At 35.7% G+C, this 144179-nt stretch overlaps 2 protein-coding genes, 2 non-coding genes and 1 pseudogene across 5 annotated transcripts in view; 1 reads left to right on the top strand and 4 right to left on the bottom strand.

Annotated features, from left to right (window-relative positions):
- The window catches only part of CUNH1orf146 (chromosome unknown C1orf146 homolog), a 27270-nt gene extending 21684 nt beyond the window's left edge, over positions 1–5586 (bottom strand). Inside the window, exon 1 of the mRNA XM_046462504.1 lies at positions 5518–5586. Within this exon, the coding sequence (XP_046318460.1) occupies positions 5518–5586 (69 nt within the window). The remainder of the gene's footprint in view (positions 1–5517) is intronic.
- Positions 5587–7752: 2166 nt separating this feature from the next.
- On the bottom strand, positions 7753–7917 carry LOC124105475 (U1 spliceosomal RNA). Its single transcript, XR_006855737.2, has one exon. It is a non-coding gene; the product is annotated as a U1 spliceosomal RNA (small nuclear RNA).
- Positions 7918–37184: 29267 nt separating this feature from the next.
- Positions 37185–38523, bottom strand: LOC124105357 (actin-related protein 2/3 complex subunit 1A-like; annotated as a pseudogene).
- Positions 38524–49567: 11044 nt separating this feature from the next.
- On the bottom strand, positions 49568–141939 carry Btbd8 (BTB domain containing 8). Of its 2 annotated transcripts, XM_046461689.2 has the most exons (18): positions 141700–141939; positions 134962–135159; positions 125555–125751; positions 120759–120876; positions 110684–110773; positions 103913–103993; positions 102486–102582; positions 96221–96309; positions 80543–80645; positions 65982–66164; positions 65200–65337; positions 64066–64195; positions 61632–61693; positions 56415–57120; positions 55982–56069; positions 55440–55579; positions 51758–54064; positions 49568–50449 (listed from the first exon to the last, which is right to left on the bottom strand). In XM_046461689.2, the coding sequence occupies exons 1-18, from the start codon at positions 141846–141848 to the stop codon at positions 49980–49982; spliced, it is 5346 nt and encodes a 1781-aa protein (XP_046317645.1). In that variant the 5' UTR covers positions 141849–141939; the 3' UTR covers positions 49568–49979. The 2 variants fall into 2 exon arrangements, with proteins under 2 accessions (XP_046317645.1, XP_058441159.1); XM_058585176.1 differs by lacking the exon at positions 134962–135159 and having other exon boundaries at positions 141700–141938.
- Positions 99944–100043, top strand: LOC124105511 (small nucleolar RNA U13). Its single transcript, XR_006855757.1, has one exon. It is a non-coding gene; the product is annotated as a small nucleolar RNA U13 (small nucleolar RNA).
- Positions 141940–144179: the final 2240 nt, after the last annotated feature.

The raw sequence follows: 144179 nt of genomic DNA, 5'->3' as shown, positions 1-144179 counted from the left end.
ATATATCTAATGAACCTAGATGCAAAAATCCTCAATAAAATTCTGGTGAATCGGATACAAAAACATATCAAAAAAATTGTGCACCATGATCAAGTAGGATTCATCCCTGGGATGCAAGGCTGGTTCAATATACGGAAATCAATAAATGTTATTCACCACATCAATAGACTTAAAAATAAGAACCATATGATCATCTCGATAGATGCGGAAAAAGCATTCGACAAAGTACAGCATCCCTTTATGTTCAAAACTCTAGAAAAACTAGGGATAACAGGAACATACCTCAATATTGTAAAAGCAATCTATGCTAAGCCTCAGGCTAGCATCATTCTGAATGGAGAAAAATTGAAGGCATTCCCTCTAAAATCTGGAACAAGACAGAGATGCCCTCTCTCACCACTTCTGTTCAACATAGTTCTCGAAACACTGGCCAGAGCAATTAGACAGATGAAAGAAATTAAAGGCATCAAAATAGGAAAAGAAGAACTTAAATTATCACTATTTGCAGATGACATGATTCTATACCTAGCAGACCCAAAAGGGTCTACAAAGAAACTATTAGAGCTAATAAATGAATTCAGCAAAGTGGCAGGATATAAAATCAACACGCATAAATCAAAGGCATTCCTGCATATCAGCGACAAATCCTCTGAAATGGAAATGAGGACAACCACTGCATACTTGGGAATCAACCTAACAAAAGAGGTGAAAGACTTATACAATGAAAACTACAGAATCCTAAAGAGAGAAATAGAAGAAGATCTTAGAAGATGGAAAAATATACCCTGTTCATGGATAGGCAGAACTAACATCATCAAAATGGCGATATTACCAAAAGTTCTCTACAGGTTCAACGCAATGCCAATCAAAATCCCAATGGCATTTCTTGTAGAAATAGAGAAAGCAATCATGAAATTCATATGGAAAAATAAACGACCCAGAATAGCAAAAACAATGCTAAGCAGGAAGTGTGAATCAGGCAGTATAGCGATACCAGACTTCAAACTATACTACAGAGCAATAGTAACAAAAACAGCATGGTACTGGTACCAAAACAGGCGGGTGGACCAATGGTACAGAATAGAGGACACAGAAACCAATCCACAAAACTACAACTATCTTATATTTGATAAAGGGGCTAAAAGCATGCAATGGAGGAAGGATAGCATCTTCAACAAATGGTGCTGGGAAAACTGGAAATCCATATGCAACAAAATGAAACTGAATCCCTTTCTCTCGCCATGCACAAAAGTGAATTCAAAATGGATCAAGGCGCTTGATATCAAATCAGAGACATGCCGTCTGATAGAAGAAAAAGTTGGCTACGATCTACATACTGTGGGGTCGGGCTCCAAATTCCTCAATAGGACACCCATAGCACAAAAGTTAATAACTAGAATCAACAAATGGGACTTACTCAAACTAAAAAGTTTTTTCTCAGCAAAAGAAACAATAAGAGAGGTAAATAGAGAGCCTACATCCTGGGAACAAATCTTTACTCCTCACACTTCAGATAGAGCCCTAATATCCAGAGTATACAAAGAACTCAAAAAATTAGACAATAAGAGAACAAACAACCCAATCAACAAATGGGCCAAGGACCTGAACAGACACTTCTCAGAGGAGGACATACAATCAATCAACAAGTACATGAAAAAATGCTCACCATCTCTAGCAGTCAGAGAAATGCAAATCAAAACCACCCTAAGATACCATCTCACTCCTGTTAGATTGGCAGCCATTATGAAGTCAAACAACAACAAGTGCTGGCGAGGATGTGGGGAAAAGGGTACACTTGTACATTGCTGGTGGGACTGCAAATTGGTGCAGCCAATTTGGAAAGCAGTATGGAGATTTCTTGGAAAGCTGGGAATGGAGCCACCATTTGACCCAGCTATTCCCCTTCTCGGTCTACTCCCTAAATACCTAAAAAGAGCATGCTACAGGGACACTGCTACATGGATGTTCATAGCAGCACAATTCACAATAGCAAGACTGTGGAACCAACCTAGATGCCCTTCAATAGATGAATGGATAAAAAAAATGTGGCATTTATACACAATGGAGTATTACTCTGCATTAAAAAATGACAAAATCATAGAATTTACAGGGAAATGGATGGCATTAGAGCAGATTATGCTAAGTGAAGCTAGCCAATCCCTAAAAAACAAATGCCAAATGTCTTCTTTGATATAAGGAGAGTAACTAAGAACAGAGTAGGGTTGAAGAGTATGAGAAGAAGATTAACATTAAACAGGGATGAGAGGTGAGAGGGAAAGGGAAAGAGAAGGGAAATTGCATGGAAATGGAAGGAGACCCTCAGAGTTATACAAAAATACATACAAGAGGAAGTGAGGGGAAAGGGAAAAATAATACAAGGGGGATAAATGAATGTCAGTAGAGGGGGCAGAGAGAGAAGAGGGGAGGGGAGGGGAGGGGGGATAGTAGAGGATAGGAAAGGCAGCAGAACACAACAGACACTAGTATGGCAATATGTAAATCAATGGATGTGTAACTGATGTGATTCTGCAATCTGTATATGGAGTAAAAATGGGAGCTCATAACCCACTTGAATCAAAGTGTGAATATGATATATCAAGAACTATGTAATGTTTTGAACAGCCAACAATAAAAAATTTAAAAAAAAATTAAGAGCATGAAGAAAGCCTACAGAATGGGAGAAAATCTTTGCAAGTTAGTCCTCTGGCAGGGGATTAATATACAGAATGTATAAGAACACACACACACACACACAAAAAAAATAATCTTGACACCAAAACAAGTAACCCAATAAATAAATAGGCAAAATAACTAAATAGATACTTCAAAAGAAGAAATAAAAATGGTCAATAAATATATGAAAAAATGCTCAACATCCCTGACAATAAGGGAAATGTAAATCAAAACTACATTGAGATCCATCTCTCTCCAGTTAGAAGGGCAATCATGAAGAACACAAATAATAATAAATGTTGGCTAGGTGTGAGGGGAAAGGTACACTCATACATTGCTGGTGGGACTGCAAATTATTACAACCACTTTGGAAAGCAGTATCCATATTCCTCAAAAGACTTAGAATAGAACCACCATATGACCCAGTTATCCTACTCCTCAGTATTTATCCAAAAGAACTAAAATCAGAATACTCTAGTGATGCAGCCACATAAATATTCATAGCAGCACAATTCACAGTAGCCATGCTATGGGACCAGCCCAGGTGCCTGTCAGCAGATGAATGGTTAAAGAAAATGTGATATATATGCAAATTGGAGTTTTACCCAGCCATAAACATGAATGAAATTATGGCATTTGCCAGTAAATGAATGAAACTGGAAAACATCATGCTAAGTGAAATAAGCCACATGCAGAAAGTCAAGGGTTGAATATCTTCTCTCATATGCAGAAGCTAGGGAGAAAAAGGGGACAGTAGATCTCACAAAGATAAAGGGAATATCAGTGGAGTAGAAGGAAATTGAGGCAGAGGGATGAGCAACTGAACAAGGGAAGAAATGTGGGATGAATTTGACAAAATTATGCTGAGTACAGATATGGATATGCCACAGTGAATTCCACCCTTATATAGATCTATAAAGAAGGACCAGTTAAAAAAAATGATAAATAAATAGAAGGAAGACCACTAGAGTAGTGGAAGGGGAACAGTAGAAAGGAGAATAGAAGGGAAAGAGGAAGCACAAAAGATTGAAATGAAGTAAATTAAATTCCATGTATGTATGATTATGTCAAAATGAACCCCACTATTATATATTACTATAATGCACTAACAAAAGCATTTAAAAAAGGACAGGGCTGGGGTTGTGACTCAGCTGTAGAGCACTCACCTAGCACATGCGAGGCCCTGGGTTTGATCCTCAGCACCACATAAAAATAAATAAATAAAATAAAGGTATTGTGTCCAACTACAACTAAAAAATAAATATTTAAAAAACAAACAAACAAAAACACAGACTTCCACTGCTTTTGAGGACACTTTTAAAAGTTGTGCTTGATAACTTTTGACTCCTCCAGGAAAGAATGTTTTTTCTGGGCATGATGCTTGTATAATGAATCATCGTTAATAAAGTTAGGTGTTAGATCTGTCTCTTGCATGAAGCCTAGATATTAGTATTGAATCCATTTAACTGTGTGACTAAAATTTAAATAAATATGGAAATTATGGTTATAGAAAAATTATGTCATAAACATTTTATGTAATTAAAAGTTATAAATATTTAATATAATTAGTATTTGATCATTGATATAATTAATTAAAGTCCTAACAGGAAAGGGAAATTGGTAATGTTCTATTTCATGGCCTGATTAGCTTACATGGGTATTCTATTTATAATAAATGTGTTTAATGATTCTGTATATTCTATGAATTTTCTCTATGTATATTTTACAATTCGAAAAAAGAAAAACAAAATAAACAACAACAAAATCCCTGAATGGAGGTTTGAGTTTAAGAGGAGTAAAAAGAGAATTATTGCGATGGAAGATAGAACTGATGATAATATCCCCAAAACAGAAAATATGAGAGGTCAAAATACATGGAGGATATTATGAGAAGATCTAACACAGATCTAATAGAAGTTCAGAGTGGAAGGAGGGAAAGCATAGGACAGAGGCATTATTAAAGATGATGAATGAAAACCTAATAAGTGACATAATTTCACAGATTCATGAAGCCTCAAAAGATTTTTTAATCTTCACATTAAATCTATAGAATTCTAAAATGTAAAAAGCAGCCAGAGAGGAAAGACAGGAATTTTCAAAGGAGTGACCATTAAACTGACTGTTCTCTTATTAACAACAGAAGCTAGAATCAATAAAATGAGATCTTCAATATGCTGAAAGAAAACAGCTATAAAACCAGTGAAAAATATTTTTCAGTTTGGAGCAACTGGAATTCTCATACATTATTGATGGGAATATAAAAGACTGTGAACTGACTGACTCCCCTCAGGTATTCAACTTCCCATTCCCTTCCTCTAAAAAACTACAGAGACAGCATCCTTCCAATGCTGCTAAGACTATAAAGATCAATTTCTGGTTATTTCTCTCTCAAAAATCCATATATATATATATATATATATATATATATATATACACACACACACACACACACACACACAAATATAAACATACACATATACACACACAAACATGTATATGTATATATACATACACACATATATCGATGTAAGTATCTAGGTGTATATATATATATATACATATGTACATGCCTTACTGTTTCTAGATATATTAACATGTCTATTAGAGCAAGCTTAGAGAGAAAAAAACATGAGAAAATTTCCAGCCTTAAAAGACTTAGGATGTTGAACATGAATGCAAGAAGTTTATACTTTAGATTTAAAATACATATAGTTTATTATGTACTTTGTACTCTCCACAACTAATTGTGGACACTTAAATGAAGGATCTTTTAAAATATTGTTTTATGTGAAAATTAGTTTCAATTGTGTAATTTAAGATTAATGGCTCAGTGAGCCCCTTTACCTTAAGAGACGAGCTAATAATAACTGTAGTCGTCCATTTTATTTCTTCTTTCCCACCACTTTCAGCCATCGTACGTCTTTAGATCAGCCCAGCTTCCAATGGTACCACAATCTAAGAAAATTAAGAACAACAACAACAAAAAGCCATATATAAATGTATGTTTTATGAGCAAACCAATGAAAGAAAGAAACAAACTTAAGAGTAATGTGAACATTTTGGGGGGCTGGGGATGTGGCTCAAGCGGTAGTGCGCTCGCCTGGCATGCGCGGAGCACTGGGTTCAATCCTCAGCACCACATAAAAATAAAGATGTGTGTCCACCGAAAACTGAAAAATGAATATTAAAAAATTCTCTCTCTCTCTCTCTCTCAAAAAGAGTAATGTGAACATTTTAAAGCATAAATGTATCTGTCTTTTATATACCTTTAGTTTGTTCAATACTATGCTTTAACAATTAGAAGCAATGGCTCTCAATTCAGAGCATTACCTTAAAGAAAGAGGACTTATACCAAGAACTGTGAAAAGTCTTAAGGTTTTATTCTACTTGCAAGCTAAAAAGTTAACCTGCCAGATTTGCTGGTAAATGGATGGAAATGGAAACTATCATGCCAAGTAAAATAAGCCAATCCCAAAAAAAACAAAGGCCAAATATTCTCTCTGATATGTGGATGCTAAAACACAATGAGGGTGGGGAGTGGAAGTTCACCAGATTGGAAGGGGACAGGGTTGGGGGGAGTGAGGGGAAGGGAATGGGAAAGACAGTACAATGAATCATACATAAGTATCTTATGTCCATATATAAATACACAACCAGTGTAATTCCACTGTGGGGAGCCACTCTGAATGATTCACATCTTCCATCTTGGAGCGGAGAGGCTTTGACCGTCACTATATCTCATAGTGACTTGGACATTGCCCGGGTCCAGAAAGTTTGAGGACATGATTTCAGATGTCGCCCTATAGCCCTTGGGTCAAACTATACTCAAATGCCCCTTGTAACTCCGCCCCTTAACTTTTTAGATGGAACTTTCTAAGAATGAGGGTCCTCCCAATAAAAGCCCATTTCTAAACATGCTTGCTCTCTCTCGCCAGCCTCTTGTGACTATCCCTCGCTCTTCCATTTGGGGAGCTTGAGGCTGAGAGCGGAGGAACCATCCTGAAGCTTGTTTAAAGGTAAAGTGTGTGTGTGTGTTTTATTTGGTGTCCCTAGAAATTCACACGAGCAACCTTAAGTTCAGCTGCCCTCGCGGGTGGAGAGCTGCACTCCACATAATGTACAGCCACAAAAATGGGAAGTTATACTCCATGTATGTATGATATGTCAAAATATATTCTACTGTCAGGTATAACTAAAAAGAATAAAAAATATTTAAAAACATATTTTTAAGAAAGCTAACCTTCCACTGTTTCATGGATAACTAGATCCAAAACTCAGAGACAAAGGCAATTTTTTTAAGATTGATGTGTTTTTTTAATACCTTTATTTTATTTATTTATATGTGGTGCTGAAGATTGAACCCAGCACCTTGCACATGCTAGGTGAGCGCTCTACCCCTGAGCCCCAGGCCCAGCCCCCAAAGGCAATTTTTTTTTACTCACAACAATAGCAGTTACATCTAGAGTATCATTGTTTTCTTGTGCCAGGTCCCATAGGGTAATGAATTATAGTATTGGAAAGGAACTAGAGTATAGGAAACCAGTCTTTTATAAGCAATTCTGCTTTCTACTCTGGAGGGAAATACTATATCTTACAAAGCTACTTGTCATACAAATATCCTTGAAAAGATAGTCCAGGAATAGGACCTGAATATATGCAATTCCAACAAGGGCACAGGTGATGCTGATGATGCTGGTCTAAGAATATCACTGCACTAAGGGAAGGAAGACCATTCTGGAAAACAAATACAATATAAAAACACTATACAACGGAAACCAGCCTTAAGGAGAACTTCAGTAAATTCAGTGTGCTAAAATTTATGATATATGTTTTTGAGATGATTGGGAAGAAAAAAAAAATTCTTGCAAATCTAGTAGCATAAAATTGAATTTCAATGTACTCTAAATTTGTCTTTTCTGATTACATTAAGGCTTAACACATTTAAGCCATGTTTCTACCTCTGTGAAATGCTTGTGTCTTTCCTCATTTTTCAATTAGAGATTCCTTTTCTTTTTCTCGCTTGTTGGTAGGATTTCTTTCTTTCTTCTTTTCCTTTCCTTTCCTTTTTCTTTTTGTAACCAGGGGAAAGTGCAAGTGCAGTCCTTCACTATCACAAATTATGCAGCCAAGTTTCCCACATTTGGGGAAATCCCAGGGCTCAGCACATCTGGTAGTGCAGTGAAAAAGTCTTACCCTGTGAGGACCATCTTCATAATCATGATGTCTTCTCTGCTAGGTGAACATGAATTTCTTTTCTAGATCAATTCTTTATCAGTAAGATATGTTTTTTCCCACCTTGTGAATTGGCTTTTCCCCTTCTTCAGGTAATATTTGATACATGCAAATTATTATTTCAATATAGTCATATTTATCAAACTTTTCATTTAGTTAGTAGTTTTTGTTTCTTATTCAAGAAATCCTTGGGGCTGGGGTTGTAGCTCAGTGGTAGCTTAGCACATGTGAGCCATTGGGTTCGATCCTCAACTCCACATAAAAATAAATAAAGGTATTATATGGGGCTGTGGCTTTGGCTCAGCAGTAGCACATTTGCCTGGCATGTGTGAGGCATTGGGTTCAATACTCAGCATGGCATATAAATAAATGAAATAAAGGTCTATCAACAACTAAAAGAGTATTTAAAAAATAAAAATAAAGGCATTGTGCCCATCTACAACTAAAAAAAAAAAGAAAGAAAAGAAAAAGAAATCCTTCCTAAGCCAGGCATGGTGGCACACACCTGTGATCCCAGTGGCTCAGGATCATAGATTCGAAGCCAGCCTCAGCAACTTTGTGAGGCCCTAAGCAACTTAGCAAGACCCTGTATCTAAATTAAAATATAAAAAATGGCTGGAGATGTGGCTCAGTGGTTAAGCACCCCTGGTACCAAAAAAAAAAAAAAAAAAAACAAAAGCAAAAATCCTTTCTGCCTTATAATTGTAAATATTATTTTTAATGTTTTCTAGATTTTTAGCTTGCCCTCCCATATGTGTCTTCAATCTATCATCTTTTTTAGTTTTAACATAGTCTGAAGGACAGATATAATTTTACTTTTTAAAAATATGGCTGCCTAAGCTGGGGGTATGGTTCAGTGGTAGAGCCCTTGCCTACTAGCCTATGGAAGGCCTCAATCCTAGCACTCCCCCCCCACCCAAAAAAGTAGGAAAATAAAATATGGCTATCTACTTGTCTCAAAATTATGTATTCAGCAGTCCCTCCATCCCCATATTATTTGCAATGCCACCTGAGCCTCATATTGTTTCCATGTATGCATAAGTCTATCTTAGGGTTCTCAACTTACATAGTTTTATGAAAAGTCTATTTACATGGGAAGTCCCCTACTTTATTTTTCAATTTCAACAGTGCTGTAGCCATTTCTAGATCCTTTTTCTTTACTAGAAATTCTAAAAACATCATGTTAGTTGTTGTTTTTGGAAAAAGCCACCAGAGAACTTCTTAAAATTAAAATTGCATTTAATTTATAAGACAATTTGAAAAAAAGTAAACTCCATGTAATTAAGATTTTCCATCTATGAATATGGTAGCTCTCTTCATATATGTAGGACTTACATGTGGAGAGCGGTGACAGTGATTGGAAACCAGTGTCTGAGATTGGGGTCCCTGATGACTTCATGACTGCGGCAGACTTAGTACCTGGGAAAGTTTCTGTGCAAAGGTGCAGGATGCCCAGTTGCTATGGTAATACCTTCCATGGGGAGGCTCTGTGCTGAGTCTTACCAGCCTCAACCTTGCTCTCAGGCATAGCTCTTAGGAATGTAGGAATTGTCTTGCTAAGACAACTACAATGTTTCACCAGCTCTGTGCAGGTCCTGAACCTGCCCCCATAATAGTAACTTTAAACAAGGGACTTTCTTGAGAGCTATACAATGTGCCTAACATTGCAACTGTAGAATGTAACTGAGGAATAAGCTGCATAATGTTACTAACTCTGTAACTTTCATGAATATAAAGAATAATGCTGGGCTGGGGTTGTGGCTCAGTAGTAGAGCGCTCGCCTTGCACGTGTGAGACCCTGGGTTCGAACCTCAACACCACATAAAAATAAATAAATAAACAAAATAAAAATACTAAAAAAAAGAATAATGCTTACATAGACTTTAATCTGATTAATGAGACATATCTAATAAAGATTGCTGGTGTCATTCTTCAGACCTGCTTCTCCATCAGAGAGCAGCGCTCCACCCAATCCCAGCTGTTTATTTCACAATCTACATGTGAGCCTTATTTCTTCCAATCTCCCATGGCCCTCGCGGGAACCTGCTGATTTGGCTGTGCTGGACACGACCCTTACAGGTAATGTTTTCCTTTAACAAGTGTGTCATAAGAATACTCCTTATATATTTTTCAAAAATATATAATGGTTACTTAACTTTCTGTTGTGTGGGTATACACATTAAATATATAATGGTTACTTAACTTTCTGTTGTGTGGGTATATACATTATTTAACCACTATCATTAGTATAGTAATTTACACTGGACATTTGATCTAGTCTCCAAATTTTCCAATTATTAATGATTTTGAAATAGTAAGGAATTATTCATTGAAATCACAAATATCGTATTGTCCCCTTATAAAAATGAGGAAAAATTCCTCAACATATTAAAAGGCACCTATGAAAAACCTACAGCCAACATCACAGTTGATGGTAAGAACTTGAACTCTTTCTCACTAGGATATAAATAAGGCAAGCCAGGCACAGTGGCACACACCTGCAATTCCAGCGGCTCCAGGGGCTGAGGCAGGGGGATTGCAAGTTCAAAGCCAGCCTTAGCAACAGCAATGTGCTAAACAACTCAGTGAGACCCTGTCTCTAAATAAAATACAAAATAGGGCTGGGGATGTGGCTCAGTGGTTGAATGCCCCTGAGTTCAATCCTTGTTACCCTGCTACCCCCACCCCCCCAAAAAAATAAATAAGGCAAAGATGTCTGCTTAGGCCATTTCATTTATATCTAGAACAAAGTTTGGAAGCAAAGAAACTATCTTTATAGATAGGATTTCTGCAACAAGATCATACTAACACAGACACACACAAACTACTAGAATGAAAAAGCAAGCTTAACAAGGTTACAAGATAATAAGATCAATATCAATATGCAAAACAACCGTGTAATACTAGCAATGAGCAATATAAAACTAAAATTAAGGTAACAACTGCATTGACAATTGTATCAAAAATAAGAAAACAATTCAAAATAAATTTAGCAAAAGAAGTGTATAAACATACAGTGTTCCCCCTCCTTTTCCCTCTCTCCTCCCTTCCTCTCCTCTTCTCTCCCCACTCTGTTATTATTTTTTATTTTGAGACAGGGTCTTGCTAAGTTGCTTACAAGTTTGTTAAATTGTTGAGGTTAGCTTTAAATTTATGATCCTCGTGCATTGCTAGGGTTATAGGCATGTACCACCATGACTGACTCCAAAATCAATACAAAATCTCTATCAAAATCCTAGCAAATTTCGTTTTGTTTTCCTGAGAATTTAGCAAGCTCATCCTAAAATTTATATGGAAATTCAAAGGATCTAGAGTAGTCCAAACAATTCTGGAAAAGCAAAACCAAGTTAAAAGACTTAAGATTACCCAGTTTAAAAACTTGCTATAGGTTTGGGGTTGTAGCTCAGTGGTAGTTTGCTTGCCTAGCACCAGTGAGGCCCTAGGTCTGATACTCAGCACCACATAAAGATAAATTAAACAAAACAAGGTATTGTGTCCATTTACAACTAAAAAAAATTGCTATAAAGTCACAGTAAACAAAGCCACATAGTATCAGCACAAGGATAAATACAGCAGTGGAACAGAATAGAGAACAGAAATAAGCTCTTATATTTGTGATTAACTAAGATGTCAAAGCAACTGAATGGAGAAAGAATAGTCTTTTCAACAAAAGGTGTTGGAACAATTAGTTATCTATGTATTTTCAAATGAACTTAGAGGTCACACCCTACACCATATACAAAATTTAACTCAGAGTAAATCATGGACCTACATGTAAACATAAAACTATAAGTATCATTGTGACCTTGAGGAAAAAAATCTTTAGATATCAAATCAAAAGCATATTTCTTCAAAGTTAAAATCTTCTCCCCTTTAACAGATACTGTTAGAAGAATAAAACTATAAGATGCAGAGTGGAAGAAAATATTTATAAAACATATATCTGGTAAATCACTGTATCTAGAATATATTTTTAAAGACTCAATAATAAAACAACAAACCTATTTTTAAAATAGTCAAAAAAAAAACTGGATACTTCACCAAAGACAAATAAATGGCAAATAAAAATATGAAAGATACTCAATTAATCTTTAGGGAAATACAAATTAAAACTACATGAGACACTTCTAGTAACTTATTACAATGGCTCAAATTAAAAAGATTAATCACATTAAGTGTTGGTGAGGATTCAGGGAATTAGAACTCTTATATACTACTAGTTGAAAGTATGTGGTACAAACACTTTGGAAAGAAGTTTTTCAACTTCTTAAAAAGTTAATAATATATCCATATGATCCAGCCATTTAACTCCTAAGTATTTTACCAAAGGAGGGGGAAGCATACATCTATACAAAGTCTTATACATAAGTGATTTATTTGTAATAGCCAAAAATTAGAAATATTGCACATGATTCTCCACAGGTGTTTGGATATATCTATCCATTCAATGGACAAAACTGCATACAATTCATACAATGGCACACAAACCAGCAATAAAAAAGAATTAACTTTTTAATTTTATTTTTTGTTTTGCAATGCTGAGGATCAAATTTGTGACCTTATACATGCTAACTATAAGCTCTGCCTCTGAGTTACATTCCCAGCCTAGGGTGTGAATTACAGATACACATAACAACCTGGACCAATCTCAAAAGTTATTATGCTGAATGAAAGAAGCCAGATCTCCTCTTTTCCTTCAAAAACACATAGGGTACAATTCCTTTTATATAAAACTCTAAAAATGAAAACTAATCCACAGTGACAAAAAATAAAAACAAAACTAAACAAAAAAGGGGGGTAATAGAATATATATAGAATTATGTATTCTTTATATATATATTCTATATTATATATAGAATTATGGGATATACAAAGACAGGAGGAGACTTTTGAGGATGTTGGGTATTTTCTTAATATTTATTTTTTAGTTATAGGTGGACACAACATCTTTATTTTATATTTATGTGGTGCTGAGGATCGAACCCAGTGCCTCATGCATGCTAGGTGAGCACTCTATCTCTGAACCACAACCCCAGCCCCAGAGTTGGGTATGTTAATCATTGATTGTGATATTGGTTTTACAGGTGTATAAATGTGTCAAAACATCACTTTATGCACTACAATTTATCATATATCAATAATACAATTATACCTCACTATACACACACACACACACACACACACACACACATACACATGCACATGTGTTAATCTCTCTCAGTTTTCAAAACAGCTATAAAACTGTTTAGTAATAATGAGTATATAATTTTCTTTTTTTTTTCTTATGGGGTGCTAAGAATGTCCAAGATCTCACACATCCCAAGCATGTACTCTACCACTGAGCCCCAGCCCAAGTGTGCCTTTTTCATATTAGCAAATTCTACTGCATTAGAAAGTAAGTTCGGAAATCTACAGCAATTTGGGCTACTCCATTACCAGTTACTTACTCTTGCTGCTATGGAAACCAAAATTTATGCCAGGTAGTTGAAGTCAAGCAAAGAAAGCAAAACTAATTCTCTGTTATACAAAGTAAAAAGAATCTTTTTGAATCACTTTGATATTCACTGGGAAAAAAAAGTTAAAGTTAGAAATTCCTGTGTCCCAATTATTTTCCAAAAAGAAAAACACCTTCAGTTTTTACATATAATAACCTACTCTGCTAATAAGACAAAAAAATACCATTTTGCTCTTACAGCATTTTCTTTCAGTGGTAAGACCTTTTAAAACAGTGTGAAACAGAGGACTTCTGACTAGTAAAACAGAGATTTCCTATATTTTTGTAAGAAATTGCTATTTTTTATTATCTCAAAGCACAGAAATCACCTAGATGGTTATATTAATAAACTTCTGGAGAGCAGAAGAGGACAGCACTGCCTAAGCTGTTTTCTTGTTTCTTTTTCTTGAGACAGTGTCTCACTATAGACAGCCCAGGCTATCTTCAAATTTAGGCTAATGAGATCCTCCTACCTCAGCTTACAGAGTAGCTTAGACTACTGGTATGCTACAACACTTGCAACATGACCTGAGTTTTAAAGGAGGAAGAGAAGTTCCTTTTAAGTAAGACTTTTTGGACTGGGATACCCAGTATGACTTTGGCAACTACAGATATTGGGAATTCTCAAATATTAGATTAAAACCTAAAGTAAATGTGATCAAGAGTTATTCAGATTTTTAAAAGACTAAAATATACAGTATTTAAAGTTATGTTATAAAACTCTCTAGTCAGCATCAGAGAAGTTTACATAATGGTTAAGAGCATAAATTTGGGGTGGTACTGCCTAGATTAAAATTTCAGTTGTCACTCACTAGTTATGTACATTTGGCAATCACCACATCATGCTCTCTAAAACGTCGGTATCCCACTTGTTAATTGCAGACAACAGTGCCTCTTTTATAGCACTCTGTGAGGATTAAATCAGATAATAAAAATAATATTCATTAAGGGTATAGCTCAGTAGTGGAGTGCTTACCCAGCATTACCAAAGTTCTGAAAGTTCTGGGTTTTATCCCTCGCAACATCCAAAAAAAAAAAAGCTAAGAGCATGAGCTCTAGAGACAAACTGCCTGATTTGAATCCTTGGCTCTATTACCTACTAGCTGTAAATGATCTGACCTTGGGCAAATCACATAGTTTCATTATCCCTCAGTTTCTTCATCAGTAAAAGGGATAATAGTACTCCTACCTCATAGAGGTATTAAGAAGGTTCATGCTGTGTGTGGTAGCACATGCCTGTAATCCCAGCTACTCAGGAGGCTGAGGCAGGACGATTGCAATATTGAGGTTAGCATGAGCAACTTAATGAGACCCTGTTTCAAAATAAAATTTTAAAAAGGATTGGGGATACTTTTACACTGCTAATCAGATTGTAAATTACTACAACCACTATGGAAATCAGTATGAAAGTTCTTCAAAAGGCCAGACATGGAACACTCATGTGACCCAACTATACCTCTCCTTCGTATTTATCCTACTAAAGAATTAAAGTCAACATACTAGTGATACATGCAGACCCATGTATATAGGAGCACAACTCACAGTAGCCAAACTGTGGAACCAGCCTAGGTGTCCATCAACAGACAAATGGATTAAGAAAATGTGGTTTATGTACACAATGGAGTTTTATTCAGCCATAAAAAAGTGAAATTATGTCACTTGCAGGAAAATGGATGGCACTTGAGGCTATTAAGTAAATAAGCCAAACTGAGAACGTCAAGGGTCATATGTTTTCTCTCATATGTGGAAGCTAGGGAGAAAAAAGGAAAAGAAAGGTGGTGAGAGTGATCACATGAAAATCAAAGGGAGGTCACTAGAATAGAGGACCAGGGGATGCAGCGGGGAGTGCTGGGGAGGAATATGGGCAAAATTATATTGTTATATTATGGGCATATATTAATATGCAACAACAAATCTCACCATTGTGTACAACTATAATGCACCAATAAAAAATATGGAGGAAGGGGCTGGGGTGGTGGCTCAGTGGTAGAGCACTTGCCTAGTATGTGTAAGGCACTGGGTTCAATTCTCAGCACCACATCTAAATAAATAAAGGCCCATTGACAACTCAAAAGTATATTTTAAAGAAAAAATATGGAGGAGGGGCTGGGGTTGTGGCTCAGTGGTACAGCACTCACCTAGCACATGCAAGACCCTGGATTCGATTCTCAGCACCACATAAAAATAAATAAATAAAATAAAGGTATTGTATCCAACAACTAAAAAAATAAATATTAAAAAAATATGGAGGATAAAAACAAGGGCTGGGGATGTAGCTCAGCACTAGAGCACTTGCTTAGCATCCGTAAGGCCCTGTGTTCAATGTCAGTATAGCTAAAAAGAGAGAGAAGAAAAAACAAGATTCATGTATCTATATACAAAAAGCACTTGAAACAGTGGGGCACATAGTAAACGAAGTAGCAGTCATTATTAAAATCTACTTTTGCAAGCTGGACATAGTAAGGCTTGCTCGTGGTCCCAACTACTCAGGAAGTAGGGGCAGGAGGATCACTTGAACCCAGAAATTAAAAAATAGCCTGGGTTGTTTTGAGACGCCATCTCAAAAGCAAAATATATGCTTTGTAAATACTACTATTAAGAAATACACACAATGGGGATGGGATTGTGGCTTAGCAGTAGAGCACTTGCCTAGCACATGCAAGGTGTTGGGTTCGATGCTCAGTACCACATAAAATAAATGAAATAAAAGTATTGTGTCTAACTACAACTAAAAAATATTTTTTTTAAAAAATACACACAATGTCCACAAGGTGTTTGTTCTTTTGGTGGTAGGGATCAAACTCAGGGTTTCACAAATACTATAAAAAAATTATTCCTATAATATTTTTTTCTGCTTAAGAGAATGCTTTTTTCCCCTTGGGTGTTCAAAGTACTAAAAGGAAAGGTGGCCTTTGTTTCATAACAGAATTACATGTCTGTTACTACTCTCTTCTTAGAATGTTCAAATCTCATGATTATTTTGTAGTTTAGATTTGTAATCTAGATTATGTCTTAACATTTCCATGGAGCCTTCCCTGAGGATATTTCAATTTTGGGTCTCATTCCATACAAAACCTCAATATTCAATAAGCATTAAGAAAAACCAGGCTATGAGCTGCTCTGTGCTCTATGTTCAAAAAAAAAAAAAATCTAACTCATTAAGTCCACACCATCTTACATACCTTTCATGCTCACCATTTACAAATTTTTCTTTCAAAGAAGCCTGACAATTATCAAGAATACAAGTAACAATAAATGTGGGTAAGGATGTGGGGAAAAGGTACACTCATACATTGCTATTGGGACTTCAAATTGGTGCAACCACTCTGGAAAGCAGTGGAATAGAACTAGCATTTGACTCAGTTATCCCACTCCTTGGCATATACCCAAATGACTTAAAATCAGCATACTATAGTGACACAACCACATCAATGTTTATAGCAAGTCAATTTACAATAGCTAAGCTATGGAATCAACCTTCAACAGATGAATGGATCAAGAAAATGTGGTACATATACCCAATGGAATATAACTAGGCCATAAAGAAGAATGAAATTATGGCATTTGCCAGTAAATGGATAGAACTGGAGACTATCATGCTAAGTGAAAAAACCAAAGTCCAAATGTTGTCTCTGATATGCACATGTTAAAACACAATAACTCGGGTAGGGAGGGAAGAATAGAAGTTCACAGGACTAGACAAAGGGGAATGAAGGGAAGGGTAGGGGGATGGGGAAAAGAAAAGACTGTAGAATGAACTGGACATAACTTTTCTGTGTTCATATATGAATACAAAATCAGTGTAACATGCACAACCACAAAAAATGGGAAGTTATACTCCATTGTTAGAGTCTGTAAACAAGTCAAAATAACACCTGGCATTTTGCCAGGGGAACAAGTCTGGATGGTGCCTGGCAAAATGCCAGAGGGAGTGGTTTGAGAAGTAACAAAAGTGAGCCATTAAGTGTGGAGATTCCTTATTGGTTGACTGCTGTATCTAGTTTATGCTAATTAGATAAGCTGTGTGGAATGTATAAATACTGCTCCTGTCCTACAATAAACGGCTCCCACTCCTGCTGTATCAATGTATACAAGTTATTCGTCACCCCCCGGTTATTCTGCTCCAGCCAGACTGCGGCAGATAGTGGCCCATTACAGGGAGCCCCGGGACACTCGGGGGTAAGTGACGAAAAAAAGCTGCCCATCCATAGATAGGACGGGAGCAATCTGCTAGTCCCTAGGCAGATAGGGCGAGAGGAAAAGTGGCCATTTCGAGAAAATGGAGAAGATTGATACAGTATGTTTGTGTCTTGTTTTGTCTCAGTGTATTGTATTGTCTTTGTGATGAAAATATGGAAGGGGTGTTAGGTAAATTGATAAGGGAAAGAGGCACCCCAATGGAACCAAGAATAGTTAGGGCATGTGTTGATAAGAGCCCAGGAACTCTAGTCAGAAAGAAAAAAAAAGTTCAGAAGAAGAAGGATTATCAGAAAAACAGTTGCAGCAAAAGATTATTACTAAATACTTTTCGTTACCGGAGGGTGCGTGAAGCAGAGAGGTGGCTGCCGAGTGTGCAAGCTGGTCACAGTGCAGCAAGGATTTTCCAAGAGGCGGCGGCGACTGGCCCTTCCCCGCCTCCTGGCCGGGGAGCTGGCTCTTCCACTGCCGCAAGCCCAAATCTAGACCTGACCTGGAGGCACAGTCTTGCAGGCTCTTGCTCCCTGTGCCCGGAAGCAGTTTGAGACCGGGACTCTCCCCAGGGCCATCTGGGGCTGCCCGGGATGCTACAGCCAGCAGAAGACATAAAAGATGCTACCAGCGTCCCTGATGTTTGGTCATTTTCAATGCCAATAACTAAGCTACAATGGTTCTCCCACACCTGGAAGCTAATGAGTAATGAGCACTATTAAGGCTTATTTCAAATGTAAAAAACCTTGAGATAATGTACTAAATTGTTCAGAAGGTTGTTTTCTTAGTAGAATGCTACAGGATTTTCTTTAGCCATCCAGAGTTCCTGCCTTCGTCCCAGTGCCGGTGAAGAGGAAGGTGGAAGAATTTCCAGTGTTGCTGAGAACCAGAGGAGACTTCGGATCAAGCTAGTTGCCTGCAGAACTTACCTGGACTGTGATTTAAGCTAGCTGCCTGCAGAACTTACCTGGACTGTGATTTACCGGGACTGTGAGTTAATCTATTGAGACACTACTTTACCTGGACTGAGACAACAAATTGTAATCTACAACAAATTGTAACTCGGTATCTTTGCTAACAGTGTCATTGCTGGTATAATTTTTCCAAGGGCTTCTTGCATGGAGCCATCAACTGGCTTGGTATTGTGGCATTTTGTATCCTCCCTTTCTGTTTGTAGCAGGTTATTTATGGTGTTTCTGTAAAAACCACTATGGTCGTTATTTAAATTAAACAAAAGGGGGAAATGTTAGAGTCTGTAAACAAGTCAAAATAACACCTGGCATTTTGCCAGGGGAATGTTAGAGTTCGTAAACAAGTCTGGATGGTGCCTGGCAAAATGCCAGAGGGAGTGGTTTGAGAAGTAATAAAAGCGAGCCATTAAGTGTGGAGATTCCTTATTGGTTGACTGCTGTATCTAGTTTATGCTAATTAGATAAGCTGTGTGGAATGTATAAATACTGCTCCTGTCCTACAATAAACGGCTCCCACTCCTGCTGTATCAACGTACACAAGTTATTCGTCACCGCCCCCCCAGGTTATTTTGCCCAGCCAGCCGTACTGCGGCACTCCATGTATGCATAATATGTCAAAATACATTCTACTGGGCTGGGGTCATGCTAAGAGTCAGCCAAGTATATGATGCATGGCATTTTTGGTTGAAAGGTGATGCCAGCTAGCCATTGAGATGATATGATTATGTTAAGATTTGCATTCATATGGATATTGGACTCCTGCTGTTCACCTCGGCCTGCTATGGGACTCCTGGAGAGTTCCCATTGGTTGGGGAAGTACAGTAGGAGGGAGTTCCGGGGGAGGAACTTCCTCTGGGGTTCCGGAGAACGCCGCGTGTGTGGATCGGCGATCTTCCCGGGGGCGTACAGAACATTGGCGGCAGTTTCAAAAAATAAAGTTTGTTCCTGTTTGAGTGGCTCGTGATTTTGTGCCTAGCCAGACTACGGCATTTGGTGGCCTGTACGGGGAACGCCTGAAGCTTGGAGGTGAGTAAAATTGCTCGCCCCTGAGGGAAGGCGACAAAATGGGTGACCATTTCAAAAAACAATGTGTTCTTGTTTTGATTTATTTTGTTTTTGTTTCAAGCTGCCTATCCCTAGAATTTTCTCAGGCAAACTGGGAAAAATGGTTGGCTCAAGGTTTGAAGTTGTTCGGCCCTGAGAAAGAGAAAATTGATACAACTATTCTTTGTTCTGTTTTTGTTTCATTCTGTTTCGGTTTTGTTTTATGCTATCTTATTGGGTTGCGTTACCTTTATAGTAGATTAGAAACTAGTAAAAAAACAAACCGAAAAACTGTTAAGTAAATTGTTAGAGGTCCAGACTATGGTAGAAAACATGTTAGGTCAAGCAAAAGAGAAGGTCTCTCGAGCTAGTCAGACAGAGGAAAATTTGAAGAAAGAAAGCTTAGAGGAAAAACAACCATCAGGCAGGGAATTACAACAGGAGGCTGCTACTAACTCCATTCTATCACCAGAGGGCGTAATTCAACCAACAGCTCCATCTACAGCCGAGCAGCCCTCAACTCCCGTAGTTGATGGACGGAATCCTGAGGCAGGACCCCAAAGATTAGCATGCCCTGTACTTGAGCAGGCAGGAGGGCAATGAATTCACCGTTTAGATTTCAAAACAGTGAAGCAATTAAAGGAGGCTGTAACAACCTATGGGCCGCAAGCACCCTTCACTGTGAGCATGGTCGAATCCATTACCAACTTAGACATGACGCCAGCAGATTGGGCTAACATGTGGCGATCTGTGCTAAATGGAGGACAATATTTGTTATGGAAGGTTGCCAATGAGGAATTTTGCATGGAGACAGCTAGGCGAAATGCAGCAGCCGGTTACACTCATATGTTATTAGGAAAAGGACCTTATGAGGGTCAACAGCAACAAATTGAATATGATCCTGGCGTATACGCACAAATTGCTGTAGATGCGGTTAGGGCATGGAAAACTTTACAGGGGCATGGAGATTTACAAGGACAATTATCTAAGGTAATACAAGGAACTAATGAACCTTACGCTGAATTTGTAGATAGGCTTATTCAAACAGCTTCTAGAATATTTGGAGATACAGAACAGGCGATGCCATTTATAAAACAACTGGCTTATGACCAAGCAAATCGTTGCTGCAGAGAGGTCATTAGACCATGGAGACATGAAGATTTAAACACATATATAAAATTATGTAGAGACATTAATGAACAAGGGCAAGTCTTAGCAGCAGTACAACAGGCTTTAGATGCCAGGCCAAAAACATGCTATAATTGTGATTGCCGCAGTCCGGCTGCAGCAAAATAACCGGGGGGTGATGAACAACTTGTGTACGTTGATACAGCAGGAGTAGGAGCCGTTTATTGCAGGACAGGAGCAGTATTTATACATTCCACACAGCTTATCTAATTAGCATAAACTAGATACAGCAGTCAACCAATAAGGAATCTCCACACTTAATGGCTCGCTTTTGTTACTTCTCAAACCACTCCCTCTGGCATTTTGCCAGGTACCATCCAGACTTGTTTACGAACTCTAACATTCCCCTGGCAAAATGCCAGGTGTTATTTTGACTTGTTTACAGACTCTAATATGTGATCAAACAGGACATTTTAAAAGGAGTTGCCCCATAGGAGGAGGGTTTAACAAAGCTAGGTATCAAAGGAATAGAATACCGGGTATTTGCCCACGATGCCGTAGAGGGAAACATTGGGCTAATGAATGCCATTCTCAAACCACCATAGAGGGTATTCCGTTATCAAAAAACAGACAAGGACCAAGTGTTTACCCACGATATCGTGGAGAAAGGCATCAGGCTCCATTGCCAAAAAACGGACTAGAGGGCCGAATGCTCCGGGGCCCAAAACCACAAATATACGGGGCAATGGAGGAACCCAGCAGCACCATCAAGGTAGTGCCCAGGATGCATTATCCATTAAATCCCTCATCAGACAAACTAGAGGGAGCGCAGGGTTGGACATCTGCACCTCTGCCAGAGCAGTACTAACTCCAGAGATGGGAGTTCAAATCATTCCCACAGGAGTAAAAGGACCTCTTCCCCAAGGAACAGTAGGCTTATTATTGGGACGTAGTTCTTCAACACTAAAAGGACTTATGATAAGTCCTGGGGTAATTGATCCCGATTATGAGGGTGAAATAAAAATTATAGCTAGTTCTCCAAGAGGTATATCAGTAATTTCACCAGGAGATAGAATAGCACAGTTATTAATAATACCCAGCCTGCATGATAAATTTTCCAGTCGTACTGTAGAAAGAGGTTCCAAGGGATTAGGCTCCACAGGTGTAGATTGGGCTATGCTGTCTTTCAATTTAGATTCTCACCCCATGCTAAAACTAAATATTCAAGGACATGACTTTAATGGCCTACTGGACACAGGTGCTGACCTTAGCATCATATCTCGTCAAGAATGGCCAAAACATTGGCCATTACAACAAGCCACTCAAACGCTTCGAGGCCTAGGAGTGGCAACTAATCCCCATAGAAGTGCAATGGTATTAGATTGGAAGGATCCTGAAGGATGTGAAGGAACTATACAGCCCTATGTATTGGATCATCTTCCTATAAATTTATGGGGACGAGATGTCCTAGATCAATTAGGTTTGACATTAACAAATAACATCAATCCTAACGCACCCACTACTAGGGCTAGACAAGGCTTTAGGAAAGAAAAAAGATTAAGAGAACAAGAACAAGGTATGACAGCACCAATTCAAATAGATCAAGAAATAAATAGACATGGATTGGGTTTTCAGAAAGGGCCACTGAGACAATCAAAATTACGTGGAAATCAGAAAGACCAGTGTGGGTTCCTCAGTGGCCCCTGACTAAAGAAAAGATACAAGTAGCCCATGACCTGGTCAAACAACAATTAGCGGAGGGACATATACAACCTTCCGTATCTCCCCATAATACTCCCATTTTTTTCATTAAAAAGAAATCTGGTAAATGGAGATTATTGCAAGATTTAAGAGCCATTAATAATGAGATGGTTATTATGGGACCTGCTCAATCAGGGATTCCCCAATTGTCTGCTTTACCAAAAACCTGGTATGTTTTAGCTATAGATATTAAAGATTTTTTTTTTTTCAATTCCAATTCATCCCGAGGATAGTCCACATTTTGCATTTACTATCACTGCACTAAATCATGAAGGTCCTGATCAGAGATATGAATGGAAAGTACTCCCTCAAGGGATGCTAATAGTTCAACTATGTGTCAAGTTTATGTTAACAAAGCAATCCAGCCACTTAGAAATCAAAATCCTGGACTACAAATATTTCACTATATGGATGATATGTTATTGGCACATAAAGATAAAAACACATTGCTAGAATGTTATGCCACACTTACAAACTTATTAAAAAATTATAATCTAGAGATAGCAATAGATAAAGTACAATTAAATCTTCCAATTAATTATTTAGGAGTTCTATTATCCTCAACCATGGTCCGTCCAACAAAAATTCAAATACGAGTAGATCAACTCAAACCACTTAACGACTTTCAAAAGTTATTGGGAGACATAAATTGGATAAGGCCTTATCTAGGCATACAAACAGGAGAGTTGGGACCTTTATTTGATATTCTAAAAGGTCCATCAGATCCAAATTCACCCCGCATGTTGATGCCTGAAGCAAGAAAGGCATTAAAAATCATTGAAACATATATGGAAAATATGCATTTGGATAGAATTGATATAAGTTTGCCTTTATTATTTATTGTACTGCCAACAAAAAATATTCCTACAGGAGTATTTTGGAAAGAAGGTCCTAGCACATGTGAGACACTGGGTTCAATCCTCAGAACCACATAAAATAAAGGCATTGTGTCCATCTATAACTAAAAATATTTTATGTATATGGGTCTGGGGTTGTGGCTCAGTGGTACAGTGCTTGCTTAGCGCACATGAGGCACTGGGTTCGATTCTCAGCACCACATAAAAATAAAATAAAGGTATTGTGTACATCTACAACTAAAAAATAAATATTTTTTTAAAAATTTACTGTCATGTATATGTAAAAATAACAAATAAAAAATCTAATTAAAAAAGAAGCCTGAGACCAAAACAAGCATGTCTCACTCTCCAGTGCCCACATTTCTTCTCTCTTTGAGTGTATATCCTTCTCTATTATTTACTTTTCTGAAAAAAATCTCTGCTTGTGCCTCATTTAACTTGATCTGAAATTCTTCTCTGTGGCATAAGTCAAGAATCTGCCAAGGCCAAGTTGAGGTCCCTTTCTCTCTTCTGAGGACCTCCTCAGCTCCTATCTGGTGACAGGGAGACAAGAGGAGAGAAAGAACACTGAAATTACTCAAACTTGGTTATAAAGTTAAAGACTGTTCAGAGGAATCATAACTATCAAAAATATCAGTAAAGGAATGAAAACACACACACTCATTTATATTTATATATATATATATATATATATATATATATATATATACACACACACACACACACAAATATGTATATATGTATTTACACACACATACATACGTATGCATACATAGAATATCCCTATTCAAAATGCTTAGGACCAGAAGTGATTTAGATTTTGGATTTTTTTTTCTGATTTTCAAATATTTGTATATATTTCATGAGATAACTTGGGGATGAAACCCAAGCCTAAACAGAAAATTCATTTATGCTTCACATACATCTTACAGCCTTAAGACAATTTTATAACAATATATTTTTAGTGCACCTGTATTTTGACTGTGCTCATCACATGAAGATGTGTGGAATTTTCTACTTATGGTATCATGCTGATGCCCAAAGTTTCAGGTTTTGAAGCATTTTGATTTTCATATTTTCAGGTTAGGGATGCTCAACCTGTATGTATATTCTTATAATGTGAGTAATGCCCAAAAGAGAACACAAGAAACCTGAGCACCAAAATTCAGTGTGGGCTAAGTTCTGAACAACAAATGTAGAAAGTAATATCATCTAATTTACCTTTAGAGAAATTCAGACTAAAAGGATGTAATAAAGGTCATATATAAAAGTGAATGGCAGATCTATTCCTTTTTACTCACCTTTCTTCAATTAGCACCATCTTTGTTATCACCTGTATTCCTTTTTACTCACCTTTCTTCAATTAGCACCATCTTTGTTGTCTCTTAGGTGAGGCTGCACATTGTAATTTTCTCCCAAAGAGTACAGTATGGAAGTGTGTTGGGGACAGGTAATCTAACATTGGAAAAACACGACAAACCCAATCTCAGCTAGGTGGTCATAAACCACATTCATAGTATGTACATTTGATACAATAGGTTTTCTCCCGATAAACCACAATTCCTGTCCTATTTTGAGAAAAACATCAAAAGAGTTCCAATAGAAGGGCAACTTTGAAATTATTTAAACAGCCTCCTCAAAGCAGTCCAGGTTATCAAAATAAAGAAAGTTTAAAACAAACTCCCACAAACAAACAAAAAACCTAAGAAGATATTACAAATAAATGTAATGTGCTATCTTGGTTGTGATCCTGGATGTAAGTTCACTAGATTAGACAAAGAGGAATGATGGGAAGAGTGATGAGATGGGGAAAAGAAAGACAGTAGAATGAATTGGGCATAAATTTTCTGTGTTCATATATGAATACACAATCAGTGTATTATAGCAATATTGGTTCACTAATTCTAACAGATGTACCATGCTAAAATGTTAATAATAGGGGAAACTACGTCCAAGATGTTCATAATAAACTGGATGTGGAGTATGTGGAAATACTCTGCACTATGTTCTCAATTTTTATGTAATCTAAAACTGTTCTAATAGTCTATTTTTTTAAAAAATCTTACTTTTCTTTCAAAACCCATTCAAAATCTTATCTCCTTCAAGAAACTATCCCTGATTGCTTCAAACTAAATGAGACCTCCTTAGTCAGAATCTGCCTTATATTTATGTTAAGTACTTAACAATTTTTGCCCAACATGATTGTTTATAAATGTACCTCATTTCATCTACTAAATCATAAACTTCATGTTAACTAAATTTATATTCTCCATGTTAATACAAAAGTAGTTCAAAGCAAAATTTAGAAACTAATCCAAATGAAAGTCACTTTCAGTGATAGTGAGTTAATATCTCCCAAGGCCATTTCATCCTACTTCTGAACAACTCTAATAATGAGGAAGTCCTTCCTGCTGGGTTGAAACCAGCTGCTCTATAATTGCCTCATTTATTGCATGAATGAAAGAATGACAAGTTAACTAGCTCCATGAGTGCAGAGACACCTTCCGGTTTACCTAATCCAGCACTTGGCACACAGCAGACACTCAAAAAACTATTTTTGAGTGATCAAATGAGTTGGCTGGGGGAAGGACTGCAGCTCTTATTTATTCCTGTCACCCTTCCTCCACATATAATTTAATTGTCTAGCTAATGACAGTGTTGGAGTGTATGATAATATACCCACTTAACTGCATATATGCAAAGGTTACAGTTCCTTTTTTGAGCACTTACTGCTTTGTATGTATATCAGTAAAGTCGTACAATAAAAGTTCATTTAAATCTCCACACCTTAAAACACAGATATTGTAAACAATTTAATTTAACTGAAGCCAAGAGAATTAGTTTTGTGCACTTGTAAGAAAGGAAATTGGGGTCAACAGATCCCCAAGAATGTGCTGTTAAGGATCAGGAAGGAATCAGAAAACTATGGCTGGGCAGCAAGGCTTCCTCAAATTTCTAGACCCACTGCCAAGATGAGGACTCATCCACTCCAGAGCTACGCAACTGTGGGCAAATTACTTGGCCTCCAGTTGGCTGGCTTCCTCATCTGAACAGAAAGCTTGGACCCAATGGACTCTCTTTAAGCATTTGCCAGTTGTAAGGCCCTCCAATTCTGGGCTTTGTTGTTCTGGCTTTTTCTCAAACTCTAGCGTGTTTTCAAATTTAAATAAAGTATAACACTGCAAAATAATCTCCAATAAATCACTTTCCCTGCTCAGTCCCTTCACTCATCACATGAGCCTCCTGAGCCGGCCCGGATCTTCATGGCGTCTTTTAATGATTGACTTTTAGTTGACCAGCAAAGCCTAAAGCAAACAAATTATAAAATCACAGGCTGGATGACAGGCCTTCTTAAAAGCAGCAGTTCAACAATCTTGCATGAAAACTCTGAGGAAAACCCTTTCCAGACTCAGGCGAAGAGTGGGGAGGATCCTCCGTCACCCCATCAAAAACCCCCGGGATAGACTTTATCTCGCCATGTCCAAGTCCAAGAAAAAGACGCTGGCAGAAGGAGAAAGAAAGAGAGAAAAACATGAAAAGGCACATCACTAGTGACCTCTCTCCTTTGGCTGAGAACACACACCTGAGCACTGGGTCCTCAAAGCCCCGCTCAGCCAGCTACTCTCAAACTTCCAGAACGTTCCACGAGGTGTGCGAGGTGTGCGGCCCAGGACGCCTAACACTCCCCTCAGGCGCAACAGCCCGGAAGCGCCTGCTGGGCTTGTGCGCAGCTGCAGACCCTCCTAGCCACGCCCCCACGTCCCCGCTTTTCCAGGGCCCAGGTTTGCGCCAACAGTGAAGTTGTTAGGGAGAAGCAAGGGTTTTCTTTTTGTTTTTGATTTTGGTCTTGGGCACGGTTGTCTGGAATTGATTTTTCACAATTTTCTAAAATTAGGCTTGGTTCTTGCACTGCGATTATTATATAAAATAAAAGTGACTTTCCCGTTCATTCAAATCATGAAAGACTCAGATTTTCCTTAATGGCTATAAACTAACATATAGGGTTCTCTGTGTTTGAGTTTTTACCACTTCATTGTTTCCATCCCCAACTGAAGCTTACTTAGCAAGGTATTAAGCACTGGTGTTCAGAATGATAAAATTTTAAAAGAATGAAAAACCATTACTTGTTTACGGCCTAATGGTTAGAATGCAAAATTATTTATGTATCTTACTTTGTAAAACAAGAATTCCAAGCCGGGCGTGGTGGTGCAAGCCAGTAATCCCAGCCGCTCAGGAGGCTGAGACAGGCGAATCACAGGTTTGAAGCCTCCCTCAGCAATTTAGCACAACTATAAACAACCTAGTGAGACCAAAAAAAAAAAAAAAAAACCTGAGACTGTGGCTCAGTGGTTAAGATCCCTTTGCTTCAATTCCCCATACCAAAAATAAGAAAGAAAGAATTCCTGGGGGGAGGGGAGGTGCTCCAGGAAAAATCTTTTGAAGAATGCTTATTTTTTCTATGAGTTAACTATTTTGTGAGTTTAGCATTTAATGTAACTAATATTAAAATTAGGTATACTCTTTTGCCGGTCCTGTTGAACAGTATCAAGGCAGGACAGGACACACTGAAGAACCTGCTTTAGCCACACCTACCAGGTTTAAGAACTCATGATTTCATTAATCTTTGCCAGAAAAGCTGTGAGGTATATGTTTTTCTACAAACGTGAGAATACTGGGGCTTTGCGATATTAAGCTATTAGCTTGTGAGAAAAGAGCTAGGATTCAAACCTAAGCTTATCAGATGTCTAGGCCACGTCTCCACTCCTATAGCTCCTCTTCCACATATGTACCCACTTATAAGATCTGAATGGGATCAGTGCTCTTATGAAAGAGGCCCATGGGACCTTGTTTGCCCTTTTTGCCCTTTGAGGACATAGTTAAAAGTTGTCATCTATGAGGAAGGGGCCTCACAAGACACTGAATCTACTGGTATCTTGATCTTGGACTTCACTAATTTCAAAACTGAGCAATCAATTTCTATTTATAAATTATACAGTGTAAGACATTTTGTTATAGCAGCCCTATGGACTAAGACATGTCTCTTGAAATCTCCAAAACTCCTTCCTCATCTTCACTTTCAGCAAGTGAAATATTAACTATTAGTATTTCATGATTTAGTTTTAGTAGTATTTAAATATTAAATACTGCTTAAATGAGATGTATAAAAAAATCTACAAGGGAACTTCCACAGATGCCCATCAGCACATCCATCCACCTACCATCATCTGTACTCTCAGATTCTGATTTTCTTCCAATAGTAGTGGATGAACTGTGCATGATCCTATGTAAGGCCACCCATCCAAGTGAACTTCTTTCTTACCGAAGGAAATCATTCCAACAATTCTCCGTCTCTTACATCATCAATTTTGTCCTCTCTGCTGAATTATTCTCCATAGTAAATAAATAGCCTATTACCATCTTAAAATTTTCTGATCCTATTTCCTACTCCAGATAATCATCTCATTTATCTGCTCTCCTGTACAGAAAAATTCAAAAGTGTTTATAATTTGCTTCTAATGCCTCTTCTCCCATTCTTTTCTTTTTTTTTTTTTTTTTTTTTTTGTGGAGGAGGTACCAGGGATTGAACTCAGGTGCACTTGACCACTGAGACCCCAGCCCTATTTGTATTTTATTTAGAGATGGGGTCTCACTGAGTTGCTTAGTGCCTCGATGTTGCTGAGGCTGGTTTTGAACTCTCAATCTTCCTGCCTCAACCTCCTGAGCAGCTGGAATTACAGGTGTGTGTCACTGCGCCTGGCACCCCTTAAACTTACTCCACTAAGGCCGTTTCATTTCCACCATACTGTTATCGCTGTTGACCATATGACTAGTCCTTGCTTCCCCAATGTTGAAGAATAACACCAGAGAATAGAAAGTAGAGGATTTATTAAAGGTCAGCAGAAAAGACTTCTCCCTGAGGAAGAAGGGGACCCAAGAGATGGAATCGGTGAAAGTGCAGTTGTTTCCCCTTTTTATAGTTTTTTCAGTGATGGAATGTAGGTGGGAAGGCCCGAAGGGTGTGGCACAGGTGGGGCAAAGAAGTAGTCTTCATTAACATTTCTTTGGGATGGGCTCTGGGCCTTGGGCTTTTCCTGGACTTCATTAACATTCCAAGAGTTGTTCTGCTTTTCCTGGCCTTCATTTTGGATCTTACTCGATATTAGACCCGATTTACCTACACTGACTACCTAACTTTAAATCTGGCTTCAATACCACAGAAATTGCTGTGGTCAAGGTCATTGCTAAATCCAGGAGACAACTGTCATTACTAATTTTTCTTGACCAATCAGCACCATTTGTTACCATTGACCATTTCCTCTTCTAGAAACACGTTCCACACCCTCATAGTTTTCTTCTAACCTCACTGGCCACTTTTCAGCATCTTTTATTGGTTCTTGCTCAGAACCCAACCTCTTAATCTTTTTTTTTAATATTCTTTTTTAGTTGTAGATGGACACGATACTTTTATTTTATTTATTTATTTTCATGTGGTGCTGAGGATTGAATCTAGTGCCTCACATGTGCAAGGCAAGCGCTGTGCCACTGAGCCACAACCCTAGCCCCCAATCTCTTAACCTTGAAGTGTTCTAAATTCATTCCTTGGAGCTCTTTTCTTTACAAGCTATATTCACTCTTTTGGTGATGTCATCAACTCATAGCTCTACATATCATTCCTGAAACCCCAAATTTCCATCTCTAGCCCTGAGATTTTTCCCTGAACCCCATATATATATAACCAACTGCCTATGTCATATTCCACTAATGGACAGCTCAAATTTCACATGTCCAAAACTGAACTTCTAATTCCACCCTCCAAACCTGTATCAACCCACAGTCTTCTCTATATAAGTTATAACTCACATTTTTCTTGTTATTAAGGTTAAATTCCTTGATTATTCTATATACCCCTTCTAGTGTATCAGGAAATAGTATTGCCTATACTTTCAAAATATACCTACAGTCTGAACACCTCTTTGGTCTAACCTATCATCAACTTCACCTGGATTATTGCAAGAGCCTCCTAATAGATCTCCCACTTTATGCCTTGTCCTTTAAGGTCCCTTTTTCAACATAAAAACCAGGATAATCTGATTAAAACAGAAGTCAGATAATGTTTCTTCTTTGCTTAAAATGCTCTAATGGCTCTCAACTCTCTCATAGATAACGCTAAAGTTCTTTCAATGGCCTACAAAACCCTGGATAATCCAGTTCCCTTGTAGGACTCTTCTATTACTGTCTCTTCTACTTGCTGTTTCTGTTCTGGCCACACTGGCCCTCTCCCTGTTTTCTATACCTCCAGGCATGCTCCTGCCTCAAGGCCTTGGCATTAGTCTTTCTGTCTGAAGTATACCCCACCCCCTTAGCTCACTATCTCTCCTTTAAATCCTAGCTCAAATACCACCTCCAAGAAAGCCCACCCTGTTGGAAAATGCCCAGTTGGAAAATGTGAAGCACTCTTTATCCCTCTTAACAGTCTTATTTTTTCATAGCACTTGTCACCTAATATATTATACAATTTACATATTTATTAGCTCATTGTTTATTGTGTATGAACTTTTACTTCTCCTGGGAAGGTAAAGTCCATGAAAACAAGGATTTTTGTTTGTTTAGTTTAAGGATAACTCTCTAGCACCCAGAATGTGTCTGATATCTATTAAGCAATAATATATAGAGACAAATATTGAATGTTTCAGTGATAACATATCAGACTGCTTAAAATGTTAGTAGCTTTACGATGCATAGTACTAATGGAGGCTTCTATTTTTATTGAAATTCTTAGCCTTATTATTTTCAGGCTTGAACTGTTTATTCAAGCTTTGCTCTTCTGGGTCCAGGCTAATTAGTCTGCCTGAAAGGTGTTTGCTAGAAATGTTTAACAGCTAACTCTCCTAACAATTTTCATTCAGGACATTTATATATTGCTGCGAGTCATTTGTTACTAGAACAAACAAGGCTGTTTGAGTTGTGCTTTTAAAGGTGACTATATGATTCAGCTCCAAATATATTGAAATTGAATACACAAATATATTTGGCATATATAATGGCTGAACTCCATGATTCACTGCTCCCTAGAATTCTTAGAAATATATTCAATTTACATTTCTACTTAAAGTCAGAACATTCTTAATTCAGCAGCTGTGAGAAAGTTATAATAAAAAATTAATTCCATAAATTATTGATTTCTTGGATTAAAAACATATACCTCAACTTGAAAGCCTAGAATCAATAAAAAATATATATTTCATAAACTTTGTAATGCTATATTTCCATATTAGTTGCAGGTTGATGAGCTGTTATGAACCCTACAAAGAATAGCTGTTTTTTTCTGGGATGCCCAATTCATAAGCAGCAACAAACTCTCTACCCTACCTAGTGGTTTGAATGTTTTGATAGACCTATGATAATGCACATACTCAATATTTTCCTTTTTAGTCAATTGCAAATGTTGAATAAGCATTTTCCTGTGAGGCGATACTACATGTTCTCTTTGTTTTTCCTTCATTCCTGATGTTATTGACCTGACATTGTAACCCTGTCCAAAGTAAAACACACGCACACAGATAGACTGAAGGGGACTGTAGAAAAAAGCCGTTGAAAGAAAGGGCCTATTTTCAGATCTAGCCTCTCACCAGTTTTCTTTGATACAGGAAACTGACACAACACTATATTCTCAGCCCAACTATATACTTGTGTTAGTCAACTTTCTGATGCTATAACAAAATACCTGAAATAATCAATTTAAAAAGAGGAGTGGTTTATTTTGTCTTAACAGATTGAGAAGTTTCAGTTTCTTGGCTCCTGTTTCTTTGGGCCTGTGGTGGCACAGAATATCACAGTGGAAACATATAGTGTAGTAGGCCTGTTTGCTTCCTGAATGACAGAAATAGGAAGTGGCCAGGATCCCAATACCACACCTTCAAGGACATGCCTCCAATGACCTAACTTCCTTCTCCTAGGCCCCGCCTCATAAAAGTTTCACAACCTCTTGATAATGAGGCGGGGCCTAGGAGAAGGAAGTTAGGTCATTGGAGGCATGTCCTTGAAGGGGTGGCATTGGGATCCTGGCCACTTCCTATTTCTGTCATTCAGGAAGCAAACAGGCCTACTACACTATATGTTTCCACTGTGATATTCTGTGCCACCACAGGCCCAAAGAAACAGGAGCCAAGAAACTGAAATCTCTTAATCTGTTAAAAACAACTATGATAGGAACTGGGGTGTGAGGCACTGGGTTCGATCCTCAACACCACAAATGAATAAATAAAAAATAAAAGTATTGATCCACCTACAACTAAAAAACAAAAACTGAGATAAAAATTCAACATACCAATAAGCAACTAAGTCTGAGAACTAAAATTCCTAAATTTAAGGCATACTGAACTAGATAAAGAATCCACCTAGGTTTTAGTTCAAAGCTAGTCAAGTTTTACCATATGAATCAGATGCTGTCCTAAAAGTAGTAAGTCATACTACTTCTTTATCCCTGACTTCAAATCAAGGATCTGTACCAGCTAGAAAATTTATAGTCATCATTTTACCTGGTAGGTCCAGTTTTTTGAGGCAGCCAAGTTGTATTAGTTACCTCTTCCTCTTTTCTTTCCTTTACCTGCGTTATCCTTCTCCTATTGTTCTATATACATAGGAATAAGAGCTCCAAGAAAATAGGTGGAACAGAACCAGGGAGCAGACTGCATGTTGAGAAATGTAGGCAGGGAATAAGACAAAAATTAAGTCCAAGAGCAATGAGAGCTGGAAATTATAGTTTTTCATGTGATTTATCAATTCAGAGTAACGGATGATCAGACAATGATGTAGGAAAATCCAGCTAAGCAAAACTGCAGTAATACTGAGTGCCCTGTATACACAGAAATTAAAATAAGAACTGGTTTGTATGCAAATGAATAGGCAGCAGGACCCAGAAAAACTTAAACATTCCATCTGTTGATAAATTCTAGATCTGTGGCCTCCTACTTATAGGAAGGTGAATAAAAGACTAAAACAGCCAACACAGAGCCTGTGAAAAAATATTTCAGAACAAGGAAAAGGAAATGGCAGCATAAAGACTCAAAGGAAAGACAAAAATCATCTGTTGTATCCAAAAGAAAGCCCAAGAAACTATTTAAAACATTGATAGATTTTAAATAGCTGTACATGTTGTACAAACATGCATCTGGGAAGTATAAGAAGAAGCGTAGGCTACAATGGAAAGTCAGTATAAAATATTGCGACTGAAATAAAGGACAGGAGGGGCTGGGGTTATATCTCAGTGGTAGAGCACTTGCCTTTCAGGTGTGAGGCATTGGGTTCGTTTCTCATACCACATAAATATAAATAAACAAAATTAAAGTATTGTATTCATCTATAACTAAAAAAATATTTTAAAAAAGGACAGGAACCCAGGAAAGATACAAAAATGTAACCTGCATATTTACAGTCCACATTGGCAACAAAGAAAGACCTGATTCTGGAAGAATATTGAGTCAGTAATGAAGATTACTGGGACACCCCAGAATAAAGAGAAAAAGGTTAGAAATAGATGATAATTAGTGCTCATGAATTAGTGACAAAAACAAGGGGGTGGGGGAGAAAATCCCATAACAGCAGACAGAAAGAAATAGCTATGTTTTTTAGCAAAATAAATGACAAAGACCTTCATCTAGATGTGCCCTGACAAATTTTTTAAGTTACAGAAGGTGACCTTCAAACACCCATGAAGGAAATAAATGATGTTACTTAGAAAGAACAAAAATATCTCATTAACCTTAGACTTCTTTGCTGCCATACTAAATTGCAGCAAGTAATTATTTGAAGCTATTTTTCTGCCAACTGAGAGAGAGTAAGAACTGGCAGTGAGCATTGAAACAAATGGAGATATAAATCTAAAGAATTATAAATATGACCACAATTCTAAATAGAGATATACTGCACTCATCTATTCACCTCTTCAGATCCTTCTGACCCCTCATGTTTAAGCACTTGCTTTGCTTCCAAGCCCAAGTCACCTTACCAAAAGTTCATGGCATTCCTGCAATAAATACTACTTAATGCTTCAACTTCTATTTTGTCTCCTCACCCCATCAGCTGAATCAGGCTTTCCATATGAATTTAAAGGCTAGTGTGGGCACTGACTCCAGCATACATGCTATGGTGTGCGCTGAGTGGTTCAGTGGGATGCAGAGGGGCTCTGGATCTTCCAGTAGCTGCCGGGAGGGTTCCATAGCACAATCAGGAAATATAGCAGAATTAAATCCCATGGGGCAAACTTCATGCAATGAGTGAAAGGGAGGAGTGAACAGATGAATTGTTCACGCTTCCTCCTTGATAGACTTCCAAGATTTAAAGTTTCCCTTAACCTTTCCAGAGATGTCCTATGTGAATAAGAAGCCAGTTTTTTAAATTTATATATGCAGTGGAATGCATTACAATTCTTATTACACATATAGAGCACAATTCTCATATCTATGATTGTATACAAAATATATCCACACCAATTAGTATCTTTATACTGTACTTTGGATAATAATGATCATCACATTCCACCATCATTAATAACCCCCTGCCCCCTCCCTTCCCCTCCAACCCCTCTGCCCTATCTAGAGTTCGTCTATTCCTTCCATGCTCCCTCTCCCTATCCCATTATGAATCAGTCTCCTTATATCAAAGAAAACATTCAGCATTTGGTTTTTTGGGATTGGAAGAAGTCAGTTTTTTATAGTGAAGCTGGGGGCAACTCAGTCACTTGCCACCCTGCGTTTACTTCCCTCATCCCTGTTTTACTTTTTCCCCTCATTGTTGCTTTCTTGAGATTGAACTCTCCAAAAAAAATTAGTTCTGCAAGCTTTGCCTTAAGCTTTGTTTTCTGGGGAACCTGGCTAATACAAAAGTCAAAATTACTCATATAAGAGGACATACATACAAGCCGGGTATAGTGGCACACGCCTAGAGTCCCAGCTACTCGGGAGGCTGAGGCAAGAAGATCACAAGTTTGTGACCAGCATCAGCAATTTTGAAAAATGGGCTTTTAATGTTACTTTATCTGTAAATCCATTTATTTTCTCATATCCTAGACAATTGTTTCATACTTTCTACCTAAAACTCCACCAATAAGACTGTTAGAACTAATAAACATTTTTAGTAAAGTAGCAGGACACAACATCAACATACACATATCAATAGCTTTTCTATAGATAAATAATGAATTTGCTTGGGAAAGAAATCAGGAAAGTAATCTCATAGAAAGACAGACAGACAGACACACACACACACGCAGAACTCTTAGAAATAAACTACAAAGTAATCTACAATGAAAGTAGAAAGACCTCCTATATTCATGAATTGGGAGAATTGATGTTGCTAAAATGTCCATACTATCCAAAGTGATTTATAGTTTCCGTGTAATTCCTATCAAAATTCCAACATCATTCTTTACAGAACTTAAACAAAAAGATCCTAAAAGTCATATGAAAGCACTAAAGACCCCCCCAAAACCAAAGCAATTTTGAGCAAAAAGGGCAAAGACAGAGGCATCATAATATCTGGTTTTAAGACATACTCCAGGAGTTTGGGTTGTGACTCAGTGGTAAAGTGTTTAACTGGCATGTGTGAAGCACTGGATTAAATTCTCATCACCACATATAAATAAATAAATAAATAATAAAGGTCCATAGAAACTTAAAAAAAAAAGACATACAACAGATACACAGTAACAAAAATAGTATGGTGTTGGCGTGGACAGCAAAGAAAGCAACTGACAGACTGAAGAGACAATATACAAAATGGGAGAAAATCTTTGCCAGTTATTCGTTTGACAGAGGATTCATATCCACAATATATAAATAACTCAAAAAACTTAAAAACCAAAAAAAAAAAAAGTAACCAAATTATAATGGACAGATGCTCTGAATAGACACTTTTCAAAAGAAGGCGGTGAAATAGTCAATAGTATGTGAGAAAATGCTCAATGTTTTTAGCCATCAAGGAAATGCAAATCAAAACTACAATGAGATTTGTTTTAGTCAGCTTTTCATCACTGTGACCAAAATACCCAGAAAATAACTGAGAGGAAGTTTCAGAAGCCTCAGTGCGTAGATGGCTGACTCCATTCTCTGGGCCCAACGTGAGGCAGCATATCACCAGGGAAGCGCTCAGCAGAGGAAAACTGCTCACCTCATGGTGGGTCAGGAAGCAGAGAAAGAGAGGGAGGGGGGAGGGGCCAAAGGGGAAAAGGCACCTTTCCAGGGCATTTCCCCAGTGACCCACCTCCTCCAGCTATGCCCTACCTACCTACAGTTTCCACCAAATCTGTCCATTCAAACTAGGATGAACTAATTAAATGACAACTTTCATAACCTAATATTTCACCTTTGAATATTCCTGCATTAACAGGAGATTTTGGGGGACACTTCATATCCAAACTATAACAACATTCCATCTTATCTCAATTAGTATGTCTATTATCAAGAAATCCAAAAAACAAACAAACAAAACAAAACAAAAAAATGCTGGCACAGATGTGGAGAACCTTTAGAAAAACCATTGGTGGAATGCAAATGTGCACACCTCTATGGGAAACCTCATGGGGCCTCCTCAAATAACTAAAATTAGAACTTCCATACAATTCAGCTGTCCCGATTTTGTGTATATATCTGAAGGAAATTAAGTCAGCATACAAAAAAGATATCTGCATATCCATGTTTATTATAGCACTCTTCACAATAGCCAAGATATGGAGTCAGCCTTGGTATCCATCAACAGATGAAAGAAAACAGGGTTGTATATATACAATAAAGCATTATTCAGCCATAATGAATAATGAAATCCTGTCATTTTCAGGAAAATGGGTAGAATTGGAGGACAAATTTTAAGCCTCACCATCATGCAAATGGCAGAGTCAGCCATGCTTCTCACACTGGATGGCAAAGGCTTGCTCAGCTTTGCATTATCTGAAGGCCCTGGATTGAAGACTAAGGTCTTGAAATGCCAAATTTTTGTGGCTCCATGGATATCAGTAGTATAAAATTTGCCACAATCTTGCATGCATGTCTGCATCACAAATAGACTGAGTGATCCTCTTCTGGCGCAGCATATCCAAGGCTGTATTGCAGTTCTCAGTCATGGCCTTCTTGTGCATGTTGGGCTTCATTCTCTGTTTTGCAATGTCTAGCTTGAAGAAAAAGGTCAAGCATCAAGGTCATTGTAGAGCACTGGACAACAGTCATGGCTAGCAGCTACAACATATTCTTAGAAAGAAAGAATAAACTCTGTAGTGTCAGCAACTCATTTTTCAGAGTTGAGACCTGCACACTTTTTTGAGGCATTGGCAACAGACTCAGTGCTGTCCTGCCTGACCTAGGCCAGGGGGCTCCCACCAGTTGAGAAGCTGACCTTGTGGACCCAGCTACCATTCTTTGCCACCAAAATCTGACATCAGCTCACCAAAAGGCATTTTGCTGCCCCAGAGCATACTGGCTGGCTTTTCATCTATTTCATCAATGTAGGCAGAAAACTCTCTGCATTTAAAGTCACACGATCATGTACCCTGAAAAACAGTGTTGGGATCCAATCCAAGCTGAGGACTGTGGAGTGAATTGACTTTGTAATGTGTTTGCTTACCCACCATTTTTGGACTTGAAATAACAGAAATGAGTCGTGCTACACTTCCCACAGCAAATTTGTTCTCTAAAGGGGACCACTTCACAAAAAAGTTGTGTGATTAATCCTTAGGATCACCAGGATGGCTTTCAGACTCCAGAAGTAGGCATTGCAGTCTGCCCCTAAAATGACAGATGAAGTGATTGCTCTTGGGAGCCCTGTCAGCACCTTTAATGTCTCCCTTGTGCTCCTAGGGTTCATCTTCTTTTGTTCACTGGCTCCCCATCTTCTTCTTTTTTTAAAAAAAAAAAAAAGGGAGGGAGAGAGAGAGAAAGAATTTTTTTTAATATTTATTTTTCAGTTTTTGGCGGACACAACATCTTTCTTTGTGTGTGGTGCTGAGGATCGAACCTGGGCCGCATGCATACCAGGCGAGTGCGCTACCGCTTGAGCCACATCCCCAGCCCTCCCCATTTTCTTATAGATATGCACTTGATGATTATTAGCTAAGGTTAATTTGGGTACAACCCCTGTTCCAGGCATGGCAGGTGATTGACTCTAGTAAAAATTGATGCAGGGACATTATTCTTAGAGTTTTCAAATAATAGAAAGCTGAGGTCCTGGTGGTCTGGAGGGGATTGGAGCAGAGAATTTTCAGACTCGATTCTGTCAACTACAGGCTCCCATGGATGCTGGCAGAGGAACTGACACTCCATTCTTAAGGTAGTTTTTCAGCTTCTCTCTCTCTCTCTCTCTCTCTCTCTCTCTCTCTCTCTCTCTCTCTCTCTCCTGGGGATAAAACCCAGGGCAATTTACCATTGAAGTACATCCCCATCCCTTTTTGAGAAAGGGTCTTGCAAAATTGCTGACATAATCCTGAAACTTAGAATCTTCCTGCCTCAGCCTCCTTTAGTGTGTGTAATCAAACCTGACTCAACTAGTCTTTGTTCTTAAAGCCTTTTACTGATTGAATGAGGCCCATCCACATTATGGAAGGCAATTTCTTTTCTAAAAGTCAAAGGAGTCTAGAGATTGGACACATCTAAAAAAAAAATTCTCCATAGCAACGCCTAGTTTTTTTTTTTTAATTAAATCACTAGATGTTATAGTTCAGTCAAATTGACACAAAAGACTATCACAGCAGTTTTTATTATAAATATGTTACATTACATATATATACATTAATACATAACTTCTTCATTTTTTTGTGAACATTCCCCAAAATCATCAAATATTCTTATCAAACATGAAATTTACTGAAGTGGTTTAATATCAAAATAACAGGGGTTGAGGATATAGCTCCTTGACAGAGCATTTGCCTAACATGCCTGAGGCTGTGGGTTCTATCCTCTGAAATGCAAACAAAATCAAATAATTTCCATATTTCAGCACTTTAAACAATATTACATATATTCAAGTATATATTTCAACTATTGCTGATTACTCATTAAATTACTAAAAGTGACATTACCAAGTTAATGATTATAACAATTTTAAGATCCTTATTCCTATTGCTAAAGAGCGTTCCAGAAAGTTTGCACCCATTTACACTTATAGGGGAAATATATGAATTCAATGGCAATGTTACTATACTCTAGCCAACATTGGGTTTTATAGTTTAATTTTTATTAGTTAAATTATTAAGCATATTTGACTTTGTACTTCTTTAATAACTAGCATATAACTATCTTATTATTTACTGTATTTTGACCATTTCTATTTTTTCTTTTGATAATTTTATTCTTTGCCTAGTTTTTATATGGCTGTTAACCATTCTAATTAATATATAGGTTATTTGTATATTATAAAGTAAATCTTTGTCATATTTCTTACAAATATATTCCTAATTTGCTTTCCTTCTTTTTTCTTATTAAAAGGACTTCAGTATATAAATCAAAGAAAGAATCTATACATACTTCAACCTTCCCTTAGGGTAAACAGCCAAATTAATAAAGATATGTTGTTGGTGGCTAAAAGGGAACTGAAATATGAAAATGAGATTATTTTCATGGACAAATGATGCATCACTCCCCTGGATGACTCAGGTAACCACTTATATCTTTCCAATCACTTGGGGAAATGCAATAATTTTTTCCCTAAGAATTCCCTCATTTAGAATATTACTAACTTTAGAATCTATGATCAAATTTTCATTTCTAACAAGATATCAAGTCAACATCACATACAAATAGATGATAAATGACCAGTAATTTTTAAGGAAAAAATTATGGGAGAATGAACTAATCTTATGATTTTTTCCTGCTTCTAAGGAAATTAAAAAATTAAAAAGCAGCAGATAAGAGTGGTAAATCTGTGATGGCACTAAAAGCTGCATGACGCGGATGTGCTGCAAATAAATCTGCGTGGTAATATAAATTGACTCAGGCATTTGTGCTACATATGACAGTCCAAAGTGTTTTCATTTCCTCCTTAGTAATTTTTAGATTTTCTTATTTCATTGACTATGAAAAGCACAATCATCCCACACACTGTTCTTGGACTGAGTTATAATGTAATCTGCCCAAAATTTTAGCTTGATTTTGAAAATTAGAAAAAAATTGTGTTTTTTTGTTTCTGACTTGACCAATAATTTAAACATGTATGGTATAATAAAATATAGAATTAGTTTTCTACTTTAATATACTTCAGTTGGTTAGTTGAGTCTGATTTGCTCCTTTCTTTTAAATGAAGTCAACAAAGTATCTGACTTGTTTTCATTTGTAATTCCTAATAAAAATGGACTAGCATACATTCATTTTTTTTACTTACCATACATATTCTTATATTAAGTGTATTATTACTTACTGAATTGATTCATATTTTCAAAAAGGCTTCCTCTTTTTGTTCTTTTTTTTAATGCTTTTTAAAGCATGAGTCTGGTGAAGAATTTTTTTTTAATTGTTTACTGGCTGATTGCAATTTAATTTTTGTTAAAAAGAAAAAAGATTCCCCCAATTTATCTTGTTGTCTTTTCATTCCATTTATATTTTGATTATATCTTAGTTCTAAATTAAAAAAAATCTTCTTTAATTGTAGGTGAACACAATGCCCTTATTTTATTTATCTTTTTATGTGGTGCTGAAGATCGAACCCAGAGCCTCACACATGCTAGGTAAGTGCTCTACCTATGAGCCACAACCCCACCCACTAAATTCTAAATTTTAAATGGCCAAATTATCAATCTTATTTTTTATTATTTCAAAGTTCCATGTATTTTCTTGTTTTTATGTGCTTTCTTTCTTTTTAAAATATTTTAATTGTGGATGGACACAATACTTTTATTTTTATGTGGTGCTGAGGATTGAACCAAATGTCTCACATGGGCTAGGCAAGCACTTTACCACTGAGCTACATCCCCAGCTCCTTTATGTGCTTTCTTACTGCAAGAGTTTATTAAAATATCACTCATGTTTTCTTAAAGTACATTTGATGTCATTGTTTCAAGTTAAATTTTGTCATCTATTGAGATTTTTTTTGTTTGGGTGTACTATATGAAAAATCTTCCAACATTCAATCACCTTGTATTTTTTAAATTGCCATGTATTATTTTAATATACTATTGGATCATTTTGGTATTTTGCAATGATTATCATAAGTGATATAATTCTATAATTTTTTATGCTTTGTTCAGATTTTAGTAATCACATTATGATGTCTTCTTAAATTGCATGTGATGGTTTTTCTTCTTTCTTCATATTCTAAAATGACTTAGTGAACCAGCTAGCACTTTTTTTCAACTAGCAGGTTTTCAACTGTGATTATGTGTAGCTATTATATATAATTTGTTATTTTCTTATTAATAGTTTCTATTTATTCTTTCCTCTCCATTAAGCCAGTGTGAGTTTGGTTTTAGTAAACAGCTCTTAGAGTCTAACAGTTCTACTCTTTTTCTGACTTCTAGTTAATTCCCACTATTATATTCTTTCCTTCCATTTTCTTTTGATTCAATGGGATGCTATTTTATTGAATTTGTTCTCTATAATTCATATTAAATCAAAAAACTCGAAGAAGATATTGTTTTACTTTCTTAAAAGTTGTTAAAGGAACTAAAAATTAAATTTAAAAAACTACTTTTATAAGAAAAGTTGTTAAACGAAGAACTTCCGACATTTTTAGATTTAGCAGAGATATTTGAGCAAAGAACGATTCATGAATTGGAAAGAACTCAGAACCAGAAAAGGTTCAGTCAATTCTGCTCTGCAGCAGCAGGCATTATTTATAGACAGAAAAGGAAGTACAAAAATAACTCCATTGGTGATAGCTCCACCTATTGCCTTATTTGGACATGGTCTGATCAGTTAGCAGACTGAGATTGGCTGAAGTCTTGACAGCTTATGGTTGACTGAGACTTAGCTGCTTTCCTACTTACATTTTCAGTGTGTTGCATACTAAGTTATATTGCAGTTCTTAAAAAAAAAATAGGTTGCAGTTCTTTATGTGTGAACTCAAAGTATGGCTATACATTCAAACTAATGAACTCCTGCTTATTTAATTTAACAGAGTTGATTGTTTATATTTTTGAGAGATGCGTGGAACTAATAGTATAATTAGTGGTGTAGACATATTCTTTCCTAAAACATGTGATTGTGTAAATGAAGGTATATTTCAATTGCAATTTTTCAAAATCAAGCTGTCTTGCTGGGCTGAACCAGAGCTTAAAATGGAAAGAAAACATAAAACTCAGCATATTTTATATGAGAGCCCTTTTGGGGAAAAATGTTATATCATTGCATGGAAATATTTTTTTTTATATGTTCTTGATTTAGAAATTCAATGTTTAGTTGATCAGGGTGCAACGTTATTATAAACATGCAGTCAGGGGCTGGGTTGTGGCCTAGTGGTAGAGTGCTTGCCTAGTGTGAGGCACTGGGTTTGATCCTCAGCACCACATAAAAATAAATGAATAAAATAAAGTTCCATCGACAACTAAAAAAAAAAATTAAATACAGTCCAGTAGAATTGAAATTCTCATATTAGAATTAAATTATTATGCTAATATTGGCTAAGTTTGGAAGTAATTAAGGAACAATTGTATGAAAGGTGAATCATGGACTCTAAAAGTAACTTCTGCAATAATAACTGATAGAAACTTATAATATCTAGCTAAATGAGATTCAAAGTATTCTTTTATCAGAATTTAAAATATAAAAAGAATATATCACTAGAGAAGAATGTGTAGATAATTCCAACTTCAAAATAGCTCTGGCAATAGATTATATTAAACCAAGCCAAAGTCCTCATTTCTACCCACGACACTTCAAAAAACAACCAGGAAATGGAGTGAACATGTGTAAAAGTCATGGATTGTTGGGTTTCTTAGTTTTGGAAGACATTATGTTTACTTTGGAAGTCTAAATTGTATCTCTAATGTGTCATGTCCAAATTGAAAATTATCTCTTTTTTCAATCAAGAGTAATCAGCTTTTACCTGCTAGAATTTGAGTAATCTTAATGAAAAACTCATACATGTAATGTATTTGCCTGTTTAAAATTCTTAAGATGTTTGCCCATAATGGCTTGCTCATAATCTCTGCCATGGCCTGCAGGATTCATCCTAGTTTGGCTTGCATGCACTTTTTCAGGTTTCTATTCCATTGCTGTCCCACATGCATCAGTGCTTCAGTTGTAGACATAACCTGGTGCTGGGCTTGGTGGCACACGCCTATAATCCCAGCAACTCAGTAGGTGAAGGCAGAAGGATCACAAAGTCCTAAGCAACTTAGTGAGATCCTTTCTCAAAACAAAATATTAAAAGGACTGGGGATGTGGCTAAGTGATTAAGTGCCCCTGGTTCAATCCCTCGTACTAAAAAAACAAAACAAAACAAAACAAAACAAAACAAAAATGCCCCTGAAGTTCCTTGAAATGCCCTGTGTCAAGTTAGTTATCTTTGTACTTGATCCCACCTTCTGACTCTTTCTTTTGCTTTGTTTTTTGGAGATGGGGTAGAGGAGGCATGGGTCTTGCTATATTGCTCAGGCTGGCCTTGAACTCTAGGGCTCAAGTGATCCTCTCGCCTCCATCTCCTGAGTAGCTGGAACTACAGGTGTATGCCACAGTACCTGGTTCTCCTGCCTCATTCTTGATGGTCCTTGACTCATTATTCCCAACTCCTTATTTTCAAAGTGCTAAAACAATTTAAGATTTTAAAAAAAATTAAGTTGTAGATGCACACAAAGTCTTATTTATTTTTATATGGCGCTGAGGATCGAACCCAGTGCCTCACATGTGCAAGGCAAGCACTATACCACTGAGCTACAGTACCAGCCCTAAAACAGTTTTTTTTTTTTTAAAATATATATTTATTTATTTTTAGTTTTCGGCGGACACAACATCTTTGTATGTGAGGATTGAACCCGGGCCCCACGCATGCCAGGCAAGCGCGCTACCGCTTGAGCCACATCCCCAGCCCCTAAAACAGTTTTATAATTAAAAACAACAGTAACATCTTGCTCATGTTCTGTGTGGGCGAGGGAATGGGTTCCCATTGGAGGGATAGTTCGGCTGCAAAATAAAAGTTATGAAAGTAGAACCACGAAATAGACACCAAAGACCAGAAATATATTTTACAGAGCAGATGCAGTGATGGGTTAAGCCAACCAGAGGGGCAGGCATTTAACAAAGATGGAGCCAGCTTCCTTTATTTATAGTGGTACAGATCAAAGGGATTGGTAAGTATAAGGTTTCAATGTGGGAGGAGACTTGTCTAGGTGCTTGCTTCTTCAAGAAAAACAGGATATAAAGGTGGAGCTAGGCAGGGTGTTTTACTCTTAGCAGGTCACACCCATCTCTGGTGCTGTGCTGAACTTGTGATGGAGCTAGGTAGGAAGCCACATGAACCAGGCATTCTCAAACCATTAGGATTGCTGCTGGGAGTTCCCAATACCAGACTTTCCTGCCTAATGGATTCAATATGGTTTTAATCCATGTACAGTTCACAGATGGCTTCCTGCAGTAACACATTTGAGTGTGGTGGCATGTGCCTGCAGTTCCAACTACTGGGGAGGCTGAGGGTAGAGGACCTCTTGAGCCCAGGACTTCAGGACCAGCCTGGGCAACATAGCAAAACTATGTCTCAAAACAGAAACAAAAATCAAAAACAGTATCTTTAAGCCAACACCATCTCCTTTTCAGTCACACTCCTTGAAAGAATAAGTTCTACTTCTTTAATTCCTCTTCACTTTTCAGCCTACTATATAGTACTATAGCTACTACAAAGCTATAGTAATCAAAACAGCATGACACTGGCACAGAAGTAGACATCAAGACCAGCAGAACAGAACAGAAAGTCCAGAAATAAACCCACATGTTTATAGTCAACTAATCTTTGACAAAGGTGCAAAGAACACACAATGGGGAAGGGATTGTCTCTTCAATAAATGAAGCTGGAAAAAACTGTCCATTCACATGCAGAAGAAGAAACTTAGGCCCTTGACTTATTCCATACACAAAAATTAGTTCAAAATAAATTAAGACTTAAATATACGAACTGAAACTACAAAACTACTAGAAGAAAACACAGGGATAAAAGCTTCTTGACATTGATCTAAATTATCTAGTTTTTTAAAAATATGATCCCACAAACACAGGCACCAAAAGCAAGAACAGAGAAGTGGGATTGCATCAAACTAAAAAGGTCCCACACAGTAAACAATCAACAAAGTAAACAGACAACCTACAGAATGGGAGAAAATGTTTGTAAACCTTACATCTGATAACGGGCCATTTATCTTATAAGACATATATATCTGATCATATATATATACATATATATGTATATATATACACATATGTGTATATATATATATATATATACACACACACACACACACACACACAAAGAACTCAACTCAGTAACAAGAAAATCTAACTATAAAATATGCAAAAGACCTGAATAGACATTTATCAAAAGAGGACCTACAAATGCTAAAAAGTATATGAAAAATGCTCAACTTTATTAATCATCAGGGAAATGCAAGTTAAAGCCATAATGAGATATCACCTCACACCTGTTAGAACTTTAATTATCAAAGACATAAGATAGCAAGTGTTAATGAGAATGGAAAAAAAGGAACTCTTGTACTCTGGTGTTGGGGATGTAAACTGGTGCAGCTATTATGGAAAAGAGAATGAAGTTTCCTCAAAAAATCAAAAATAGAACTACCAGATGGTCCAGAAACACCACTTCTGGGTATACTGTACATCTGAAGGAAATGAAACTAGTATTTCAAAGAGATGTCTGTGCTCCCATGTTTATTTTATTACACTATTATTCGCAATAGCCAAGATATGGACTCAACCTAAGTGTTCAACAGAAGATAAATGAATAAAGATAATGGCACATGTATACAACAGAATACTAATCAGTCTTAAAAAAAGAAGGAAATCCTTTGATTTGTGATATTGGTGAACCTGGAGGGTATTATTAAATGAAATAACCATGTACAGAAAGACAAATATTACATGATCTCATTCATATGAGGAATCTCAAAATGTTAACCTCATAGAAAGAGCAGAATGGTAGTCACAAGGGCCTGGGAAAAATGAGAAAATGTTGGTCAAAGGAAATAAAAGTAATGCAGGATTAATAAGTTCTGGAGGTCTAAGGTACAACATAATAATTACAGTTAACAATATTGTATAGTCTACTTGAACTTTGCTGAGAAAGTAGATTTTAAATGTTCACACACAGAATTAGGACACAATATGATTATGAAAATACAACCTGGGTATTTATTTTTTACAAGAACCATCCCTTGTTATTAAAAAATATTTTTTTGGAAACAATTTTCAACATTGCATGAGTTATATAGCTTTACCATAAATTACTTAGCCTTTCTTCTATAGTTGACATTTAGTTACTTTTAAATTTTACTAATATATCTAGTTTTCTGATAAAACACTTTGTAGGCAAATCTTTGAGGTGTTTTTGTTGTTGTTGTCATTTTTTGTCCTGGAGATTGAACCCAGAGTTGCTCTACTACTGAGCTATATCCCAATTCTTTAGGGTCTCACTATGCTGGCCTTGAACTTTTGCTCCTCCGTTTAGCCTCCCAAGTAATTGGGATTACAGATGTGTCACTGCATCTGGCAAGAGCCTTAATTTTTTTGGCAGAGGGTGTGTTTGTGTGTGTGTGTGTGTGTGTGTGTGATTGATCCCAGGGGTGCTTAGCCACTGAGCCACGACCCCAGCCCTTTTCATTTTCAGACAGGGTCTCACTAAGTTGATTAGGGCCTCAATAAATTGCAGAGGCTGGCTTTGAACTCGCAATCCTCCTGCTTCAATCTCCCAAATTTCTCAGATTACAGGTGTGCACAACTGTGACCAATTTCTTAAATGGTAGATTCCCAAGAGGAGAAAGGACTAGGTTAAGGACATGAAGCTGTGAAGCTCTTGATATTCACTAATTTCTTACTGGAAAGGTAACTTGCAATTTCCAAAAAATATACAAAAATCCCAAATTTGTTCTGTTGCTAATATTGATTTAAAAAAAAAACTTTTAAAAATCCCTGTGAATTGGATAGGTCGAAATAGAAACTGGTACCTTGATTTACCCTTTTCTGATTTTGTAACAAGATTCTTCATTCATCAGTCTATTCTTTTCATCTTGGCTTCCTGTTTACTTTTTAGTCATGGGGATTGAACCCAAGGGCACTCTTCCTCTTAAATATATCCCCATCTCTTTAAAAATTTTATTTTTGAGACAGGGTCTTACTAAATTGTGTAAGATGACCTTTAACTTGTGATTCTCCAGCCTTAGCCTCCTGGGTCACTGGGATCACAGGTGTGTGCTGTGTGCCTGCCTCTACTTCTACTTTTAATACTTCTTTTTCAGTATTCTTTGTAGGCTTTTCTTCTATTTAACCATAGTTTGTCCTCAGCCTCTGTAATATCTCACAGGCATCTCAAACTCAGTATGCCCCAAATTAAATTCATCTTTATGCTTATGCCTCCTTCACTTTTTTAGATTTAGATTTAAGAATCTAAATCTCTAACTCACTTCTCCAATTTCCATATCCAGACACTAAGTTTCTCCAACTCCACCTTTTAGATCTCAAATATATTTACTTTTCTCTCTCCACTCAAGCTTTTTCTCAGGCAAGATCCTTCACTAATCTCCTTGCCCTCGTTATTATCCCACTGTATCTTACATATTGCTATCAAAATGTTGTAAAGTGAAAATCTGATCATGTTCCTTTCTAGACTCCACTTTGCTGTCCAACTTCATCTCTTGACCTTCCTATCCACTCCCTTCTCTCTAGTGACATGGGAAAAAACAGAATTCCTCACTCCCAATGTATTCGTTTTCTGCCAAGGGTGTGCATTTTCCTTTGTCTTGTGAATCCCAACTACTCTGAGCACTCCTCCATCACTTCTCTGTGCACTCCTCCATCACTTCTCTGTCCTTTATACATTAATTATATTTTGCACAGAGCTTTATTGTGGCACTTCACATCACTATTTTGCAGTTTTTGTTTAACAATCTATCTCCTTAGTTGACTTCAGATACTCAAGGACAAGGTTCTATGTCATTCATCTTTTTAGTCCAGGTCCTAGAAAAATCCTGGAATCATATCAGGCCCTCAGTGTGTGGATTATTTGTGATAGAAACTTTAAAATTCTATCCCATCTTCTAGAATCTCAACCTACCTAATGTCTCTGTTATCAAATTCTTCTCCATTCCCCATTTCTAAGATTGACAAGTTTGGGTGTTTCTCCAAATCAGGTCCTTTTCATTACTATGGACAGTTATCTTTTAAAAATATACCTGGTTATGTTACTTCACTACTTCAAAAACAACTTTGTGATATATTCATACACACACCTAGCATAATTTGGTCAACTTCACTCCCCAATTCTTCCCTTTCCCTCTCCTTTTGTGAAAGTACTTTATAAATAGGTATATTTCAAAAAGTCACCTGGCCTATACAACTAGATTACAGCTACAAAGTTATAGAAATCTTATAGAAATTCTGACATATTTTAGAGGAATTATGAGTTAGCTATAAAGCTTTGAGAGAGGTGCTATATGAAGTCCCATTATCCTAAAGGACAATATCCACCAGTATCAAAGGTCAAAGTATTCAGTCCCTATAGAATTCTATAGAAAAGGTTTTTATCCCCTAGATAATTTTGTAGAAAAATTTATTTTTGTCTTTCTACTGAAATTAGACTGAAAGATAATCTGATCAAGCAAATAAGGAACTAAAGTATATAAACCAGTAAAGAACAAATTCATTCACACACACACAATTAAAACTCAGTAACTCCTCAATTGCCACATGTACCCATTTTTAAGTTAATTTTTTTATTTTATTCTAATTTGTTCAAGTTAATATTTAATGCCAGTCTACTGCAGGTGCAATTCCAAAATATTCCTAACAAAATGAATTAAACTGTAAGGCAGTCTACCAAAGTAAGATAGACAGTCTTCCTACTGCTTTTGAACAGGGGCAGATACCTTTCTATGGATATATCCCCAAAAGAGAAATACAGGAAATTCTATTTCTCTTATCCTATTAACAGTGTGGTTGAAATTTGAGGTACACTTGCTTCAAGATTTTCTGGCTTAAACCACCCCAACCTGAGTTAAATTGTCATTCACAGATTATATAAACTGACACAAGTACAGTAAGTTTTTTTTTTTATTGTTAAACTACTATGGTACCATATGCAGAACAAAAGTAAAAGGGTAAAGAGACTGACATACTTGTGCATTCACATTTTAAATTCTTGAATTATAAACAAATGATCAGGTAGGAAAGGAAAACTGAAGCAAGTGTTTTTCCTTAGAAGTCTCCTAATTTCTCTAACAATTATAGAAAACATGCTCAAAAACTTTAGAAAAAACACTTTTTTTCCCTCTACATGTGATAGCATATCAATAAATAAACTATGCTTACTTTAATAAACTGGAAAGACTCCCTCAATATTAAGGACAGTCTATGTCTGGCTAATGCAATTATAATTTAGATATAGTATAGGCATCAAAAAATAAAGGAGTGACACAGTTTAAAATTTTCCAAAATGTTAAGACTCTTAATGCTGAGTTTCCAGTTCCAGAATTGTCCATTCACCTTGAGGTGAACAATCTTCTGAGGAAAAACTAGCCATGGTGATACTTGCTGAGGAATTATCCAGTGGAGATGTTAGTTCGCTCCATCTGTTCAAAGTGTCAACATGTGCTATACCCTGAGGTTTTGAGCTGTCTCGTGCTAAAAGGAGTGTCTGATTGATTAAATACTGTGCTAAATTTAGATCTTCAGGAAGAGAATTTGTAATATTTAAGTTTGAGTCCTGTTCAGAGAGCAGTTGCTTTAGTAGAGTCCAGTCCTGTTTTGCAAAATGTTGATTATCTTCAAAATCCATATCTGTAACATGTGTTTCTGATTCCATTTTCTGCTCAAATGCTTCTGTTACATCCATCTCATATATTGGAGAAAGGGTTTTTGAAGGCCGATGGTCATACATGCGGGTTTGTGCCAGTGTGTCACAATCATCTATGTCTCCTGAAATAATTCATAATACTACACAATGTAAAAATTGCACATGTTGGTACTCCTCAGAGTTTTGTAGTACAATATTAATACAATGTAACAGTGATAGCCCCCCCAAAAAACTACAAAATGGGAAAATAACATTTATACAAAACTGACAAAAGTTCTGAGGCATTTCTTTGTCTACGTTAAAAAAATTCAAGGGTGAGATTTAGCAGCAAAATCAACATAGGCAACTAACAATAATTTTTCATTCTTTAATTTGAAAACTTATACAGAAAATAACAAATTATTTCAACACAAACATAGAAAGTACACATATATCTAATTTACTACAATAGAAACTTAAAGAGGAAAAAAAAAGACAATTTATCTGATGGTGACTTTTAAAGTAAGTCACTTCCAAAAGGGGGTATAAATACATTTTATCTAAAGGTTTATTTTTATATTGCACATGCAAAGAAGGATTCAAGCAAGGACAAACAAACAAAAAAGTACAACTTTTTTTTTTTTTTTTTTTTTTAAAACTCCTATTCTTATGATTTTGCTGAATAGGGATTATAGATGAGCATTTTTCTTGATTATGATATACAATAGTTAGTCAGCCACTATTGCATATTTCAAATGTGGGTCATTAGTCTGAATTACCATAATAAGGAAGACAAAAACATAAAACAATTAGACAGGAAATCTTCTGTGCATATGAAATAAGCCTGGGCTTTTTTCATATATTATCATTGCTTCTAAATATAATCTCTTTAAGGAAATTTAATTTTTACTTGAAAATTTTAGAATAGAATTATATTGATCCTGAAAGTTTTACTCTCTGTAAAATGCATATAAATTGTAATAATCTAGTTGTTAAAATAGTTCAGTGCTTTTAGTTACATATTACTATAGTTATTGCACAGCCCTCAGATATATTATTAGCAAGTCCATAAATCATATCCAATGTATAATAAAATTTCTTAGTTGAGAATTCTTATGTTAAATTAGACATAAATAACTAAATAATAACAAACTAAGATTTTATATTTGCTCTTTATGTAAAATCTCCTAATAGGTTAGTGATGTCAAATAAACAACCAAAATTTTTACTAAATATTAATTCTTCACTAAGATTTTCAGTGAACAATAATAAATGAATAACTAGTTAATTTTCATATTATCAAGAAATTTAAATTTTCATTTAAAATTTGAAACTGTTGTGTAAGTAATTATTCTATCTACCTAAAATATAACATTCAGGGCTACATAAAACTTTAAAACTCTATAAACTTATTTTCTTATGCATTTAGCATTTCTATTTCTGTACATTACCTGCAGATAAAGCAATATTAGCTTTTTCAGTAGCTGTAGAATGGCTCTCTTTCACTTGACCTTCCTGAGGCAGAACTTGACTCCGAAAGGAGTCTAGAGATTTCATAGAGTTGTTCTTTGGTGTGTCAGAATTGGGTTCTCTTTGATGAAGCTCCAAATGACATGGCCTTTCTTGAGATTTTATGTCACTATCCAAGAATTTGCTGCGTTGCTGAACATCATTAGTCATACTGTTTCCACCATTTACTTTTTTATTCTCTGGAAAAAACTGCCTGCTTCCTTTGGACAGGACATCTAATGTGTTATCTTTGTCAGTGGCTGAAACACTCTGTTTCTCTTTTCTTGAAGAGTCAATGCTATTAAGACCCAAAAGAGTGCTTTCATTTTTATATGTGTTATTGCCTTTTTCTTGCCGCTTACACTGTAAAATACTTTCTTCACTTTCTTGTGAGAATCTGGAAAAGCAGGTCCTTCCATGATGTTCATGAGAAACACCATCGAAAACATCAGAAGGTGAAAGTGAGTCTAGAGGAGGCTGAAAGGGAGTATGGACTTCCCCTTCATCAGATCCCAGTTCTTCACATTCATCTACTGAAAGTAAAACTGACCTTTTAAACTTTTTAGTTGCAGAAAACTCACGACTTTCATTTTCAGTTCCATCTTCAAAAGCTAAGTTAATTATTCCCTGAAACTGCTGAGGAGCTGGATTAGAGAGAGAGAAATTTTCTGCAACATTTTCAGCTTCAGATCTCTCATCTTCTGTTTCATCTGCTGAGGAAGAAACCTGATCTATTTCCTGAGCAAACTGGACACTGCCTCGTGGAATATTTTCTTTTTCCCTAGGATGAACTATTGTGGATCGAGACCAAATTTCTGGCCTTTTCCTAGGAATCTCATCATCACTTGTTGAGTTAACTTGGAAAATGTCATTACTACTTTGCTTTTTCATTTTTACTTCAATTCTTAAATTACTATCATATATTTTTAATTCTTCAGGAGTACTAGTATCACTGCTACTTCTTCCAAGGAAATCATGGCATAGCATAGTCCCACACTTAGAAATACCTCTGTCATTTGACCCATCATCATCCTGAGACCCTCCAGCATCATAGTCTTCAGACCTGGGTTTTATGTCATCAGAGGATGTGGTAGCACTGCCCGTGTCAGATTCAGGACTCTCTCTCTGATGCAGCACATTGGTACTCAAATTCCAGTGACCCATGAATGGAGCTTCTGAAGTTTCATGATTCTCTGGAGTTTCTGATGTTTCCATATTTTTAGGAGAATTTTTTCCTGATGTCTGTCCCGAAAAACATTTGGAGGAAACATCTGAGTCTGTGGTAGTAAGTTTATCTTCCTTCATGGCAGAGTCATTAGGTAACTGAGTAGGAACTGTTGGTTTTTCTACATGAATTTTAGATTTTCTGTCATCTTGAACAGAATTTAAGGTACTATTTATCCTTTCAGGAATACAAGGTAAAACATCTTTTATGCATTTCATGCTTGATGTTCTATTTATATCTTTTCTCCCTATTTCTTTCTCTCTGTCTGATATTAAATGGATTTGTTCTACATTTGTTGAGTCTAAATCACAAATTGGATTAGAGTTTAAGGAGTTTTCATTTGGATTTGAAATCATGGACTTCTGAGCACTGGTACTATAAAATTTTGAATCTACACTATCACTTTCACCAGAAGGACAATATGCTTCAGTAGGAATGCAATAATTTGTGTTTTTGTGATTGGGAAGTTTTGTTTCACTTTTACCTGAACAAATTTGTTCTGATTTCAGTTCTTGTTTTACTGATTTATCCAGCTTTAAAATATTTTGGCATTCTTTTTCTTGACTGCTTAATGGCTTTTGTGGGTCAGGTCTGCATGATGACTGGAATGCTTCTGTGCCATTGATTTTGGTTGCAAGATTAGTTAGAGGTTTGTGAGGCTTCTGTTCAGAAGCACTGTCTTTGTTGTTATCATCTACATGATTAAATACGCTTTTTTGTATAACAGATGTTTCATTTTTTAAAGGTCTTTGAGAGGAAGACTGAGTCTTCAATATAATCTGTCCAGGAAGCATTTTTTGTTTTGAATCTTTGTTATTCAGAGTTTCACCTTTCTTTGACTGATTCAGGGTTTTAGGCATTGACACCGTTTTTGCATTAACCTTAGGCAAAGTTGTGAGTCCCTGTTTAACAACTTTTTTCTTAGGTGTTTGTTTATCTGAAGTTGTCTTATGGTCCAACTTTTCATCAGACTTCCTTGAAGAGACTGAAGATTTTACTGAATTTGGTGATTCACCTTGGGATCCTAAGAAAAGAAAGTTCAGAAATACAATATATTCTCTAAATCTGTGTGAAATTCAACATTTTAAATTACTTTAGAAAAAATAAAATAAATAAAAACAATGAAAGGTTACATATCTATGATCAAATGGACAATTACAGATTAGGACTTAGTCATACAATAAAATTTTAAAAATTATTTTTCTATTAAAATATATAGGGACTATTTTAGGGTCTTAGTTAAAATTGATTCTCTTCCTCAAGAGCCTTGATCCTTACGCCAAAATTGGATTTGCATAAATATATGAGGGAGGAAAAAGTCTGATTTCTTAGACCAAAGGAGCAAGGAAGTTTTCCCTCTGAAGTTTTTTTTGGTAGGTGGGGAGAGGGAGGGGAAGGCTGTGTTCTACATAGCTGGAAATGAGAAGCAAGCTAAACAGAAAATAGAAAACTGTTGAAATTGTTCCTTTTTCCTTTAAACATGAATAAAACCATTTTACTTCTTATAAGAAGACCACTATTATTGTAGCTCATTAATTTAAATCTGCAGTGGAAACCAGAACTGCTGCCTGAAGGGAATGAGAGATTAACTTTGGGAATTCATTTGTATATACTGGTTAGTCTTAGAGATGATGTTTTGGGGCATTCAAATGCAAATAGACCAAAAAGCGTTATCAAACACTTTTTTTGTTTGCTTGTTTTGTGGTGCTAGGGACGGAATTCAGAGTCTTGTGTATACTAGACAAGTGTTCTACCACTGAGTTATATGCCCCCAGTTCTAGCAAATAATTTTAAATGTTTAATTTTTAGCTATTACTAAGATATAAATAATTTTCTCTGCCTTATTATTTAAATTGATTTTCAGTATTAATTCATAATGTAAACCAAAATTATTCTGAGGATTTTACAAACCGCTCTTATACATTTGAAGGCTTAATGTATAAAGAAAAGTAATTTTTAAAATCAGTTATTATGTTAGCAAATCATGCAATCTAAATGGTACTCTTTCCTTTTTAAAATTCTTCCTCTCTATATAATGGCTATCTAGACTATACCATTATTTTTAGAGCTTTTTAGTGTTGGTTTTACAGATGGAATTCTTACAGTTATCTATGAAACTGTCAAGAAATATGGGCATACTCTATAAAAGCACCACAAATAAAGATAAACCAGCAATTCCCTTAATTATTTTTCCCACAAAGGATAATAAAAACCAAACCAATACCTCCAAAACATCAAAATACTTGTCTAAACTCTCATCTCTGTCATGTGAAACAAATGTAAAATAAGTAAAATCATCTTATGTCTTATTTGCTACTTAAGTTCCAAATCTGAGTTTTGCTTATCCAACTTACATAAGGAAGTAATATCCATGATACCCACAACTATTTCAGCTTTACCTTGAGTTTTAGCAAGATTAGATGGGGCATTCTTTGTCCTCTGCTGAGTTGTACCATGTCCATTGCCATTTCCTCTTTTCTTCAAAATTGCCTGTGGTATTGGATCATTATATCCTTTGCCACTGACTTTCTTTAGTACACTAAGAAAAATGGTTTGTACTTAGTATTACAATGAGATTCCAAAACATGAACTTTTAAGAGAATCACTCATGAAATATGTTTTTCCCAAGAAATAAAAGTACATCTTTTTTGAAAATAGAGAAACCATAAGTTTTTAAGTTTTAAAAGTGTAGGTAAAGTATGATAAAGTAATACATAATAAATGCCATAAGTATAAAGATATTCTTCTAATATTTTGCATCAATCATTCTTGTATAAATATACTTCTTTCATAAATAAGACAATCATTTAAAATATCACAGTATAATATTTTACTTTTTTTAACAAAGAAAAGACACTTTAACAATATTTGGTTAGAAGTTAGTATATAATTAACTACAGAGAAAGTTAGCATATAGGTTAAACAATAAATGAAGACCTACCTGTTATTTATATTAGTGTCTTGTTCATGAATGCTTTTTTTGTTGGAAGTTCCACTGGTAACTCTTGAAACAGGCTGAGATTTTACTGCTATAAATTAAGAAAAAGTCAGTCATGGGATAGAATACACAAACATGTAACAATATGGTATAAATTTACTGGTTAGACACTATAAACAAAAGTGTTAAAGTAGAAAGGACTATGTTTTCTCAAATACATATAAATAAATAGTTTATGGCATTTTAAAATAAAAGACCCCCAAGCATTATTCTAAGAACTTTACTTGTTAAGAGCAATTAAAAATTAGAGTTTTGGGGTAAAGGTGTAGTTCAGTAATAGAGCATTTGCCTAGCATGTACAAGGCCCTGGGTTTGCTCCCCAACACAATTCACACAAAGTATTAAAAAAAAAAAAATTAGAGTGCTAAAAACCCACCTACAATGGAAGTTTTGACACTGTCTACACTGTTTTTCACCATCTGTTCTGGAGAATCACAAAATGATAGCTTCTGACCAGAAGACATCTCTTCTACTGATCCATTTTCTTTTGGTTTGCCCAGACACCCAGCAGAAATTGATAATTCCACACTTGAATTTGGAGATTGGATGGAAGGTTCTGCAATGCTGAGGCATGGAGAATCTTTCCCTGTCACTTTTTTCAAAGGTTTTGCTTTGGTTTGCCCATTTAAATTTCCAGTGAGTACCTTGGGTCTGGCGCCTGTGATTTGCCCTTCTTGATTTTTCACTCCTTTTCCATTTACTGAATTCTTATGTCCAGTTGCTGCTGCCGTTGCTATTGCTGACTTTTCCACAACTTTAGGTGGCAGGTTTTCCAGTTTTGCATTATCATTGTTTTCTATTTGGGGCTTTATTACAGTTTTGGACTTTCCAGAAATATTTTTCCCCCCAGTTTTCAATTCTTTTGCAATCTTAGATGATACTTTTGTACTATCCTTTTCCTTTACATCATTATGCTTCAAGGTTTTATTTATACTATTTCTATTAGTATTTGATGAATGTCCAGATGCTCCTAATCCATCGGATTTCATCTTTTGATTAGCAGAGAGAGCACTCCAACACTTGTTATTTTCCCTCCAAGATTTGTTTTTTATAATACTAGAATCAGAAACTTGTCTCCTTTGCTATAAAAAAAGAAGAAAAAATACTTTGTAATTTGACTGAAGTATTTGACATATAATACTCTGTTTTAGTAAGCTAGTTTTTCAGAGAAAACAAACAACAAAGTTTATGTTATGATTTAAAGTCATTTAAAACTTGGATTGAGTCTTTGATCATTTTGATCAAAACTTTTTTTTTAACTCTGACCATATTATCTTTAATCAATCCTGAAACACAGCATTAAAGGTTTACATATTCATAAAAGCCATACTATTTTTAATTTTTTTAGGTCTGGTAGAGATTAATACCTAAAGGTTCAGCATGCCTTAAGTAAATATTAATATTCAACATTTTTTTAGGAATTCCTGGTTCCACACAAAACCTTTTTCCTACATCATTTCAATTAATCTTTACAATAATCCTATGAAATAGCTCCTGTAGATATTTTCAGTTTTTAGATAAGAAATAGAGGATGAAAGCAAGTATGTGACTTACCCAAGGTAATAAGCTTGTAAGGGACAGAATTAGGACTTGAGCTCATGACTTACTGCTTCAAGGTGGTAATCATCCAAATGGTATAATTTGAGAGACAATGTAAAGATTTTCACCCAAACCTCTCTCTTCAACCCTATCCCAAATGCCAGAAATTTTATCATTAAAGATTTAATTCTCTATAGTAAGAATAGTTTACTTCTTGGAGTCTTAATTTAACACAAACAAACAAAAAACTCCTAGGAAATACAACTTAGTACATCGGAAAACCTTGGTTTTTTTAAAGAACAAGAGGGTAGTACAGTAAGGCTACCTGGAGAAAGTGTAGGAAAAGGGATATGAAAAAGGAAAAAGGAGGAAAATAGAAAGATAATGAAGACAAACACAACCACTTTATCATTTTTTAAAACCTAACCTTAGGAAGGAAGAGAACAACAAAAATTTTAAAGTTGGTAAAAATTTTAGAATAAAAATATAAGATTATATTGTCATTTTTTTGGGTAAATTGTAAATGTTCATTTTTTTCCCTTTGTAAAGCTATATGAGACTGTGGAGGCAAAGCTTGTATTGTCTTCACTTCTGGTATCTAAAACCCTTGACACCATGCCCATAATATACTGAGGACTCAAGAAAATGCTGTTGTTAAAACTACGCATATATTGATTATAATTCAATAATATAATTATTTCTAAATCTGAAAAGCTTCTATATTACATTTAAAATTGTCCAAGATAAAATCACACACATATATATATATATATATATATATATATATATATATATATATATACGCGTGCATATAGACAATAAAAATATATAAATAACTTAGCTAAATTTGGTAAAAAGTGAGGTATGGTGATAAAGGAATCATGAGACTTACACTGGCTTTGCCTCCAATGGATCTGAGATATTTAAGAAGTTATTAGCAACGCTGGGCCTTAGATTTTGCATGTCTATAGAGAATAATCTTCCTCAGATCAGTGTTCAAGGAGTCTAATATTTATAAAGTTCAGATAGGCTTTTTCCTCAGTTTTTGCTTTTTTTGATCAAATCTTAACCCAACAAATAACATTCCTCTATATTTAATCCTAAAATTAGGTCAAGTTCTGCTTTTAGACCTTTTCTCTCCCTTCAAACCGACTATACTTAATTTGCTCTGTCCTTAAATCTTTGCACTTTGAAGTAGTATGTATTATATGGGGTAAATATACTCCTTTAGAAACTTAATATAGTATGATATGATGAAGATTCAATGTAAATGAATTTCTAGGCAGTCTCTTACTTATATTTGCCAAGTTTAAATGTTTCTTCTGAACACATGACCAATTGGGAATGATCACCATATTCTATTGACTAAATAAATAAATAAAAGATAACCCTGTAATGTATTCTTATTATTATTTTTTTGGTTAATTCTTACTATAGAAAAATTTAAACATAATTAAAAGAAGACGAACTGCCATGTACTTAATATCCAGCTTTAACAATTACCAATACGTGTCCAATTGTTTCATATATATTATCCCCATTTTATTTTGAAGCAACTACTAGAAATGAGATGTTTTATTTTTAAGAATTTTAGTACTAGCACTCTTTTAAATATTTCCCCTGATTAACTTTAATATTACTCTTTTTAATATTTTACCTGATTAACTTTTTCCCACCTTCTATTTTTTTTTTTTTTTGGTATTGGACATTGAACCCAGGGGTGCTTTACCACAAAGCCACATTCTAGCCCTTTTCATTTTTTATTTTGAGACAGCGTCTAAGTTTCTTAGGGCCTCACTAAATTGCTGAGGCTGGCTCAACTTGTGATCCTCCTGCCTCAGTCTTCCTAGTTGCTGGGATTACAAGTGTGTGTCATTGCACTCAGCCTTTTCTCTACCTTCTAAATGTTTTATCTTTGTTTGAAAAACATGTGTATTCATTTCACATTTACTAAGTACTTACTACATACCAGACAACTGCCTCAAAATTATTTTTACTAATTTTCACAATAATCCTGCTGGTTTTATTATTCCATCTAACAGATAAGCAAACACAGATAATAATGTGATGTCAAGATGTGAACTATTCTAATTTTATATGTAGCACTCATTTCAGTATACCACTGCTTTTCTGAGGGAAAATTATTACTCTATTTCCTTCCCATTGTTGTTAACAGAAAATAACTCTTAGACAACCTTAAGGTCAGGAAGATGAGGAAGAATGATGAAAATCTGTTCTATTTTGCTGTAGGGCAGAGGAGGAGGAAAAGCCTGCTCTATAATAGGGGGAAAGAAGGCAGGTAGACTACTTCCTGGAGGCCTTAAAACAAACAAGCAACAACAACAACAAAACCACAAGAATAACTGGGAATTTAAGTACATTAAAAAAAAATCCTAAGGTAACATCTCCTAGAATAACTATGTTATGAGAAATTATATAATATGCCTGAAAGTGACTCAGGGGAAGCCTAGTGGTGTCCTATAGTTTAACAAGTAGAAATTTAGTTGAAACAAAATTCAAGTTTCTTTTACTGTAGTGTTTCTCACCACTTTTAAGGTATAATTTTTATCTACAGTCTCTAAGAGGAGCTACAGTGTATACTGATTCTTAAACTTAGTGCAAACTACATGTTCTTAGGTGGAACATATGATGGAGTTACTATATTGTGAAACACACTCTAGAGAATAGTCCTAGTAAGTTTACTGAACAAAGCTCCAATATCCCAGTTTCTTATCTAAGATATTTGTTTAGATATTGATCCTGCCTTAAGCCATGAGAGCTCAGTTTGGCTTGGGCTGCAGTGTTTTCTATAAGGAAGAAAACAGGATTCCCTAAGCCACTCTGCAAGGGCACTATATTCTTTGCATTCCAAACTGGAACTCTCAATGTATATTTTCATATTATCATTGTAATGCACACAGTAGGCTAGTATAATTCTGCACTTTAAAAAAAATCTTTTTAGTTACAATTGGACAGAATGCCTTTATTTTATTTATTTATTTATTTTTAGGTGGTGCTGAGGATTGAACCCAGCGCCTTGCACGTGCTAGACAAGCGCTGTTCCACCGAGTCACAATCCTAGTCCCTGTACTTTTAAATATATTACTGATTACATAAGCAGCTATAAATTATCTTGAAACCCTAACCAGTATTAACATATTTTGTGGGAATAAAAATATAATTTCAGTTATAATAAATACATCAAGTAACTTTTGTGTGTATATGGTAAAAAACATATAACACAAAATTACCATCTTAACATTTTTAAGCATCCAGTACAGTTACATTAATTATATGAACTTTGTTACACAACATATCTCTAGAATTTTCTTGTATTACAAAACTGAAAATCTATACCCACTAAACAAGTCCCCTTTTCTATAACCCACTCTACTCTCTGTCTTTGGGAATCACCATTCTACTGTTTCTGAGAATTTGATTACACTGAGTACCTTACATAAGCACACTAAGTAATTTCTAAAGTAGAACACAACTGTGCTCTTGGTAACAATTGCTTTCTTCACATAAAAAATGTGAATTAAAATAGAGAAAACTGGAACAAGCAAGACCTTCTTTAATAAAAAAAATAGGTTAATTAGAAAAAGTCATTGAGTTAGATCTAGAATTCTGAAAAACTCCTAATCTACTGGAATAGCTCCAATATATTACTTGCCAAAAAGGTTTTCAAGGAAATGAAAAAGGTGGCTACTTCTCATGCCAGCTGGACATCAAAAATTCACATCATTTAAAAATGTATTCAATGTACACTTGATTTTAAAAGACTCAAAATTATTTCTAATAGCTTTAATTAATGAGTAAAGAAATTTTTAAAAATTAGGCTAAAATACAAAATAATAAAATTTAAGGGGCTGGGACTGTAGCTCATTGGTAAAGTGCTTGCCTCGCATTTGTGAGGCACTGGGTTGGATCCTCAGAACCACATAAAAATAAATAAAGATACTGTGTGTTCATCTACAACTAAATAAATCTTTTTTAAAAAATTTCAATAATTTTTTATATTTTGTCATTGAACCTATAAAATTCAGAAGTTTACCTGAGAGCTACTGAATATAGGCTTTTTGCCAAGTCTTCGATCATCACCTTTGTCAAATGCAGCTGTAGAAAAAAACAGCAATTTATTTTTTATAGAAAGTATTACTTTTACCAAAGAAGCACAAGAAAAATAGAATTCTAGCACAAAACATTATATTTTGATGGAAGTAACAACAACAAAAACCTGAAACCAATCTAGTGCACCAAAATAATTCCCTATTGTATTTTAGAATTTTTTAAAAAGGATGTAATTTTCAATCTTTCTCTAGTTCCTAAGATATTTGTTTTAAAAATTAATAAATAATAAGTGCAATCTCACAAGGAATGTTCACATATTTACAAAAACCCAGAAATTTTTCATGTTGAAAATTTTTAGATAACTGGTTTCATTTATTTTCCAAATTTCAAAAAATTATACATTATGACAAATATGATATTTTACAAATAATTAAACATAAAAAATATTTATCCTAAAAATATAAAAATACTCTGTTGAAATTAACTAAAAGTATATCCTAGTTTTGCCTGCAAGTCATGAGGAAGGAGAAAACAGAACAAAAAAATAAGATTCTATTGAAAATAAAACAAGAAACAATTCTCAAACTCATATTATTTCTTTTAGAATTAAATAAATATTCATTTTATAAGTTAGGTTTATATGAGAAGTACTGGGGAATTCATGTTTATGCGCTTAAAATAAGAATTTGAATGACGTCAGGAAAATATATAGGAATAATGGTATGAAGTCTATCAACACAGTTCAGCTAATGTATTTCTTTCTTTTGAAGGTTATGGTGCTTTAAGACATATTTTGAATAAAAATATATAATTTCCAAAATTTTATTTTTATTAAAACAGCTAATAAAAATATATTAAATTATCTAACTATCATGCATCTTCCACAATCTCTATTTTACAGGATATGTGCTATAGGACAAAGCAAGATTCTAGAAGTGATATTGTAAAGACTGATTTACAGTAAGCAAATGACTCTGCACAACAATATATGGAAAAAAATTAATAGAAAATTTCTTCCAAAAGTCAGTAACTCAGCTAGAATACAAGAAATATTATAACAAAGACAACCCCAAAATATTTTTTAATCTGTGTTTCCCAATGCAGTAATTGTGCATAAATCAGGATTCATTATTATTCATATTTAAGGTTTATAAATATTATTACTGCACTGATGGAATGTAATAGAATGGAGAGTTCTTTTTGATAATTATCTGTATTACCAATGATATTTTCTTTAGATTTGTGTATTTACATATATTTTTAATTAGTGCTTAAAGAATTAAAGAACACTGTTTGAAGTTCAACTTAACTATGAAATCCTCTAAAACAGAGAAAAACAAAGTTTGCTACCAACTAGAAAAGAGTTGAAGGACATTTACTCAAGGAATGCTAATCTTATTTTGTTTCTTCACATTGTATAGATATTATAGTAAAGATAAACTATCATCTAAAAATCAGCATAGAAATAGTCACTACAAAAAAATTCCAGTTTCTAAAGATCTCTTGATTTTTGTTATTTAAAAAATGGAATTTCTTTGAAAAGTACTGTTTGAATAACATCTAGCTGCACTATCATGTCAGATTTACAACATAAGACAGCAGTTCATATTTTAACTGTATCACTAAAGGATTTATATACTCACACATTACCAAAAATATATTTCATCACATATAGCTTCCATCTTTTATAGGAAACAAATGTTTACTTCAGAGAACAGTCCCTTAGCTAAAACTGTTTTTAAAAGTATACTTGCAGAATATGCCAGGATTTTTTTCTAAGGCACTGGCTTTAACCGCAAAATAGTCATGAAGCCATTTTTAGTTCCACACCCTCAAATTTTTGGTTTTTTGAAACAATCACACATTCTGAGAAATGCACATCTTTTGTTTAATGCTTATGTTTCAAATGGTACCTATTAAGTATCAGAGACACTGTGTGGTTCCTGAGGGACACTCTGCAATAGCACACATAACATCACCGAACAAATCAATTGTGAAAAAAACCCATGCAATCTAGGCAAAACCACAAGAAAGGGTGTCTTCTGAAAAAGATGGAAAATCTTTATGGTAAAATATGTTTTCAAAGGGAGAAAGTATGTTTTGTAATCTGTTCTATATGGATTATATTCTTTTATACTTCTAACCTCTTCACAAGAATGCCTTTAAGCAAATTTGGTTGGAATACTGTTGCTAATATACAGTAGGATTAAAAATTTATATGTATATATAAAGGAAATGAGTTTCAATTTCTAACAGCAGCAAAAACAAAACATGATTTATTAAAACTGCCTAACATACTATCACTAGTTTTGGTTAGCACAGTATTATTGAACAGAAGCATACAAATGTTAACCTTCAAAATATCTGCTGTCACAAAGATCATAAAATGAGAATAAAAAATTTCAAGGCTAACATACCTGCTTGGATTTTCTGTTGATCATCTGTACTCATCAGCTTCCAGCTTTCTGTGTGACGAACAGCATAGAAAGACTGAACCAGGAAGATCCACAGCTTATCACGCAGAGCCTGGATCTTGCACGTAAAACCCTGTGTTCAAGCAACAAATCAGCAGCTGGTGAGAGCCACATTGTCATAGCAACCAGTCATTATTCCTTTCCGAATCTACTTACTCCTAAGCTAGATCAATGATGTCATCACTTAGATTTTTAAGATCATAGGGTACATATTATTTATGAAGGGCTTACTCATTAACAGAATTTTAAGTGAACATGAAGCTAAATCTTACCCTTTCAACCAAACATTATTTTAAAACACCAATGTCCATTATATGAATATATTCCACAGCCTTTTAAAATCAACTATGACATTACAAGGTCAAATACTCTATGCAATAATAATAAATATGATGAAATTTTCATCATTCTTATAGAATATATATGCCAATAATTTACAACTAGCTTACTAATTACCACTGATTAACTGCATTTAAAATAATATTTAAATTTTGCCTTTTCCTGGTCAATCTAATTTTATGACTTTTTAAGAGAAAAAGGAATTAAAAATATATATCAACAAAAGGCAATAATTCTACAACATATGTTTTGTATCCAAAAATTTAATATAATGACCAGAAGATATATTGGCGATATTTGACACACTGTAACTCTAAGTACCAACAACTAGGTTTAGAATAAATGAGCCAAAATGCCAAATTCTAGGGGATGGAGTTGTGGCTCAGTGGTAGAGCAGTTGCCTAGCATGTGTGAGGCCCTGCGTTCAATCCTCAGCACCACATAAAGATAAATAAATAAAATAAAGGTATTGTATCCATCTACAACTACAAAAAATATTTAAAAAAATGCCAAACTCTAAACTTTCATAAAAAGTCCATTTGAATATAAATGGAATTTAAAAACTTTTATATTATGAAAAATTCCAAACATATACAAAAGTAGAGACCATAATCAACCCCCAGATGTCTATTACCTAGCTGCAATGGCCCATGCAACATTTAAAATGTAAATGCAATTTAAAATCTTAAAATACTTCAAATAATACATCATTTTAATGAATGTTATTACATTCAGTACCATTTCCTTTGTATTTTCAGAGTTTAGTAATGTGTCCACAGCCATAAGAAGAGAGCAACTATTTTCAGTGGTAATGTTTTCTTCAATTGCTTTTAAAATTTTGTCCAACAGATCAGCTGTGCTGCTCATTGCTTGTGACTACAAAACACAGAATTGATATTTAATAGAAATCATGTAAAATGTGTAAGAAATGTGAAAGTCTGTCATAACAGCAAAACAATCATAATTACTAGCTATATGAAATCTATCAGAAATCATGTTCTTTCTTTCCCTTTTGTTAAAATGTAAACACACACACACACACACACACACATACCACATACACACACACAGTTTTAAAGAGACAACACAGCCATAATAGCAGAACCTAGAAATAAGCAATAGAAGTTCTCTATTCAATTACTAATTTTAGAGAAAGTAGCTCCCCAATAAGTCAGGGAATTTTTGCAAGGACCATAATTGTATTACAGACCAAAACAGTATCTTTACAACTTGGTTTAAAAAATGTGACTATGCTGATTGAGGGTTACAGTTGGCCAGAGTTACAATGTGCTTTGCCAGGGCACTCAAACCTGTCCCTCCTGCCTTCTTTGTCTTGTGAGCCAAAAATCCTATCCATCACTGCTCTAAATCTGATGCAAACATGCCATCTGCTGTGAAATTTATTTAAATCATACTAATTTAATCAAAGGCAACCTGCATATAAAAACTCTTACATAATTAAAATTACAATACAAAGATGGAACAAAACTGAATACAGAATACAATTGTAGACATAGTACCTGCAAGAGGAGAATGAAATTTTCACTCTGAATGATCTTGGAGAAGTTTTCTACAATAAATGCAATACACTCTTCTTGGAGCTGAGATGCCATAGTTAGTGCTGCTTCTGTCCATTTTACTCTGGGTAAACTGATGATTAGCCTGTCACTTTCCATCAGAAGAAAAGCAGCATTCTTATCATTCTTAGAATTTAAAAAATATTGCAAAAAAAAGTTAGGTGGTATTATTGCTCATAAAATAGCTTTCTAAACACATAAAATACTTTAGTTTTCTTGTGATGTTTCCTGCAAGAAACAAAATTACAGGTAGCTAGAAACTTTGTCATTAGTTTTACTTATAATATTCATTCATTCATTCAGAATTATCCAAAAGGGAAAACTTTGAATTGGGAAAAAAACCACCTTTATAAGGTAGCTGAAATAAACCTGAGAGCACAACTATAATATAACTACAAAGAAAAAATCCACTTCCTTAAGATTATCACCACCAAATTAATCATTCATAATTCCTATATATATCATTCATAACTTCAGGGACTGACATGTCCTGAATTTTTTTCTGACTATAAAATATGTTTTTTAATTTAAAATTTTTTTATAGTTGTAGACAGACAGCATGCCTTTACTTGTTTATTTTTATGTGGTGCTAAGATTAAATCCAGTGCCTCACGCATGCTACGCAAGCACTATGCCACTGAGCTACAGTCTCAGCCCAAACTCTTCTCTCATAGGTATGATTCTTCTTTTTATATTTTATTCATTTAATAATGATTCATTTTTGTATCAGAGGAAAAAAATGTTCACAAATATTTATTTCTATGGAAAATGAAATTACAACTCATAAACACTATTGCTCTCTAAGGAAAAGGAAAAAACAACAAATTATTGTTTTTGTTTTTGGTAGTGGGTGCTTAACCACTAAGCCAGATTACAGGTGTGCACCACTGTGTCTGCCAAATTATAGTATCTTAATCATGGTTGATGCTTAGTAAATAATTATTGAATAAATAGACATCTGGTAGATTACAGAAGCTTAACACACACACACACACACACAGTAACAAATTCTTTGCAGTTTCATTCACTGGGAGGTAGGATCTATTTCTTCATGTCTTGAATGTGGACTGGCCTTTTCACTTCCTTTAAGCAACAGTGGTGGTACTTAAGTTCCAGAGACCGACAGCTTCTATCTTTACCCTTTTGGAATTCTGGGACCTCTAGGCCATGAAGAAGCTTGGTAAGAAAGACCATGTGGAGTGAGAGGCCAAGCCTCCTGCTTAGACACTGGTTGAATGCAGTTACAGGGGGACTGGGGTTGTAGCTCAGGGGACTGGGGTTGTAGCTCAGTGGTACAGTGCTCACCTAGCATGTGTGAGGCACTGGGTTCAAATCTCAGCACCACACATAAAGAAAGAAAGAAAGAGGGGCTGGGGTTGTGGCTCTCAGATGTAAGGTACTGGGTTCAATCCTCGGCACCACATAAAAATGAATAAACAAAATAAAGATAAAAAGAAAGAAAGATCCATTGACAACTAAAAAAAATTTTTAAAAATTGAAAAATAGGGGCTGGGGTTATAGCTCAGTGGTAGACCGCTTTCCTAGAATGCATAAGGCACTGGGTTCGATCCCCGACACCACATACAAATAAACAAATAAAATAAAGGTAAAAATAAATAAATAAATAAAAATTGAAAAATAAAGAGTGAGCTCAGGCAAGGTCAGAAGAAGAATAAGTCAACCCACTGACTAGTGAGAAATAATAAATTGTAGTTTTAAGCTGTGGAGTGGGTTTGTTGCACAGCAATGGGCAGCTAATACACCTGGAAATAAGAAAATGAAATCTTAACATGAACTATATGATAGAGCTCTGCACACCCTCTGTATTGTTTAGATCTCAACTAAAGAGCTAAATCTATACCCTACACCTATACCAGATGCATACTAAGAACCTGTCCCTTTTCTTTAAAGAACTTAATTCATTTGTAGTTATTCAAAGATGAGCATAAATGCTATATTAATGTCTGTCTCATTCACGATGCTGTATGTTCAATGTGTATGAGACCATGTCTGCTTTTGCTCACTACTGTATCCTCAGGGCCTAGTGCAAAATTGGGTCATAAAAGACACTCAAATATTCATTGATCTCTTAACATCATCAGATAACCGAGAAATATCTGTAAGTGAATTTCTAAGATAATTTATATTTAATTCTTGGACTTAAAACTCTAAAATTTTACCCATTTTTCAAGAATTCATTAAAATGCATTATATATACTTCCACAGCTTTATTAAAGTAAAAAAATCCTATTTTGCTATAATTCAAGTTTTTTTTTCTTTTTAGTACCATTATCTTTCCTCCTCTGGTGACTTCCGGAGTTACCATGCAGTTAAGAAGAGTTTTAGGCAATAAGCAGAATTTGCTCTGTTGTAGGCATTCCTCTGGTAGTAGAACCAAATTTGGGGTATGCAAATAAATTTGGCAGGTATCTACAAAATGCTTACTATATACATAGTGTTATGTGCTCTGACAGTAATACATTTTAAAAGTACAGTATGTTTTATAATTTAGCTTGGAATCTATTAGAAAACTAAAATATGGACACAGTTATATACATAGATAATATATGATCTTTTTCTATACTGATCTGAGTATGTGATGAACATTAAATGTAAGAGTACCCTGAGGTTCAAAGGAGAAAAAAGTAATCCTTCTAGACCAAATATAAAATTTTAGTTCAATAGTTAACAATCATATGGTTCAATATTTGAAAATGTATAAAGATCATTACTAGGAAAAGTCTTCTGCTCCTTCCTATCCCCAAACCACCCATTTCCAAACCAATATAATTTTTTCTTTATCTTTCCAAGTGGTTTTATGCATATACAATGTGTATAATTTTCTCCTTATTTTATTCAAGTGGAGGTATTATTGTGTAATCTGTATGTTGCCTTTTACATTTAGTATACATCTTTAATTTTTTCTTATTGATGTATACAGCCCTTTATGGTTTTAATAATTATGTAATAACCTATAATATAAAGATATCATAAGTAATTTAACTAGTCATCTACTTATAGACATTACATTATTTACTATGCCTTTCTAAATTTGTAATTTAAAAAAACATATTTGGGGCTGGGACTGTAGCTCAGTGGCAGAGTACTTGCCTAGTGTGCTTGAGGCACTGGGTTCAATCCTTACATTACATTACATTATTTTACTATGCATTATTTACTATGCTTTTACTATGTTATTATGTTATAATGAATTACCTTGTATGTGACATTATTTTATATCTCTAGGCTATATTCCTAGAAGTAGAATAGCTGGGTCAATACTACTAATCTTAGCCTGGATTCCACTTAAAAACTGAGACTGAGAAAAAGGCTTGTATATAGATAGCTTGTTTGGGGAAGTGATTGATCTCAAGGGGGATATGATGCACTGGGAGAGAGAAAAGGATGAACAGAAAGCCAATCCAAGGTTGCATTTTCTAGTTCCTTGCTACTCGAAATGTGTTTCCCCAGTATCAGCATCAACCAGAGCTTGTTAGAAAAGAAGAGTCTCTGGTTCCTCCCTTGATTTACTGAATTAAAATCTACATTAAATGAAATTCCTCAGTGTTTTGTGTATACATTAAAGTTTGAAAGGCATCGATAGAGCATTCAACATTGTAGGTGCCTGGGGCTCAATCTTGTTAAGCTCCATGAAGGATGTATTTTGAATTAACCACTCAAGAGACAGAAAAGGGAAACATTTAAGCACTGGCTCCCATCTCCAGTGATCAAGGCTTGCCACCTGGGGTGTCAACTTTTTTTGTTGCCAGGATCATACAGGTTCAGAATTGCTGAACTGGGGATATAATTCATCCGTAGATTATGTACCTAGTATGCAGCAAGTCCTGGGTTCAATCCCCACGTCTCCAAAACATAAAATAAATTATTTAATTGCTCAAGTGCAGGTATCCCATGTTGAGAAGTGAAGAGTCCAGAAAGAAAGAAAAAAGTATGTGAGGGATTACACCTTGTGCAGCTAGATGTTGCAGCAGTGGCTAGAATATAAACATTGGGCCAAGAGAATATGTAGGACAGCAGGGGTATCCGAAACACTGCCAATATACACTCAACACTATATTTTGAATACACCTAACATTATATTGAATAATTATGTGTACTGTCTTACAAAATTGTAGCATCTTCCCTAGCAACCTATTTAGCAGTTCATGATCAGCATGAGAAAACAGAAGAAAGAAAAAAGAGGCAGGGAGAAAAAGAGATAGAAAATACCAGTATATCCTACATAACAAGCCTAAGAGTTCTTTTGTAAAACTGTGTTTCAGTTCTACTTGTGAGTTACAATGGAAATATGAGTTACAATGGATAAAAAACTTCATAGTTTGGATTATTCAAAAAAGAGTCACAGTCAAAGGCTAGGGTTGTAGCTCTGTGGTAGAGCGCTTGCTTGCCTAGCATGTGTGAGGCATGGGGTTGCATCCTCAGCACCACATATAAATAAATAAAAATAAAGGTCCATCAACAACTAAAAAAATTTTTTAAAAAGGGTCACAGTCAAAAAAATTTGAAAAATACAGTGAAAGATATGCTAATTTATGTCTGTCATGAATAAATTAGAATATTCTCTATATTCTTACTGACACAGCACAAATTTCCCTGTTTTTATTATTCTGAAAGGTACAAAAATGACTTGATGCTGAATAGATAGTTTTAATGTCTATTTCTCTTTAAAAAATGAAGTTGAAGATCTGATGTTCAAATTAAGAGATCTTTGTATTTCCTTTCTGCCTATATTCTATAAATGAGTTTTGTATATAATTGAAATTAGACTGTTTTACATGTAAGTTATTTTATGTAGGCCCCATGGTAATCATACATAAAATAATACAGAAATTACACAAAATAAAGAAAGAAAGAAATCAAAGTATAAAAATATCAAAAATATGAAGGAAGATAGCAAGAGAAGTGGAACAAAACAAATATAATACAATGGGGGAAACCAATTAACAAAATGGTGATAGTATATCTTTTCCTTAAGATAATACTTTAAAATGTAATTGCAAATGGATTAAACTCCCCAATCAAGCTAAATGTAAAAAAAAAAAAAAAGCCACATCTATGGGATGGGATTGTAGCTCAGTGGCAGAGCACTTGCCTAGCACATGTGAGGCACTGGGTTCAATCCTCAGCATCACATAAAAATAAACAAATAAAATAAAGGTATATTGTGTTCATCTACAACTAAAAAAACTTTTGAAAAGAAGCCACATCTATATTCTGTGTGCAAGAGACTCACTTAAAATTTAAGGACATGAATACTCTGAAAGTGAAGGGATAGAAAAAGATATTCTATAGCAATGATAGCAAAGAGAGGAAAAGTGGAGCTATAATTTTATCAGGCAGAAAAGACTGTAAGTCAAAAACAGCACAGGAGAAATAGAAAGACAGTATAGAATGAGAAAAAGGGTCTATCAGGAAGATATTATATATAATATCTTGAATCAAAACACATAAGCAAAATTAGTAGATCTGAAGACAGAGCTAGCAACACAGAGACAAAATTAGACTTCAATATTCTGTATTCAACAGTAAATAGAATTAGAAAATCAACAAAGAAATAGCAGATTTGAACAACATAGACAAATGAACCTAACACATATAGAATTTTCCAAATAAGAGCAGTAGAATACCCATTCTTTTCAAGCATATACAAAGCACTCTCAAAAATATGTCACCTGCTAGCTCTCCAAAAGAAGTCTTAACAAAGCTAAAACTATTGAAACCATACAGAGAATCTTTTCTGAACATAATGTAATGAAAGCAGAAATTAAGAGCAGAAAAAAAGCTGGAAAATATACAAATATGTAGGAATCATACTGAACACTTTCAAATAACCAATGGGGCAAAGAAGCCAAGCTGGGTGCAGAGGCATGTGCCTATAATCCCAGTGAATCAGGAGGCTGAAGAAATAGGATTGCAAGTTCAAAGCCAGCCTCAACAATTTAGCAAGAGGCCCTCAGCAATTTAATGAGATCCTGTCTCAAAATAAAAAATAAAAAGGGCCAGGATAAGCACCCCTGGTTTCAATCCTAGTATAAAAAGAAAAAGTAGTAGTAGTAAAGGGAAATATAAGCAGGAAATTTCTGTTGATAAATGCCTATATTACAAAAGAAGATGAATTTCAAATAAACAACTTTATACCTCAAGGAACTAATAAAAAGAAGAAATTAAGACCAAAGTTAGTAGGAGAAAGGAAATAAAGATTAGAGAGGAAACAAACAAAATTTTAAAAAATTAGGAAAAAATAAAAGTTGTTTTTTTGAAAAGATAAATTAACATACCTTTAGCTAGCCTAAGAAAATACGGAGAAGATGGAAATAAATATAATCAGAAGAGCTGGGTGCAGTGGTGCATATCTGTAATCCCAGTGGCTTGGGAGGCTGAGACAGGAGGATCCTGAGTTCAAAGCCAGCCTCAGCGCAAAAGCAAGGTGCTAAGCAACTCAGTGACACCCTGTCTCTAAATAAAATACAAAATAGGGCTAGGGATGTGGCTCAGTGGTCAAGTCCTCCTGAATTCAATCCCTGGTACCAAAAAACAAACAAAAAACATCCAAAAAACATCCAAAAGGCAGTTTTATAAATAGAAAAAATATTGTTAAATTCATATGTAACCACAATGGATACTGAATAGCCAAATTGATCTTAAAAAAGAACAAAGCTGGAAGAACCACAATTTCTGATTTCAAAATATATTACAAAGCTATAACCATTAAAACAGTGTGGTACTTACATAAAGATACACATATAAAAAACGGTACAGTCCAGAAACATCCACACACAGAGTCAATTAACTTTTGACAAGGTGCTTTCTCTCATGGTGACAAAATAAATCTTTTAAGAAGGAAAAGGTTCATTTTGTCCCATTGTTTCAGGGGTTAAAGGCTAAGTCTTTAAGAAGAAAAAGGTTTATTTTAATTTACTGTCTCAGTAGTTGCTTGGCCCTGCTTTGTTGTGGCCTGCAGTGCCACTGTACATCATGGCAGGAACATATGATAGAGGAAGCCTATGGTAGATGAGATGCAAAAGAAAAAAAAAAAAAGAAACAGGAAAGCAGGGTCTCCATATCTCCTTTATGGGCACACTGCTGATGACCTAACTTTCTTCTACTGGGCCCTTCCTCCTAGATGTTCCACCACATCCCAACAGTACCATGGGCTGGAAACCAAGCCTTCCATACAAGGGCTTTTGGGGGACGGACATTCAAGATCCAAACTATAGCACAAGGGTACCAAGAATAACCAATAGGAAAAGGAAAGTCTCTTCAATAAATAGTGCTAGAAAACTGGATAAGCATAAACAAAAGAATGAAATTGGACCCTCATCTTGCACCAAACACAAAAATCAACTCAAAATGGATTAAAAACTTAAACCTATAACCTGAAGCTATAAAATTCGTAGAAGAAAACAAGGGGAAAGCCTCATGACTTTGCATGATTCCATGGATATGATACCAAAGGACAGTCAACAAAAGCAAAAACAGACAAGAGAGAATATGGCAAACTTCTTATAGCAAAAGAAACAACTGACAAAGACAAAGACAATCTATATAATGTGGGAAAATATATAAACCATACATCTAATAAAGGGTTAATTCCAAAATATTTAAGGAACTCTTGTAACTTAACAGTAAAAACAAACAAACAAACAAAACACCTAATAACCCAATTAATTAACAAGTTGAAGGCTTGAATAGACATTTCTCAAAAGAAGATATACAATGACAACAGGCATAGGGGAAGATACTCAATGTCACTAATCATCAGCAAAATGTGAATTAAAACTACAATGGGACATCACAACACACCTGTTAAGATAGTTATTAAATAATAAGAAAAAGAGTTGGTAAGGATGTGGGAGATGCAAAACATGTAGCCATTATGAAAAACAGCATGGAGATTCTTCAAAAAATCAAAAGTAGAACTATTATAGGACCCCATAATCCTACTGTGTTATTTATTCATAAGAATTGAAATCAAGATCTTGAAAAAATACCTGCATTCCCATGTTCACTGCAGCGGTATTTACAATAACCAACATATGGAAGCAACCTAAATATCCAACAATAATAAAGAGATAAAGAAAATGTGGCATATACATCTAGTGGTATATTATTCAGTCTTAAAAAGAAGAAACCTGGGGCTGGGGATGTGGCTCAAGCGGTGGCGCGCTCGCCTGGCATGCGTGCGGCCCGGGTTCAATCCTCAGCACCACATACAAACAAAGATGTTGTGTCCGCCGAAAATTAAAAAAAAAAAAAATTTAAAAAAGTTCTCTCTCTCTCTGAAAAAAAAAAAAAAAGAAGAAACCTGCAATATGCAACAACACGGACAAACTTTGAGGACATTACGCTGAGTGAAATAAGTTAATCACAGAAAGACAAATACTGTTAATTCCATTTATAGAAGATATCTCATAGAGTCAAACTCATAGGATTAGTGAATACAATGGTGGTTGCCAGAGGCTAGAAGGAAATGGGAGTTGCTATCAATGGGGCCACAAAGTTACAGTACTGTAAAGTGAGTAAGTTCTAGAGATCTGCTGTACAGCCTTGTGTTTGTAGTTAACAATACTGTATTGAACACTTTAAAATTGATTAAAGGATGTAGGGGTATAGCCCAGTGGGAGAGTACATACTTAGCATGTGCAAGATCCTGGGTTCAATCCCTAGTGCCAAGGGGAAAAATATGTTAAGAGGGTAGACCTCATGTTAAGTATTCTTTCCAAAATAAAATAAACAAGGTTCAGGACAAATGGTAAGCAAATAAATATAAAATAATATTAATGAGGTAGAAGACACAGCTATAATTTGTATGTAAGATAAACAAATTATTTTCTTCAGATAAAAGTCATATTAATAAACATTGGTCATAAGCAATGCTTTGGAACATACGCAAATACACAAAAAAGAAATATCTGAAAATGCAATTCATTTTTAGTTGATATTGAATGCATAAAAATGTAACAATTCGGAATTCTTATTTTAAAAATAAAATTATAAATATGATACATACACATTAGAAGATTTTCCAAAAGGCCAAGTTGGGGTTGAGGTTTAAAAAAAAGAAAAAGAAGACAAGGAGACTGCCTATTCTTTGTTTCCATTTTTCTGGATAATATTTCAAATTTCAATTTGAAAAGTACTCTATTTTATATCAATAAAGCTAAATACATTTCATTTCTATAACAAAATATAATTAATAAATTGAATTTCTAAAAATTTGTCCAATCCACAAAAACAAGACAAAATTTTGTAATAATCACCATGCTGTCTAAAAGTCTATTAATCAAATTGGGTGTTTGGCCATTCTGATGTTAATCTTTTCATCTATCTTAAAAGTAAAAGTCAAGAATTCACAAAGCTTATAAGGATCTAATTAGACCTATAACATCAAAGTAAAATAGCATTGCAGAGGGAGAAGCACTATTTGAAGGGCTTATTCTAAAATTAAACTCATATACCACTTGTAAGAAAATAAATCAAACTTATTTTTTTTTTTTTTTTTTTTAATTTTTTATTGTGGGTTGTTCAAAACATTACAAATTTCTTGACATATCATATTCCACACTTTGATTCTAGCGGGTTATGAACTCCCACCTTCACCCCATACACAGATTGCAGATTCACATCAGTTACACATCCATTGATTTACAAATTGCCATACTAGTGTCTGTTGTGCTCCGCTGCCTTTCCCATCATCCACCCTCCCCCCTCCCCACCTCTCCCCTCCCCTCCCCTCCTCTCTCTCTACCCCCTCCACTGTATAACCCTGAGGGTCTCCTTCCATTACCGTGCAATTTACCTTCTCTCTCCCTTTCCCTCCCACCTCTCATCCCTGTTAAATGTTAATCTTCTTCTCCTGTTCTTCGTCCCTACTCTGTTCTTAGTTACTTTCCTTATATCAAAGAAGACATTTGGCATTTGTTTTTTAGGGATTGGCTAGCTTCACTTAGCATAATCTGCTCTAATGCCATCCATTTCCCTGTAAATTCTATGATTTTGTCATTTTTTAATGCAGAGTAATACTCCATTGTGTATAAATGCCACATTTTTTTTATCCATTCGTCTATTGAAGGGCATCTAGGTTGGTTCCACAGTCTTGCTATTGTGAACTGTGCTGCTATGAACATCGATGTAGCAGTGTCCCTGTAGCATGCTCTTTTTAGGTCTTTAGGGAATAGACCAAGAAGGGGAATAGCTGGGTCAAATGGTGGCTCCATTCCCAGCTTTCCAAGAAATCTCCATACTGCTTTCCAAATTGGCTGCACCAATCTGCAGTCCCACCAGCAATGTACAAGTGTACCCTTTTCCCCACATCCTCGCCAGCACTTGTTGTTGTTTGACTTCCTAATGGCTGCCAATCTTACTGGAGTGAGATGGTATCTTAGGGTGGTTTTGATTTGCATTTCTCTGACAGCTAGAGATGTTGAGCATTTTTTCATGTACTTGTTGATTGACTGTATGTCCTCCTCTGTGAAGTGTCTGTTCAGGTCCTTGGCCCATTTGTTGATTGGGTTGTTTGTTCTCTTATTGTCTAATTTTTTGAGTTCTTTGTATACTCTGGATATTAGGGCTCTATCTGAAGTGTGAGGAGTAAAGATTTGTTCCCAGGATGTAGGCTCCCTATTTACCTCTCTTATTGTTTCTTTTGCTGAGAAAAAACTTCTTAGTTTGAGTAAGTCCCATTTGTTGATTCTAGTTATTAACTTTTGTGCTATGGGTGTCCTATTGAGGAATTTGGAGCCCGACCCCACCGACTGTAGATCGTAGCCAACTTTTTCTTCTATCAGACGGCGCGTCTCTGATTTGATATCAAGTTCCTTGATCCATTTTGAATTCACTTTTGTGCATGGCGAGAGAAAGGGATTCAGTTTCATTTTGTTGCATATGGATTTAATCAAACTTATTAACAAGGATATTCAGCTAAAATCTCTCCTAGTCTAGTCTCAGACTGTCCCCAGTCTCATCTCTCATTTCAGATACAGCACATTCACACTGCCTAGTCTCCATGCCCCTGGTCACATTTTTATTCTGTCAGGAATGCCCTACCCTATTTATTTTGAAATTACAGTCAGACTGATTATTTTTTTATCCCTTTGTTTCAAAAAATTATATAATGGCATTGATTTGTGGTAAACTTGAAAGCTTTTCTCTGATAGATTATTCATGGAAAAAAAATTAAGAAAAAAATTAGTCTGAGAAAGGTGATGCCTTTTGACTCTGACTATAGAAAATGAAATCATATCGTGTAAGTGGAATTAATAAAATTTAAGAGCTTGAGGGTAACTGATTATTTAATCTGTATATACCTGAATTATAAATTATACCTATTCATTTATTTGACAATATGTACTAAGTGCCTAATATGTTAGGCGCTGTTCTATAGCTGGAGCTTTAGTGGTAAATAAAACTGATATGGAACTTAATGCTAATACTCATCATTGTCTAACTTGTATTTCATAGCTTATGTGTCCATTCTTCCATCAATTTGTTAGTTTCTTGATGTCAAGCCCTCTCCCCACCAAAAGACAAAACAAAACAAAACAAAAACCCAAAAACAGTGCCCACGTTGAGCACTTATATATTTAGAATGGTGGCAATTGGTTTTAATCCTGAACTTTGTCATTTACTGATACTGTAAACTTCAACAAAGCACTGACCTCCCAGTTTCTTTTCTTAATGTGTGAAATGGAGATAGTAGTACTTATCTTACACTAAATATCACAGAAATAAGAAGTATTTTTGAACTGTTTAAATGTTTAAAAAATCTGCCAAATATGAGTGCTACTACATTTAGTAAATAATACTTCTATTTCTGTTGCACTGAAGTATAGCTGGGACAACTGTTTTCCTTCATGAACAGGAATTAACTGTTCAATGACTAAGGAAACTAAGGCAAAATTGTAAGCAAAAAAACTACAAAGTCCTTCATTAGCATAAACATAGATTTAGATTTTGTAGTGGCATCCTGTGAGCTAATAGTCTACAATTTTGTTTTCCTAGTTAGATTTAGATGTACCTTTTATGTAACCCAGTATGATGATGTTATTCAGAGTTCAATCAGAGAAATAGGACCATTAGGAAGTGTGTATTTGTCTATGTACAAATTTGTTACAGGGATTTGACATTATACAATTGTGGGAGATGATTAAAGAGCCTTTGAATCTGATGGTGTAGTTTGAAGTTCACAGGACAGGAGTTGAGAAGGCCAGATGGATGTAAAGTAAGGAAGAGCAAGGACAAACCAACACCAAAAGCACCAACTGGAATCCACAAGGGTGGACTTGTGTTAGTCATATTGCCTCCAACCTGGGTGAAATGGGCATCCTATAGGAGACACTGATGCCTTTCACTATGGAGCTAATTACATACAAGGCTCAGGGTAAGAAAAGCTGAAAGAGTGTAGAGAGTAAAGTGGAACAGTTAGTAGGCCATGCCAACTAGATGAGTCAGTAAAGAAACAACATGAGAGATGAGATCTGGGGACAGTCTGAGACTAGACTAGGAGAGATTTTAGCTGAATATCCTTGTTAATAAGTTTGATTTATTTTCTTACAACTGACCTAACCACTTCTACCCTAAAAATCTCATGCCAAATTTTCTTTTGTGGCCATTCTAACTTGAAGTATACAAAAAAGGAAATTCTGGAAAGTAAGGTCTACCCTAGCCAGGCTAACATGTTACAAAGCTCATATAGTCAACTCCTTGTCAATTTGGCACACATACATATCTCTATAAACAAATCTTAGTTCCCAAATGAAGACAATAATAGTCAAGTTTCTGCCTAAAATTACACAGCTAACCCCAATACAACAAACGTATTAATGCTTTTTTAAAAAATAAGATACAAAATTCTTTTTTCCCCTTCAGTGATAATCGTTCTTCAAACTGATTTATCAGTTCTCCCTCATATCTTTTAACTTAAGTATGAAGATATAAAGTTGTTAACTATCTTAGATCAATGTCTTATATTAGATAGTAGGGGAATGACACAGTGGGGAAAACCCCAAAATATTTAGGGGTTAATATGTAGACATATGTAGTTATGATATAAACAAAATATTATATGTTTATATCATAACTCTGTTATACTCATTTCTATAACTGTTACATGGTCATAGCTGTTTTTTACAACTATTCTACTATCCATTCCATATTTCCTTTGCCCTCACCAAGTTCCTCTGCTGTTTATAGTTCTTTATTTGATAGTGGCCTAAACTTTCATTCCTAAACAATCTGGGTCATTATCAGCACTAAATTAGGTTACTGAAACTTTCTACTGATGTTACTCATAGAATCTGGGAGTACTGCATCCCACATTTGTTTTTCCTTACCAATACTGTACAGTAGCAACCCAATTTCTCTTTAATAGAATCTATCAGCAATTTCCATTCTTTACATGTGGATTTACAAACTGATCAGATGAAGATAATCTCAAATTTCTATATTTTTTGAGTCATTACTATGTTCCCAGATGGAAGCATTCTCTTTGGAACTAAGACCTCTAGATCAGCAGAGCCCAAAGCTGCCAGGAAAGGAAGCAAAAATAATAGCTTAGGAATCACCAGGGGTAATTTTGTATAGAATGACTCCCATTTCTATATCTTAATTTCTGGACTTATAAATCCTGTATATGGGACAAAATAACACCTTCAATTAAAAACTGATTAAGAGTACATACTGTATCCTGGGGTTCATTGCCCCAGTCCACCAAGGAATTGCAAATTAGCTGGCAATATTGGTGTCTTCAATAGACCATTCCTTCATTCTATCAAGTCAGCTACTTCAGCCTGATGGGGAAACTCATGAGTCCAATGAATTCCATGACTTTGGGCCCACTGTTGTATTTCATTTTCTATAAAGTGATGTGTCATTGTCATTGTCATTGTCATCGTGTCATAAGTGATTAGTCATTGGGATGTTTTGTGGAATATCAAGGTTATGGGTAATGTATTCTGTAAATTCATGAATAGTAGTTTTAGCAGAAACATTGTGAGCTAGGGAAGAAAATTTATATCCAGAGATATAAATTAATAAGAACAAAGTACTGCCTTTTCCATGATGGAAGTAGGCCAATATAATAAACTTATCAGCAAGTAGATGGCTGAACCCTTGAGGAATAGTACCATTGAGAAGTTTCAGTATTATATCCAGATCTTCCTTAGTGAGTACAGACTGCTTGATCCATATTGCTAAGCCAATGCACAACCTCCATCTCTGGGAGCCCTCTGTTCATGAACTAATATAATCATCTTAGAGGTTCTGCCTCTCTGACTAAACCTGACTAGTGAATAATTGAGTAATGAAAGTGGTTTCAGAGGATTAGAAACTTAAGGCTAGACATAGTGAAATGGTTCTACATTATCTAGAATTGGTTTTCTCACTTGCTTTTTATAACATTCTCCATTTATACTTAAATAATCGAAAGTACATACTTGAATAAACTTTGTTGATGGCACAAAGAAGAGTAGTCAGCTTATACTCACTAAGGACTGAATCAACATATTAAGGCATTTTTTCTGAATCTCAGGAGGTACATTTGCAAAGCTTCTCTCAGACCAAAACCTGGCAAAATGCTTTACGATCCACCTGTTAGAATCAAAGAATACCAAGTTAGAGAAATGAAAACATTTTTACTTATAGTAGTAATATTTTTGTTTTCTATTATATAAATTGTACATATGTATTTTGACCAATTCATATTAATTTTATAAGTTCTAAAAGGGATTTTACTACTTTTTCTATAAAAAATTTAAGCCATGTTGGGTTATGTGCACAGATTTTAACATAACCATGGTTCATTAAGCTAATAAATTGATCCCAAGCATCTTGAGTAATATCTAAATCAATACTTTTACTCAATTGGTGCAACAAGGACTAAATTACTTTTTTTTATTGGTTGTTCAAAACATTACATAGCTCATGACATATCATCTTTCATACATTTGATTCAAGTGGGTTATGAACTCCCATTTTTACCCCAAATACAAGTTGCAGAATCACATTGGTTACACATTCACGTTTTTACATAATGCCATATTAGTGACTGTTGTATTCTGCTACCTTTCCTATCCCCTACTATCCCCCCTCCCCTTCCCTCCCATCTTCCCTCTCTACCCCATCTGCTGTTATTCAATTCTCTCCCTTGTTTTTTTTCCCCTTTCCCCTCACCATCTCTTATATGTAATTTTGTATAACAATGAGGGTCTCCTTCCATTTCCATATAGTTTCCCTTCTCTCTCCCTTTCCCTCCCACCACTCGTCTCTGTTTAATGTTAGTCTTTTCCTCATGCTCTTCCTCCCTGCTCTGTTCTTAGTTGCTCTCCTTATATCAAAGAAGACATTTGGCATTTGTTTTTTAAGGATTGGCTAGCTTCACTTAGCATAATCTGCTCTAATGCCATCCATTTCCCTGCAAATTCCATGATTTTGTCGTTTTTTAGTGCTGTGTAATACTCCATTGTGTATAAATGCCACATTTTTTTTTATCCATTCATCTATTGAAGGGCATCTAGGTTGATTCCAGAGTCTAGCTATTGTGAATTGTGCTGCTATGATCATTGATGTGGCAGTATCCCTATAGTATGCTCTTTTAAGGTCCTCAGGGAATAGTCCGAGAAGGGCGATAGCTGGGTCAAATGGTGGTTCCATTCCCAGCTTTCCCAGGAATCTCCATACTGCTTTCCAAATTGGCCGCACCAATTTGCAGTCCCACCAGCAATGTACAAGTGTACTGTTTTCCCCACATCCTCGCCAGCACTTATTGTTGTTTGACTTCATAATGGCTGCCACTCTTACTGGAGTGAGATGGTATCTTAGGGTGGTTTTGATTTGCATTTCTCTGACTGCTAGAGATGGTGAGCATTTTTTCATGTACTTGTTGATTGACTGTATGTCCTCCTCTGAGAAATGTCTGTTCAGGTCCTTGGCCCATTTGTTGATTGGGTTATTTGTTATCTTATTGTTTAATTTTTTGAGTTCTTTGTATATTCTGGATATTAGGGCTCTATCTGAAGTGTGAGGAGTAAAGATTTGTTCCCAGGATGTAGGTTCCCTATTTACCTCTCTTATTGTTTCTCTTGCTGAGAAAAAACTTTTTAGTTTGAGTAAGTCCCATTTGTTGATTCTAGTTACTAACTTTTGTGCTATGGGCGTCCTATTAAGGAATTTGGAGCGCAACCCCACAATATGTAGATCGGAGCCAAATTTTTCTTCTATCAGGCACAGAGTCTCTGATTTGATATCAAGCTCTTTGATCCATTTTGAGTTAACTTTTGTGCATGGCGAGAGAAAGGGGTTCAGCTCCATTTTGTTGCATATGGATTTCCAGCTTTCCCAGCACCATTTGTTGAAGATGCTATCCTTCCTCCATTGCATGCTTTTAGCCCCTTTATCAAATATAAGAAAGTTGTAATTTTGTGGATTGGTCTCTGTGTCCTCTATTCTGTACCATTGGTCCACCTGCCTGTTTTGGTACCAGTACCATGCTGTTTTTGTTACTATTTCTTTGTAGTACAGTTTGAACTCTGGTATCGCTATACCTCCAGATTCACACTTCCTTCTTAGAATTGCTTTTGCTATTCTGGGTCTTTTGTTTTTCCATATGAATTTCATGATAGCTTTATCTATTTCTACAAGAAATGCCATTGGGATTTTGATTGGCATTGCGTTGAACCTGTAGAGAACTTTGGATAATATCGCCATTTTGATGATGTTGGTTCTGCCTATCCATGAACAGGGTACATTTTTCCATCTTCCAAGATCTTCTTCTATCTCTCTCTTTAGGGTTCTGTAGTTTTCATTGTATAAATCTTTCACCTCTTTTGTTAGGTTCATTCCCAAGTATTTTATTTTTTTTTTTTTGAGGATATTGTGAATGGGGTGGTTTTCCTCATTTCCATTTCAGAAGTTTTGTTGCTGATATACAGAAATGCCTTTGATTTATGCGTGTTGATTTTATATCCTGCCACTTTGCTGAATTCAGTTATTAGTTCTACTAGTTTCTTTGTAGACCCTTTTGGGTCTTCTAGGTATAGGATCATGTCGACCGCAAATAGTGATATTTTAAGTTCTTCTTTTCCTATTTTTATGCCTTTAATTTCTTTTGTCTGTCTAATTGCTCTGGCTAGTATTTCAAGGACTAAATTAAATAGAAGTGGTGAGAGAGGGCATCCCTGTCTTGTTCCAGATTTTAGAGGGAATGCCTTCAGTTTTTCTCCATTTAGAATGATGCTAGCCTGAGGCTTAGCATATATAGCTTTTACAATGTTGAGGTAAGTTCCTGTTATCCCTAGTTTTTCTAGTGTTTTGAACATAAAGGGATGTTGTACTTTGTCGAATGCTTTTTCTGCATCTATCGAGACGATCATATGGTTCTTATCTTTAAGTCTATTGATGTGGTGAATAACATTTATTGACTTCCGTATATTGAAACAGCCTTGCATCCCAGGGATGAATCCTACTTGATCATGGTGCACAATTTTTTTGATATGCTTTTGTATTCGATTCGCCAGGATTTTATTGAGAATTTTTGCATCTATGTTCATTAGAGATATTGGTCTGTAGTTTTCTTTCTTTGAAGTGTCTTTGTCTGGTTTCGGGATCAGGGTGATGTTGGCCTCATAGAATGAATTTGAAAGAGCTCCTTCTTTTTCTATTTCTTGAAATAGCTTAAAAAGTATTGGTATTAATTCTTCTTTGAAGGTTTTGTAAAACTCCGCTGTATACCCATCTGGTCCAGGGCTTTTTTTGGTTGGCAGTCTTTTGATGGCTTCTTCTATTTCTTCCTTTGTTATTGGTCTGTTTAAATTGTGTGTGTCTTCCTGACTCAATCTGGGCAGATCATATGACTTAAGAAATTTATCTATATCTTCACTGTCTTCTATTTTATTAGAATATAGGGTTTCAAAGTACTTTCTAATTATCTTCTGTATTTCTGTAGTGTCTGTTGTGATATTGCCTTTTTTATCCCGTATGTTAGTAATTTGAGTTTTCTCTCTTCTTCTCTTCATTAGCATGGCTAAGGGTCTGTCAATCTTATTTATTTTTTCAAAGAACCAACTTTTAGTTTTATCAATTTTTTCAATGGTTTTTTTTTTGTTTCAATTTCGTTGATTTCTGCTCTGATTTTAATTATTTCTTGTCTTCTGTTATATTTGCTGTTGTTTTGCTCTTCCTTTTCTAGGGTTTTTAGATGTAGTGTGAGTTCATTTATTTGTTTGTTTTTTTCTTTTTTTGAGGAATGAACTCCAGGAAATGAATTTCCCTCTTGAAACTGCTTTCATTGTGTCCCACAGATTCCGGTATGTTGTGTCTGTATTGTTGTTTATCTCTAAGAATTTTTTGATTTTCTCCTTTATGTCTTCTGTAACCGATTGATCATTCAGTAACATATTGTTTATTTTCCATGTGATGCAGGATTTTTCCTTCCTTCTTTTTTCATTGATTTCCAGTTTCATTCCATTATGATCAGATATGGTGCATGGTATTATCTCCACACCTTTATATTTACTAAGAGTTGCCCTATGGCATAATATATGATCTATCTTTGAGTAAGATCCATGTGCTGCTGAGAAGAACGTGTATCCACTTGATGATGGTTGATATATTCTATATATGTCGGTTAAGTCTAGGTTATTGATTGTGTCATTGAGTTCTATAGTTTCTTTATTCAGCTTTTGTCTGGAGGATCTGTCTAATGGCGAGAGCGGTGTGTTGAAGTCACCCGTAATTATTGTGTTGTGATCTATTTGACTCTTGAACTTGAGGAGAGTTTCTTTTATGAACGTTGCCGCACCATGGTTTGGTGCATATAAATTGATAATTGTTATGTCTTGTTGGTGGATGGTTCCTTTTAACAGTTTATAGTGTCCTTCTTTATCCCTTTTGATTAACTTAGGTTTGAAGTTGATTTTATTCGATATGAGTATGGCCACTCCTGCTTGCTTCCGAGGGCCATGTGAGTGGTATGATTTTTCCCAACCTTTCACCTTCGGCCTGTGTATATCTTTTCCTATCATATGAGTCTCCTGAAGGCAGCATATTGTTGGATTCGTTTTTTTGATCCAGGTTACTAGCTTATGTCTCTTGATTGGTGAGTTTAGGCCATTAACATTTAAGGTTACAATTGAAATATGATTTGTGCTTCCAGTCATGTTTATTAATTTATTTATTTATGTTTGGCTAGTTTTTACTTTTTGGTTATTTTCCTCCTCCTTTACTGAGATACCTCCCGCTGTTAGTTTTGGGCACTATTTTTCAATTCCTCTTCTTGTAGTATTTTGCTCAAAATGTTTTGCAGTGCTGGTTTTCTGGCTGCGGATTCTTTTAGCTTTTGTTTATCGTGAAAGATTTTAATTTCATTGTCAAATCTGAAGCTTAATTTTGCTGGATACAGTATTCTTGGTTGGAATCCATTATTTTTCAGCGTTTGAAATACATTGTTCCAGGATCTTCTCACTTTCAAAGTCTGTGATGAAAAATCAGTTGTTAACCTAATTGGTTTACCCCTGAATGTAATCTGCCTCCTTTCTCTCGTAGCTTTTAATATTCTCTCCTTGTTCTGTAAGTTGGCCATCTTCATAATTATATGTCTTGGAGTTGGTCTATTATGGTTTCGAATGTTTGGGGTTCTGTAGGCTTCCAGGATTTGGCAATCCATTCCATCTTTCATCTCTGGGAAGTTTTCTAGAATTATTTCATTTAATTTGTTGTCCATTCCTTTGATTTGAATCTAAATGACTTCTTCTATCCCGATGACTCTCAAATTTGGTTTTTTTATGACATCCCATATCTCTTGAATAGATTGCTCATGGGATTTAAGCATCTTTTCTGTGTTGTCTATATTCTTTTCAAGTTGATAAACTTTGTCTTCATTATCTGATGTTCTGACTTCTACTTGATCTAGTCTATTTGTAATATTCTCGTTTGAATTTTAATTTGGTTTATAGTTTCCTGCACTTCTAGGATTACTGTTTGATTTTTTTTTAAGATCTCTATCTCCTGGTAAAGCTCGTTCTTTGCCATTTAAATTTGTTTGTTTAATTCATTTTCAAAATATACTTTTATTGGGGCTGGGGATGTGGCTCAAGCGGTAGTGCACTTGCCTGGCATGCGTGCGGCCCGGGTTCGATCCTCAGCACCACATACAGACAAAAGATGTTGTGCCCGCCAAATACTAAAAAATAAATGTTAAAATTCTCTCTCTCTCTCCCTTTAAAAAAAAAAAAAAATATATATATATATATATACATACATACATACATACATATACATACATACTTTTATTGCTTGGACTTGCTGTCTCATGTCTTCCCTAATATTCCTTTCCATCTGAGTTACGTATGCCTTGAGTTCTTTCCCTATCCATGCTTCTGATGCTCCTAGGTCCTCCTATAGATTTAAGTTGTCCTGCATTGTTTGTACTCCTTTTTTCCCTTGTTTTTCATGATGTTCACGTTACTTTCCAGCTCTGTTTGACTGCTGTGTTTTTGCTTTCTCTTATAAATTTGTTTTGGCTTTGTATATCTCTGTTGTCTCTCCTTTGTGGTGGGAGATTATGCCTAGAGATGTTGGGCTTTATTGTACTTTAAAGCTGATTCATTCAATTTATAAAGGGCTTCTGGATTCTGTATGCATATAATGATTTGTTGTTTGTTCTTAGGACTTTATGTTTAGGTTAGGTGCTATGAAGGTATAAGGGTTAGTATGTCTTGGCTACTTTAGAAGGTTGCTCCACTGAAGGGGGATACTAACCGTCGATTGGATCAGGGTGTTGGTAGTAGCTAGGTATTTAGAAGCCCTATAGACAGCCTCGAAACATTCACCTATTAGCATTTATAAAATTACACGTAATGGAGGACGTAATGCTTGGGTTGAAAATTGCGGGGAAGGGGAAGGAAGGTGCTCTTAAAAACAAAGAAGAAGAGGGAGATAGATAGAATAGAGGAGAATGGAAAGAACAATAAAACTTGAAAGGGGAAAGAAAGAAGGAAAAGGGGAGAGAAAAATAAAATAAGAAATTAAATTAGGTCTTAGAGATCCATTTTCTTTTCTTCCCGTAGGCAGTGCTGTGCCCTCCGATCTGCGTTTTGCCCTCTCTGTGTCAACAGCAATCCCTGTAAGGCGGCTCCTGGGAGTCTCTCAATCCTGTTAGTCCAGAGCCGTTTTACTTCTCAGGCCCCTCCTCCCCTTCCTCCTGCCAGCCAGCCAGGTCCTGCTCACTGGAGGCGGTTCCCCAAGGATCTGGTTACACTTTCAGCCCCACTGCGTGCCCTATTTCCTGAACGACTGAGCACTCTATCATTCATCTAAGCCCCAGTGCTGTGGAGCTGTGGTCTGGGAGTCAATAGTTTAATTTTTCCGGACCCCTTTGGTGGGCACGCCCTCGGAAGCCGGCGGCTAAGACCTTGAGTATCGCCACTGGTGGTAATGTGAGTTGGGGGTCGAGAAACCCCTCTCCTTCCCTCAGCCCCTACAATCACGACCACTCCACTGGCGGTAGGAGGAGTTGGGGGTCTGGAGTGCCCTCTGTTTCCCTCCGCCCCTACCATCACGCCCTCTCTGTTGGTGGTTGGGGGAGTTGGGGGTGGGGAGTCTTCTCTGCTTCCCTCCGCCCCTACAGTCACACACATGTCACTGGCGGTAGGGGGAGTTGGGGGTCAGGAGTCCCTTGGCCCTTACGGTCATGCCCACGGAGAGATTTTTGAAGTTTCCCGGTTGTTTGTATCTGGTGTGGTTGGGAGTCACACACCTGCTAAAGTAGATTCCGCTGGGAAGGAATCTCGTTGGCCGAACTCTGGTGACTTCCCCTCTCTGCTATGGTGGGCTCCTGGCTCCTTGCCAGTGTCTGAAGGGAGGGGTGAGACTGGCTTGTCTCTGGTCTGACTCAATCTCTGGTTTTAGTTCCCAGTTCGCTATTTCATAAAGGCTTGGTTAGAGTCCCTTCACGTCGTCTCCTGAGCCAGGCGGGCGGGGCTGTTCTCTGAGCAGGCCGGGCGGGGTGGGCGGGGCCGTTCGCCAGTTGGGCGGGGCCGTTCCCAGAGCCGGGCGGGCGGGGGAATGTTCTTAGCGCCGGGCCGCCAGGGGCGGTTCACAGAGCCGGGCCAGCGGGGGCTGTTTGCAGAGCCCGGCAGGCAGCGGCCGTTCGAACGTTCGCCGCAACGGGCGGGCGGCGGACGTTCAGCGGAGGCCGGCGGGACTGGACCTCTGCGCCGCGTGGCGGAGATTCACTTGTCTGGGACAAACTCAGGACTAAATTACTTATATTGTGCCCAAGAAAACAGAACAAATGTAAACTCAGAAAATTAAGAGAATAAAAGAACAAAATCGATATCCAACATGGCGGCCGGCAAGGAAGCAGCACTTTCAGTATCTCCACATTAACCGGATCAGAAACACCCATTAAAACAGCTACATTCTACATACTGAGGAACTTCTAGCAAAATTCCGCTGAAAGAAGACCTGCCAGGAATTAGTAAGTTATATTAGAGGTGACAGTTGGCCCCAGACAAGTGAATCTTGGCCGGCCACGCGGGCGCAGAGGTCCAATCCCGCAGCCACCGCCCAACCGGCTCTGCAAGCGGCCCCCGGCGGCCCGGGGCAGCGAGAAGGGTCCCCGCCTAGCCCGGCAGACAGCCCCCGCCATCCCGGCTCTCCTGGCGGCCCCGCTCGCTCTGTGATCGGCCACCCTGCCCGCCCGGCTCTTAGCCACGAGGCCGCTGCCTACCGGGTTCTACAAGCGGCCCCCGGCGGCCGGCGCAGCGAGAAGGGTCCCCGCCGGGCCTGGCAAACGGCCTGTGCCCTCCTGGCTCTGCTAATGGCCCTGCCCACCCAGCAAACGGCCCCCCCCCCCGCCCTCCTGGCTCTGCTGGTGGCCCCGCCCCCGGCCAGTGCAGGCTCGGCTCTGCAGGCGGCCCCCGGCAGCCCACGCAGCGAGAAGGGTCCCCGCCTGGCCCGGCAGACGGCCTGTGCCCTCCCGGCTCTGCTAACGCCCCGCCCACACAGCTAACAGCCCCCTGCCCGCCCGGCTCTGCAAACGGCCCCGCCCACCTGGCAAACGGCCCCCCGCCCTCCGGGCTCTGCTGGTGCCCCGCCTGCGGCCAGCGCAGGCCCGGCTCTGCAGGCGGCCCCCAGCGGCCCCGCCCGGCAGATGGCCTGTGCCCTCCCGGCTCTGCTAACGGCCCCGCCCCCACTGCGAACGGCCCCGCCCACCCGGCAAACGGGCCCCCCCCCCCCCCAGAGGACGTGAAGGAAATCTAACCAAGCCTTTATGAAATAACGAACTGGGAACTAAAACCAGAGATTGTGTAAGACCAGAGACAAGCCAGTTCCACCCCTCCCTTCGGACACTCCAGCAAGGAGGCAGGGGCCTGCCATAGCAGAGAGAGGAAGTCACCAAAGTTCGGCCAAAGAGATTCCTTCCCAGCGGAATCTACTTTAGCAGGTGTGTGACTCCCACCCGCATCAGATACAAACAACTGGGAAACTTCAAAATCTCTCCGTGGGCGTGACCGTAAGGGCCAAAGGACTCTCGACCTCCAACTCCCAATACTGCCAGTGACGTGGGCGTGACTGTAGGGGCGGAGGGAAGCAGAGAAGACTCCTCACCCCCAACCGCCAACTGAGAGGGTGTGACGGTAGGGGCGGAGGGAAACAGAGGACACTCCAGACCCCCAACTCCTCCTACCGCCATCGGAGTGGTCGTGATTGTAGGGGCTGAGGGAAGCAGAGGGGATCCTTGACCCCCAACTCCCATTACCACCAGTGGCGACACCAATGGTCTTAGCCGCCAGACTCCAAAGGTGTGCCCACCAAAGGGGTCCGGAAAAATTAAACTATTGACTCCCAGACCACAGCTCCACAGCACTGGGGCTTAGATGAATGACAGAGAGAGTGCTCAGTCATTAGGGAAATAGAGCACTCGGAGGGGCTGAAAGTGTAACCAAATCCTTGGAGAACCTCTTCCGGTGCACAGGACCTGGCTGGCTGGCAGGAGGAAGGGGAGGAGGGGCCGTAGAAGTGAAACGGCTCTGGACCAACAGGATTGAGAGACTCCCAGGAGCCGCCTTACAGGGATTGCTGTTGACACATTGAGGGCAAAACTCAGCCCGGAGGGCACAGCTTTGCCTACGGGAAGAGAAGAAAATGGATCTCTAAGACCTAATTTTATTTCTTATTTTATTATATTTTTTTCTCTCCCTTTTTCCCTCTTTCTCTCCCCTTCCAAGTTTTATTGTTCTTTCCATTCTCCTCTATGCTATCTAACTCCCCCTCCTTCTTTCTTTTCAAGAGCACCTTCCTTCCCCTTCCCCCCAACTTTCATCCCAAGCATTACGTCCTCCATTTCATGTAACTGTCTAAATGCAAACAGGTGAATGTTTCGAGGCCGTCTATAGTGCTCCTAAATACCTAGCTACTACCAACACCCTGATCCAATCGACGGTTAGCATCCCCCTTCAGTAGAGCAATCTTCTAAAGTAGCCAAGACATACTAACCCTTATACCTTCATAGCACCTAACCTAAAGTCCTAAGAACAAAAAACAAATCACTATATGCATACAAAATCCGGAAGCCCTTTATAAATTGGATGAATCAGCTCTAAAGTACAATATAGCCCAACATCTATAGGCATAATCTCCCACCACAAAGGAGAGACAACAGATATAAACAAAGCCAAAACAAATGTATAGGAGAAAGCAGTTACAAAGCAGTCAAACAGAGCTGGAAAGTAACGAGAACAACATGAAAAAACCAGGGAAAAAAGGAGTACAGATAATGCAGGACAACTTAAATCTACAGGAGGACCTAGAAGCATCAGAAATATGGACAGGGAAAGAAAGCAAGGCATACCTAACTCAGATGGAACGGAATTTTAGAGAAGACATGAGACAGCAAATCCAAGAATTGAAAGTATATTTTGAAAACCAACTAAACAAACAAATTCAAACTGCAAAGAACGAGCTTTACCAGGAGACAGAGATCTTAAAAAAAAAACCAAACAGTGATTTTAGAAATGCAAGAAACCATAAACCAGATTAAAAATGCTAACGAGAATATTACAAATAGACTAGATCAAGTAGAAGTCAGAACATCAGATAATGAAGACAAAGTTTATCAACTTGAAAAGAATATAGTCAATACTGAAAAGATGCTTAAATCTCACGAGCAATCTATCCAAGAGATATGGGATCTCATCAAAAAACCAAATTTGAGAGTCACTGGGATAGAAGAAGGCACAGAGATACAAGCCAAAGGAATGGACAACCTATTGAATGAAATAATCCTAGAAAACTTCCCAAAGATGAAAGATGGAATGGATTGCCAAATCCTGGAAGCCTACAGGACCCCAAACATCCCAAACTGTAATAGGCCAACTCCAAGACATATAATTATGAAGATAGCCAACATACAGAACAAGGAGAGAATATTAAAAGCTACGAGGGAAAGGAGGCAGATTACATTCAGGGGTAAACCAATTAGGTTAACGGCTGATTTTTCATCACAGACTTTGAAAGCGAGAAGATCCTGGAACAATGTATTTCAAACGCTGAAAAATAATGGATTCCAACCAAGAATACTGTATCCAGCAAAATTAAGCTTCAGATTTGACAATGAAATTAAAATCTTTCACGATAAACAAAAGATAAAAGATTTCGCAGCCAGAAAACCAGCACTGCAAAGCATTTTGGGCAAAATTCTACAAGAAGAGGAATGGAAAAACAGTGCCCAAAACCAACAGCGGGAGGTATCTCAGTAAAGGGGGAGGAAAGCAACCAAAAAGTAAAAACTAGCCAAACTAAAATAAATAAATAAATAAACATGACTGGAAGCACAAATCATATTTCAATTGTAACCTTAAATGTTAATGGACTAAACTCACCAATCAAGAGACACAGGCTGGTAACCTGGATCAAAAAAACAAATCCAACAATATGCTGCCTTCAGGAGACTCATATGATAGGAAAAGACATACACAGGCTGAAGGTGAAAGGTTGGGAAAAATCATACCACTCACATGGCCCTCGGAAGCAAGCAGGAGTGGCCATACTCATATCGAATAAAATCAACTTCAAACCTAAGTTAATCAAAAGGGATAAAGAAGGACACTATAAACTGTTAAAAGGAACCATCCACCAACAAGACATAACAATTATCAATTTATATGCACCAAACCATGGTGCGGCAACGTTCATAAAAGAAACTCTCCTCAAGTTCAAGAGTCAAATAGATCACAACACAATAATTATGGGTGACTTCAACACACCGCTCTCACCATTAGACAGATCCTCCAGACAAAAGCTGAATAAAGAAACTATAGAACTCAATGACACAATCAATAACCTAGACTTAACTGACATATATAGAATATATCAACCATCATCAAGTGGATACACGTTCTTCTCAGCAGCACATGGATCTTACTCAAAGATAGATCATATATTATGCCATAGGGCAACTCTTAGTAAATATAAAGGAGTGGAGACAATACCATGCACCATATCTGATCATAATGGAATGAAACTGGAAATCAATGAAAAAAGAAGGAAGGAAAAATCCTGCATCACATGGAAAATAAACAATATGTTACTGAATGATCAATGGGTTACAGAAGACATAAAGGAGGAAATCAAAAAATTCTTAGCGATAAACGACAATTCAGACACAACATACCGGAATCTATGGGACACAATGAAAGCAGTTTTAAGAGGGAAATTCATTTCCTGGAGTTCATTCCTCAAAAAAAGAAAAAACCAAGAAATAAACGAACTCACACTACATCTCAAAACCCTAGAAAAGGAAGAGCAAAACAACAGCAAATATAGCAGAAGACAAGAAATAATTAAAATCAGAGCGGAAATCAACAAAATTGAAACAAAAAAAAACCATTGAAAAAATTGATAAAACTAAAAGTTGGTTCTTTGAAAAAATAAATAAGATTGACAGACCCTTAGCCATGCTAACGAAGAGAAGAAGAGAGAAAACTCAAATCACTAACATACGGGATGAAAAAGGCAATATCACAACAGATGCTACAGAAATACAGAAGATTATTAGAAAGTATTTTGAAACCCTATATTCTAATAAAATAGAAGACAGTGAAGACATCGATAAATTTCTTAAGTCATATGAGCTGCCCAGATTGAGTCAGGAAGACACACACAATTTAAACAGACCAATAACAAAGGAAGAAATAGAAGAAGCCATCAAAAGACTGCCAACCAAAAAAAGCCCTGGACCAGATGGGTATACAGCGGAGTTTTACAAAACCTTCAAAGAAGAATTAATACCAATACTTTTTAAGCTATTTCAAGAAATAGAAAAAGAAGGAGCTCTTTCAAATTCATTCTATGAGGCCAACATCACCCTGATCCCGAAACCAGACAAAGACACTTTAAAGAAAGAAAACTACAGACCAATATCTCTAATGAACATAGATGCAAAAATTCTCAATAAAATCCTGGCAAATCGAATACAAAAGCATATCAAAAAAATTGTGCACCATGATCAAGTACGATTCATCCCTGGGATGCAAGGTTGGTTCAATATACGGAAATCAATAAGTATTATTCACCACATCAATAGACTTAAAGATAAGAACCATATGATCGTCTCGATAGATGCAGAAAAAGCATTCGACAAAGTACAGCATCCCTTTATGTTCAAAACACTAGAAAAACTGGGGATAACAGGAACTTACCTCAACATTGTAAAAGCTATATATGCTAAGCCTCAGGCTAGCATCATTCTAAATGGAGAAAAACTGAAGGCATTCCCGCTAAAATCTGGAACAAGACAGGGATGCCCTCTCTCACCACTTCTATTTAATTTAGTCCTTGAAATACTAGCCAGAGCAATTAGACAGACAAAAGAAATTAAAGGCATAAAAATAGGAAAAGAAGAACTTAAAATATCACTATTTGCGGACGATATGATCCTATACTTAGAAGACCCAAAAGGGTCTACAAAGAAACTACTAGAACTAATAAATGAATTCAGCAAAGTGGCAGGATATAAAATCAACACGCATAAATCAAAGGCATTCCTGTATATCAGTAACAAAACTTCTGAAATGGAAATGAGGAAAACCACCCCATTCACAATATCCTCAAAAAAAATAAAATACTTGGGAATCAACCTAACAAAAGAGGTGAAAGATTTATACAATGAAAACTACAGAACCCTAAAGAGAGAGATAGAAGAAGATCTTAGAAGATGGAAAAATGTACCCTGTTCATGGATAGGCAGAACCAACATCATCAAAATGGCGATATTACCCAAAGTTCTCTATAGGTTCAATGCAATGCCAATCAAAATCCCAATGGCATTTCTGGTAGAAATAGATAAAGCTATCATGAAATTCATATGGAAAAACAAAAGACCCAGAATAGCAAAAGCAATTCTAAGCAGGAAGTGTGAATCAGGAGGTATAGCGATACCAGATTTCAAACTGTACTACAGAGCAATAGTAACAAAAACAGCATGGTACTGGTACCAAAACAGGCAGGTGGACCAATGGTACAGAATAGAGGACACAGAGACCAATCCACAAAATTACAACTTTCTTATATTTGATAAAGGCGCTAAAAGCATGCAATGGAGAAAGGATAGCATCTTCAACAAATGGTGCTGGGAAAACTGGAAATCCATATGCAACAAAATGAAGCTGATCCCCTTTCTCTCACCATGCACAAAAGTTAATTCAAAATGGATTAAGGAGCTAGATATCAAATCAGAGACTCTGCACCTGATAGAAGAAAAAGTTGGCTACGATCTACACATTGTGGGGTCGGGCTCCAAATTCCTTAATAGGATGCCCATAGTACAAAAGTTAATAACTAGAATCAACAAATGGGACTTACTCAAACTAAAAAGTTTTTTCTCAGCAAGAGAAACAATAAGAGAGGTAAATAGGGAACCTACATCCTGGGAACAAATCTTTACTCCTCACACTTCAGATAGAGCCCTAATATCCAGAATATACAAAGAACTCAAAAAATTAAACAACAAGATAACAAACAACCCTATGAACAAATGGGCCAAGGACCTGAACACACACTTCTCAGAGGAGGACATACAATCTATCAACAAGTACATGAAAAAATGCTCACCATCTCTAGCAGTCAGAGAAATGCAAATCAAAACCACCCTAAGATACCATCTCACTCCAGTAAGATTGGCAGCCATTATGAAGTCAAACAACAACAAGTGCTGGCGAGGATGTGGGGAAAAGGGTACACTTGTACATTGCTGGTGGAACTGCAAACTGGTGCGGCCAATATGGAAAGCAGTATGGAGATTCCTAGGAAAGCTGGGAATGGAACCACCATTTGACCCAGCTATCGCCCTTCTCGGTCTATTCCCTGAGGACCTTAAAAGAGCATACTTTAGGGATACTGCCACATCAATGATCAAGGCAGCACAATTCACAATAGCTAGACTTTGGAATCAACCCAGATGCCCTTCAATAGATGAATGGATTAAAAAACTGTGGCATTTATACACAATGGAGTATTACGTAGCACTAAAAAATGACAAAATCATGGATTTTGCAGGGAAATGGATGGCATTAGAGCAGATTATGCTAAGTGAAGCTAGCCAATCCTTAAAAAACAAATGCCAAATGTCTTCTTTGATATAAAGAGAGCAACTAAGATCAGAACAGGGAAGAAGAGCATGAGGAAAAGATTAACATTAAACAGAGACGAGTGGGGGGAGAGAAAGGGAGAGAGAAGGGAAACTATGGAAATGGAAGGAGACCCTCATTGTTACACAAAATTACATATAAGAGTTTGTGAGGGGAAAGGGGAAAAAAAAAACAAGGGAGAGAATTAAACAACAGCAGATGGGGTAGAGAGGGAAGATGAGAGGGAAGGGGAGGGGGGATAGTAGGGGATAGGAAAGGTAGCAGAATACAACAGTCATTAATATGGTATTATGTAAAAATGTGGATGTGTAACCGATGTGATTCTGCAACTTATATTTGGGGTAAAAAATGGGAGTTCATAACCCATTTGAATCAAATGTATGGAAGATGATATGTCATGAGCTTTGTAATGTTTTGAACAACCAATTAAAAAATAAATTAAAAAAAAATAAAAATAAAAAAAAATAAAAGAACAAAATCCCTAAATTTATAACAGCAGCACTTCTTAATATAACTTACTTCATGCAGTCAGCAAAAAGACTTTCCACTCCAACTGAATGAGCAATAATTAGGCATTCCAGTATAGAAGTCAATGTTCTGGAAATGGGCTAAAATTGATAGAAAACATTGCTTTTATTCTTTTTTTGGTTTGCAGAGGGTAAAAGTATTTGGTTCATAAAGAAAATGTGACATATATCTAAACTGTAAATACATACAATTCAAAATCTGATGAATTAAAAAACCAATTTTCTATACTTAGTTCTGTATCTGAAATTAACTTCTGTTGGAACTCTGCCTATAGGCATGCTGTGTAGTTAACGTCTCAAATTTTCTTAAAAATACCTTTCCACACAAACACCTATATAAAGATGTTTAAAGCAGCTTTACTCATTATTCCTGAAACTTGGAAGCAACCAAGATATCCTTTAGTAGGTGAATGGATAAATGAACTATAGTACATGCAAGCAATGGAATACTCACACTGAATGAGCTATCAAGTCAAGAAAAGACATGGAGGAAATTTGAATAAATATCACTAAATGAATATTAATAAGAAGTCAATCTGAGCTGGGTGCACTGGTACATTCCTGTAATCCCAGCAGCCGGGAAGGCTGAGACTGGAGGATCCCAAGTTCAAAGCCAGCCTCAACAATAGCCAGGTGCTAAGCAACTCAGTGAGACCCTGTCTTTAAATAAAATACAAAATAGGGCTAGGAATGTGGCTCAGGGGTTGAGTGTCCTGAGTTCAATTTCCAACACACAAAAAAAGAAGTCAATCTGAAAAGGTTATCTACTATATGATTTCAACTATGTAACACTAAGAAAAAAATCAAATCTATGGGGACAGTAAAAAGATCACATATATGTGATGTCAGATACATGTGATTATACATTTGCCCAAACTCATGGAATATATAATACCAAGAGTGAATTCTAAAACCTATAGACTTGGGTGATAATGATGTGTCAATGTAAGTTCATCAATTGTATCAAATGTATAACTCTGGTAAAAAAAATTCTGATAATATGTGGAGGTATGGGTATATAAGCTATCTCTATACCTTTCTCTCAATTTTAACAAAATGTAACAAAGCCCGTATGCTGATCTTGGATAAAAAGAGACTTTAATTAAACTATAATATAACATTTTTTAAAGCACATATATAAAAGTAATTAATTAAACAAAAGGTAGATACAAATAGGGAAAACAACCTATTGCTCTTGGTATTAAGCATATGTGCTATGTATTGCCCATGCCATGTATTTTCAGGTTTTGAACTGTTCCTAGACACATCTATTTCCCCAATAGGTTGAATTTCTCTTTATACACATTCATTCGTTGTGAGCTAGGGTTCAAGACCAGCAAAAAGTCAATTTATATATCTAGTCTCTAAATATATACTTCCAAAGATCCCCTGTTCTCAAAGCAGAGAAAAACCTTCTTTAGAAATGTCTCTGGCATAATTCTTCCAATAAGGTCAGTAATTTCCAACTTTTAATTTATTCTTAATTAAACTAATTTAATCTTCTATCAAATTAATCTATTAATTTAATCTTCTAGTACTATTAATCTTCTAGTACAAAGTATTATAGGGCGGGCACAGTGACACATGCCTGTATTGGGAGTCTAAGGCAGGAGGATTGCAAGTACAAAGCTACTCAGCAATTTAGCAGGGCTCTAAGTAGCTTAGCAAGACCCTGTCTCAAAATTAAAAAAGGGCTGAGGTGGCTGTGGCTCAGTGGTAGTGCACTTGCCTGGCAGGTATGAGGCACCAGGTTCAGTTCTCAGCAACACACACAAAAAAATAAAATAAAGGTCTATCAACAACTTAAAAAAAATAGGGCTGGGGAGGGTTCAATCCTTGGTATCAAAAGAAAAAATAAAGAAAAAAGTGTTCTAGTAGTACTTAAGAACTAAATGTAAATATTTTGCATATTAACAATTTAAATTAAATTTAAATTTAATTAAAATCCCTATAAGATAATTGGAGTTCCTGAAATCAGAAATGACTATCACTATTACAGGTTATATGATGATAATTCTACCAAGTTAAATAATTTGGTTTTCTTTTTTTATATATATATATACTTTTTAGTTGTAGATGGACACAATACCTTTATTTTACTGACTTATTTTTATGTGGTGCTAAGGATCAAATCCAGTACTTCACACATGCAAGGAAAGCACTCTACCACAGAGCTACAACCCTAGATATAATTTGATTTTCTGAACAATTCATAGAAGAGTATCAAATTAGTATAGCAGACTCAGAATACTCAGAAGTCTGAAAAATTATAAAAGTATGTACAAGTTAAAAAGTTCAACAATCTAATTTTTCTTAGAAAAAACCAGCCTTATATAACATGAAGTCTAGTGATCTTATAACAATAGTAATTTCTGTAATTGTCAAAATGTATATTTAAAAAAACTTGTTGCTTAAAGCAGAAGACTGGCAAACTTCAGCCTGTGGGGAAAATGTAGTCCATCACTGGTTTTGTGAATAAAATTTTACCAGAATACTGGCATGTTACTTCATTTATATGTTGATCTCTAACATCAGAGCACAGTTCTGTATAGACAAGAGGATTCACAAAGCCTGAAATTCGGGGCGGGAGGTGGGTGGGTACTGGTGATTCAATCCAGGGGTGCTTTACAGCTGAGCTACACATCCCCAGCCCTTTTCTCTTTTTTTAAATTTTTGAGACAGGGTCTCACTAAGTGCCTTTACAGAGAAAAACCTGCTGACTCTTGGCTTAAAGGGATAACTTTGGCTCTTTGAGAATTTATTTATAGGGAATTGCTGATTCCCAAGGTTTTTTTTTGTAACGGCATGATTGACCTTTAGTCATTTTCAAAAACCTGCTTACAGAATGTGGGAAGATAAATATTGAAATTATTTTCTAAAATATATTTTTAATTGGTGACTATATGTATGCATATAAAGTAAATATATATCCACTATAATGCCATAAATGAAGCCTCCCCCAAATTTAAATGTATGAAAGGCAGGATTATGAAGTTAATGAAATGACTAAAACTATCTCCAGTCAAGAATTGTGAGGCCAGTTGTCTATCATATTATACCTATATTTGTTTTACTGTGGGTATCTTATGATAAATTTATGATACTTAAGTCACTGCCAAGAGACTGCATAAGTGAGAAATAAAACTTAAAAATTATATATATTCAAAAGTCAGGCTGGGGTTGTAGCTCAGTTGGTAGAACATTTGTCTAGCATGTGTGAGGCACTGGGTTCGATCCGCAGCACCATATAAAAAAAATAAATAATTAAAATAAAGTTATGGGCTGGGGTTGTGGCTCAGTGGTAAAGTGCTTGCCTGGAATGTGTGAGGCACTGGGTTCGATTCTCAGCACCATATATAAATAAAAAAATCAAGGTCCATCAATAACTAAATGAATAAATAAAATTAAAAAAATAAAATAAAGTTATTATGTCTGTCTACAACTAAAATTTTTTGAAAAAATTTATATATTCAAAAGTATATTATAAAAATACATATTTTTAAAATATGAAAAACAAGAAAGTTTAAAGATCAGGTCAATAAAAACAAACTGTTCTCTCAAATATTTATTACCACAGTAATACAAACTATATTAAAATAAATAAAATACAATAAAAAAATTTTTCAACAAAATACTACACTGTTAATTTAAAAAGAAACACTTTCTGTTGTTTTAATAGAAACAAATATGCCCTTGGGTTTAAAATTAAGTGGGGATCCTTTTGTTGTTCATAAGTGTGGTGACTGAGTTTTTATATCATTGAGATGTGCCTCCTTCAAACAGTGTTACAATGTCAGTATATTACCTGTCTGATATAAAACAATAAAATAAAGTGGATCACTAAAAGTAAAATACAAGAAGCTGCATATAACTCATATACTCCTGAATGTATAAAAATAGAGGCAATGGTCTAAAATTATTCATAAGATTATTTTTATGTTAGATTAACTAGTTTACTGAGAAGTATCAGCTCAGAGGAGATACTAACATAAAACATATTTTTTTTCAAACTAATGCTTTTTACCTAGCTATGTCAAATCCCCAATTTTTCACATCTTTTAAAAATTTTTTTTTAATTATTTCTTACATACATCACATTAGAGGAGTGCATTACATTCATAATTCTTTTGCATTGCAATTCTTAATACAATAAGCAGATTCCATAGCTTTCTGGTTTTATTGTTAAAATTCAGTAGAGTACTGTTTTAATATCTATCTAAATCTTTCTCTCCATAACATTGACTAGATTCATGATTGGTGAGATCGGCAATAGGGAGTAGAACATAATCTGGTCTCCTGCTCCTCCATTTTTTAGGTCTAACTCTAAGGAAGATGCCCATTGGTAGCTGTGGTCATTTTACATAACTAAGCAGAGACTAAGATGGTAATAGGGTGTTGTCCTTGACTTTGCTCTCAGATGCTGGTGGCCTTTGCTGAGGTGGTGGCTCTTTTAGGGGGAAAAAAAAAATTCACCACTGCCTCTCGGTGTTTAAGGACTCTTCTAAGGGTTCATGATGTATGATGTCTGCCTAAGTGGGACACTGTTTTCTGGTCTTGATTCAGTATCCTCTTTCGTGGAACTACTAAGGTCCTCCTCCTTCCCTGTAGATCATGTGTAAATGGGGTGGAGAGTAGACTCTTCAACTTTTTTTTTTCTACATAACAATAACTATAGTCCCTTAACACCAGGATAGTTCTAGCTTGTCCAGCAAGCCTCCTACCTTTAGAAATATCCACATTAAGGTTATTCTCATAGGCTTTTCAGGCCTATTCCAAGTTCCCCCAAGAAATCGCTTATCACTTTCTTTTCTTCCATGATGGAAGGCCCAGGATGGGCTAGTTTTATGGATATAGTAAATGTCCAACTGGGACATGAAGGCATCCTATCCTTGTTGCAATTACTTCCTATCTTTATTTTTTATATATGATTCACTTGGATCTCCCTCCTAACTTTCATTTTAGGAAAATAGGGGAGGCATGTGCAGGAGAAAGAAAAGGCTTTCACTACAATTATTCTCTCTCCACAAAGCTGAGGAGACCACATATTGCCTTCCTTTTTTCAATCCCCTTAATTATGAAGGCTGGAGTGAATCATTGGTCAAAACTACATGAGGGGTTTAACTGTTTCTCAGTAAACTCTGCAGAGGGGTAATGATGGCATTCGTGAACCCAGCTGTTCATGGCTCTCTTTTAGCATATGGGCTGCTTCCTCAGTTACAATTTATGGGGAGGGAGGAAAAGTCCTATCCAACACAAAAATCTAAATTTAAATGTCCTTTTTTTTAAGATTTATTTTTTAGCTATAGTTGGACAAAATACCTTTATTTATTTATTTTTATGTGGTGCTGAGAATCGAACCCAGGGCCTCACATGCACTAGGCGAGTACTCTACCGCTGAGCTACAACCCATTGCAATTTAAGTGTACTTAAAATTACCTAATTAAAAGTCATATAATGCATACTATTTCCTCACATACCCAGTAAAAGGGAAGTACAATGTAAACAGTTCTTTCAAAATTTGTTTTTGCTGGGTTTTTTTTTTGTTGATGATTATGTGATCATTGTAGGAAATTTACACAATTTAGAAAGGCATAAATGAGAAAATAGAAATAACCTACAGTTACAAAGTACATTGAAAGAATGAAGTGGACCAGGGATGTAGCTCAGTGGTAAGGCTTTTGTCTTGCAAGAGAAGGCCCTGGATTCAATCCCCGGCATGGCAAAAAAGCAGAACAAAAAACAACCCAATGAAGAATCTAAGAATAATGTCCCAAGGGGGGTTGGAATGCATAAAATGGAATATTTCTTTAGACAGTAAATTGACCTTTGCGTAAACTAAAATAAAAAACAATCAGTATTCATACTCCATATGGAGAGATTGTAGAAGAAAACTAAGTACATTCTCCAAAGAAGTGGTACAAAGAAAGTACATACTTTTAGGGGAAAGAATCAATGAACCATGGTGTAACTCTTTGATAAAAGGAGAAGATAACTATATTTCTTGACTTCCTTTCTCCTAGTGTCAAATCCTAAATCCTTTCAATAACCCTCCCAAATCAATTTTATTTCACTTAAAATATTTTAACTAGTTTCTGATTTTTGAAAGGACACCATATGTGCTGTCATTTGGAACCCCCATTAGTTATAAACTAATTTTTTTATATTTAAAGTACTATTACAACAAAAATCTTAAATCTAGTAGGTAATAATGGGTGACTTAAAGTACTGGGTAAAGATTTCTGAGACTCAATAATTACCTTCTGAAAGAAATTACAGTAATCTCTTCTTAAAATATAGATTGCTACTTCTTTTAGTCCTTCTAGTCCATACATATCAGCCATATTGAGTATCTGACTAAAATGAAAATAGATGCACTTGTTAATTCTCCAATATAAAAATCAAACCATAATACACAGTGATTTCTTGATAACATATACTCTTTAAAAATAATTTGAATTACTTTAGTTCTAACTTTTTGCTTCACATAATAAATATTCTTTATGGACTATAACGACAACACAGGCCAAAATATGGAAAGCACTGACACTGATTCACTTAATGTGAATAACAAGTAAATCTGGAGATATTTCAAATTCCCCTCATTTTCTCAGTAACATATAGAACAAGATTTTTAGGAAACTGCTTTGAAAGTTGTAAATGTTACAAAAATCTGCGCAGCAGATTTGTGCAATAATAGTTTGGGGAGTGAATTCACTGATGGTTATCATGGTTATTGATGGTTATTGAAAATGCCTACAAATGACTCCAAGATTAGAACGCATGTAATGACTGCAGAGTTGCCTTTACTTCTTTCATCTGGTAAGTACTTCTGAGCACATACACAAGCTTCCAGTATTTAGACAGCCTATACGTTTTGAGAACATAAACTTTCCTATAGGTTGCCTGGGGATAAAATATTGGTACTTAATTTCTGTGACCTATGATATGTTCTCCCCCAAAATGTATTTATTCGATTCAAAATTAGAGGAACCCCAACGATTCTTTAAAATTAAAAAAGCATCTTTCACTCGTTTGCTACTAAAATACCAACAGAAAATTGGAAGAGTAAGGTAGAATTTCACTCTCCAGTAGAATTTCAGAAGTTTAGATGGTATTTCAGTATACAACATGTAAGAATCACATACTTGTTGGTCTTTGCATGCCTTTATATTCTGAAATAAATTTTAATGTTTTTCTTTTGCTGTTTAAAAAAGACAACCTAAATTTTAAAAATATAGAAGTATAATAACATTCAAAGTTTGACAAAAAATTGATTTTATTTTTATAAAAAACTCTCATTTATTTTCCAAAGTAAGATTTTTCTAAAATAATTTAAGTCTAAAAGACCTTTCTTAATCTTATTACTGTAAGTTATTCAGCTTTTCTTATTGTTTTTAGATATTTTCCACACACACTCAAAATATAGCTAGCAAAATTGATAATAAAAGTGAAGCTTCAGAGTCAAGCAAGGTGACACACACCTATAAATTCCACACTTGGGAGGTTAATTTAGGAAGATCACTTGAGCTCAGGAGATCTGTCTGGGAAAATAGCAAGACCCCATCTCAAAAGAAGAAAAAAAGTGAAGCTTCTGCTTCACTGATACTGCAACATAGCTCAACAAAGCAGAACCTGTAAAATATTAACACTTTTATATTTAAGCTTATTAAAAAGTAATACATACCCAACATTAGCTTTGTCTGGAAAGTCCAAAATTCCTCCATATATAAAATGCATCATAACATTCATTTCTACATGGTTTATACTGCAAAATAAAGGAAAACTCAAATCTAGAAATAATTAAGGTTTATCTAAATCAATAAATCATTCTATTTCCCATAAACTTTTAGCCAAAATAAAGTTCTAATCTCCATTCTTAAATAAACACTATGTAGGCATATCATTAATTTAAAATGAACTGCAGCTACGGACTTATACATAGGTTATAAAATGTACACTATCAAATAATTGATTATTTATCAAGAATCTTTTTCCATATTTTTTAGAGTCTGGGATGTTAAGAAGTCATTGTCCAACTTCTTCTTATTAAGAAATTATCTCCTCTGCTAGGATGCAGTACAGTGGTAGAGCACCTGCCCAGCATGTGTGAGGCCCTGGGTTTGATCCCCAGAACCATAAAATAAAGAAAGAAATCCTCTCTTCAGCATCTTTGATAAATTAGCCTCTGGTTTTGCTTAAGGATGGACAACTCTATTCACTAGGAAGATTATTGTTATACTGTACAGATTGTACTTGTAATACCTACACCTAGAGCTAGTGGCTCTAGTTTGACCAATGTCCTCATGACATAGCTGAAAAAGTAGACATGACTTAAGAAATAGTTGAGTGATAACCTTTATTATTTACTATAGCAAACTCTGAATTCTTAACCTCTGCTCTGGTTTGTCCCCTCTGAAAGTCATGTTGACATCTAATTCCTAGTGTGAGACATCAAGCAGTAGGACCAGATGGGATCTTTAAAAGGTGATTAGGGTTCTGTCCTCATGAATGAGTTAACCCATTCAGGTGATTAATGGATTAATGGGTTATCTTGATAGTGGGTCTGCTATAAAAAACAATTTGACTAAATCTCTCATGTGCTTTCTTTCTCTTGCCATGTGATATCCTGTGCCATCTTGGTACTCTGCCAATAAGAATATCATCATCAGATGGGCCCAATCAACCTTGGACCAGAGCCATGAGCCAAAATAAACATCTTTTTAAAAAAATATTTATTTAGTTGTAGATGAACACACAGTATCTTTATGTAATTTTTTAATGTGGTGCTGAGGATTGAACCCAGTCCCTCACACATGCGAGGCAAGCACTTTACTACTGAGCTACAGCCTCAGTCCCAACCTCTTTTCTTTATAACTATCCAATCTGTGGTAGTATATTATTAAAAAGCAACAGAAATGAACAATCTCCCTCCTCCTCTACACTCCAAATTCAGTCTTCTTTTTGTTATTTCTATCTTATTGATAGCATTTTCACAGGACATCTTTCCCCACCCTCTACTTCTCTGTACCAAAGGGGGCAATTTATCTGGCTGGTGGACAACCATTGCTGGTTCCTTAGGAGGAAATCAGAATGAGAGGTAATTTGATTTCTTTTTTCCTTTCAGCTGAATCAGTGGGAAGCTGGTGACTAGGAAAAAGTTAACCTGCTATACAGAATCAGACTTCTTACGTGGGTTGACTTAGAGGAATACAGTAAACAAGCTAACTTTGGTTCTTAGATCAAAGCACATTATACTGTTTTAACATTTTGATCAGAAATAAAGGAAATTTTTTCTTATTTCATCTGTTGATTCATTTTACTCTGAACATAAAGGAAGAAGTCTATTTATTAGAAACCCCTGACCCTGCTAGACAGCCTCTTCAGACCTCATTCATCTAGATGCCTAACTTAGAACCCGAGGTTCATCTTAATTCTCTTCCTCATTTACTCTGTCATATATACCTTCAAGAACTTCTTGAATTCAGGTTCTACTATCTATTTTCCCTCTCCCTGCCCTGGTTCAGCCTCTTGTTTTCTTTTTCTTTTTTTAATATTTATTTTTTAGTTGTAGTTGGACACAATATCTTTATTTCACTTATTTATTTTTATGTGGTGCTGAGGATAGAACCCATGGTCTCGCAAGGGAGCCACAACCCGAGCCCCAAGCCTCTCATTTTCTCCTGTCTGAACTAAGACAGTATCCTTTCACACAGGTTTCCTGTCTGAAATCTTCTGCTAGCATTCCATTTCCCACATTATTATCAAGTGACTTTGCTAAAATGCAAATCTTATTTATGTCTCCCACTTCTAAAATTCTATTCTCCAAAGCTCATAGAAAAAAGTCCAAATTCCCCAGTTTGGTATATAGACCTCTATCATCTGACCCCCCAGTTCTCCCTCTCTAGTAGCTGATGAAAGATAACTGAATTTACTCATTTTCTATACTTAAACAACTTAAATTCCTTTTTTATCTATGCCTTAGCACATATTAACTGTGCTTACAATGTTCTCCCTCTCCACTTATTTTATCTTTCAGACACAAGATTAGTGGGTCTTTATCTCTATTTCCTTAATACTCCTAAGGCAAAAACAAAAGCAAAATAAATAACAAAACCTCAAATGAGTGTTAAAAACAATAACTAACATTTATTAAGCACTTATTATGATCCAGTCCCTGAATTAACATGCACTTTGAATGCTACTGGCTCATTTAATCATCATAACAACTCAACAATAAATATTATTATTAGTCTCATTTTATAGAGCTAGACATTGAAATTGAGTAACTTGCTGGTGATCGAATGGCTAGTAATGCACTGGAATTTAAATCTAGGCAGAATCACTCCAAGTCTAGGATTTCAATCAGTACTCTACATATACTTTCATTATTTCACTTATCAAACTAATTTGCAGTATGTTTGTTTATGAATTTGTCTCTCTTTCTAGACCATGTTCTGTAAGGGCAGTATTGATGTCTTATTTATTATTGTATGTCTAGTGCCAGAAGAATGTCAGTATTGATTTAATACCACTGGAACAGAAGAATTTCCTTTCTTCATGTAATACTGGAGCTCGGTAGTAGAATCTTGATTGAGACAGTGTTGGTAAGAACCTCACAGATTACTAAGCATAGTTCCTAATATTTGTTAAAGGAACTAAACAAGAAACAAGAAGAAAAAAATGGAGTTTCAGAGAATTCAGGTGTTTACTTTGATTCTATTATTCCTTGAATAATATATGTTCAGTAAGTGTTTGATGAATGTTTAATGAATGACTTATTAGAACTCATACAGAAGAACTCAAACCTTCCCAAACTGGCCTCTATTATGGCTAACTAGTTTCTGCTGATTCCAAACTCTGATCTTTAATACTTAGAGAAAAAAGTGAAAAATCTGAATATTCTCACATATGTGTACATATGTATATAATGAAAACAACAAGGTTTAATCTCAGAACATTAAACCATATTATCTATAGTTTGTTAATCTAAAACATTAGCATGATTTCTAGAATGTAATGCTGCTCAATATACTTTTCCTCACATTTCTCAAGAGCCATTCTTGTTAACATTTATGAGAACTGGCTATTTATATTGAAAAGATAGTTTAAGACTTGATATGTTTAAGCAAAAAATAATGACTAAATAAAAACAAGAGTCATTTTATTAAAATAAGGAGCAAAATCTAGACACTTGAGCCTATGTATCAATATATGACAGCAATAAAAACAGCAAGAAACCAATTTCCTGCTGTCTTGACAGATGTTTTACTAAGATGCATTCTTGTTATCATGTTGCAAGTCATCTATGTTTTTCCTAAAACGGTTTATAAAGACATGATCAAGTGACCTAGAAAAATAACAAATTACTTCAATAGTCCACGATTTAAATGGAAAGATTTAAAGCATTATTCCAACTAAAGTGTAATCAGATAAAAGCTTATAGGAGATGAAAACATTACATATATTCAAAATTAGAAAAACTAACAACTAATGAGAGGACAAAGATCTAAGAGATCGATGCACCTACTCTATGCAATTTCTGTGTTTCTAAAGTTTCAGGCACCTATGTGGGTGGGATTATAGGACTCTAATATGCCCACCTCAAAAGCACTGGTGGTTCTTTCTGTAAGAACAGACAGGATTTCATGCTATTCTATTTGTAGAAAATATGCAGACTTACAATAGCTACATAGTTTCAAAAGAAGCTGTTGATAATGCAAAGCAGTCACTGAGTTCTGGTATTGGAAATGGCCCTCACTTGAACTTTATTCTCTTTAGAATAAAGAGAAATTCTAGAGAAATTAGAAAAAGACAAATCATAATGACATACTATGTACCAAGCACTATGCCAGGTTTTTTTGTTTGTTTGTATTTTTACTATACCTCACTCAATCCTTTCAACAACCTCAGGAAGCTCACGAAAATTAAGGAATTTTCCTAAATTTAAGAAGTTATGGCTGGATATAGGATTTCCTATAAGGACATCATAGTTCACAATCTTTCTATTATACCACACTCTCCATAGAAACATCTACCTGGGTTTATAATATGGTAACGGAAAAAATGGAATTGGTTTTGTAAATTACTTTGTTACAATATAAAATTCCCTGAAAGATGTGATTTTTTTTTTCTGTAAGGTAAAATTCCTCAATCTGTTTTAGCCTTCCAATAGCATTTATATGCCACAATATTAATGTGGCATATAATAATCTAAAATGGCAATCTGAACACAATCAGTTTGATATGTGATATAATAGGAAAGGGAAAAAAATCACAGCATTATATGATAAGAATAATGATAAAAGGATGTAGATTAAACCATGCAGCCATCAGAAGATACTATCATCTTTTATTTTAGTGTTATAAAATCTTCCTTGATGAATGAGTTGAACCGAAGAGAAATCTATCCTCATTTCCAGCGCATTAGCAATAGGAATAAATGTACCAATTGGAAGTGAGCCTCCACTGCTCATACAGCAGTGTGGGTAAGAGGATCCAGTAGGTAAGGTGCAGAGCCTTGCTTGCCATAGAATAAGTGAAAGGAAAATACTACAAGAAGCATGAGCCTGGTCATGGCTGGCACTAATACAAAGTATAGTCTGCTTATTTGGATAACACTTGGAAACTAATTTGGCTACTTGTATTTGACCTTCCTTGAATAAGCTACTAAATTTGGTCAGCAGTAGTCTGGTCATATTATATAGGAAAATACTTATCATAAAGATGGAAAGTTACAGGTGAGAGAATAGAGACCAATGACTGATGCCACTATTTCTTTTCCACTGACCTCTTAATAAAAAGACCTCATCTTCAAAAGCCTGGGTATGTAAATGTTTAATCTGTCAGTTCATGAGGGATGATGAAGGAAGAATGAAAGACAAAGACAAGACTCCCCTTGCCTTTATTCCTATAGCTAAACTTAGAGGTCAACAATTATGTAAAACAGACAAAAGTTGAAGGGGCATCCATTACCAAATGGCCTTCCTGTAAGATTATAAGCCTATGTCATACATTCCCTAATGAACCTACCAGGAGCTTTAAGGTTCAATGGGACAAAATGTTAAAAGTGCTAATTTTAACAGTACAGAAGAGTACTTCTTGCTAGCTCAAGAATACAGGTCAATGGGAAAACTTTTTAATTTCTTCAGTGACCAGTGGAATGAATTCTGAACTGATAATTAATAAATGTGTGATTTATATTCTACATACATACTTATTTACCTGGGTAGACATTTAACTTTAAAATACCTTCTCTATCTCAAAGACTGATTCTAAAAATTAGGGTATACTAAATGTGGAAGAAACACAAAATATATAGTATTATTGTCAGATATTATTACTTCAAATAGAATCATTTGAAGACAGGAATAAGATATACATAATAGGTATCAAGTAGTTAAAAGTATCACTAACCTAAGACACTAAAATTTATTCCATGGAAAGAAATTACTTTCCTTTGCTAATTAGTAAGATCCCATAATCATACTTCTTTTGACTTTTGCCTCACTACACAGACTTATATAATTTTTAATGAATGCCAAAAAGTTAAATTCTGAGTCAAACTAGTATTATTTTTTATTTGAATTGTTAATGAATGCAATTCTAATTAAGAGTGGATTGACAGTTTAAAAAATGAAGTCTAAAATATATGAAACATAGCTGTTGGACAAGTTTTCAAAATTACACAAAGTATAATTTTGATTATCCTTAGGATTGCCATACTTAGAGACTCTGGCTTTTGTTAGCTACCCTTCCTATATTCAGTGGATATTTCAAATTGATCATAAAGAAAGAGATCTTATCAGTAGGATACATATGTCTTTTAAGCTGTTTTTCAGTAGTGATGATAAAATGTCACCAAGAGATCCATTTATATATTCTTTTTACCTACAGGATAATAAAGTCTATAGCCTGGCATTTAAAATCTTCCATAATAATAAACTATCTGTTATGAACTGAATGTGTTCTCAAATTCATATGGTGAAGCCCAAACTCCCAGTGTGGTTATATTTGGAGATGGGGCCTCTAAGGAGTAATTAAATTTAAATCACAGGTATGGAACCTAGATCTGAGAGATCAGTATCCTTACAAAAGACACCACAGAACAAAAGCCATGTGAGCACATAGCAAGAAGGTAGCTACCCTAGTCAGACACCAACCTTGCTGACACCTTCATCTTCAACTTTCAGTCCTCAGAACTGTGAGAAAATAGGTTTCTGTTGTTTAAGCCACCCAGTTTTGGCATTTTGTTATAGAATCCTGAGCAGATTAATGTACTACTTCTATTACTTAATGCTCTCTCCTACCTCTTGTTTCAGAAAATGTTATTTAGTTGAATTCTACTACATGAGAAATATTCACTGATCATACAGGCAAAACAGATTCACAAGTGCTTCATATGAAGTATTATTTGCAATCACTTATAGTCACGCTGTCTTGTAAAAATTATGCTTACCCTTGAAGAGTAATGTACTCTTGGGAGCTTTCAGCCCAACATCCACTCAGCATTGCAGCAAAATAACTGGATCTGGCACTTAAAATGGCCCTAAAGGGAAGAGGAGGGAAACATTTATATACTATGTAAAAACGTAATTTTTATAAAACTGTTCATCTTTACCTAAAACTCAGCAATCTATTTTGTCTTGTTTGTATTCACTCTGCAATTATTACAATAAAAATTAAATCTTTTATTTATGCCTAAGTGTTTTAATTACAATGCCGTTATCTTTTAACTTTTTTTATTTTGAAAACTCTTTAATTTAAATAATAATAATTAAAACCTTTCCAATTACTAAAAGAGTAATATATCCCTAAAAATGGAGAAATAAAGACCTAAGATACTACTTAACAGGAATTGTTGAGGAAACAGCAATAAGAGAAAGACTGCAATTATTTGTCATTTGAAGATTTTTTTAAATTAAAAAAGAGACAACAACAATAAAAGTTCTGAGTTCTCATTCAGAACTCACCTAAATAAAGCCCAGGAAAGGTTATATCTTAGGTTTGAGAAAATGACAGGAGCGATTATTTTCAATTTCCATTCTATCTTCTCAAATAAAATGTTCATTCATTCATTCTGTAATCCAACAAATATCCACTGGCTTCTGTTCTGTGCTAGACATTATTCTAGATGCTGGGAACATGATAGTTAATGAAATATAGAGGAAAATATCCCAGTGGAGGATGGTATGAAAGAATTAGAAAAATAGGGAGAAGAGAAAGACATTTCTGGCAATGGTTTACTAGATTGTCTCAGACCAATCATCCTCTTGAAAATAGAAAAGGCGGAATACGTATAACATACACACATACACGAGAAAATAAAACATGATTTAAAAGCATCAGAACACTACCATAGTTGTTAGACAAGTTATATGAGAGAAGACAGAAGAGAAGACTCAAACATTTGAAGTAATTTCTTCCACTCAGGTGACTGCAAAATCAAAAAGAAAAGCAATGTTTGGGAAGCTAAGAATAACTTCTGGCATCTTCAAAGGCTGGATGGGACACAAATTACAACTTGGGAGCTGGGTGTGGTGGTGCACACCTGAAATCTCAGGGACTCAGAAGGCTGAGGCAGGAGGATTGCAAATTCAAAGCCAGCCTCAGCAATTTCTTGAGGCCCTAAATTACTTAGTGAGATCCTGTCCCAAGATAAAAAATAAAAAAGGCTGGGAATTTAGGTCACTCACTAAATATCCCTAAATTCTATCTCTGTCAGGAAAAAAAAGAAAAAAAAAAAAGAGCTTGGGTCTATCAAAAAGGAGTAGTTCTGGTAGCTAACCTAGGATTTGGGTTTAGCCCTGAAGGGTCATACCCTAGGATGAAGAGTGAACAATAAGTAGACAAGTTCTTGTTAGAACAGAAGTCCAGTTTTGAATCAACTCAATCCCTAACTGGAACAAAGCAATCAATATCTAGTTTAACCACTACCCAAAAGCAAAAGGAAGTCCTGTTTGCATTAAAATAACATAACCCACTTGAGGAAACAGCAATAAGAAAGAGGCTGCAATAATTTGTCATGTGAAAATTTTTTTTAATTAAAAAGGAGAACCACAACAATAAAAGTTCTGAGTTCTCATTCAGAACTCACCTAAATAAAGCCCAGGAAAGGTTATATTTTAGGTTTGAGAAAATGACAGGAGAGATTATTTTCAATTTCCATTCTATCTTCTCAAATAAAATGCTCAATCATTCATTCTGTAACCCAACAAATATCCACTGACTTCTATTCTGTGCTAGGCATTATTGAGTCCAGTGTGGTGGTGCATACCTGTAATCCCAGCTATTTGGGAGGTAAAGGCAGGAGGACAGCAAGTTTAGGATCAGCCTCCAAAAAAGACAAGTCACCAACTGGGAGAAAATATTTGCAAATCACTTATTAAATAAAGAACTTCCATACAAAATATATAAATAGCATAAAAGACAGGAGGGGAAAGGGAATAGATTCTAACGTTGTACATAAAGATATATAACACTAATTAAAGGTACATGGTAATAACAATGCAAGTGAAAAAAAGCAAAAATTATACACATTAGTGAAAATAAACAAAAATTTAATTAGTTGGCATGGTGATACATCCATATAATCTCAAGATACTCAGGAGGCTAAGGTAGGAGGATTGCAATTTCAACTCTGTTATGGTTTGGATATAAGGTGTCCTCCCAAAGCTCCTATGAATGCAGGAATATCCTGAGGTGAAATGATTATGAGAGCTGTGACCTAATTGGTCCATTCTAGCTTGAATAACTGTAGGAAGGTGGAGCATGACTGGGTCACTGGAGGGCATGCTCTAGAAGGTTGTTCTTCCTGTGGCCCATCTTGACTGTGTGTGTGTTTGTGTGTCTGGCTGTCTGTTTCTCTCTCTCTCTGCTTCTTAAATCCACCATGAGCAGCTTTCCTCCCTCAGGCCCTTCATAATGTGCTGCTTCACTTGGGCCCAGAGCAATGGAGTCAGTCATCTACAGACTGAGACCTCTGAAAATAAACTTTTCCTGCTCTAGGTTGTTCTTGTTGGGTATTTTGTTCACAGTGACCAAAAGCTAACTAGAACAAAGTTTAGCGAGATCCTGTCTCAAAACTTTCAAAAGGGCTGGTGATATAGTTCAGTGGTAAAGTGCCCCTGGGTTCAATCCCCAGTACAAAAAAAAAAAAGAAGAAGAAGAAGAAAACGAAAAACTAAAATTCTAAAAAAGTTTTAAATCTCAATTAATATAAAAGGCAGGAAAAGATGACAAAACAGAACAAAGAAAAAATGAAAACCAAAAACATGGTAGACTAACCCAAATGTATTAATAACTACATTATATAAGTGGTCTAAATATTTTAATTAAAAGGAAATTATGAGAATGGATTTTAAAAGGTAAGATATAATTATAAGAAATTAATTTTAAACCCATTTTAAATATAAAGACACAGAGAATTTAAAAGTAAAGGATGTAAAAAGATATAACCTACAAAATCAATCTCAAAAAAGCAGAAATGGCTATATTAACAGAGTATACTTTACAAGGAATATTACCTGGGTTAAAAAGAGATGTATCATAATTAAAAAGAGCTCAATTCATCATGAGGAAATTGTCATCCCAAATATGTATGTACCAAGTACAGTTTCAAAATACATGAAGCAAAAACTGAAGGAAACTGAGGGACAGACAGACAAATTCACGATTACACTTGGAGACTTCAACACTCTTCTCAGTAATTAATAGAACAGGTAGACAAATTAGTTAAAGATATGTAAGACTTAAACAATACTGTCAAACAATTTGACATTTATGAAACACTCTACCCCAGTACGGCACAATACATCTTTTCAAGTACATAAACATTTACTAAGACAGATTGGGTTATCAAACACATCTCAATAAAGTGTGTTGAAAATAAAATATATACTATGGCCACAATGGAATTAAATTAGAAATTAATAAATAGCTGAAAAATTCCCAACAGTTGGAAGTTAAATATACTTCCAGATAATCCATTGGTGAAAAAAAGAAATTAAAAGGAAAATTAGAAAATACTCTGAGTGAAAATGAAAATATACCATAATTTGCAGGATGCAGCTAAAGCAGTGCTTAGAAGAAAATATATAGTTTTTAAGTGTTTACCTTAGAAAAGAAAAAAGTTCTATATCAGTGATCTATGGTTCCACCTTTAGAATAATAAAAAGCAGCATATATTAAACCTAGAGTAAGTCAAAGAACAAGAAAAGGTAATAGAACCTGATAATAAAGTGAATATTTAATGTACTGCTTGTATATAATTTTTATTTTTCTATATAAGAGGACAAAGATAGATTTTTGATTATTTGTTTGCCATGCTGGGGTCTGAACCCAGGACTTCACACATTCTAGGCAAATATTCTACCTCTGAACTATATCCCCAGCCCAGCCAAAGATAGTTTCTTTAGAGTATGACTGAGTCTATATAAACACATTTTAAAATATTAAGCAATATATGATTCTTTCCTAAAGCATGGAAAGCCAAATTAAAAAGAAAATTTTTAATTATAAAATATCTGTAATAAAACTCTGAATCAGAATTTTATGAAGTAAAAATTTTAAGTTCTCTCCATGCTTCCTTGTTTACTTCAAGTCTACTCTATACAAATAACCAATGTTAACAGTTTATTAGATATCCTACCAGGTCTTTTTTCATGGCCATCTTTTCTAATATATTAACAATGTTGAATTTCAATAAATACAATCCATTTCATACTCTGTACTTTGTTTTGTATTTCTTTGTAAGTCTTACTTTCAGCATCAAATATAGTATTTGGCACATAAGTGATCATTAAATAATTCTTAATGAAGAATATGATTAGAATTTTATCCTTCACTCTATATACTCTACCTGACTAGACTGAGTGGCAAAGATACATAAATATATAGCATGCCATGATTTACCAGTTATGAAAATGCATCTCTCTGATCATAAACTTCGTAAACTGACCTAAGGTCTCAGCTATAGTATTCTGGAATCCAAACCATACTGGTCCCAAAGCCATAAATTAGTCCCTGCAAATGAGCCTAGAAGGGATAATAAAGGCAGATTTATTCGTGGGAGACAAGAATTTCTCCAAAGCCTCTGGCTTGGGAATTTTTTCAACAGCCTTGCCAAATCTCCTGTGGAATTGTACTGTCTACGATGTAACTTCTTTCCTTTCTTATTCACTCAGGGTCAGATTGGGATTGCAGTCTTATAGCTTTCTCAGTCTTTGGCTTCCTCCTCATATTCTCTCACATGTATTTACCGGAATAAATTCTTTGCAAGTCTAACCCCATCTTTGTGTCTGCTTCTCAGAAGATTTGAACTAACACAGCATGTTAGCCATTTCCATCTGAGTAATATTAAAAGCATCTGAGGCTTAAATGATTGCCCTGATCTTAAAATAGAAACTCAGAAAACATCCTTATTTAATTAGGATCATGCCTCAGGTAAAATAATAAAAATAATAATGCAGCAATAGATGGCACGGTGTATTAAAAATCTTTGCTAAATCTTTTAAAAAATATGTTCCTACATGTCAAAAACTATTTTCTCCTTTGATTAAATTTAATATCAACTGACAATGCTGCTTCTGGCTCTATCAAAAATGTCCTAATTTCCCCCTTGCTGTTGCTTTGGTATGCTGCTCTTCAATACGTCCTAATGTTAGCTGAACTAGATTCACTATTCCAGGCAGAACAATGGCCTGGATTATTCAGAAATGCTCTAGGAGAGGAGTTTTTTGTTTTGTTTTGTTTTAAACTGGGTCTAATTTTTAAATATTTTTTGCTTAAAGAGTTGTTTGTGTACACATACTTGTTTTGCTTTAGTTCCACATAACTAAATATAGATTAAAACCAGAGTAGTGAATATAAATTTTCTGGAGCTGTCACTATTAGTCATCCTGCTTCTTAGCAAATATTTCTTAAATTTTTTTTTCTGTGATGGGGATTGAACCTAGAGCCTAGAGCCTTGTGCATGCAAGGCAAGACCTCTACCACTGAGCTACATTCCCAGCCTCCTTTGAAAATATTTTGGAAATCATTACTTACAAAAGGCCACTAACTTTCTCTTGAGATTTTATGGTATCCATTGACCACACCTTTCATTAAATTAGCTTTTCCTAAATTAAACTGTTAAGTACAATGGATATTCTATTATCTAACACAATTAGAACGGGTAGTTTTTTTTTGTTGTTGTTGTTTGATTAATCAGAAAAAAGATCAAGATTTTAAAATCAATTTTTATATAACAATCATCTTATCCTACTTTAAAAAACAAATACACATTCATTCACAGATCTTTCACTGTAAGATCAATCTCTTTTTAAAATTTTTTTAGTTGTTGACAGACCTTTATTTTATTTATTTATATGCATACTGAGAATCAAACCCAGTGCCTCACACATGCCAGGCAAGTGTGCTATGGCAGAGCCATAAACCCAGCTCCAGATCAATCTCTTTTTAAATGTGGGTTTGCTAATTAAAGTTTCATCTTTCTTGCAAAATCTACATGTTTATACATTATTGTTAGTTCAAATTTCTATAAGAGAATAAAAACTTTTATGAAGTAATTTGAATACAGAATCCATTTGACCCTTTTTCTTCAAAGGGCCAGACTGTAAATATTTAGGGTTTTTTTCAGGTCCCTATTGCATATTCTTCTTTGTTTTTTGCTTTTTCATATAAAAACAATCCACTTACTACATTTAGGTCATTGTTTGTTGACTCCTGACATAAGACAAAGTAGAACAGGCAATGTTATGTCTCTTTTATGGATATCTAACATATACTTATAGCAAATAATACATACTTTTGAAAACTTACAATACGTCAGACACATTTAGGTATGCTAAGTACTTTATGTGCATTATCTGATTCAATCCTCACAGCCATCTTATGCTATAATTACTATTATTATTTGTTGTACAAATAAAGAAATTGAGACTAGAGAGATTAAGTAAATCCCCCAATTATTAACTAGTGAAAATAGAATGCAAACTCAGGCTGACTTCACAATTACTAAGCTCTGCTACTTCTAAAAAACTTTTCAGCCAGTATACTCAAGGACATATAGATTGTGGCATGATCCAGACTACAACACTGATCTTCTAACACTATATTGATTTGCTAAATATTCACAGAAACCTACATTATACAGGGAGATTTAACAGCATATTAGCCCAATGAGTGAATGTTTAGTAGTATAATATTAGGCACTGATAAGAAAGGAATACCAGATCTTGAATATTACCAAGATAAAATTAGGAATCACTACCTTTTTCAATAAGGACGATCTTAATTACAGAATGTAGAGTGCAACAAATAAATTATCTTAAAAACATAACATTCAATTTGTCTCACTAAATATTAAAATAATAAAGCACATTATAAAATAGGAGATCAGCAATGCAATAGATCAGGTAGGTACTTAGGGTTAGACTAAAGGTGACAAGAGGAAATACAAGCCAAGAGAAATGTACACTATCCTGATGGTATTCACTTGGTAGAGGACAGGAATTCAGATAGGAAGATAATGTTACAGAGGTCTACAACAAGGGATAATGTACTGCACAATTCCAGAATACAATATTCAGAAAAGTAGAAACATAACTAATAATTGGGATCTAAAAAAACTAAGGGATCCTTAGTGCAACTGGCAAGACAATCTTTTATTATAATCCTCCAACCTCTAAACAAAGAGAGCTCTCTTCATTTCTGCTTCGAGTAGAAGTGTTGGCGATAAATAAAGACAAAGATGAAGGAAAGCATGAAGAAGTTATATTTTAGAGAGGGTAAGGCCTATTTAGAGGGAGAAAAGTGTGGTAAAGTGTGGCCTTCCTTAGAGGTCTACTGCTAACCTATTCTTCTTTGGATTAAGGAGAAATGCAAGTGATTCAAACCATGTTTCACTGCTTGCTCCTTATAAATAATGGGCATAGAGGCTGTTGCTACTATCTGCCCAAAAGCTTATATTAAAGGCCTATCCACTGTAATTGTGATGACAGCTAACACATATGGTACTATGTGCCAGGTGCTGTTCAAACTGTTTAAGTATATATAATAAGCAACCCTCATAATCACCTCATGAAATAAGTACTTGTATAATTCCCATCTTTGATGAGGATACAAAATGAATAGTTAAATGGCTTACTCAAATCCATGCAACTAATATTAGTGAAGCTGAAATTAAAACCCAGGAAGACTGGCTCACAGTCCACACACACTTAATCAATCACTGTTAACTAATATGGCTTACGTGTACCACTATCAACAAGTGATTGACATCAGATTGCCTTTAAGTATATAAAATGCTCTAGACATTGAAGTCAGGATCAGGTAAAGAAGGACAGTGCAAATGGAAAGATAATCTTGGAAGAATTAGGTTATTAGAGATGTGTTTAAGTAAGCAACTTGAGCATCAGAAAACGATTAACTCAGTAGAAGAGTAAATTCCTAAGTTTCCATAACAATTTAAACATATGAAACTATCAAACTGGACTGATTTAAATGTTGAAACCTTAACTGAATACAATTAAGATCATAAATTTTGCATGGATCTTTTAATATATGAGTACATATAATTGAAAACAATTAAAGCAGTCATGTGAAAAATGCTGATAATGATCATCTAGAACAAGAAGTATTTTTAAAAGTTCTGATGTTGGGCTAGGGTTGTGGCTCAGTGGTGAAGTGCTCGCCTAGCACATGTGAGGCACTGGGTTTGATCCTTAGCTCCACGTAAAAATAAATAAAATAAAGGTATAAAAAAAGTTCTGATGTTGGGTTTTAGAAGAATATGCGGGTTTATAGCAATATGTATTTTCTGAACTATGACCTAGTATTCCTTGAACTACATAATAAAATTATTATGCAGTAAACAGAGATGCTCAAGTTTGAACTACAAAGGTAACCTTGTGATTTAGAATTTGCTATTGTAACTTACATAAGGGCCATAAAGTAGTCAGAACTTAAAATTCTCCTCAGGAAATTGCCTTCCTAGTTAATATGAATTTCTTTTTTCACTGCGAGGTAAACAAAACAAACCAGAAAGTGAGCAAGTATTGTTCTGGAATACAAACCTAATATTCTGGATCCTGCTCCTAAAACACAGTTCTGTTAGCTCATTCTTAAACAGCACACAGAGAAAAGCCAAATATAGACACTGAGGACAAATTGCAAATGGTCACAGGGTCCGGCCTTCCTTGTATGACAGCATAGCTTTAAGGTTATATAAGCAGAACTTTAGTGGAATGCACATATGGTCTCAAGAAAAATCTGGACATAAAATTAAATAAAATCTTAAATTATGTTGGTAAAAAAGAGACACGTGCGCACACACACATCATGATTTGATTTAGAAAACGTACTCATAAAAATATATGGATTAACTCATATTACATTTTATATTTTACTATATGTAATGTGGATTTCATAAGAATTAGAAAAAAAAGAGTCTATGTATGTACACAGATTTATAAAATACATATTCCCAGAGAGAAAAATTCAAATTTTTAATAATAAATAGTCTGGTTCAAACCGTTAATCCTAGAATTTGGCAATGTGTGCTGTCAATTAACTGGAAAAACCAGCATAAATTCTAAGTTGGTAGAGTCCTGTAATCTAAACCTACTGCTAATGTAATTAAGGGCTATGGATGCTTGAACCTAGAAAATTGCTCCTTGCTATTGCAAATAGTCTAGTTTTTCCTCTTAAGAGCATCAGAATAACTTATAAACATTCATATTTAAAACACAAACAGATGGAAGGAGTACTGTTTGGGTTCTTCAGATTTCTGGTTCTGATTCTAGCTACTAGTAAGACCCAGCTGTACTTATTTACCTTGAGTTCCAACAGATAATCTGGATTTCCTATGAATTTTTTTCTTCTTTTAAGCAGATTTTAGTGACTTGCAATCAAAAGAGCCTAACCTAAACAGGCAGCAGATTTTAATTTGAAATCTAAAAGACTAGAATGTATAAGCAACCCAGTTTTAAAGCAGAACAGGGTTTTTAAAAAGTACTCTGAAGTATTAAACCTCCTAATCAATGCTATTTATGAGAATCCTCTATTTTGTATCACAGAATTTGTGCCAAAATGTATTCAGAGAAAATACATGTCATTCACATAGAAATAACCATTCTTAATACTACAATGTCTATAAAATTAAAAACTGCATTAACTACATTTTCTGTGACAGTGGCTTTCAAACCCATTTCAAGCAACAAAACATTTTCATCTAATGAAATTGATGAAATCTTAGGTTTATGTCCAATGCAAAGAATAGATGAGATCTGGCCTGGCTGAAATGTGCACGTGCACATCTGGGTGAACCCATGTGTGCATATATGATCCTGCAGGCGGGAAATCCAGGTTTGATACCCCAAATTTTCCCCTATCAGAGACTCCTGAGGAGTCACTGTGGAATCACTATAGCTTACATGGAGTAGAGCTTGAAAACCATTGTATTAGAAAATGAGAATCACTCTTCTATACTCCAATATCACAACCAACACACCAAATCAATCACATCTACTTACCTGTGAGCTTTAAACCTTTTTCCATCAACATAAATATCAATATCTGGACAACAATGTTTCACATAAAGCTTCAATAAATCTTCTCCTAATTCAGATGCAGGTTCCAAGTCATAATTATCTTTAAAAGACAAAAATAAGACTAAATGAGTTTCTTTAATGTTATAAATATCCCCAAATTTTGTTTTTTAATATTAGCAAGTTTTCTTACATAATTATCTCAACTTGCTTAAACAGTGGTAAATTAAAATAAAAGAATTTTAAATCACCTACACTCTCTACTTTGACATATGTATTTTCATTTATACTTAAATATAGATATGCCTTTAAATAGATACACATATAAGCATAATATCACAAAATTATGCCCAAAATGAATTTAATTCATGAAAGTTTGACATTTTTCCAATTTTGATATTCCTTTCCACTATTTAATTCCTTCCCATTCCCTATTTGAAGTTGAATGTCCCCCAAAGGTCAATATGTTAGAAGCGTAGTCCCCAGGGTGGTGCTATTGGAAGTGCTATAGACCTTCAAGAGGTAGGGCTAAGTGAGAAGTCTTTAAGTCATTGGAGACATGTCCTTGAAGGAGATTTGTGGGACCCTGGCCTCTTTCTCTTTCACTTCTTGGCCATGAGGTGAGCAGTTTATTCTGACAGGTACTTCCCACCATTGTCATCTGGCACACCCACCAGAGGCCCAAAGTAATTGGTTTGATTGATATTGAACTAGAACCTCCAAAACTGTCAGTCAAATAAGCCATTTCTCTTTATGAGTTAATTATCTCATGTAGTTCATTATAATGATGGAAAGCTGACAAAACACCTTACTTTATGACAATATGGCTAGACTGATATGTAAACTGAAAGAAATTCAACTGAAATCAGTGGGTTATTAGAGAACTTACCATGAGATTAGTACTGGAAACAAGAGGTCTAGAAAATAAGTATTTAAAAATTTTTTCTCTTCTTCAAAAGATTCATCATTTAGGTAGTAGGAAATGAAATATAAAACATGTATACATAAGAAGGAAAAAATGCTATACTGTATATCATGGCTCATCACTGTATATCACTGTGTGTGTGTGTGTACATGTGTGTACGTGTGTATACATGTGTGTGTATGTGTGTGTGTGTATGTGTATGTGTGTGTGTGTGTGTGTGTAAACTACACTGTGCTAAATTAACATTTGACTTCATACTATATCCACCCTTTGAGTTCTTACATAATAAACTGCAACCTAACTTAGGAGTATATATTTTTGGTAATAGCCAGAGCTCAGCCAAACAGAAGCAGAAGTCAATGATTCATGCTTAACAACCTGAAAGGCTGAAGCTGCAGAATTCGAGTTAGAGGCCAGCATATTCAACTTAGTGAGACCCTGTCTCAAAATTTAAAAAAAAAAAAAAAAAAAGTTTTTTTTAAAGAACTAGGGTATGGCTCAGTGGTAAAACATCCATGGGTTCAATTTCCACTAGAAAGAAAGAAGGAAGAAGGAAGGAAAGAAAGAAAAGAAAGACAAGTAGTGACATGTCATCTAATCACAAGTAGTCAACAACTTAGATCATGTCCATTAAGACAAAGGCCTAACTGTAGTCCATCAAGCTATTTCTGTACTTTACTTCCATGGTCTGTCTATAAATAACTACTGTCAATGTGGTAGAGTAGACCCTTCTGAACCTCTTCTGATTCTGAGAGCTGATTAATTCATTAATGTTTCTTGTTCAAATAATTCAGATTTACTTTGTCTAAAGATTTTCTTTTAACAATTGTATGTCATACTTTGACAATCTAGAAAACTTTATTTAATTAGTATATCTGGTAAGGTTCATTCACTCATAACAGATTCCCACTAAACAAATTTACAAACCTGGAATATATATTACAATGCCAATGTTGGCTCTACTATCAAAAGAGATCCAGAATCCAACTACTACTCAACACCTTCACTCCTATACTTTAGTCCAAGCCACCAGCATCTTTCAACTGTTCTCCTATTCTTAACCTCCACAATCTATTTTTAACAAAGCTTCCAAAACTGCATTAAAAATGCAATTCATATTTTAATCCATCCAAGTTCAAAACCCTCTATGTCTCACTCCATTTCTTTTAGAATAAAAACTAAAGTTTTCAACAGTGTCTCAGAAGGCCCCATGACATCTGGCTCACTGTTACGATAACAATGACTTAGAGGCTGCTTTTGCTGAAAATACCAATTTTTCACTTGGTCCTGCAAATGTAAAAAACTTGGAATTTCTGCCTCCATTTGCATCTGTCATAAGCCTCTAATCCCAGCTACTCAGGAGTCTGAGGCTAGATGATCACAAGTTCAAGGGCCAGCCTCAGAAACTTAGTGAGACCCTATCTTAAATAAAATATGAAGGGGATGGGGTGGCAGATTAGTATGTGAGACCCCTGGCTTCAATACTCAGCACTATAAAAGGAAGAAATGAAGGAGGGAAGAAAGAGGGAGGAAAGACAAAAGTAAAAGAAAAAGAAAAAGCACAGTGGCATAAGCCTTAGTCCAGCTACTTGGGAGATTGAGGCAGGAGAATCTCACAAGTTCAAGGGCAGCCTCAGCATCTTAGCAGACCCTGTCACAAAACAAAGAATTAAAAAGGCCTGGTAATGTAGCTCAGTGGTAAAGAGTCCCTGGGTTCAATACTTTCCACTGAAAAAAATAAAAATAAAAAGATAGATTTTTAAAGGGGGGAGGTGATTAAGTCAGTATGTAATAGGTTAAATTTGAAATATTTAAGGTATTTTTAAACAGCTATGTCTAGTCAATAGTTAGATATAAAGCTCAAGAAAAAAATGAGAATACCATTTATTTAAGGAACAGAAAGATGATAGATACATCAGTGAAAAAGAATGAGGAGTGGTCAAGAAGGAAAATCTAGAGATCAGAATTTAGAAGACAGAAGTTTCAAGGAGAGCAGCACTAATATGAAAGACTGCAAGGGGGTTAAGAAGATGTGGACCAAACGTGTCTTAAATTGGCAACTGGCAGATTACTGGTAAGCATGGAGTTTTTTTTTGAGAGATGGAGAAAGCAAGTCAAATAATGGGGGTAGATGAGTAAATAAGCTCTTTTTACGTACACTTATTTGTTTTGCCACTTTAAAAGGCTGCTGTGGGGCCACTGGCAGAGCTCTACACTAGAAGCATGAAAAATGTCTATCAACTACCAGCTTATCAATTGCTCTGTATGGCCTTGAGAAAGTCCTTTATGTTTTGTGGGTATAAGAGTCCTTACTGAAAAAAATCAATCTGCAACCACTTACTTCTTAGGGTTACATGAGACCAAATGATATTAATAAATACTTCAAAGCCTAGACTGCCTAATCATTTATTCATAGATACAATGAATGTAACATAAAAGGACTCTCACCAAGATTAAATTAGTTTGGTGGTGATAGTTGCTGCTGCACAAAACATCAGTAATAAGACCCTTTAGTTAACAGGTATTTTCATATGTAGTAAATTCTGCTATAACATCTTTACACAATATTTTAGGGTTCAATTTTAGTATAACTAAATTTTGAGTGTTGTTAGGTGCAATTTCATATATAAAAAACACTTCAATGTCAATGCCAAAGACTGTACCCAGATGAATCAAGCCATGTAATAATATACAAAGCATATATGCACACACCTAAATATCTACCAGATATCTCAGTTTGCTTTATGTTATGAGCCATATCCATTCATTCATACCTAGTGTTAAAATTTTGTCTCTGATTTCAGATAACTCTTGGGACACAATCTTCTATCAATATTTGTGTCTGCACAGTCTGACTTTTCTGAGAAAAGCACTGGTAAACTTGGCTTAAGATGATTAAGCTGCAACATTCCTTGGAATCTAGAAGTAATATATTGCTCCAGATGGACTTAGAGACATGCCTCTCTAGGAAGCCATTTCCTTACATTCCAAGGTAGTCAAACTACCTTCCCCTCTCTCCCCTGAGGAAGATTTGTTTACCTTCCAAAGCCAAAGTTGGTGTTTCCCTCTTCCTCTCCATCTCTCTGGAGAGGATGACTAGCAGATAGGCAAGCAACCTGGAAAACTTAGTTTGGTATTCCTTTTCTGTGGTGCAATTCTACTCTACAGATAGGGTAACAACAGGCACTCACTTCATTGTCTCATGGAATCTGATGTCTGAGAACTGGCACTAAAATATTCTGTAATACATATGATCTGGCACTAAAATATTCTATAATACATATGATCCAGAGACATCAGGTTTCCTGTCCGTATATTTATGTATCTAATTATATCCTCTTTCTACCAATTCACAACAACTCACAAGCTTCAATCCTTCTAACACCTACTTCCACAAGCAATCTTAAGGTCTTTTTTAAGGTAAATTGTCATATGAATTCTAAGAGTTATGTATTTCTTAACCATTTGATATAAAACTAAGCTGCCATTTTTATTGGGTTACTATCTTTTTTTTTATAACAGCAATTTTTGTGCTCCCTGATGTTTTTTTTAAAGCGTATATTATAATTCAAAAAATTCTTTATTAGTACAGAACAAAATAAGGACAATGACATGTAGAGGTTTCAGTATTAAAAAGAAAACTGTGAATTTCAAATGGATTTATTCATAATAACCTTATCTCTAAGTACTTGGGGAAACTCAAAATTGATCACACTAGTATATTCACTTCTCTATGCTTATTTTTAAAAATATATCAGTAGAGCAGTTTTTGAAGTTTGATTTTCTCTAATTATATCAGATTATAATTATTTTCATGGCTATAAAATGTTCTAAAAATCCACCAAAAATACCTCACCATTAGAAATTAAACTGTCATCTCGATCATTAATATCCTCTGAAATTTCATGCTTCTGAAGAGAATAATCAGATGAATTTTTACACTTTTGAAAATTGAAGTCAAGTTTCTTTTGTAGTATCCCACTTTCTGCTTTCATTTTCCTACAAATTTCCTCTTCATAGTTTTTTATGTCTCTGTTTGATGAATATACAATCCTAAAAGACAAAATTTTAAAAATATTAATTAAAATAAGGGTGAGTCTTAAAAAGAAAAAGCTAGTTTCCCAATATGATGCTTTCATATATTACATATATGTATATGTGTGTTATACATAATAAAATATACATATAATAATTATATATGTATTAAACATAACTTTAAAATCCTTTTAGTTCTGGAATAACTTTGGAAAGGTAAATCTAAAATATACAAAATTTGAAAAGTAGTCTATAAAATTTTTTAGTGTTAAATGTAATATACAATGCAAAAAAAATTAGATAACTTAGAGGAAATGAACAATTCCCAGAAAGATATAAATTACAATAGGGAAACTGCCCTCATCAATAATGTCTTTCCTCAGAGACTGGATTAGTTATCATGTGTGGGTTATTACAAAGCAAGCCTTGCATCTCCCTTCTTGACTCAACCTGAGTCAAGAAGAAACAGAATACCTGAGTAGACCTTTAAAAAATAAGGAGAAACAGAGCAGGGAGGAAGAGCAGGAAGAAAAGATTAACATTAAACAGAGACATGAGGTGGGAGGGAAAGGGAGAGAAAAGGGAAATTGCACGGTAATGGAGGGAGACCCTCATTGTTATGCAAAATTACATATAAGAGGTTGTGAGGGGAATGGGAAAATAAACAAGGAGAGAAATGAATTACAGAAGATGGGGTAGAGAGAGAAGATGGGAGGGGAGGGGAGGGGGGATAGTAGAGGATAGGAAAGGTAGCAGAATACAACAGTTACTAATAGGGCATTATGTAAAAATGTGGATGTGTAACTGATGTGATTCTGCAATCTGTATTTGGGGTAAAATTGGGAGTTCATAACCAACTTGAATCTAATGTATGAAATATGATATATCAAGAGCTTTGTAATGTTTTGAACAACCAATAAAAATAAATAAATAAATAAATAATAAAAAATAAATAAATAAAATAAAAAATAAGGAGAATGAATTAGTAACCAAAAACTTCCACAAAAAAAAAAAAAAAAAAAAACCAGGGCCATCTGGTTTCATTGGTAAATTCCCCCAAACATTTAATGAATTAACACTAATCAATCCTTCACGAACTTTTCCAAAAAAAACATGAGAGGAAAGAACCTTTCCTAACTTGTTGTCTGAGGCCAGTATTACCTGAAAAAAGCCAGAAAAAGACATCAGAATGGGAAAATAAAACAAAAACAGACTCATATTCCTTACTGATAATACTGAAAAAGTCCTCAAAAAAAAAAAATAGCAAAGTGAATCCAGCAACTTATAAAAAGGATTCTGCACAAGGGCTGGGGATGTGGCTCAAGTGGTACTGCGCTCACCTGGCATGCACGTGGCACTGGGTTCGATCTTCAGCACCACATAAAAATAAAGATGTTGTGTCCACCGAAAACTAAGAAATAAATATCAAAAAAATTCTCTCTTTTAAAAAAAGAAAAAAAAGGATTCTGCACAATAACCAAGTGGGATTTATCTCAGGAAGTCAGAAGTGGTCAAGCACAGAAAATCAATGTTGTACATATAAGTAGAATAGAAGACCAAAACCACATAGAATTAACAGTCATCACTTGATGTTCACAGCCATAAATTTAAAGACTGACTGACAAACATGGCTGTGTGTGTTTTTTCCAGCCGCATTCAGCTGTGCGGAAGCAAGAGTGGAGTAGTCAAAAGGTTGGATATAAGATTTGCAGTTTTGACATGTAAATAAAACAAATTCCAATGGGACAAGGTATTCAGGCTGTATGTAAAAGGAGTGATATAATCACAGCCAAAGGGAATTTAAGACAAGACAGAAAAGAAATGAGAACATAAGAGAATCAGAGACTAAAAATGTGGCAAGATTAACTGCAGATCCTGGTGGAATTGATGAATACGATGGTCTGGATATGGTTTGTCCCCACCAAAACTCATGCTGAAATTTGATTCCCAATATGGCAGGTGGGGCCTTTGGAGGTAACTAGGTAATAGGGAAACTGCCCTCATCAATAATGTCTTTCCTCAGAGACTGCATTAGTTATCATGTGTGGGTTATTACAAAGCAAGCCTTGTACCTCCCTTTGGTCTCTCTCATACATGTGCCTCTCCTTGCCTGCACTCACTTCTCTTCCACTTTCTACCACAAGGCTCTCACTAGAAGTCAAGCAGATGCCAGCACCATGCTCTTGAACTTTCAAAACCATAAGCCAAATAAACCTCTTTTCTTTATAAATTTCCCAGTCTCAGGTATTCTGTAAGAGCAACAGAAAATGCACTAAAATAATGAATCATTACAGCTGGAGTCCTAAAAGGAGTAGGTTAGAAAGATAGGAGGTAGAAATTAGGGAGTGAGATGCTTAGAATAGAGATTATAGAGTCAGCTATTGGTAATGACATGAGTTACAATTTGACATGGTAGTGAATAGTTGAGGTATATGAATTCAGCTTGAATGACTATAGCTATCTTGAGTCATAAACTCATATCACTCCCAGAATAATCCTAGTCAGTTTTTCCTCTATAGTTCCCCAGCAAACTATAAATAAACAAAATTATTTGAGTGGGCCCCGACTCCAAGGATGTTCCTAATTCTTTGATATTATCTTACTATAAACCAGGTATATTACAGCTAGAATGAAGTCACTTTTGTCCTAACCTAACCTCTCTTTCTGACCCAAACTGCAGGATTCCAACTGGTCTTGCTGTTGCTATTTATCATGCTTCCATCAGTAAGTGCCTCAATAAATTGCACTCTGTACAATTCTAAGTCTATTTGCCTCTCTCTTTGGTTTCATGACACCTTGGAGCTGGTTCTCACACACTAACACTGGGTTGTGCTGGGAAATTAGGTAAAGTAGAAAACAAGAAAACTGTAAGATAGCAATTAAGGGGACTGAGAGGCAAAGTTAGTGGAAGCATTATCTATGCAGCAATTGGAATTACCAAGAATTGTGTTATAGAGAAACTGACAAAAGTCAGTAGCCAAAAACTTTGAGGAATGAGGAGTACTGACCTGGAGGTCTATGGAAGACCACCTAGTGGTATATGGACTAGTAAATGAGATTCAAAGACATGGAGTTTAGGAATAAGGGGGAAGAATGGTCTGAAGGCAGCAATGACATTCATATGTGGTTTAAACTGTACCAGGGATTTGGGGTTTGTTCAGGTATAGTGAGGCAGACAGAACAGGAAATTATTGCTACTGAAAAGATAATCTGTAATTTACAACTCTCAGAAGGTGGGGAGTGAACCATGCTATGCAGGGCCACATGGGAAAAAGCAACAGATTTGGTTAGGAGGGAGAAGGAACAGGAAAAAAACAGACAAAGGCTTTTTTTTTTTTTTTGTCTTCCAGTACTGGGGATCAAACTCAGGCCCTCAAAAGCCATTATTGTGGTTTTCCTAGGAAGGAATGAGCAAGGTGAGGTGAGTAACTGAACAGGATTAGGATTACATAGTTAAATAATGTTGTCAAGCTTCTAGCTATATACAGGTAGAATTCCTCTACCCTGATCACCCCAGTTGTCTGATACCTGACCCTGGGGTGATCAGGGTAGAGGAATATTGTCTCCTGGAGTGTAAGAATTAGATGGAGGAAGGTGTATGGGTGGGTATATGGACTCAAGATTGGCCGATTTGCATATAAAAGATGTATTCACAGGCAAGTCATTTATTATCTCTAAGAACAAGTTAACTCTGGAAGGGGAATTCTTTCCCCAGTTAGTTTGTAAGACTCCAAATACCAAGGCATCAAGAATACATGGCTGAAAACAGGTGCACTGGCATAGGCCTGCAACTGAGTTGGGAGAATCACTTGAGCCCAGGAGTTTTTGGCCAGCTTGAGCAACATACTGAGGTCCTGTCTCAAAAATAAATAAAATACATGGCTGGAGGTGGTAGAGTGCAGACTTAACAGGCACAACGTGCTTGCTTCAATTCTCAGTACCCAAAGAAAAAAATACACAAGTTATAGTTAATACAAGGAAGACATATATTCTACCCATTTCCAGCCTGAGTAATAAAAGGAATGAAAAGAGAAAATAGCCACCACCTAAGAAAGCTGTCCTGTGTTGTTTTATGTGTTTATCTGATACTTTATTATAGCATCTCCCAGTTATTAATGTTAAACTGAAAATTCAAAGTCCTCCCTCATCTTTCCCTCTCATACATACAGACATAATAACAATGGTAAGTCTTCTGGGGAAATCAAAGAGTTTTATGATCTTCACTTGAATTTTAATCATGAAGTCATAAAGCAAGCACTATTTTCCACTGACATTTGAGCCTATCTGAAGTCACTGCATATAAAACAACTTTTCAAAAACTATATTTCATACTCTAATTCAAGTATACACGAAAGGAATTATTGTAGAATAAGTAGCAACATAAAAAAAATCTTTATTGATTCAAGAGAAAGGATATGAACTAAAGAAACTTACAAAGAACTGAATTTCATATAGCAAAAATTAAAAAATCTATTTTATCAGCTTTAACTAAAAGAAATTTAATATCTATTTTCCATTGTAATACTCTCCTTATGCACTATTTTAATGTAGTCAAATTTCAACACAATCTGCTAACAGAGAGCACATCACAAGCACTTTCTATGTATAAGATACTAGGTATCATTTGGATGTGCACATCAATGAGACAATCTATTCTCAAAGAGCTTACATAACCACAGACATACATGACTAACCTAATATAAAATAGAATACAATTAACTGCTTAAAATATAGCACTGTGAAATGCTATGAAGTACAAGGCCAGCTACTCCAACTTCCTTGTTTTAAATGAGAAAACTGAGGCTGAAAGAAATCAAACAAGATAATGCACAGCTAGAAGGAGGCAGATACTTATTTTGATGCCAAATCTAAGACTGACTTCACTCTCTTGTTCTACCTCTAATTTAATCTTTTCCCCCATCACTTTTAATGTAATAAAGAATAACACTGATTTCTCTCTAATGTAGAAAAATTTAAGCTATTTCCAGGATCTTCACTGACTGACTAATTTGATTTTTTACAGTACTAAGATTTAACCGCAGGGGTACTCTACCTCTGAACTACATCCCCAGCCCTTTTATTTTTTATTGTGAGACAGAATCTTGCTAAATTGCTGAGGCTGGCCTTGATTTTGTGATCCTCTTGCCTCAGGGTGCTAAAGTAGCTGGGATTACAGAAATGTACCACTGCTCCTGGCTCAGGATCTTCTTTTAAACATGCACTTAATAGCTGCAGAAAAGCATAATTTCAAAGTGCTACTAATATGAACAAATTTATTAAAATTTGTACAGTGTGCAATGTAAGGTGGCACACACCTGTAATTCCAGTGACTTGGGAGGCTGAGGCAGGTGAATTGCAAGTTCAAGGCCAACTTAGGCAAATTAGCAAGATCTCATTCTCAAAATAAAAAGAACTAGAGATAAAGCTCAGTGGTAAAGTGCCCCTGTATTCAATCCCCAGTACTACCAAAAAAGAAAAAAAAATTGTTCAGTGCTTATTAAATATCAGGTTACTGTGCTAAGTGCTTTACAATTATTTCACTTAAACCTCACAATAACTCTATGAGGTAGATATTATTATTATGGCCATTTTTAGATGAGAAAACTAATGGTAAGTGATTAGTACAAGTTTATACACTTAGAAACGGTAGACCTGGATTGACTACAAAGCCTGTTTTCATAAGAACTCCACTGTACCATCTACTAGGGGGAAAAAATTATTTATTTATTTATTTATTTATTTATTTATGGTGCTGGGGATTAAACCCAGCACCTTGTACATGGGAGGCAAGCACTGAGCTATATCCTCAGCACCCCCAAAGGTATATGTTTTAAAATTGATATTTAGAACTCTCAATGAAAGGCCTGTGGTCTACACTGGAAAATAATAATTTTCTAAATAACACTTAAAATATCTGTTTAAATTATAGTATATCATGCTGTTCTAAAAAACAAGAAAAATCAAAGGTAGGCAATTTCCAAATTTTCCATTTTGCTTATAGGAGCTTCATATAACTCAAAAAAAAAAAAAAAAACACGGGCTGGGGATGTGGCTCAAGTGGTAGCGCGCTCACCTAGCATGTATGAGGCACTGGGTTTGATCCTAAGCACCACATAACAAAATAAAAATAAAGATATTGTGTTCATCTAAAACTGAAAAATAAATATTAAAAAAAAAAAAGATGACTCTACCAACTGGCAGAACATATAATGAAGAATAGGCCAAATCACACACATATAGTTAAAATTTAATGATCCAAAGACAATTTTCTACACTAAAGTCAATGTGATTCTGATTACAAGCAAAAGGCATATCAGAAAATATGATGCAGGACATAAAGACACAATAATCCACCTTTATTTCTCAGAAAAGCAAAAACTGACCATTGATACTGGCATAATGACAGATATACATACCAATGGAATAGATTTGAAATTAACCCTTATATTTATGAGTGTATCAGTCAGCTCAGGTTACCATGACAAAATACCATAAATTATGTGGCTTAAATAATCGAAATTTATTTCACATAGTTTTGATGTCCAGAAGTCTAAGATCTGAGTGCCAGTATAGTTGGGTTCTGGTAAAGACCCTCTTTGTGGCTTCCAGACATCACCATTTCACTGTGTCTTCAGAGAGTGGTGACAGAAGGAGAGCACAAGCTCTCTGGTCTCTCTTCTTATGAGGTCACTAATCTTATGAGGACCCCACCTTCATGAAATTACCTAAATCTAATTACCAAAGGCCTTATCTTCAACTATCATCATATAAGGGTTAGAACCTTATCTTCAACTATCATCATATTAGGGTTAGAACTTCAACATAAAATTTTAGAGGAAGAGAATTCAATCCAGAGCAATGTACAACTGGTTTTCAACAAGGGTGTATAAATGTTCCAGTGGTAAAAGAGTTACTTCAAAAAATGGTGCTGAAACAACTTTGGATAAAGTAGGACATAATTCCTTACATCACACAAAAAAATTAACTCAAAATGGATCTTAGACCATGTAAGAGCCAAAAGTATAAAACCATAAAATCCTTAGAAGAAAATATAAGTAAATCTTTGTAGTAGGCACAGTGGCAAGTCCTGTAGTCCCAGCTACTCCAGAGGTTCGGGCAAGAGGATTGCAAGTTCAAGGGCAGCCTCAGCAATTTAGTAAGACCCTGTCTCAAAATTTAAAAATAAAAATAAAAATGGCTGAAAGTGAAGCTCAGTGGTAGAATGTCCTTGAATTCAATGCCCAATACAAAAAAAAAAAAAAAATTAAACTTTCATGTCACAAATGGCACCATCAAGAAAGTGAAAAGACAACCTACAAAATGAAAGAAAATATTTGCAAATCATATATCTGGTAAGAGTCTAATATTCTAGAATATGAGGAATATTCAGTAAAATGATGACAAATAACACAATTTAAAAAATGGCAAAGAACTTTAACAGTCCCAAAAAAAGATATTAAAATGGCAAATAAGTATATAAAATATGCTTAACATTAGGGAAACACAAATGGAAACCACAATGTGATACTAGTTCATATCTACTAGGATAACTATAATAAAAGACAGAGGTATAAATGTTGCTGAGAATATGGAGAAATTCACTCTCATCTACTGACAATGGGAATGTAAAATGGTATAGCCATTTTAGAAAAGTCTGGGAATTCCTCAATGGATTAAATATAGACTTACCATATGACCTACCAAATTTCACTCCTACATATTTACCCACAAGTAATGAAAACATAAATTCACACAAAATCTTGTACATAAAGGTTCATGGCAGCATTATTCATAATAGCCAAAAAAAAAATTAAATGACCATCAACTGATAAATGGATAAATAAAATGTGATATACAACTGAATATTATTCAATAATAAAAAGAAATGAAGTACAGAATGGGATTAAGTTAAATTAGTTTCTCTCATTATTTAGTTGATGAGAATTTTCTAAGTTCATCAAACACACGAATCTCCCAAATACTATAAAGTTTAACTGATGATCTATTTTCAAAAATTTTGACCACATAAAGCTGCTATGGTCTTAATGCTTATGTTCTCCAAATTCTACGTTGAAACTTAATTCAATGTGGTGGTATTAAAAGGTGGGACAGTTGAATGATTATTAGGCCTTGAGGGCTCCAACCTATGAATGGTATTAATGCCCTTTTAAGAGACCTGAGGGAGTTTGTCCATAACAACTGCCATGTGAAGGCATAAAGGACGTGCCATCTATATGGAAGTAGCCTTCATCAAACACAAAATCTGTTGGAACCTTTATCTAGAACTTCCCAAAATACAGAACTGTAGTGATTAATTTCTGTTGTTTATAAGTTACTAGAACTAAGGTACTTCCTTTTTTAGCAGTTCAAATGAACTAAGACATAAGCCATGAGAATAAAAACAGTTATGATCTAATATATTTTATAAACTATTTATTTAAAGTTTTATTTTAAAAAAATTTATATTTTTTTAGCTGTAGTTGGACATGATAGCTTTATTTTTATTTATTCTTATGTGGTGCTGAGGATTGAACCCAGCGTCTCACACATGCTAGGCGAGTGTTCTATTACTGAGCCACGACCCCCGCCCCTATTTAATAAATCAGTATGTGCCAATGGTTCTCAATAGCCACACACACCTAACTCCCAGAGGACATATAGCAAAGTCTGAAGACGGCACAACTAACATCATAAAATGCACAGCACTGCCCCCACAACAAAAAAAAAGTATCTAAACCAAAATGTCAATGGTGTCACCCTAGCATAGAATAATTCATTCAAATTATCAGAGAGCACACCATTCATTTCTTCTCTCCTAAGATCAGTCTTTTGTGTGTATGTGTGTGTGTGCATATATATATATATATATGTATGTATATATATATATATGTGTGAGTGTGTGTGTGTGCGCGCGCGCATGTGTATGTGTTAGAGATCAAACCTAGGCCTTTGTACATGCTAAGCACACACTCTACCAATGAGCAACAACTGCAGGCCAGGATCAGTCTTAAATCTGTACTGAGCTTCTACTAATAATTAGCCTATGATATTAATAGATTCTACTAATACTAATTACTATGGTAATTTATAATTCAAATTAATAGATTTTCCTTTCCAGGTTATTAAAGAGATGAAAATAAATGAAATGAAAACATACACACACTATACATGCTTAAAAATACCAATTATTTATTAGAATTAAATGTAATAGGAAAAAAGAGCACTTACTGTAAAAATGTTCTAAATTCTAAAGCTTCAACATTCTCCAAAGGAATAGGCTCATGATTTGTTATACTGTCTGATGTCTGTCCAATAATATGGAAATAGAAGTCAGGAACCCTTACTAAAAGGACTGCTTTGTGTGCTTTGAACAAAGTATAATCTGTAGAGAAAGTAACATCTGTATGGATTTCTTCCCTTAAAAGCCTATAAGGAATAAAATAGAATCATAGTTTAATTAGTGATGCTAAGAAATATAGAATTTTTATAAAGCAGATTTAAAAATAACATAATTTTAAAATGTACAGGAAACAAAATAAGTTAATAGTAAAAATAGGTTTGTTCTAACTTCATTCCAAAGAACACTACTTAATATTGGCTTAGAATCTAATGTTCTAAGAATTTATAGTAAAAACAAAGGCAATTTCACTAAAAGAATAAGACCATTTTTTCCAAAATGTATTTTAATTAATTCCTTCTAATAATAAAATTTATTTTATACTTAAGTTGTCTTTCATATGTAATGTACCTCCTTTAGATTTTTTTTTGAAACACAGAACACAAAGTTAATATGGTTGCTGACTATTAAGAAGAATAAACTTTTTAAAAATCTTACCAAAATTGAAGCAAAAAAAAGTCAATGGCCAATAACACCAACAAATCAAACATAACAATAGACAATTCAGGTTAGAAACTGGTACACTTTGTTCTGATTGTTAATTACCAAGTCTGACATGCAAGCTTGGATGTCAAGAATGTGACATTTAGGCCCTTTTCCATCCACCCAAATAGAATTAGTCATGCTGTAATCTATTTTTAAAATTATGAACTCAGGGGTAAACCCATTCAAATCCCTTTACTAGTATAGAGACATAATTATGATAAAGCCTATTGATTTCATTCATACAGAAAGTAATGGAAGAACAGAAATAAAAAATTGAAACTTTTTAATCTTTTGTCTTTTTGCAGTAACCATTATACTTACACTCTAAATATGAAACAATACTTGATATCACTATAGCAATATAATTGTCAAGGTATGTATTCTCAGAAGACTTCTGTATTGCAAGATATAATTGGCAATCACACTAGTACACTATAGACTATACAAATAATGGTTAAAGATATCCATCTTGGAAAGTTGCCAATGACATTCATCCTCCCTCAAGAGCAAGCAAATGGCTTCTTCCTCTAATCCCATTACATTCAGTACATACCTTTATTACAGCACTTCTGCCATTGCATCATTATTTTTATGTGTGTTCTCCCTATTAGACAATGAACTCCCCAAGGATAAAAACTGTATATCTTCAGTATACAGCAAGAGTTCAATATCTGTTTATTAAAAGATCCTATTTTACCCTAAACAAAACAATTTTTTTTCTTTTTTTAATTAGTTGTTCAAAACATTACAAAGCTTTTGACATATCATATTTCATACATTTCAAAACAAATATTTCAGAGCACAAAAGCTTTCAAAATCTTGAAAATAATAAGCAGACATATGTCTTATTTTGATCAATATTTTCATCATATTATTTTCCTAAGTAATTTTAAAGTTATACAAATGTGCTGTCCTTTCAAACTTTAATTAAAAAACTCAAATTGTACACTCAATTTGTTCCTTTCTCCCACCCATTTTCTCCCTTCTTCAAGTGAATAAGGAAGCACTGCAGCTGGTAGCCAAACCACCATCACTAGGGAATCTCCTGTTTGTAAGAGATACTCCTGAGTATTTGTTAAATGAAAGAAAAACGTTGTGTTAAAATTTATTAGTGTGGGAGCTGGGGCTGTAGCTCAGTGGTAGAGCACCTGCCTGATATGTGTGAGGCCCTGGGTTCGATCCTCAACACAACATAGAAATAAATAAATATTTAAAAATTATTAATGTGGAAATATAGTGCTTTTTATTTTATAAAACCATTTGTATCTATTGTGAGTATATCCTGTAACCATTATAACTAACAAATTCTGACTCAGATTGGCTTGAACATGAAGAGGGGTTACTGACTTAAGTAACAGTAAAGCCTAGAGGGCGGGCAGACTGAAGCAAAAGCAAAAGCTCAAGATTGTCAAGACCCAGCTTCTTTCCGCCTCATTTCTTTGCTAACTACTGTATTAACCTGTCTTAGTTCACTTTATACTGCTATAACAGAATACCAAAAATTTAATGGATTACAGTTCTATAGGCTGGCAAGTCCAATATCAAGGTGCCAACGCCTGGCAAGGGCTTCCTCGACTCATTATTACATGGTGGAAGGCAAGAGGGCAGGAAGAATTAAGAGGAGGGAAAATTCTTTTATAAGAACATAAGTCCTCATGACCTATGAGGATGGTACCCTCATGGCCTTTATTGCCACTTAAGGGTCCCACCTCTCAATACTACTACAATGGCAGTTAAATTTCAACTTGAATTTTGGAGGGGACAAATAGTTGAATCATAGAATTGTCTAACTAAAACATTTTAGACTGCTGCTAAAAATCCCAGTTATCACTAAACCATAATACCTGCCCTCAAGGAATTTATAGTATAGTAGGGAAACCAGTCCTGAAATTATTCAGAGTGTGATACACTCAATAGCACAAATTTTTTTCAAGTACAGACTAAGACCTCATAGAGAAATAAAGGAAAGTAGGAGGGAGTTCCTGGGCTCCACAATCCTTACAAAGTTAAGTGTGAGCATGGAATTACAACATGGTCTGCATAGAGTACTGAGAAGGTTAAAAGTGATGGATGAAGCTGAGGGACAAGGATGAATAAGAGAGACAAACAGCTTAACTATATTCTTCAGTTGAAGGGGAGTCACCAAATAGTTTGAAACATAGGCAAGTTTATTTTTCAAAATATTACCTGTTAGCCAGGCATGGTGGCACATACCTATAATCCCAATAACTCAGGAGGGAAATGCAAATTTATGGCCAATCTCAGCAATTTAGCAAGACCCTATCTCAAAATAAAAAATAAAAAGCACTGGGTATGTACCTCCGTGGTAGAGTACACTGGGCTAAATCCCCAGTATAGCCCCCAACCAAATCACGTGTTAGTTGTGTAATGAAAGAGAAGAAAATGAGAATGAAGATGAGACAACTATTAAACAGCAGGAAGATGACGTAAAGAATTGGAGCCAGGGGAGGATCAGTGGTTGAGAAAGAGGGATTAGAGGGGCTGGGGTTATGGCTCAGCAGTAGAGTGCTTGCCTAGCCCAGGTGAGGCACTGGGTTCAATCCTCAGCACCATATAAAAATGAATAAATAAATTAAAGATACAACTAAACTACAACTAAAAAATAAATATTAAAAAATATTTTTAAAAAAGAAAGAGGGGTTAGAATTAATAAAGTTGGCAGGAGCTAGCAACTGGATCTAGAAGGCAAAATGAAGGGATTAACCCTTGGTCTGAGTAACTGGGTGCTGGTGATATCAGCAACCATTAATCTGTATTTGCTAGTCCACGTTCTATCTTAACTCCAGGTGTATTTCCAATTGTCTCTGAATACAGAGCTTCCCAAGCATTCATTATACACCTCCATTTCAAATGTCCTAAGATTTGGGGCCATCTTCCATTTTTCCCTTCCCTAGTTACCCAACATGTAATCAGTCACCTGTTATTTATCACTTGACTACTATAAAATCTCACTAGTAAGTTTCCAATTTCTTTTTTCAAATTCAAAATCTAAATATTTTAATTCCTATTTTTAAAATACCACTTCCTCCAGAATACATTACAAACATTTCCCTGGTAGAAGAAAGCCTCTTATCCAGTGACTCTGGAGGCTGAGGCAGGAGACCTCATAAGTTCAAGGTCAGCATGGGTAACTTAGCAAGACCCTGTCTCAAAATAAAAAAAAAATAAAAAATAAAAAAGAATGGGGATCTAATTCAGTGGTAGAGTGCCCCTAGGTTCAATCCCAGTACCACAAAAAAGAAAAAAAAATGAGAGAGAGAGAGAGGGAGAAAGACAGAGAGAGACTCTATTATCAAGTCTTAGAGTATCTACTTGCCTTCCTATGTTGTCATTTTGATCATCTGCCATATTCTAATAAAGTGACAAACTCATTAATTATATGTGAACTGGTATGGACCACATGCCCTCATGTCCTAATCACATCTGAATAGATGAAGGACTGAGCCAAAGTTAGCCTTCAGCCAATGTGGTAGTCAAGCAAGACAATGCCAGCAGAAGGGACCCTGCTTAGATGCCATCAGTTGATGGGACCAACCAATGGCATTTAAGAGCATTCTGAAGCAAATCAATGGTATAGTAAGAAAAAGAAATGGTGAGGAGAGAAGCAAATATGATGAAACAAAGTTACTAGAAGATCAGTTTCTAAAGCTACTGTAGAGAAGGCAGACTGCCTGGGTTTATGTTATGGCTCATATTCTGCCCATGTGATCCTGGGCAAGTCACTTTAAAGATTCTGGAGGCAGACTTCCAAGGTTCTTATTCTATTACTTTTTCTATAAAGTTCATACAATGTGTCTTTAATTTTTTAAATGAGAATGATAACAGGACTTACTTCACTGTGATTCATGAGAAAAATAAATAAAACATTACACATAAGCCCAGTATCTAGTTAGTAGTAGGATGGTAATACATACTAGCTTTTTCTTATAAAACTGTCCCAAACAATGGTCTATGAATTTATATGGTCTTATTATGCAATTATTGTCATATCCCAAGCAACTTTCCAGTTCTGCATCTAATCTTTTTTTTTTTTAACTGCTGAAACTATTTCCTGTTTTTCTTCACTTCTCCACATTATCTCATTGGCTCAGGTAACCTAGAATCTAATATAACTTGCTTTCACAAATAAATCAAGTTCTTTCAAATCTCTGTCTGTGTAAGAAACATCCACCATGTTTAAACATCCTCTAGTTCTTTCTTCCCAATCTTTATTTCAATTCTTAATCCCCAAGAGCTCACTCAAATTTATCACCCTATAAATCCTTCCTCAACCTACTTCCACCACCACTTTTGTTTAGTCATCTCTCTCTCACTAAAGTGTAAGCACAAACACCAGAGCAATGTCTTAATCTTTGATTCCTCATGACCTAGTACAGGACAAGATATATGAGTGGAACTAGATGTTACATTAATATTTGTAGAATAAATCAGTGATATTGCTGTGCTTGGGGAAGATTAACTTAGCATGTAAGGTGGTTAGGTAAGTATATGAAGTTTTTCAATGTTGTTAAAAAAAAATGCTGTCACATCTATTTTTCTTTGCTTATAATTGGAACTTGGGAGTTTAGAGTCCTATTCTCAATTCCATTAGGATGAAGACAAACTGTTCACCAACTACACTTTTCGGGGTGGGGGTTATCAGGGATTGAACTCAGTGGCACCCAATCACTGAACCACATCCCCAGCCCTTTCTATATTTTATTTAGAGACAGGATTTCACTAAGTTGCTAAGGCCCCCATAAATTGTTGAGGCTGGCTTTGAACCTATAATCCTCCTGTCTCAGCCTCCCCAGCGGCTGGGATTAAAAACGTGCACCACCATACCTGGCACCTCATTTCTTTTATCTAATTTAGATGTGTTACCTTTCTTAAATTCATGACACTTCAAGGCTCACAAAACAGCCAGACAAATAAAGCCACTAAAAAGAGGGAGAATCTCATCCTTAGTTATCCTTAGGAAGAGAACAGCTTCATTCTTATTTTTTCCTCTTTTATATCAGTCCCCCACTGGTGGATACAAAGTAGTATCCCTGGTAGATAGGCCAAAATTAAAGGGATTTTTTTTCTTTAATAAAATTCCAATTCTTGCTATAGGAAATCTTTAGTGTGGACGAGTTTCTTTCAGAAAGCACTTTTTAAATGTAGAATGGTGCACAATTGCTAGTTATTATTAGTAATTCTGTGTACTCTGGTTCAGTGGTCCTCAAAGTAGGACTGCAACCAAGAGAATGAGCAGCACCTGGTCCTTATCAGAACTATAAAACCTTGGGGCCCCGGTCCCAGACCAACTGAATCAGAACTTTGGGCTGGGACCCAGTCAACCTGTTTTAACAAGCCCCTCAGGTGATTCTGATGCACACTTAAGTTCAAGAAACAATGTTTTAAAGGTAATGGAGATTAGCTGAATTAATTTTCTTTATAAAGAGAGATGACTTTAAATGGGTTCTTTACAGATTAAGGAAGATATTCACAGGCCTAGCTTCGGGACAACCCTTCATTTTCTTGGGTCCTCCTGGGAGATGGGAGTTGGTAGGAACCATAGAGTGTTCTAGGTGGAGAGGGAAAGCCAGGTTGCAATCAGGAAGTATTTCTATATAAGCATTCCTGGTAAACCTTTTAAAAGAGAGCTCCAGCAGAGCTCACAGAAAAGGGCAAATCCAAGTCTCCAGTAATTTGTTCTATCTTTCCTCAATACAATACAAATATGCCTAATTTCAACTACTTTCTTAAATTAAAAAAAAAAAAAAGTGTATGTCTCTTAACAGGAATCCACCCCGACCTTAGTGATTTGTCTTCAACACAATAGAGCCTGCCCCTTGTTAGAATATTTTAGCACAAACGGGTGCTGCATATGACCACAATTTTGCTTTTCCTTTGAATGTGGTCAGTGGTGTCTGAAATGCTGAGACTGGTTATCTGGGTGTCGGAGGAGTGGAGAGACTGGCGAACATCCGCAGTTGCCAGAGTCGAGGGGAACAAGGTAAGGAGGGATGTGGGAGACGAGTTGGGCGAAGGTGGACACTGAAGTAACTGATGCAGCCAGAGTTCCCGCCTCCTCCTACCTGAGCATATCCTGGCTGAGCTGCTCCGACACCGTCGCCTTCAGCCGGCGCCGTTCACAGAGCCCCTTCCTTTGCAACCCTTTACTGCAAACTCCAGGGGACCCCAGAAGTGCCACGGGGACCGTGGCGCCCTCCTCACAGCGGGCCATAACCTACTGAGGTGCTGCGGCAGACACAGTACTGGGCCTCACTCGCCCCGCCCTGGAGGAAAAAAGGGGCGTTTCCGACAGAACGCTCCACTAGACCCGAATCCGCCCCCTAAGGAAAAAGGTTGACGCCTCTCTTCTGTTTGCCTACGGTCTCTTATAGCTGTCGGACCGCCCTCGGGGCGATTTCGCAGGCCCAGGACTGCACGTGACCCCTGGGCGTGCGCAGGCGTAGTAGCTCTGTTTACCTCCGCTTGCGGGCGCCTACCCAGTATTGCCAGCTAACTGGCGGTCCTGCAGGACCGGGCCTGGCGGACCTGTTTGTCCCTCGTCTTTGCATTGCGGTTAGTGTCAACCATTCATTTTAATAAACACGTTTTTTAGAACTAAATTCAAACCAGTACGATCAGCCTTTGTATGCTGTGTCGTCCTGACATGTCTGCGTTTTTTTCTTTTCCCCATGAAAAACTGATACATATGACGGTTCCAGTAGCGAGTCACACCCCCTCTCTTACCTGCTTCTCAGCCCTGAAAAATAAATACTTTGGGCAAGAAAAATTGGGAGTAGAGGAACAAATTACTAAACTCTGCCGCAAAAATAATCCTGAGTCCAATACAAAGGGTATTTACAGGGTCTCCAAGATTCCGTCCTTTTCTGATCCAAGGAGTGATTCATGTAACTGTTCTTGGATTTGAGCTGAGAAAGGTCAAATTTTATTACATGATTTTGCGTATAAATCCCAAAATTTTATGATCAGGAAGGTAGAATAAAAGTAAGTTGAGAGGGACAGAGGCTTCCATTGAGTAGAGAAGTGGGTGGAGGAGCTCTAGAATTTTGAAGACAGTGCTTCACTTGAAGGTTTCAGTACTTTTTATTTGATCACTTGCTGGAAAAAAAAAAAAAGCTTGTTAGTTCTGCTTTATTGACAAGTTCTGCATACACTGGAGAGTAACAATTGCTTAGAAAATATATGGACTTTGTAACATAAGATTGACCCAGAGGTAGTCATTTCTCCAAATGCCCCCTTTCAGATACTCACTCAGAAACCTGACATTTTAATCTGAATGCTTATTGTGTAATGAAAACATTCTTGTTGCTTTATTTTGTATTAACTCAGTCCTTACGTTAACTGTCTAGATAGGTACTTCCCTGAACCCCAATGTACAGATGAGGGAAACAGAGAGGATAGGTAACTTGACCACGATCACACAACAAGCTTGAAAATAAAAAACCATCTTTACCTTTTGATTGATGAATTTAGTCAACTTACATTTACTGTTGGTGGGAATATAAATTGTTGCAGACATTATGAAAAACAGTACAGCGAGTCCTCAAAAATTTAAAAATAGAACTACCATATGATCCAGAAATCTCTCTTCTGGATGTATATGGAAAAGAAATGAAATCAGCACCTCAGAGAGAAACCTGCCCTCCCATGTTCATTGTAGCATTATTCAAATTATTTAAAAGTTAATTATGTGAAATAATATAATAATTGACTTGACTGATTATTTCACGGTATCAAAACATCATGTTGTACACTTTAAATTAAACCAGGCTGTCTAGTGTCAGGATCTTTCCCTTCAAAACTGTGCCTCTTTATCAGAGTTATTGATGCCTCTTTATCAGCTGGTGAAGTAAAAACTAGGCTATTCTCTGGTTGGGAATAAATTTTTGGACATGTAATTTAACCTGAGGCAGCTTAGGCAACTGACTATGTAAAGTGATTAAAGAATAAATGCCCCTTAAGAGAGGGGGGGGGCAGGCAGGCACAAGGAGCTGGGGGTATAGCTCAGTGGTAGTGCTTAGTATGTGTGAGGCCCCAGGTTTTTTTTTTTTTTTAAAGTCCTATCATTGATGCTTCACATTCTACTAGGAGATACTTCTTAAAGCTTCTCCCCCCAACACCAATATTTTTTTCCTTGTGGTGCTGGGGATCAATCCCAGGGCCTTGTGCATGATAGCCAAGTGATTTATAACTAAGTTACTCCTTTAGGTCCTTAAAGTATGAATTCTGTTTTAATCAATTCATGGCTATAGTCACTTATCCCTAGAGTGAGTTTATCAATCTTTTTACTGTTTCTAGAGTCTTCCCTATGTATATGTTTTGTGTTAAGAGGCAGACATTCAAATCATAATATAGAATCTAGAGTAAACTGTTCATTAGCTGCATGACATAAACTGCTGGTCTAGTATTCTAAATATATTGAACTCTAGTGTATTAAGCCTCAGTTTACCTATAATTGGGACAAGAGTATTTCATGTGGTAGTAGGAAAGACAAAATGTAAAATCTTGCCACATATGTATTGATAAATTATGATTTAGTTTTACA

This window comes from Marmota monax, unplaced genomic scaffold (assembly GCF_021218885.2).
Source record: "Marmota monax isolate L192 unplaced genomic scaffold, Marmota_monax_Labrador192_F-V1.1 WCK01_AAM20220418_F8-fsc00070, whole genome shotgun sequence".
In the NCBI taxonomy this organism is placed as follows: domain Eukaryota; kingdom Metazoa; phylum Chordata; class Mammalia; order Rodentia; family Sciuridae; genus Marmota; species Marmota monax.
This window is presented reverse-complemented; position numbering and strand designations above follow the sequence as displayed.

Excerpts from the sequence above, each read along its gene's own strand:
- Btbd8 (XM_046461689.2), bottom strand. The coding sequence starts at position 141,848 with ATGGCCCGCTGTGAGGAGGGCGCCACGGTCCCCGTGGCACTTCTGGGG. Across the intron at positions 125,752-134,961 it reads GAATTTAGAACATTTTTACA|GATTGTATATTCATCAAACA; the intron begins GTAAGTGCTCTT and ends TTTGTCTTTTAG. Across the intron at positions 96,310-102,485 it reads ACTGTAATTTCTTTCAGAAG|CCCATTTCCAGAACATTGAC; the intron begins GTAATTATTGAG and ends TATCAATTTTAG.